The sequence below is a fragment of the Trachemys scripta genome, chromosome 9, assembly GCF_013100865.1.
Source record: "Trachemys scripta elegans isolate TJP31775 chromosome 9, CAS_Tse_1.0, whole genome shotgun sequence".
Classification (NCBI taxonomy): domain Eukaryota; kingdom Metazoa; phylum Chordata; order Testudines; family Emydidae; genus Trachemys; species Trachemys scripta.
The window spans coordinates 26,034,204-26,175,363 of NC_048306.1; the positions used below are offsets into that span (position 1 = coordinate 26,034,204).

A 141,160-nucleotide genomic window follows, 5' to 3' on the forward strand; every position below is an offset into this window, starting at 1 on the left:
CTGTTCTGCAGCAGGCTATGGGAAGCTTCTAGTTCTGTTTGGATTCGGAGTGAAAGATTGTGCTTATGCAGCCCTGGCCACAAATGAAATGGTGAGAATTGGGGATAGGAAGGATGTTACAATTGTTTCCCTTATTCTCCCCACACACACTTAAAAAAAAAAAAGGCGTGCATATATGCAGTCTGTCCCTACAGCAACTTCAGCTTCTCCAAACAACTTAGGCTCCAATAAGTCAAAACCAGGGGTTCTCAAACTGGGGATCAGGCCCCCTCAGGGGGTCGCGAGGTTATTACAGGGGGAGGGGGGTCAACCTCCACCCCAAACCCCATTTTGCTCCAGCATTTATAATAGTGTTAAATTAAAAACGCTTTTTTATACATTTATAAGGGGGGTCGCACTCAGAGGCTTGCTATGTAAAAGGGGTCACCAGTACAGTAGTTTGAGAGCCACTGGTCAAAACAGTCTAGCAGGTCAGCAAAGCTGTGGCACTCCATACGACATACTTGGATGCCTGCTGAAACAAGCTGGCAGAGCGGGAGCTCAGCTGGCCTTGGGGGAGTGGTGAGGAATAAATCCAGAATGAGTGCGTGAACCTCTCAGTAACACCTTCTAGATACGGAGGAACATGAGTGGCAGCCGTGTAAGTGAGGCAGCTTAAACTCCATCTTTTTTGGACCCTGCCTGGGTGAATGGGAGGTGGGCAGCAGTGATGTGGGGACCACCATGGAGGTGCATCATGAAGCTAAGGAATGGGCCTAGGGTACAAGTCTCAAACCTGAATCTTGAGGACTGGTATACAGTGTAGCCTAGGGGCTGGGATTCACTGTTTGGATTTCCTCTGGCACTGGGGGACGCTAGCACAAAGCAGTGCCCTTTATAGGAGAGGGAAGGGCACCAAGGAGTCTAACACTTAAAGTTAGACCCCAATGCAACTGAAACCACAGGGCAATGGAGTGGATTCTAGTGCTGGTACCATAGGGGTTTGGAGAGGTGGTCTGCCAAAGCTTCTCCAAGAACAAGTCTCTTAAACAGAATTTTAAGAGCTTAAACAGAATTTGGCAGTCTGCCCTTCTCTTTCCTTAGTAAAAACTGCCACCTTCATCTTATAGCTAGCGTTGGGCACCTGCAAGCTCACTCAACTAATATGCTCTTTCAGGCATAAAAGGGCCACTGTTCCAAACTGCTGAGCAATTAGAATTTGTGAGCACATCTAGCCTGCTCAGATACTCCTACTAGGTCCTTTCTGGGGCTTCCTCTAGCTCACACTAAACATGTTTGATCACTGAAAATGTCAGTAGCAGGCTTTTCTTGCTCTGTCAGACTGTTCAGAGCAGTGCTGCTAACGGGATGACAGTTGGCAGCATTTTGGGGAGACGGAATGGGAAATCTGAGGTGAAACTACTTGATATATTTTATTAAGCATTTGTTCACTCACTATTGTGGTATCTAGGGGCCTTTTTTGAGCCCTGACACTTCATGTAGGTAGGACACACCTTCAACCAGGCATAATCACCGTTACTTCTTTCTGACCTCCCAAGAACCTGTGGATATGAGGGTGGAGTGGGGGAGGGAGAAATAACATTTTTAAATTGTGGTGTCTCTTGTAGCCCCTTTTGTGCTTTGGATATTCTGACTGAGCTAATATGGCTGCTGTGCTAGAGACCAAACTGTCCTCTTCTTGCCAAGTAACTGGTGCATGTTTCTGCTTTTCATGCTTTTCTGCAAGGGAGCATCGAATGCCATTTGTGGGCTGGGGCTTGCTGCGTGTGCTTTTTTTTTTTTTCTTCCTGAAACCTCTTGACCTAAGCTTACACAAAAATCCCCATTACCCTTTTTTTGGATGCTTGATGCTGAGGAGAATGTAGATGCTATTTCACTACGTGGTCTCCTGAAGAAGTTGTCCCTTGTCTTTGCATTGAGTATAAATTTGAGAATTACACAAGGGGCTCAGATCTGAGATTCTAGCTCCCTAGACTAGGCCCTGGTCTACAGTGGGGGGAGGATCGATTTAAGTTACGCAACTTCAGCTACGTGAATAACGTAGCTGAAGTCGACTTACTTAGATCAACTTACCGTGGTGTCTTCACCGCGGTGAGTCGACTGCTGCCGCTCCCCCATTGACTCTGCTTGCGCCTTTCATGGCACTAGAGTAGAGGAGTCGACGGGAGAGCGCTCGGGTCGATTATCGTGTCTAGACTAGATGCGATAAATGGATCCCCGCTGGATCGATTGCTATCTGGTGGGTAGTGAAGACATACCCTAGGTGTGTTAGGGAAGCAGCATACTCCTCCCTTGGAGGGAATGGTCAACATGGTAGGTTACTTATTGGCCACCTTTCACAATGTTAAATAGTGTTGATGGGTACCAGTGGGTGTCCTTTTTGGTTGGAATGGCAGTAGCCTCAAGGTAGAGCTCATGGGTATGGGGAGCGGAAGGGTGTGAACTTCATGGGACTTCCAAGCACACAGAAGGGGTAATTAAAGTAGGCCTTCTTACAGCCTGAAATAGACAGAACAGCTGGGTTCACTGCTCTTTGCGTGTTCAGGGGGCTGGTCAGCAAGGCAAATATCCAGTTCCCAGACTGAGACCTGTAAACAGTTAGTTCTGGCAAATAGCCTTTTCTCTAAAGGACAGTTTCCTCCTTTCTTCTTTCTCTCTCTCTCTCTGCTCTTTCTGCTCTCCCTGGCCTGGTACCAGCAGGTTCGGCTACAGCTTTGGGACACAGCAGGCCAGGAGCGGTTCCGCAGCCTCATTCCCAGCTACATCCGCGACTCCACCATTGCTGTGGTAGTCTATGACATTACAAGTGAGTGGTGCTTTGATGTCTCATTGTGTTTGAAATGCTACACTTGAGCGAGGGGCTAGTAAGTGTACAGTCATGAGTTATTACGGAAAGATAACATTAGAAACATAACTGTCTCTTCCCTTCTGGGTGGACAAGAAGCAATCTAAGGATGTCCTCTGTGCAGTGCTGGGGGAATTGGCAAAGCATAGGGGTGAAGACACAAGTAGTTTTAGAAGTGTTTCATTATCCCCTTGTTTGAAAGAGCTTCTAGTTAATGTGTTCAATCCTCCCCTCTTCACACAGATCTGAACTCGTTCCAGCAAACCTCCAAGTGGATTGATGATGTGCGAACAGAGAGAGGAAGTGATGTCATCATCATGTTGGTGGGGAATAAAACTGACCTGGCAGACAAGAGGTAATGGAGGGGAATTGGTGACCTTGCCAGTTTGACAGCAAGTGGCTGGTATACTTTTTAAGGGGACCACTAACTGTTCTTAAGCCCAGACTACAATGGCCCTTTGGGGCTTAAGTAGTCAGTGACGAGTGAGATTCCCACTCTCCTTGCTGTTGGTTCCATAACAGATGTAATAGAATGCCCAAGGTGCTTTGTCTTGTTATAAACTGTACAAATCATGTTTAGAACAAAGTCAACTGAAAAAGCTTCTCAGGCCACCAAAACAAGCACCTGCTCCACACTGTTTGGTACAAAACACGCCCCTAATAGGGAGATAAGACTGAAAAAGTAACTTCACAAAAGTCAGGAAATTCTGGTTCCCACAGCAACATTAAATGGGTCTTTGTGCATGGCAAATGTAAGAGACCCTGTCAAGTCTAATTTGGCATCAGATGTAGGTGTATGGAAAACAGATTTTACAAAATCTGAGAGATCAACAGAGAGGCTTCCTCCAAAACAGAATTCCCTGCAGTAGCACAGCACTACAGTGTTCAGAACCAGCAAATGAAACAAACTCACAATTAACCAAAATGAATCCGGCCACTCAACTGTCCAAAACGAGAGATGTAAAAAGTAAGCTTGACTCTTCAAACTCAGTCAGGTTTACTAATATAAAATGCTACTAGTATGTTAAAGAAAGCAGTTCAGTTTTTGAAAAATATTTTAAATGTGACAGTGCCACTTTAGCATGTGCAGTAGGGTAGTTAGTATCCTAAGGGACCAGAGGCTTGCATTCCTGAATCTCTTAACTTCAGATTCTCATCCTTAATGTTGAATTCAAGCTTATTCCATTGATTGAAATTTACTTTGTATAAAGGACAAAGTGCACTGAGATTCAAATGTCACATAAGTACCATTATGATGGACACAATAGAAATACTGTAGATACAAATAACTGCTGTGCCTTTATTTCATGGTGTTCATGTATATCACGTGCTAGGCACCTCAGCACATTGTTAGTGAGGGAAAAATTAGACTGCGCAGTATTTTTTTAACTATTAATTTCAAAACTGTTACTTTCAACTGTGTCAAAAGCACTAACTTTACTGAGTTCTGAGTTCCATGGGAAATTTGCTTCAAGTTAACCTATTTGAGTTTAGTGTACAGTAAAAATCTAAGTTGCTGAACTGGGGAAAACACTTGGAACTTTCACAGCCAAATGCAGTCTTACCAAACTAAAACAATTTACCCCAGGCACGTCTGTCTGCTGGGTGAGTTTCAAGCCGTAAGAGGAATTTAAACAGAAATGCTTTGTCAAACGTAATTCTTTCACCGGTGCAGTAGCCATGCTAGAAAAATTGTAAACATTCAGCCAAACACCCTCAGTTGGCTATTTAATTTCCTCTGCTTTGATGTGAGGCTCAACAAGATGTCTGACTATACAACTCTGTTAAAGGGGTATTTTTAATACTTTAGAATTTTTAAATCTGATTTTTATTTTACCATTTCCATGAAGTATAAAAATCATTTTAGAGTTTACTGCGTGCATTCTCTGCTTCCCCCGTTGTGTTGGAGTTGTATAGTGCTCATGTGACATGATACTCAACCTTGCAAGTGCATATTGCTGCCATGAGAGTCTCATTTTCTCTTTGGCCCTTGTCTACCCTTACCGCTTCCCCTTCACTGGGGAGAACATGCCTTGCTGCTGTGTTGAGCTTTCCAGCCCTACTGGGAAGAACATATGCAGTTCTGTTAAACCATCTTGCAGTGAGTTACTAACAGAGGCTAGGCTCCTACACACTATGCCACCTTAGAAGTGGGATACCGACAAATGCTCCGTGTCAACTGAACTAAACCATTGTCATGTTTTCTTCATTCCCCTGTAGCTCTACTATAGTTCACTTCTGTTTTCAAAGCTCCTTTCTACTAAGGTTACTTTACAGAGTCTCAGCTTCAGTGAACGCCACCATAAACGATGCCTTACCGCACTTACCAGGAATATGGAAAACTCTTCCCACCCAGGAACAACTTAAACTAGGTTGTAATTATAACACACATCAAATGGTCTGGACTGAAAAATCTGGCTGACAGGGATTCCAAACTGCCTCACTTTGGATCAGCCAGGGAAAGTGACTACTAGATAAAACATGAGAACCATGCTCTATCCACAATAACAGTATGGCCTGAGCAATTAGTACTTTATGTCCTTCCTGGGTGCCCAGAATATTATTAGTCATCTGGCTCTCAGATTTTGGGCTTTCTAATTTTTAGCAAGCTTGTGGAATCTGCCACTCTTGTCTTTTTCCAGCACTGGAAAATACAGTAGGAACCTCATCAGTCACAGGATGACTGATGGGACAGAAGTGTAGGGCATCCTGTGTATGCCAGCTCAACATTTGTACCAGCCCTATCAAAAAAGCCAGAGACTTTGCCATGCTTGCAGTATACCTGTAGTTGGAGTGCATGTGGCATTAGAAATTCCCTCCCAGTGGGGTAATCTAGGTGGTACCAGATGTTTTGTCTAGACTAGGAATTAAAGGTGATGATGTTAAATTGAGCTAGTTAATGTGATCTAACACCTAAAACTCTGGTCAAAGCAAGAACCTGCCTTGTCGTGCCTAGAGTTTTAGGTGTTCAGATCATGTTGGTTAGTTAAAATACTGCATCTCTAATCCTAAACTAAACAAAGCCCTAGTGTCAATCTGAGCCTGGCCATGACTTCTGTGTCTTGATAAAGCCCTCAGGAAACTGTTATCCCTTTGAGAAGAATCAGGTACTGTCCTCTAAGCTGTAGTATCAAACATGTTTGAAGAGTTGAGCCATTTATTTAATTTGTCATTTTATTTTGTGTAGCCTGTATGTTTTCTTTCCAAGCTAATGTTATTTCAGTTGCTGGTCAGTTCCTTTGTGGTTTATTTTAATTTCTACTACCATTTCTGTCTAGTTTTCCTTTGTTTTGGTTTCTTTTCTGTGATTTGTTCTCATTGCTGTAGACAGGTTTCTATAGAGGAGGGCGAGAGAAAGGCCCAAGAACTGAATGTGATGTATATTGAAACCAGTGCTAAAGCAGGATATAATATGAAACAGGTATGTACAGGTCACTGGTCAGGGATGCTCTTGCAGATGCTTAGCTTCCAAGCAGCAGCTCAGTACTTGCTGTTGAATTTCACCTCCTGCTGGAGCCTTTGAGACCTTCCTATCACCTTACGGAGTTTCCTTCTGTTGACTTGGGGGACTTGCTTTTTGCATGGCTGCACACTGATTCTGTTGCATTAGGTACAGCTGAAGAGGGCCCTTCCTTCCCCCACAAGGAGGCTATGAATGAGACTTAAGTGTGTTGTTACATGAAACTCACCCGGTGCAGACTCATCCTATTGGTTATTATAATCTACACATTCCCTCTGCTGCTCATTTGGATTGGTCCCATCTTAGCTGGAGCATAAGGAGGAGGTAAAGGGAGGGAGGGGCGTAAAGGCTCAGAAGCCCTACGGTCTCCCTTCCTGGACAATACTCTATTAAAATCCTTCACTGAAGAGTGTTTCAGTCACAGAAGTCTCTAACTCATGCCTTCTCTCTCCTGTCTATTCTTCCGTCTCTTGCTCTTTCTTTCCTGTTTGCATCTGTCTGTCCAGGCAAATCACTACGGAGGAAGGTGAGCAGAGAGCCAAAGAGCTGAATGTGATGTTTATTGAGACAAGTGCGAAGACTGGATACAATGTGAAACAGGTAGAGCAGCACTGTGCCCTCAGGATGCAAATTCTGCACTTTCCACTTCACTGTGATCAGGGAGATGAGCTGCTTTATGGGTTTTGTGCTGCATCAGGTCTTCACTTCCCACTTTACCCTCTGCCTCTATATTCCCAGCCTCTGAAATTCTTCCCTTTAGGCAGTCAGTGTGTCCTTTAAATAAAGGAGGCTCCCTCTCCTGCCAAGCCAAGGGGGCTCATTCAGGTAGAATGCTAAGGGATCCTGTCAGCAGCTGACGTATCCTGTTCCCAGACCTGTGACACCAACAATACTTGTTGCTAAAGCATGTCAGAGCTTTGGAAACAAAGCACTTGTGTTCCCTTCAAATCACAGCTAAACTAGTGTCTTGTGGAATTTCCTTTCCCAGGTGGTGGTGGTGGTGGTTTCTGCTGGGACAGAATTAAACCTTGTTCCATATTTACTTTTAAGTACACTCAACATCATTGCTGTCAGGAAATTCTTCATCTCTGATTTGCACTAGTCACAACATGCTGCAGGGCAACAGGTTTGGCAGAGAACCTCACACTTGGGTTTGGGGACTTCTCAAACAGTAACTTCATTTTACTCTTTAACTAGATCACTCTGCACTAGTGTAAAATTCTGGGCTTACTCTACTTGATAGCATTGCTTTATTTGCCTAGCAGAAATTTGTAATGCATGAATTTCTGTGATTCTCTAGTGCTGCAAGGTAAGTCCAGCTTTGTGTGTTGTGGCCACAATTACCATCCTGCACCTGAGGCACTATTCGTGATTGTCTGAGGTGGGGAAGGAAGAACATGAATAGATAGCTTTTAAGGACAGGCTCTTTTCTATGTGCAGCACTCAAGTCAGCCCCTCCACTCCTGGCTCACTGCCTCAGAGCTTGGATTTCTTTTAACTTTTAAACACCATGTCCCTAGAATCCTGAGCACATTCTGGAACAAACTAGATCAGTTTAGTGGTGGATAGCACTATCAGTAACAAAATCAATTACAGCTATGCACAGAAGCAATGGGGTTGGAATGGTAAATTGCTGCCTCTGACTTGCTTCTCTGTTGAGTGAGCGCAGGATTGAATTATTAGCCAGCCTGCTCTTAACATCCTGGCATTTTGTGATGTGTGTGGAGCAATGGTCTGGTATATTTTAAAGAAATAAAAAAGCTGAAGCAAAACCCGGCACCAGAAGTGTGCTTTGTAGATATTCAGTAACTTACTAAGCTTGATAAAATATTTGGACTGGGGTTGAATAAAGTCCTTAGAGATATTCTTGTGAGGACTGTTAAATACTGCAGTGCTGGCTAAAATGTGTATATAACTCTTGGCAAAACTGTGGCTTTCCAACAGCAGCGCTAGAGAGAAAATTGAGGTTTCTTTTACTTTCTTTGACAAGTTCTGCATTCACCTGTTACTTTGGTTGCTGCCTTTCAGCTTTTCCGCCGTGTGGCTGCTGCCTTACCTGGGATGGACAGCACACCTGAGAAGAGCAAAGAAGACAGTATCCTTGTCTGCTATGCAGTAACTTTCTTATTTCAAGAGTTAGCAAGTTTTCCTTGTTGCCAGGTCTGGCTTGCTGCCCTTGACAGATTGAGGGCAGTCATGGACCTTGATTCAGTTACGTCGCTGCAAAGCATAAGTAACCTTTATATTGCAGTGCTCACTGCTTGGCCGCTTCTACCACTGGGGCCAGTATTGAGCTTTTGCTTTTAGGCTTGGTGTGAAATGGGTTTTGATTTGTAATGATTCAGTATAATCTAATCTTTTCTGATTGTGTATTCTGCAAGCAAGATGGCCTGGGGCGATACAGAGATCCTTCTGACTGGCCTGTCCCCTTCCGAGTGCTGGGTGAAACCAGACCCCCCACTCTTGTGCATCATGTCTGCTATTCAGTGTACAGTACATGTTCTGCTAATGCATCTTCCCTTCTCCGGAAGGGTGACTGAGAGGCTATTCAGAATTACAGGAGAGAGAACTGCCAAGTGGGGCTTAGCTAGAACCCATCAAACTCAGCTCCTAAATGACTGAAAGGCAGGAACATAGCCTCTGCCAAAGGAACAGTCCATAGAAATTCATTACTTGCCCATGTATCCAGCTAATGCCCTAACAGCAACTGGTGACTCCATATGTGCACACACCTGGTATTATAGCATGGGGTGGAGACGGTCAGTTGTTCTTGAGAAGCATGTTTCGTGGAGCTAGGGGTTTGCCATGGGCTATTTATGGAGAAAGACCAGTTCAGATTTATAGTAAAAATGCCCCAAATCCCAGGTCACACTAGTTTAAAGCTACAGGTAGTTGCTAACATGCTGTAGTCAAAATGCTGGCTTCTATCAAGGAGAGTAGGTGCTGTCCTGGGCAGTGCATGCTGATTCAGCTGTTATCGCAGCAGCCTTCGTTGTCAGATGTCAAATCTATAGCTGTCACTTCAGTACTACTTCCTAGCTTCAACCTTCACAAAGGCAGCAGCTCTCTACCAATGCCTTCCGACAGCTGTTGGTTCTGGAGATGTCTGCTTCAAAAAACAAACCTCATAGTTCCTGGCATTGATGCCTATGTACCAAGCCACCTAGGTGGCTGCATTTGTTACCCAGTTCTTAACTGTGGAAACCCCCAACTTTACTCCTGGGTTAGGTAGGGTCTGTGCTTTGTCCTATGTGCTCTACTGGGCTTGAGTTGTATTGTGATGCTTTGCCCATGACCCTGGCCAGGTGGCTTCCTTAACTTGTTTTTTACAGTGATTGACATCAAGCTAGAGAAACCTCCTGAGCAGCCAGTAACGGAGAGCGGCTGTTCCTGCTAAAGTGCCCGTTGTATAGCAACACTTTCCCTGATTGGCCAGTCTCACCGAAGAGCATCACTTCTCATTGGCTAGGCAAACCTACTTTCTGTGAACTGAAGAAACAGCTAATCAATCTACTAAGTCAGCGAGCTCCCTGTTAGCTGGTGGGGAACAGCCCTGGCTGCCCCTCCTATTGCATGGTATGAGCCCTGAGTGCAGAATGAATGTCATGTCGTCCTCTTTTAGTAGTGCACTTTGGCACCACGGTGCCCTTTACTCCATCCCACACCTTGGGCCTATCTGCACAGGTGTCTTTTTCTATGAATGCAACAAAAAAGCTGCCACGTTAGGGAAAACAAAAATAAAGCTGGGGGTTGGTTCTCCACCTCCCTAATTGCCTTGCATCTTAATCAGTTTTCCTTCCACTCCAGTAATTTTTTCTCTCCCATGCACCACTTCCTTTTTTTATTTTTTTTTTTTCCCCTTCAGAGGCTTCTCCTTTAAAACTAGTCACAATTTGTTTTGGCCTTGCCTGTTTTGAAAGTTGGGGGTGATCTGTTCTCCATGTCCTGCTTCCTGCAGAGGTTGCACAGTACAGGCTTCCCAGTCCCTCCCTCCTGTGGTTGGTCTTAGCCAATTCCTGGGTCTTCTCTTTTGAGATTTGGGAGAAGGAACTTCCCTGCCCTCCTTACTTCCCGCATCAGTGTGAGTGAGAGCTGAGCACTGGCCATTCTACTCCCAATCTGCTCTAGCACAAGCCACTGATCTTGTTTGCTCCCTTTGTCCTGTGGTGGGTAGAATTCCCCAGGATCACTGGCTTCAGTTGGATTCTTTACCCTGGGGAATGCTGTCAGCTGCAGGGGAGGAGGTTAGACAGACTTGCTGCAGCATTCAGTCTCTGTGGGAGAGCCTGCCTGACTTCATCTGTGGATGACCTGGGCTCTATCTGCAGGCTGCATATGGAATCTAGAGTTTATCCCTAGGATGGCAGTATTAGGACTGGGCATCCCAGGTCCCATTCTGGTTATCTTCACCTGCAGACATATTCCTTTTTCTTGTGGAACATGCACAACCTACTGTCTGCTAGCCAGACATAGGATACAAGCTACACAGTTACTAGTTATGCAGAAATGGGGCTTGCACTGCAGAAGTGACTCAATCCAGTGCCAGCAGCTCCAACCAATGTGGTGGAAGGGCAGCTGAGCATCTTGTATTCCACTAGATTGAATCTGGGTAACAGCAGTTTTATTCTTTTAACTATCTAGTGCAGGGGTCGGCAACCTTTCAGAAGTGGTGTGCCGAGTCTTCATTTATTCACTCTAATTTAAGGTTTCGTGTGCTAGTAATACATTTTAACGTTTTTAGAAGGTCTCTTTCTATAAGTCTATAATATATAACTAAACTATTGTTGTATGTAAAGTAAATAAGGTTTTTAAAATATTTAAGAAGCTTCATTTAAAATTAAATTAAAATGCAGAGCCCCCTGGACCGGAGGCCAGGACCCAGGCAGTGTGAGTGCCACTGAAAAACAGCTGACATGCCACCTTTGGCACACATGCCATAGGTTGCCTACCCCTGCTCTAGTGTGTTGCCTATGAAATAGAACATGGCTACCCTCAACCTTGCAGTTGCCTTTGCTGGAGAACCTCCCCAACCCTGTATGTGGAGAAGATGCTAGGTCATAATGTTCCCAACATTGGGACAAGCAGTAGGGTGGGTTTGTTCCCACCTTCAAAGGAGGGGAAGATGGGATTAAATAAAGGGAAACGTTGCTTTTTGTGGCTGCTTCTGTTCCATTAGCTTGGGTTGAGGGAACATCGCCTAGTGACTCTTATGATCATTTTAAAGGGGATTTTTTTAAAAGTGATTTTTGCCTCTGTGCCCACCCACAACCCTGCTGTGATCAGGCTTGTCCATTGGCTGAGAGGAATGTACATGGAAGAGATGGAGAAATCCTGTTAGATCATCCATTTGACTGTGTAGTGGTGTCAGGGTACATCCTAAAGGGAGGGTAGAGACAGTGCAGTAGAACAGGGGCTTGGATGGGGTGTAGCAGCATAAATTGTATTTCCTCTGGTATAATGCCTTGTTGGTCGCCACTTCAGCTATGTACTCTTTCTGTGAACCCTGTGGCCCTATCCAGGGAGAGGAATGAACTATCACTTTTACCTGGATGAACTAACTTGAACGCTGATAGCTGGGATTTCCCTTTTGGGAACACCCAATTCATGATGCCAGGGCTGGCTCTTCTTGTTGTGTTTACTTAATGGCCATGGGAGTACCCTGCTACTGGTTGTTAAGATAGATACATTTGGTATGTGGTCAGCATTGTCCCTTCCTCTCCATGTGAGTTGACCTGCAGGGAGAAGCTGGGATGTTTTGTTCTTTGTTTCTCCTTCCTATTCTGGAGTGTTCCCTTTTTCCTACCTGAAGCCCTCAATGGCCTAGTCTGAGTCCTTTAGAACCCATCCCCAGGGTGAAGCCCTGTCCCATACTATGTATATACTCCCTATTGTGTGGGAATTGCTGATGTTCTGTCAGTGTGTCTGTGTCTGCAGTAGAACAGGTTCCGCTCTCCCCTTCTTACAGGCAGACATACCCTGCCACTGTGTTGTATTGTTCTCTCAAGTCACTGGACTTTCTTTTTTGAGGGGGAAGGGGGTTGGAGGGAGAGAATAAGTAATCGGGAGGGAAAACCTAGTGAAATAAAATACTTCACTTTCCACTGCCTTCCCTATGAATGTGCATAATAGTGAGTGTGTGTCTCTGGCCCTGCTGTCTTCTAGCTGTTAGCCAAGTAAGTATGACTATTAATATGAATAGCGACTGTCTGACCACAGCCGTGTATCACACTAAATAAAGTTATTTCACCAACACCTTTTCTATGTTTGTTTTGGGGAGAGGACTGCTGCTGCCACTATTTACTTTACTCAGAGCCCCTGCCCATCAAAGGCCAACACCAATTTATCTGTGGAAGAAACAGGTAACAGGCTGTCCCATCTAAATGCATTCTTCAGCTATAGATGCTCTGTGAAGCTTAAGGGTTGTGTGGGAAATGTCTTCTGGATTCTTTATGCATCTTAAAAAGAACCTACCACTTTGGCCTTTGGGGTTTTTTAGTCACTTGTTCTTCCTGGAAGTTGTACAGTCAGTAATGTACTTAAGTCCTATAACTCTGCTCATTCCGATGAGACATGCATGCAAAAAGTAAATGACCCAGTTTCATCCACTTTGATGAGAACTATGAAAGAATCCCTAGAAGTTACACAGTTTTAAAGCACTTTACAAACCAATTGTGAACAGAAAGTATTGTACTTTCCAGATGGGGAAGCCAAGGCTCTGAGAGAAAACTACAGTGCCCTCAGATGATGGTGAGTTGGTTATAGGTTTGGGAGTAGGATCCCGGAGTCCTGACCCCTAGCCCCAATACCCATTGTCTCCTGCTGTAACCAGTATGTTCCACTTTTTTGGGAAGATAATTTGTATGTGCCAGTTGCCAAAGGACGGACGAAGGAGGGGCAGAAATGTTTGCTCATTTCCAAGTGACCCCTGATAATCAGAGTAGGGGGGTGCTGCCAACAAGCAATAAGTAACAGGTGCTGCTGCTGGCACTAAGAAGCCTGCTCATCTAATCTAGCTAAGGCCTATCACCTGTCTTCCATCATGCTATGAAGTCAGATAAGTCAATGAAGAGTGAAAATACAAACAAGAGGAACTTAAAAGTTCTTATGAGGGCCCATGTAAACCGCTAGCTCCCTATGGGGTCTATTGTGTACTTGCAATGAGTGAAACTCACATAAAGAAGGGATTTGTGCAGTAGGAAGTTGGGATTGCTGCAAGGCTGTATACTGTTTAATACATGATACTTTCACTGATATTTCCACTCCTGGGTGAGGGATGTTGCTCCCCTTGGGAAGTTACAGTTGAACAAATGTAACATATTCGGAGATGCTTCTTTACTCTGTTTTTCCAAGACTTGAAGCTGAGTGAGTGATAGGGAGCACTGGAGAATGAATTTCAGTATTACCCCACCAGTGAGGAAAGCATCCCTCTGAACAGCAAAAAACAGACTTTGCATGGCAGACATCCTTTTCAGCCATAGGTCGGGTCCTACCAGTGAATTGCCAGCTCTAGAGTTGCCTGTCATTACATTATAGTCACGAACATGAGAAACTGGGCTTTTCTGTTGGGCATGGAATAGTCTGCATTATGTACAACCAGGATACATCGCTACGTTTGTAAATCCACTTCCTGGATAAGGATGTTGATGGCACTTCAGGGGCCTGTGTGAGATGAGTAGGTGGGCTTAGCATTATAGATAGATAGGAAGGTAGCACTACCTATTAAGGTTGCCTGATACTTCCCATTGTAAGACCCTGTTTTCAGTTGCTTATAACTTTGCCAAACTATAACCATTGGGGCTGAAATTTTCTACGTTGAGTGTCAGGCAGAATTATTTTTCAATTATTTTGGAAATTTCAGCCAAAATAGTTCAGCTGTTTCCAAGAATTAGGGTAAGGAAAAATGTTTTGCCCTGTTAAAAACATTTTGGTGATTCCTGCTTTACAAAGCTCTAGTGCTCCTATGCTGTGTAGTAGGGACTGCAAATTTGTCAAAGCGTGGCCTATGTGTCACTAATGTGCCTTTTGTTGTCACCATGAAAATCCACCCAAATTTGATCAAATTATAAGCCTTTGAAAAATTGCAGTTTGCACATACTTGGTACAGACTTAGATTTTTAGCAGGTAAGACTCCAATTGCAATAGGCATGCTCCAACCTGAGGTTCAGTGAGATTTTCCCTATAATTGCCGTTCTCAATTGATGCAGACCTGGCTGGGTCCAGGCACACCTACTGAGAGCAGGGAGCCTCTCTCTCTCTCATTGACCCCCCCCTCTGCTGGGCTCAGGTGGCAGAGAGGAGGAAATTAACTGATTCAAATATAGAGGGGACAAGAGCCAGAGCTGGGGGAGAGTGGGATGAGGAGTTTGGAGCACTTGCTGGGCAAGAACACTGGGACTGGAATGAGACAGAGATAGGCCAGGGATGGAAACGAGACAGGACTGGGCAGAAGTCTGTGCCCATTAGAAGAATGCTCCCTTCCAAAGCCTGAAATAGAACCCAACATTCCCAGGTCAACCATCCCTCTGTTATCAGCAAATATCTGTGAAACCCACTGACAGTGTCCCATTCCTTTCTAGCGCTAGTCAACATAGAGGATGACACCCTATTACTGCTATCAGTTCTTTGGTTAGCTCAAATGTCACACGTCTGTGTGGTGGACCTAAAGATTCCAAATGATGCTGATGACCCATGTGGGTGTTAATATGATGCCGCATGATAATTTTTTTTCTTTTTCAGTTTGCTTTTTTAAGTCTAAGAAGTTACCCACAAAAGTATTAAAAGAACATTAGTAAGCTTGCGAAGTCCAGCACTCAAAAGTTAGGAAATGCTTGTGTAACCTTAATTCAGCCCCCTTCTATCTGTGCATCATGATACAATCTAATTACATGATCACATATTATGCTTTCCACCGGAGCCCTGCCTTATTCAGTGCACAGGCTGTTCCTGCTGTGGGGTAAATTAGGATTGTGTAATGAAAGAGACTTGTCTGTAGGACTCATTTATTTGTTGCAGAAGTTGGAAAGTATGTACTTACTGTGGTTGGCAAGAGACAGCAGGCTTAACCCAGCCGTCAGCTGAGTGAGCGTGGCCATGGAACCCAGGCCACAATTAAATACTGGGCACAACAACTGAAATAACAGGGATGGAAGTATCCCATGGGGGGGGGGGGGGCAGGGATAGCTCAGTGGTTTGAGCATTGGCCTGCTAAACCCAGGGTTGTGAGTTCAATCCTTGAGGGGGCCACTTAGGGATGGAAGTGAAGTTCAAAGGGCAAAAATCAGAACCACAAGGGGACACCAAGCAGAGAACCTCCAACAGCGTCCACTGCTCCTCAAAGGTGCCTAAAAAGTCAGTGGAACTCTGCTTGGAGATATGACTTAAGAAGGGCTTGGAAACAGGCCTCACAGAGCACCCTGCTCCATCCAGCTTCCTCCTGGAGTGATGGATGGCCGTCTTGGCCAGCACCAGGATGAAATTGAGGAGGACATCACGCAGCTTTGTTGCCGTGGATGAGGTGTGCAGCTTTGAGGAGGCACATGGAGAAGTGCAACCCAAACCTTTTACATAGGTTCTGGAGGAGCCGGAAGAGGGTTTGCAATCTGACACACACTAGGTAGATGTGTGTCCAGGGTGTCCTCACTACAGAAAGGACAGGTGTCATGAGATTGTGAGCTCTGTCAGGTAAATGCCCATGCTGATGGATCCTTGGAGGAGCTGTCAACTGCTATCCCCGGCAGTCCGTGAACACAGAGTGAGGAACAGGCTGGCCAACCAGGGTTCCTCGCCCTCAGGTGGCAGTAGGCCCATCACTTAGGGTTGGTGTGGGACATGAGGGCAAGGAAGTGGATGGTGTGAAGCATGAGCACGTACAGACATTTTCTGGGCACAGTGTGGAAATGGACCATCTGGCCCTTGTTCAGCCAATTTAGGGGACCGGGGTGTACAGAGGCTTGTGGGACAGGGGTCCACTGAGTTCCGGAGGGCCAAGGGAAGCAGAGAGGACCTGCTTGAGAAAAGTGAGAGAAACAGGAGGCAAGGATGGCTTCACCTGGAGCACCCGAGGGGGGAAATGCAGGTGGGCGGCCCATGCGCTGGCTGAGCACCATGGGGTCCACCTAGTCCCTCCATTTGTTGGCCAGGAGGGCTCCAATTCTGGTGGCACCAGCCAGGACCAAACCTCCGGTGTACCAAGGGGGACTCCACCACCTGCACGAAGAAATGGGGGTTGTGTAGCAGGGGTTCCATGAGGAGAGCTTCCCACTTGGCCGCTAGGGACCTGGTTGCTGAAACTAGCTTCTAGGTCCTGATAAAAGACAGGCAGCTCAGAGAGGTCTCGCTGGAGACAAAAGAGCTGCTGGTTGTATTGGAGGTGAAGGAGGAAGGCATATATCAGCACACACTATGCCAGCCTACCTGCACTACCACAGTCTCTGCAGGATCTGAAGGTGGAAGGCGTGGACCTGGCTACAGTTGCATACCAGGGCCTGTCTGCCCTCCCCCAGAGGGAGGCTTAGGACACCTGCAGAGAGCCAGTGCAACCCTGGCTAGAAAAACTCCAGAATCTTCTGCTGGAGGCTGGCCAGGGTCCCTGGGGGTTGGCTCATGGTGTTGAGCTGGTGCCAGAGCATGGACTGGACTAGCTGGTTGATCACCCACATCAGCTCCAGCACCTGAAGGGAAAGGCACTGGAGCAGCCCTGTCCACCTCCACAACCCCTCACACATCCTGGCCTCTAGGTCAATCTAATTCTCCAGCAGGGAGGGACCAATGGCAGTAAAGTGATACCAAGACAGAGCAGTGGACCCTACAGCTGGCACACTATGGGTGGGAGGGAGCCTTCCTGCTACCTGTCCGACTATCAGACCAGCGCTCGACTCAGTTGACCCAGGCAGAGGAGGCTGCCAAATAAATGGCTTGGCATGCCTCCACCCGTGCTAGGTCTCCTGGGTCCTTAACCACAAGAAATACGTTGTTGGCATATGTCAGCAGGCCCACCTGCAAATCCAGCTCCTGAAACACCAACCCAGTCATCCTCTTGCAGGGCAGACGGAGGAATGGTTCAATAGCACTGGTATAGAGCTGGCCGGACAGTGGGCAATGGAGGCAATCAGGGCCAAGAGGCCGTGGGAGGCAAGAAACAAACAGTGAAGGAAAGGGCCTGGCACGGAACAAACAGCAAAGGTTGGGGCTTGGGCAACCTAGGGAAGGCAGGCAGGCAAACAGATGGGGCAAGGCAGGGGAGGCAAGTAACAAACAAGGGGGAAGCCCGTAACAAATGGAAGGGGGAATGAACTGCAATGAGAGGGGGACCACACAAGACAGGGGGCTGCAGTGAACTGCAAGGGGAAGGGAACAGGTGAAATGGTGGCGGGGGGGAGCAATAAACTGCAAGTGAGATTGGGGCCTTGTGAGATGGAGGGGGGGGGGGGTTGCAAACCATGAGAGGGAGGGCTGGTGGGCAGACAGGAGGAGGAGGCCCACCAGCCCAATGCAAACTGAGGGGAAAGGAGGTGAGGGGAAGTCCAAGGGGGCATGTGTACTCACATGCGCTTGCAAAATTAGGGTCTCTGCTACAGCAACCGCACCCACAGAGTCACAGGTGTGCCGGGAATGAGGCAAGGGAAGAATAGTGTCATGCTTAAATCAGTTGAATGCTGCCCCTGGGAAATGGATTCTATCCCTGCCACTGCTGCAGAGTTCTTACGTGATGCTGATGCTGGCAAGTCACTTAAACCAAACTTTTCACAAGTTGTCACTAATTGTGTGTTCTTAATTTTCTAGTGCCTGACTTGATACTTGATTTGCAAAAAGGTTGAGCACTCACAATTCCAACTGAAGTCAATGGGCGCTGTGCTTTGAACATATGAAGTGCTATATAGTGCTAAGTACAGTACTTTGAAAAATCAGCTCCTAGGAATCTCAAATTGGGCACCCAAAATAAGTGAGCACCTTTGATCTTAATCTCTTTGTGCCTCACTTCCCCATTTGTAAAAGTGGGATAATACGCACTTGTGAGGTTTGTAAAAATGGATATATTAATAGTTGTGAAGCACTTAGATACTATTGAGGGAAATGCATTAAAAAAGCCCCAGAGGAAATTTTAAAAATCTGTCTTGTGAGCAGATTTGAATAGTTTGCAGTAAATAAGGCCTGGAGTCACGTATTGAACAATGTGGAGAAAACAAAATATTGAATCAATAAGTGAGCTCTGTGCAATAGCACTGAAATAGGCAGGTTCTTGTAGAAAAAATAGTGATTATGTAACATAATGCATACGTGCAAGGGGGCTGAATTAAGGCTGCACAGAGGGAGGGGTGGTGGGTTGCACAAGCAATCTTAATTCTGGTCTTTTCTGACTACAGAGTACTTGACTTTACAATCTTAAGAATTTTTTTTAGTGTTTTGGGTGTGTTCTTTGTTTTGTTTTTGTAATTACAAACCATTAATTCTTATGAACTGGCCTCCTCCTTGCTCATGCACAGAGGAGAGAACAAGAACTGAAACATTATTCTTTGGCCTTGGCTACACTTAGTTACAGCGCAATAAAGCCACCCACAGCACTGTAGCTCACTCCCCGTCCACACTGGCAAGGCACGTACAGCGCTGTATCTCCGTGGCTACAGCGCCACTTGTACTCCACCTCCCCAAGAGGAATAAAGAGTATTGCGCTGCCGTTGCTGTGCTGCGGCACCAGTGTGGCCACCCAATGCGCTCTGATTGGCCTCCAGAAGTATTCGGCAGTATCCCACAATGCCTGTTCTAGCCACTCTGCTCATCAGTTCGAACTCTATTGCCCTGGCCTCAGGTGACCAACCATCAGACCCGCCCTTTATATTCCCTGGGAATTTTAAAAATCTCCTTCCTGTTTACTCAGCCAGGTGTGGAGTGCTATCAGTGAATCTTTCCAGGTGACCATGCCTCCACGCGCCAAACGAGCCCCAGCATGGAGCAAGGGCAAGTTGCTGGACCTCATCAGTGTTTGGGGGGAGGAAGCTGTCCAGTCCCAGGTGCTATCCAGCCATAGGAATTACGATACCTTTGGGCAGATATCAAGGGCCATGATGGAAAGGGGCCATGACCAGGATTGCAGTGCAGGATTAGAGTGAAGGAGCTGCGGAATGCCTACCACAAAGCCCGCGAGGCAAACCACCACTCCGGTGCTGCCCCCATGAGCTGCAGTTTCTACAAAGAGCTGGACGCGATACTTGGGGGTGACCTCACCTCCACTCCGAGCATCACCATGGACACTTCAGAGCGGGGGGAGGGGGAGGAGGAGGAAAGCGGGAGTGAGGGTGCTGGGGCAGGGGGAGATACCCCAGAATCCCTGGAGGCATGCAGCCAGGAGCTCTTCTCAAGCCAGGAGGAAGGTAGCCAGTCGCAGCAGCCGGTACTTGGTGGAGGATAAACAGAAGAGAGATAGCTCAGTGGTTTGAGCATTGGCCTGCTAAACCCAGGGTTGTGAATTTAATCCTTGAGGGGGCCACTTAGGGATCTGGGGCAAAATCAGTACTTGGTCCTGCTAGTGAAGGCAGGTCCCTTCCAGTTCTAGGAGATAGGATATCTCCATTAATTTAATTTAATTTAATTAAAAAAAAAAAAAAAAGCAGGTTCCCAGTAAGTGGCTTTTTGTGGGGGGTTGGGGGGGAGTTTTTTTTCGGGAAGGAATTTTTTCGGTGCAGGCTCTTTGGGAGAGGAGGGTTAGGGCTGCATGCATGCATAGATGCGGAATAGCGCATTGATGTGATCTATCACATCGCAGTAATCAGCCTTGGTAATCTCTTTGAAAGTCTCATCCAGAACGTGGGCAATGCGCCTGTGCAGGTTTATTGGGAGAGCCACCGTGGTCCTTGTCCCAGCCAGGCTAACATGTCCGCGCTACTGTGCCGCGAGGGGCGGGGGGACCATTACTGCACACAGGCAAGCTGCATATGGGCCAGAGCGGAAGCCGGATTGCAGTAGAAGACCCTCCTTTGCTTCCCAGGTCACCCTCAGCAGCGAGATATCTTCCAGGATAAACTCCTGTGGAAAATGTTGGGACAGTGTTCAGTGTAGGTGCCCCCTGCAGCTGTTGGCTCTCCCCAAGGCACAGAAACCCAGCTGAGAGACTGCAAAAACTCCGGAAGAGATCGCGAAAAAGCAAGGAAGACATGCTGCACGAAGTGATGCATCAATCAGAGAATCAAAAAGTACAGGAGTGGAGGGAGAGCAAAAGCAGGATCCGCAAGGAAAATGCAGTGCACCGGAAGCAAAGCACGGATCAGCTGATAAGCATCATGGAGCCAAGCGGTCTCTCTCCAGGTGGTCATAGCCATGCAGGCAGAGCACGACCGCCCCGCCCGCCCCTGCAGCCCTTGCCCCAAAACTCTTTCCCTTGTGCCCCCATGTCACCTCCAACCCACTTTCCCCAACATCTGGGTTCTTACTGCCACCAGCTGCCTCCAACAACTGTATCTTCACCAACCAGCCCTGAGAACTACGACCCTTACCCTCTGCACTCAACCCCCATCACCATGCAGTATAGCCATCCTGAAGTGCAGCACTCATTGCACAGCACTCCAGACAGGACATATGCAAATCTATGATTGTACCGTTCCCCACCCCACCCCCTTGCCCTTTCTGATTCCCAAACAGTTGTGTTTCTTTCAATAAATGAATTTTCTTTTCAATAAATGGATTTTTTGGCTTTGAAAACATTCTTTATTATTGCATAAAGTAAAAGATACCTTAGCCCAGGAAAGAAACAGGCACTGCAAATCAGCTTAGCAAACACAGATTCCTACTGACATTGTAACCACTGCACTTCACTCCCATGCAGGGCACCAGACATTACCGCTGGTTTTCAGCCTCAAATTGCACCCTCAAGGCATCCCTAATCCTTGCAGCCCCGTGCTGAGCCCCTCTAATAGCCCTGCTCTCTGGCTGTGCAAATTCAGCCTCCAGGTGTTGAACATTGGAGGTCCATGCCTGACTGAATCTTTCACCCTTCCCAAATAATATGGAGGGTACAGCACGCGGATATAACCGCGGGGATGCTGTTTTCGGCCAAGTCCAGCTTCCCATACAGAGATCGCCCTTTAAACAGCCAAAAGCACAATCCACAGTCATTCGTCACCGGCTCAGCCTATAGTTGAACCATTCCTTGCTGCTGTCAAGGCTCCTTGTGTAGGGTTTCATGAGCCACGGCATTAACGGGTAAGGGGGGTCTCCAAGGATCACAATGGGCATTTTGACTTCCCCTACTGTGATCTTCCGCTCTGGGAAAAAGTCCCGGCCTGCAGCTTCCTGAACAGGCCAGTGTTCCGAAAGATGCGTGCGTCTTTCCGGGCCTGCCTGCATTAATGTCAATGAAACGCCCACGGTGATCCACAAGTGCCTGGAGAACCATAGAGAAATACCCCTTCTGATTAACGTACTCGGATGCTAGGTGGGCTGGTGCCAGAATAGGAATATGCGTCCCATATATCGCTCCTCCACAGTTAGGGAAACTCATTTGTGCAAAGCCATCCACAATATCCTGCACGTTACCCGGAGTCACGGTTCTTCTGAGCAGGATGCGATTAATGGCCCTGCAAACTTGCATCAACCGATTCCAACGGTCGACTTTCCCACTCCAAACTGGTTCGCGACTGATCGGTAGCTGTCTGGAGTTGCTAGCTTCCAGACTGCAATAGCCACCCGCTTCTCCACTGGCAGGGTAGCTCTCAATCTCGTGTCCTTGCGCCGCAGGGTGGGGGAGAGCTCCTCACACAGTCCCATGAAAGTGGCTTTTCTTATCCAAAAGTTCTGCAGCCACTGCTCGTCATCCCAAACTTGCATGACGATGTGATCCCACCACTCAGTGCTTGTTTCCCGAGCCCAAAAGCGGCGTTCCACGGTGCTGAGCATGTCTGTGAATGCAAAAAGCAATTTTGTGTCGTACGCGTTACGTGACTCGCTATCATCGTCGGACTCCTCACTGTCACTTTGGATCTTAAGGAATAGCTCGACTGCCAAATGTGATGTGCTGGCGAGTCTCGTCAGCATACTCCTCAGCAGTTCGGGCTCCATTTCCCGCAGACCGAAACAGAACACAGATCGCGCTGCACAGAAACCGTTGAAAGATGGCGCCAAATGTGGACGGAAACACAGGGATTGCTGGGATGTGAAGCGATGCATCATGGGGCGTTGGGACAGGACCCAGAATGCCCCGCACCCCCCGCACCCTTCCCACAACCAGGGCCAGCTCCAGGGTTTTGGCCGCCCCAAGTAGCCAAACAAACAAACAAACAAACAAAAAGCCGTGATCGCGATCTGCAGCGGCAATTCGGCGGAAGGTCCTTTGCTCCGAGCAGAAGTGAGGGACCATCCGTCGAATTGCCGCCGAACAGCGGGACGTGCCGCCCCTCTCTGAAGTGGCCGCCCCAAGCACCTGCTTGGTAAGCTGGTGCCTGGAGCCGGCCCTGCCCACAACCCATGGCGCCAGAATGGGAAGAGATAGCTGTGGGATAGCTGCCCATAATGCACCGCTCCCAATGCCGCTGCAAGTGCCGCAAATGTGGCCACGACAGTGCACTGGCAGCTGTCAGTGTGGACAGACTGCAGCGCTTTCCCTACTCAGCTGTACGAAGACAGGTTTAACTCACGGCGCTGTACAGCTGCAAGTGTAGTTCTCAAAGCATAAGTAATTCTCCTCTTTAAAGGGGAAGAAGAAAAAGTGTGCTTAACCTGAGAAGTGAAAAGGGTGGGTGAGAAAGCAGCCTGTGACTGAGTCAGAAATGGACAATAAACCCACATGGACTCATGGGGTAAAATAGCAAGTACCCGCATAGAGCCCTGTACTAGACCTTGTCTACACTAGAATTTACTTCGGTATAATTTACATCGCTCATCAGGGATGTGAATAATCCACACACCCCTGACCGGCGTAAGCGCCAGTGTTGATCAGCAGAAGAGCTTCTAGCGCAGATGTAACCTGAGATGAACAAAGAACATCTTGTTCTGACTTATTTGCTCTGCAACCCCTTTGATTCCAGTGAGGTTAGATGGGAGTGTAACTCAGGGCAAGATTTAGCCTGTTGTCTGTGTCTTAACTTTGGTGACATCAGTACAGCTTCTCATGTCAAAAAGGGTTTTAAACTTAAACTGGGCATCTTCTCTCTTCCCCAGTGGTGGGTAACTCCAGGGCACTGAGTGGAATGAGTCTCACTGGCATGGGGCAGTAGGGGCTGGACTGGTTGTGTGCCAATGCCTAGACGCTGGCCTTAGCCCCAGAGGTGGCTGCATTTCAATCCTGCATGTAGTGATGCCTTTCTAGTACTACTATTCTTCAGTTTTTTCAGCTCTGCCAAGGGCACCCCTCCCTAGCGCTGAGTGCTCACTCCCTACATGAAGAGTTACAACCCAGACAGCTAAAGCTATTTCATTGCCTTGCTCCAATCAGACCACCTACTCCCCCATCACTAGAGTGTCTGCAGCTAATGGACATTAGAGATCACAGTCTTGTGGGCCAGCTCCACGCCCTGATCGTGGTTAGGGTTGCCAGGTGTTTGTTTTTCGACTGGAACACCTGGTCGAAAAGGGACCCTGGCGGCTCTGGTCAGCAGCATTAAAAATCTAGTTGCCGTGTAGCAGGCAGGCTTCCTGCCTGGCTCTCGAGAAGCGGCAACGTGTCCCGTGGGCTCCACATGCTACCTCCCCGCGAGCGCTGGCTCCACAGCTTCCATTGGCCGGGAACCGCAGGGGCAGCACGGGGAGCCTCCTGGCCGCCTCTCCGACTAGGAGCCAGAGGGACATGCTGCTACTTCCCCGGAGCCGTCTGAGGTCAGCGGTTCTGGAACCTGCATCCCAAGCCCCCAGGTGAGCCCCCACCTGTACTCTGAACACCCCAGCCCAGAGCCCCCTCCTGCACCTCACACCCCTCATCCCCAGCCCTGCCCGAGCCCGCACCCCCAGCTGGAGCACCAACCCCCTGCCCCAGCCCGGGGAAAACGAGCCAGTGAGTGAGGTGAAGAGTGAGTGACGGACAGAGGGGGGATGGAGTGAGTGGGGGCCGCGGCCTCGGAGAAGGGGCGGGGCAGGGAGCGGACGGACATGCCACGGGGCGACACAGGCCTGCTCCTCACAGGGCCCCCCGCCCCGGCTGTTCCCTCTAGAGCCAATCCCCACCAGACACTCCATCCCAACAGCCAATCCGAGCCCTCCCCAGCTCCTAGCCACGTGGGGCGCGGCCTGTTTCATACTGTATCTAATTCCGAACCCGCCATTGATTTTTAAAATTTCACCCGTCACGAGGCGGCAGGTGTGTTCCGTGCGGGGACAGTCCAACCAGGAAAAGAAGCCGCGGACGTCGCGGCCAATCAGCGAGTAGGGCGGGGCAGGCGGGGCGCACCTGGCCGGAATCGTTGGCTGATTGGCGGCTGGTTCGACGAAGTGAAGCCAATGAGGAGCAGGGACAAGCTGGGCGAACCTGGTAGGGGCGGGAGCTACTATGCCAACTGCGTATGGGGTGGCGAGCGGGTGGGGCCTTCGCCGGCACCTGTGTTCACCCGTCCGGTGCCTTCTGCTGCTGACCTCGCCGGCTCCCCAACGCCTATGGAGCCTGTGCAGGTGCCCGATGCCGACGCCTTCCGGGCCTTCCGGGCTCAGTGCGAGGCGGAGCAAGGCTGGCAGAGCAGATACAGCCAGGAGGGCGTCGGGGTGTGGGTGCAGCCGCCCCTGCCCGCCGGCCCCGCCGTGCACACGGTCAAGGTGAGCCGGGGGTGGCAGGGCAGGGCACGGAGTGGGGGGCTGGGAGAGGGCACTTGCGGGAGCCTGGCGGCTGCTTTGCGCTGCTGGAGCTCCCCTGGGAGCGGGGCTCGCTGTGGGAGTTGTTGGATGGCCTCACGCCCAGATCTGGCTCCGCTCACCCTGAGTTTGACTATTTGTAGTCCTGGCTCCCTGTCACAAACTGAGGTCCAATGTAGTCTGGGCCTGGACCCTAAGCTGGGGGAGTCGGGGATCGTGTCACGTGGAGACAGAAATTGGGCACCAGAGGAGTTGCTGGGCTCCTGCCCCAGAAGGTGCTTGCCAGTGCCTGTGCCAGGATTAGAGTAACTGATTAACTCTAAAATATGTAGTGGAGCCTATCTGTGCTAATTGTCACCATCTTGTATGGGCTTTGGTGTCCCTTTTCCCTGGTATGCAATTCACACAGCCCTCGCCTTTGCCATGTGACACATCTGTGACCTAGAGGTACTTGTCACTCCAGTATCTGGGTGCCAGGAATCTGATGTGAACTTCCCAAGAAAGTGGTCAGTGAGATGCATTCATTATTCTTCCTATCCAGTTGTCTGCCCTGGTGATAGCCTTCCCCACAGGAGTCGTCTGCCCATGTGGTATAAAACAACATAGTGAGTGGTTGTGGAGTTGCACCAGCCTTGAGACTGCAGTCTGAGTTATGCTTTCTCTGTAAATCATTGACTCATATTGACAAACACCACTGTAAGTGGCTGAAGTCTGGTACAGGGTGATGGGATTGGAACTAGAGGTTCAGCTTCTCTGAACCAGTAACAGGAAAGCTATTCTTTTTGGGATCTCCCAGACCTGCTATTTGCCCCTGAATTCTGGTCAACCACAAGCCGTTGAGGGGGCCTACTGTGCATCTCCACGCTGGAGTCATCTGTGTAAGATTGGACACCTCCGCTGTCTGCCTGGTTGCTTCTATCTGGAGACTGGAACGTAGTGTCCAGCTCTGACTTATTCTGCTCACCTTCTTCCCTTCTCCATTCTTCTGCACCAACATATTCGGTGGTACCTTAGTTATGGAAGCCTGTGCTATGTGCTTCTTGTTTGTGATTCTGGTTGTTGTGTGGACTGGGATTTGTCTAGTTATGGGATAGGGCTTTTAACACTGATCTGTTTGCATTTGTCTCCGCTGAATGTTTCAAGCGCAATAAGTATTGTTACTTTGGAATGGATTCTCTGCCCTTCCCCGTTTTTGATCTTAGGTGAGTTGCTTCCCTCGCTGTTCATCATTTCCCTTCATAGTGGGTTGACATTTGCAAAGTGTTTTGAGTGGAGGGTTCCAGTGATTTGTAAAGGGGTAGTGTTACCCTGTCTGACACCCTTCCCCACAAATGGGAGCCCAGCTGAGAATGAGGAGCTCTTCCCTATACACGGATCAAGTCAGCTACTCCAATCGGTAGTATGGGGGCGGGTGCAGCCAGCCAGCCAGTGTCCTGACTGTGGTCCTGCTCCTGCCTGCAGTGCTGCATTGACATCCAAGATGTGCCAGCGGAGACGATGTATGATGTGCTGCATGACATTGAGTATCGCAGGAAGTGGGACACGAACGTCATTGACACACATGACATTGCCCGGCTTGCCACCAATGCTGATGTGGGCTACTACTCCTGTGAGTGATGGCTTGGGGGCTGCTCTGATTGGCTGAGTGCGGCAGGAAGTGTGATCAACCCCAGAGAATTGAAATCCTGACTTAAACAAGTCAAGGAAACGGGATGGGCCCTTCAGTAGGAAGGAGCAAAGACTGAACCCATTCTGTATGCCCTGAATAGATACCATCTGGTCAGCAGTAGGGCAAGCTTCTCACACACCAACATGCCTCAACCCACTGGACTTTCTAACAGGAGAGGGGAGTTCAGTCCCCCGGGTTCATTTCATCCTTGGCATCTCTGTTGAGGCTGCTAACAGAAGAATCAGCTGGGCTCTTAAGAGATGAGGGGAGGCTTTGGTGGCAGGATACAGAGAGATCACTAACCTCACCGAGGGGCAAGTGCAGGCAAGGTAGAAACCCCCTAGTGTGACTGCACTTCCTGCAACTCTTATCACTGGTGAGTTGAAGTGACTTTGCTTCCTTCTTGGCTAGGGAAATGTCCAAAGCCCTTAAAGAACAGAGATGTGGTGACACTGCGATCCTGGCAGGTTGTGGATAAATCTTACATGATCATCAACTTCTCTGTCAAACACCCGGTGAGTCAGGGGGAGGGAAGAGTTTAATTACATAGTCCCATGCTCCCACGGGAATCTCAATAGTGCTTGCTCAGATGCCTCCTTGATGAATGACTCCACCCCACAGCTACAGTCATGAGCTGGGTGAAGTTTGTCCGGGTTACAAGTTAAATTAATGGAGATATCCCATCTCCTAGAACTGGAAGGGACCTTGAAAGGTCATCGAGTCCAGCCCCCTGTCTTCACTAGCAGGACCAAGTACTGATTTTGCCCCAGATCCCTAAGTGGCCCCCTCAAGGATTGAACTCTAAACCCTGGGTTTAGCAGGCCAATGCTCAAACCACTGAGCTGTCCCTCCCAATCCATTAAGGATGCTCTGAGCAGAATGTGACTCTGGCTCTTCTTAACCTGAGCTACACTTGTTAATCTACCACCCCTTACTATGCCTTAGAGTGTATGTAGTCCCTGTGTCCCTTTGGATGTGCAGGGACCTTTTATTATTGTGGGATATGTATTGCACAGCTAACGCTTTACAGACCAGGCACGGTGTCTGAGCCTCTAGATTAGTCCCATTGCCCTGTGTGTATAACACCAGGTCTGAGAGAGAGTCCAGGGAAGGTGACAGAGTTTGAGTGTCTGATTTCACCATACAGCAATATCCTCCCCGAAAGGACCTGGTAAGGGCTGTTTCTATCTTGGCGGGATACTTGGTGCAGTCAACTGGACCAAACAGCTGCACCTTGACTTACCTGGCTCAGGTGGACCCCAAAGGTAAGTCTGGCTCTGTATCCCTGGTGGGTGTGCAAGGGGATGAGGCAACTTCAGGTCTAGGTGAACAAAAATTCTACTCCCTTATACAGGGCATAAATTGTATTGCTTTCTTTCCACACATTTCCCTCCTAGGCATCCACTAGGATCACTTTGCAACATGCCATGGAAATGATCTTGCAGCTTCACAATTGTACCTTGGTGAGGGGCTGGAGCATTGCGTGCAGTTGCACCCTGGCATAAATGCAGCATTTTTCTGCCGTGGCTCACTAATTATTCTGTTTCTCCACCTTTCTTTCTTGTGCATTAGGGAAACTGCCAAAGTGGGTTGTGAATAAAGCTTCCCAGTACCTGGCACCAAGGGTGAGTGAAGGAGCTCCTGAGTAGTGGGTAATAAGGATCAACCATTGTTCATGGTTAGAGGAAAGGGCTGGCAGTTAGTGGAGATCTAACTTGTCCTTCGACTTTCCAGCCCCTCCAACTTCCTGGTACAGGCCTGAGCAGTAGAGAGAATGGGGCATCCTAGGTATCCTTGGATTTGGTACTAAAATGTGCTGTCCTGGTTAGTCCAACTTCTGACAATGACCAACCTCTGATGCATCAGAGAGGTGAAAAACCTGTGCACAATGCTTTGTCTTGGGGTCCCCAGCTTGTGACCACCAGATTCTGCATTCTGAGGTTCAGCATCCTCTGAGCTCTTGGCGTAGTGGGGAAGGCACAGGTCAGGATTGCAGGGCATAACTGTGGGGAACCTATTTGGCATGAGGTGTAGTTGAGACACAAGATTGCAGCATGGGTCAGCATCCTGGGTTCTGTCCCCAGCTCTGTCACTGGACTTGACCAAGGTGTCACATTGACTTTTTGGCTCAGCCTCCATTTCTCCATCTGTAAAATGGGGCTAATAATTGTCTGCCTCCTAGAGGAGAAGCAGCTGAAGCACAATGAGATCCTTAGCTCTATTGAAGATACGGATTGCTTATCCAAACAAATGGAAAATGCTCCTGTATGGAACTGTACAGTATTAGTCTCCCATCCATGCACTCAGGTCTCCTCTTTTTACCTGACTCAGGTAACTGCACAGCACCCACCCTTTCCCAAGCATTAAGTAAATACAAAAATGCAGGGGGTCTGGTAGTGGTCAGATTCTAGGCTGCTTCCATTTTCTTGGTCCCCTTTTCTGCTTTCTTCAGATGCTGAAGAAGATGCATAAGGCCTGCTTGAAATACCCCTCCTGGAAACAGCAGCACAATGTCAGTATGAAGCCCTGGCTGTATCCTGAGCAGAACGAGCTCCCCACCATGATGCTGTCAGACCTGGCACTCCAGCATGCTGCCTCTCTGGAGAACATTGATGAGAGCAGCCTGTCGGAGGTGAAGGACGAGAGGGGAGACCACAGTGGCTCTGAGAACTGATGCTGCTTGGCTCTCTTCCAGGAGCAACACTGCATTAGACTCTGTTTGGACTCTTCCTGACTGTTTTACATTAAAGGGGGGAAATGTATCTTTATGCCCAGGGTTTGTAGTTCTTCCTGTCATGAGCCAAGAGACCATGTTTAGGTCTCAAGCATAGAGGGGTGTCCGTTCCCATCAAGATGGGAACAGAGGACAGTGGCTGCGTGAGGAGCTTGGAGCACCCGGGGCCCATTGTGCTGAGACAGCTATCGCAGTGAGCAGGGTAAATCTTGGGAAATTATCCGTGACCTCCGATAGGCTGGTATGAATTTCTTCTCCTTCTGCTCGATGATCCTTTCTGTACTATGACAGGTTTCAGAGTAGCAGCCGTGTTAGTCTGTATCTGCAAAAAGAATAGGAGTACTTGTGGCACCTTAGAGACTAACAAATTAATTTGAGCATAAGCTTTCGTGGGCTACAGCCCACTTCTTCAGATGCTTAGAATGAAACATATAAAGTTTTTTATTTTATTTTTATTTAATATATACATACACAACACGAAAAGGTGGAAGTAGCCATACCAACTCTAAGAGGCTAATTAATTAAGATGACCTATTAGTTAATTAGCCTCTTAAAGTTGGTATGGCTACTTCCACCTTTTCATGGGGTGTGTGTGTGTGTATATGTATATAAAATGTAGCTTACTATATGTTCCATTCTATGCATCTGAAGAAGTGGGCTGTAGCCCACGAAAGCTTATGCTCTAATAAATTTGTTAGTGTCTAAGGTGCCACAAGTACTCCTGTCCTTTCTGTACTGTGACCAAGATCTGTTGCTTCATATGAAGGTAAAGATATCCATAATGCATCTGGCCAACTGTGCTGTTGCTCCCAGAAGTGCTAATGCTGCCCCAGTCTGAGAGGTTTTGCCTGTGTATTCTGAGAGCCATTAAGAACTGGTTAGCATTAGACCAAGTACCCTCCTACAGAAACGGGCAACAGGAGTGAGTTTGGGATGGATGGACATCCCTACCTCCTGGGGCACTTCTGGGGAGAGAGGATAAACATGTTTCCCTGTTCAGAGTTCATGTGATGCTCCGTCAGAGTTGAGGAATTCAACGCCAGTGCAAGAGGGAGAAGTGTGCCCCAGAAAGGCCTTGAAGACTGACCCAAGTTTATTGCTGCTGTAACTCGGGATATCACCCTGTTGCTCCAGGGCTGAACTTGACCCTAGCAAAGCAGGCTTGTATTGAATGGGGTGCTGTAATAGGTAGCTGCAGCAGTGAAGTTGGAAAGGGACTGAGGCAAATAAGTCTCAGGGGAGCAGATTGGCTTTGTTGTCAAGGTGACAGGAAATGGACTTGGAGTGGTAAGAACTGGGCTGCCAAATGAGTTAAAAAAATTAATCACAATTAATCATGAGATTTAAAAAAAAAGTCATGATTAATTGCAGTTTTAATAGCATTGTTAAACAATAATAGAATACCTTTTATTTAAATATTTTTGCCAATAGTTTTGGTTTGGTGGGTATGGAAGAGCACTGTCTTTTTCAGCATAGCACTTTTCAGCCAGCAGCTGTTGTCAGCAGCACTCACTTCTGAGCTGCCAGCAGCAGCAGACAGGTTCCCCCGTTCCCTGGCCTCAGCTCAGTGGTGACCAGCTACATGGGCGAGGGGAGGGGAATACCCCAGCATCAGCCTCCACACCCCCACTCTGCACAGGAGGCTGGCTCCCAGTCAGGAGCAGCTTGGCCAGGGGCAGAGAGGTGGGATCCACAGTGGAGGAGAGCGGCAGGAGATGGGGCACTCTGCCCCAGAGGCATGCAGCAGCACCCCCTGAGCATGGTGCCTTGGGCAGTGGCCCCCTTTGCCCAGCTGGTGCCTCCTTACCTGGCCACCACTGAGTCCCATCTGCAGAGATGTGTGATTAACGCTCATTAAAAAAAGTGTTACTTTTTGAGTTAATCGCATGCATTAACTGAGATTGACAGTTCTAGTAAGAACATAAGAATGGCCATACTGGTCAGACCAGAATCCATCTAGCCCAGTATCCTGTCTTTTGATAGTGGCAGGTTCCAGATGCTTCAGAGGGAGTGAACAGAATAAGGCAGTTTGAGTGATCCATCCCCTGTTGTCTAGTCCCATCTTCTAGCAGTCAGAGGTTTAGGGACATCTAGAGCATGGTAAGGTTGACTGAGTCCTGGAGCTGAGAGGTGTAAAATGGATGGAGCTAGTGTTGCACTTGAGGGTCCTGCTCTTAACAAATAGGATGAGCAGCTTGAATGTTCAGTGAGAATTTTTAGGGTTTGTCTCTGTGGGTTTGTGTTTGTAGTCATCTGTGTGCAGGTAAGTTAGGGACAGCCCATGGGCCTCTGGCCATAGGTCCCTCAGTGATACTGATTGGAGTCTCCTGTTAAGACCCTATGCAAATACACTTGTCTGTGCTGACAGCAGTGCTCAACCCTGCCAGGCCTATTTGCTCACTGCACTCTCCATTCCGCAATACATGGTAGGTGTTGGCTCTGAGAGGCTGGGTGTGGAACTGCTCATTGAACTTTCCCCCAGGATTTTGCCGTCTCAAGCAGGTGACACTGATGAAGCTAGAGAGAAACTAATCTTGACAGTTGTTGGATTTGTGGGGTGTGAGATTGGCTTGTAATGATAACACTGTGTTCCTTCTCCAGGCCAGTGGAACTGTGTCCATGGGTGTGCTATAAAGGCAGGTCAGTATGAGGAAAGGGCCTGTGCCCTGTGCAATACTTTCACCCGTCCCTGCTGTGGAAATGCCTTGGGTTCCTTGTCCCCTGGGCATTATTCCTATTGACAGCAGCTGGCCTGTAGCAGTGAGGCTGCCAGCTCATGTTAAGTTTTATAGAAGATTGTTACTGAGAACAAGTTATTGTGTTAGTTCTGTCCTTAGTTTTCGACTCTTTATTCCCTGGGTTGAGTCCAAAGCACTGGGGGTGGGGAGAAGACTGGCTAACCCGGGCCTGTAGGTGCAAAAGCTGGGCCTAGAGCTGCTTTTTTCCTGCAGTTTGACCCTTTTTGAAGAGACAGTCCCAGTGTTGCTAACAGCAGTGTTTACTAGAACTTCCAGCAGAAGTGAGACAACACCAGCTGCCACAGGTGGGACTAAGTGGCACATCCGATTCCTTGTCAGAGAAAGTCAAACTGACTCAGTGTTTGGCTTGGCTTGCACTGGGGTTCCCACCTCTGGAACTGAACCAGTAATCACAATGGTGGGCAACTGTTAGAAAGTGTCCCTATATGTGCCAAGGGTCCCTTCCAGTGCCTGCAGTTGCAGAAGTTAAGGACAGAGTCTTACGCATAACTTTAGCCTCCAATGCTGATGTCAATTGAGCTATGCTCACTGTACTTCCTCCATGTGTGGGATGGGCGGGTACAATTCATCAGACCACATTCATTTCCTGGGAGGGAATTAAAACGTAGTACAGGAGCCAGACTTCAGAAGTAACTTTATTTTTATTAAGACTTTTAGGTGCCTACAAAGCAATAGAACAAATCCCAGCTCAGGAAGGCAGACCTAGCCCCAGATCCTGTTTGGCAAGAGCAAAGAAGCTTTGAGGATAATGACACCACCCCACTACTGTGCTTCCTACCAAGAAGTCAGCTGCTAAGAGGAACTGCAGTAAGCTTCCCTACATAGGGCATGATGGGTTCTCTTTTGCTTCATAAACAGCCAACATCGAGTTAATTCAGTAGCAGGTTGTGTGACTTGCTTACATGGATGGAACGTGAGGGATGGATGAGTGCAGGTATCTCGCCCTTTACAGCTGGCTGTGAATCTTAATGGGAGAGAATAGTAAAGGGACAAATGGTGTGATAGTGCAAAATGATGGATGTGTCCTCAGTAGATAATGTCCACCACATCATCAGCAGGAAATGCTTAACAATGAAAGCAGCAGTGCCACACAAGGAGCCTAGCAGAACAGTTGTGTGTGTTTGGTGCTAGACTACAGCAAGCATGATTTGGAAACTAGTCCCAAGAATTACTCCACTGTTGGGAGTGTTAAATCATGATTGGATACAAGCATATGTCCTAATCTTAAAATCCAGGAAGATGGCTGGACAGACACACAATACTAAAGTTCACTGAAGTTACCTCCTCTCTCTTCCATGGATCCCAACCAACCCATTGCCCTAGAAAGGAGCAGCTGGGGAGGGAGGAGGGATTTCTAGCCATGTCCATAAAAAGGGCTGAACAGTTTGTTCACCTTCTAGAATTTGGGAAGATGGCAGTGTCAGGCTACAGCAAGTGGCCACTGGACAAGAACAACAAGGCAGAGTCAATCTCCTATGTAGTAACTGCTGTGCTGCCCCCCTCCCCCCGTTCTCTTACCACAGAGCACTTATTCCTCTTACCTCCCAAAGTGCTTCTGTGCTGTGAACAAGGTATAGGGCCTACTTTTAAAGGAAACTCCAGTGGATGGTGAATTGTGCAGAGGCACCTACCTAGGCAATGGCAGACAGCAGCTTGGCTGTACCTAATGCCAGGTTCTGCCAGCTACTTTCTCCCTCCAACACAGCAAGCAGTAGCTGCTTCACTAGTGTTGTACAATTTTGCAGTGCCTGATGGATAGGGCAAAAGACATTTGAGACCATGTTGGAAAGAAAAAGCCTGCTCTGTGCTTGGCTTAGAATCAGCACCACAGCCTCATCATCTTGTGCTCTAATTCAGACATGGTGCATGTATACAGACCCACCCTCTTTGGCCTCACACCTCATTGAGATGGGCAAGAGCAGCACCCTATAAGGTGCAATCACCTACTGGAAAAGACACTCACTCCATGGATACAGGTCTGGCTACAGAAGCCACCCTTCATTCCCCAGCATCCTCCATACCCCACTTCTCCATCAACTTGTGCAGTGCCTAAGCCAGAAACTGGAGATTAGAGCCCAGCTCCCTGTCCTGCCACATCCTTGACTCCATGGTGTAAACAGGAATAGGTTGGGTCCATCAGTACAGAGAGCAGAGCTGGGATCTTGTGGGAGCTGTGACCCACAGAGCCAGCAGGATAGTCACACCTCTGCCCAAAGCTGAAACTTGAAGGAAAATCTAGGTTAGTGTCAAATCTCCCCAATGCTGCAGAGAGCAGAGTCTTCCTGCTGTGACCCAATGAACTGCAGGGCAGAGCAGCCATTACTAGAGAGGACCTCATCAGGGACAGTGAACAGTTCTCTCCTTCTGCCTCTGGTAATCTGGAATGGAAAAGCAGGCATTAGTGTGGCTGATGGAGTAGGACACACAGAGAATGGGCTCAGGTGGTGCTATTTGAATGCAGGCATTGCTCTATATGGAACAATGTCCTGTCAGTAGTAGTGAGGAAATTGCTACTACAGTAAGGGTGACAAGTCTAAGGTCCAGGATCAGCCTGAATACAAGACTCACAGGACTGCTCTCTAGAATTGATTTTAATGGCATGTTTGTTAGCAGCTTAGCCACTTCATTCCTAAATTCCTTCATCACTCTTGAAAGTAGAGCAAGATCTAGGGATTTGGTGCCCTTTGATTTGTCAGCTTGTTCTAGCACTTCCCTTTGACACTCCAGTCAAGACACCTGATCTTAACTAAGGTGAGGCACTATCTCACACCACCTTCCATCATGAAGACAGATGTAAAGAAATCACTTAGCTTCACTGCAGTATCCTCTTTTAGCTACCCCTCTTGATTTCCTGATAGACTTGTGGGGTTTAACACTCAGGCATCCTACATCTCAGATTTAATGGATATCTTTCTGGTTGTGGCCCTGGCTATTTGCTCTGTTTAATTTCCATCCAATTCGACTGCCATAGTTTGCTTCTCTCTGATGGCCTCATTAGGGTTGGATTTCCATTTTCTGCAGGATACGTGTTTGGCTCCAATAACCTCGAACATGTCATTTGACCACCTGTGTGTGTTCTTACATCTTTGCACCTTGGTTGCTTAGCATGCGGAGTCCTAAGGCTTTAAAATTTGCTCATGTTGATCAGTCTCCTTTTTAAAAAAATCTCCATTCTAAAGAGCCACCACTATGTGGCACCTTTCCTCCCCTGAGAAAGTTTAACAATTGCAGCCACTGTTAGTTATTCAAATTATATCTACTGAACCAATTCCTGAGTTAAGACTAATTGCTGCTTGTGTGCTCTAGATCTAGCTGTTCCAAGAACCTGTTTTAACCTGGTCAGTTGTTTGTTTAAACCTTGTCTTGCTAGGACGTGACCAGTTTATATGCAGGTACTGGATGTCATCCATTTACTGTTGTATTTGACTAGTGTAAAATCTTGAGAGATCAAAGCAGCAATTGTTTCTGATCAGCAGCCTGCTACTCTAATCCTATGTTTGACTCTAGATTTTTAGTATTTGTTTAGCTGGGGTCAGCACAGTCTCTTGCTAGGATGCAAGGCATCAGGCTTCACCATCAGGATTTCAGAAGCAGCTGAGTCATGGGAGAGGGAACTAACATGCACTTACTGTAGGGGAAGTAACGCACCCGCATGATGATCTCAGGGGCAGTCTTGAGGATCTCGACAGCCTGGAAGCAGCAGCAAGGGAGTCACTGAGTTAACAGATTGGGCTGGCAGAAATTAGTTCTAAGGAGCCTGCCCCCATGCCACCCCTCAAACCCAGCTAGAGGTTCCAACCCCCAGCACACAACTTGCACTGATTACTGCTGCTGCTCTAAGTGCAATGCTTTAGCATCCATTCAACTTCTGTGAGTCAGGCCTGAATCATAACATATTAAGGAAGGGATGGTGGGCTTCTCCCCTACCCATCCTATAGCAGGCTTGTGATGACCAATTCTGTGCTTTTTCCCTTTTAGGGTTGCTCACTTCTTTAAATCAGGAGTGAGCTCTTACTGAAGAATCTCACAGTAGACAAGGATCATTCTCCTAGTTTATAGGTGGGGAGATGGGAGCTGCCCACGGGCACACTGAGTCAGGAATGGAACTAGGAATAGAGGTCTAGGAGCATGCCTCCTAGACTTGCTCTAGCTAATAGACAAAGCTGTAAAGTAAATGCCACACTGCAGGTTAGTGCAGGCTGGGGTGATGCTGTGAGGGGGCAGGATCAGCTCTCCTCACTTCCCTTAAACCCTTTTCTATGTATCTCAAATCGATACAAGCAGTATGTGACCCCCTAGCAGCAGCAGGGGGAGCTCTTACCTTGCTGTGCTCAATGTCCTGGAAATCTACATCATTAACTGCCAGGACCTGGTCTCCCTCCTGTAGTCCTGCTCTGTGTGCATCTGAGTCAGGGATCACCTGGAAATGGAAGAGAAAAGATGGTCAAGTCAGTCAAACCAACATATCAGACTATGCAGAGCCACTAGTCCACAGTTCCCTCCCCAAACAGGTCAAGGCAAACCCCCAGAGCTCTGTAGTACCACTCAGCCTCTATATTTCCCCTTTGTGGTGTCCACCTCTGCTCCCCTCAAAACAGTAGGGCATGGGGTTTGGGTCAGAACTGAGGTTCATTAGAGCTACAGGGATAAGGGGTTGGAATCAGATGTGCTATGGTCCAGGTTGTCCCCACTTGCTGATTTTTTGGCAGTTGGTAGTTCACAGCAAGGGGTGCTAGAGCTCCAGGTAGTGTCTAAATCAGCCCCAAATAAGTAAACTCTGCTGGTTTAGCTTGTCCAAAAAGCACTAGACAGCTAGACAAAGTGGCAGAGAGAATGGCAAAGGGACTGATGTACCTTGGAGATGAAGATCCCCAGCTGGGAGGCCTTTCCTCCTCGAATGTTGAAGCCCAGCTGTGAGAAGAAAATAGGATTAGTAGTTGAGTGGAATGTGAACAACTGCCAGCTACTGGGACTTCTGCTCCAGTGGCAGCAGGGGAAGGCATTCAGAACCTGCAGCTGTTACCCATGGGTTCAGACAACACCCTGAAGCATTCAGTGTCTCTACTGGCACCTCTATGGCAACCCTTGCATCCCCCTGTGAAGCATCATCCCCATTTTACAGCTGGGGAGTGGAGGTAGAGGTCAGTGACCCAGTTGGGAATTTAACTCCAAGCTTTTCTCAGTCCCAACCCTGTGTTTCAACCACAAGACATCCACTGCCTGGGGGGGGATAAGTGTCAGCCATCGCCCAAGAACAGGCCAGCAGAACTCTCATGCCCTGCCCCCCAATTTCTAGGGGCAATTTCAGTTTATCTAGGAAACATTTTAACAAGTGATAAAAGTAGGAGGAGAGGGAGTCACCCTGGTAACAGGAGCCCCATTCCCAGGGGCAGCAGGTTTGTATAATTTTTGGTGATGCCCAAAATGGGTCCAAGTCTGCCCCTGCAACTGCCTAAGGTTCTGGGAGGGAGTTTGGATGCAGGCTCTGGGCTGGGGCAGCGGGTTGGGAGGGGTGCGATGTGGCTCCTGGGCAGGGGTCTCCTCATGCTGCTGCCTGCAGGCACCACCCCCACAGCTCCCATTGGCCACAGTTCCAATGGCAGAGTTGGGGCGGGGGCAGCATGCAGAGACACACCCGCACTCCCAGGGGCCGCAGGGATGTGCCAGCCACTTCCAGGAGTGGTGTGCTGCATGGAGTGAGGGCGGGAAGGAAGACGCTTTAGGCTCGCTGTGCTGGTGGTGGTGGCGGCGGCCCCTGAGGCCCTTTTAAAATCGCTCAGGGACTGGGAGATGCTCTGAGGGAGGCATGCAGGGATGGCGGGAGAGACCAGCCCCTGAACGTTGGTGGAGCCAAGCCCCTGTGCTCTGAATATTTCTGGAGCACAGGCACCACAGGCCCATACAACTCACTGCCACTGCCTCCAAGATGTCTCCCTTAGCATGTGCAGAAGGATGATATCCTTCTCAGAGTGTGGTGTGGGGTTACCTCCTCCCACCAACATCTCTCTACATGGACTGGTCTCCAAGCAGGACTTTTCACCTCTCCATGGAATGAGATTGTTGTACAAGGGGCTGGAGAGGTGAGCCTGAACTGATCCTTCACTGCCAACAGCTTCTCTAGGAAGCGGTAGATGAAGACCGTATTTGTGTGTGACCCATATCTCCCATCCCCTGAGGCCATGGGGCATATTGTGCCTTAGAGCCCTGGAGAGAAGCAAACCTGCCACAGCAGAACAAGAACATACTAAAGCAGCAGACTGCACACATTGATGCCAGGCCTCAACCAGCAGTCAACCCTACCTGGGCCTGTAGAAAAGGCTAGTGCCATGCCCTCAGTGTTCTCACCTGAGCCCCAGGAGGCTTCTTCAGCACAATAGTGCGAGGCAGGTACTGGGTCAACTCATTATTGTAGTCAGGGTGGCCAATTCTCTGCAAAATGCAACAACTGCTGTAAGAGACCTGAAAGCAGGGAACATAATCCCCCTAAAGGAATTTTATACACCCCAGACAGGAATTTCATGCTATCACTGCTCAAGATGCACTTTTGATACCTATGGTATGCTGCCAAGTAAAAGTGGTGAGGCTGGTGGCCAGCAGGGATTCCTCAAGTCATTGAGATCAAGTACTTATGTACAGCTAAAGGAGATCCATCAAAGCCAGCTAACACTCAGCAAGGCTACATTACAGTGTGATCTCATCCCTATTACCATCACCCTTCCCTTCCTCCCCAAAACATACACAGCCATTTGCTTGTTACCCCCACTTGTGTTATTACGTACACTTTTCCAGGAAAGGTCTGTTTTGTCCTGTTTTTGTACAGCACCCAACATAATGGAGACCTGACCCTGATAGAGCTTGTGTGCGCTACCACACTACACCTAGTGTGACACCTTATTCCATCCAGGACAAGCAAGGATCTCTGCTGTCGGATGCAGGCTGTGAGGGGAGGGCAGTGCTAGCCAGAACTCAGCATCACATGTTAAACCACTATAATTCAATATTAAAGGATGTGTTGAATCAGGGGGTTAGACCAGGGGTGGGCAAACTGTGGGCCATTTTAAGCCGGCCCCCTCTGGCCGGGACGCTGGGTCGGGACCTGACCATGCGGCTTGGCCCTACTCCGGTCGGGGCGCAGGGTTGGGACTGCATCACGTGACTCAGCCCCACTCTGGCGCTCCAGATGGGGCGCAGGGTTGGGGCTGCACCACGCAGTTCCTGGAAGCCACGGCTTGGTCCTGCTCTGGCTCCTACATGCAGGGGCAGTGCCTGCAGATGGGACAGTGTGCAGAGCCACCTGGCCACGCTTCTGCGCAGGAGCCGGAGAAGGAACATGCCACTGCTTCCAGGAGCCGCTTGAGGTAAGCGCCACTTGGAGCCTGCACCCCGATCCCCTCCTGCTCTCCAAACCCCTCGATCCCAGCCCGGAGCACCCTTCTGCACCCTAAACTCCTCATCCCCATCCCAGAGCCCACACCCCCAATCAGAGCTCTCACTTCCCCCCCACACCCCAATTTTGTGAGCATGGCCCACCATACAATTTCTATTCCCCAATGTGGCCCTCAGGCCAAAAAGTTTGCTCACCCCTGGGTTAGACTCTGATCCTTCAGGGCTTTGACTGGGCCTAGGCAGACCACATATCTTCTCAGCCAGTTCCTTATAAAAGGCATCATCCCTACCCCAAAAATTAGGCTTTCTGGTCCACCCAGGAAACCTAAAGACCCCGCTGTCTAGCTCAGAGGGCCAGCGCCAAACAAAGTTGTAACCTCAGCATCTCCTTTAATAGGAACAACAAAACTTCACGGGATATGGCACAATTGCTGTAGATCAATGCAGTCTAGATGGGGGACCTGGGAGGACTGTAGGTCACGTGGTTTCTTTTTCCTCTAGAACAGGTGTCCCCAACGCAGTGCCCGAGGGCGCCGGGGCATCTAAGTGTACCCGCGTACTGGCCAGTGGACGAGCATTTGCTGAAATGCTGCCGTCAAGCAGCGTCATCCAGAGGCGCCGCCGAAATGTTGCCAATTTTCGGTGGCAACACCTCTGGATGACGCTGCTTGTCGGCGGCATTTCGGCAGATGCTCCTCCGTGGCTCATCGTCTGGCCAGACGAAAAAGGTTGGGGACCATTGCTCTAGAACACCTTTCAAACTTGTGATGCTGTGCCAAGAAATGGCTATGGGTGGAACAGGTTCCTTGCATTAGTCAAGGAGACTGGGTGTGGTAGCCCCAAGCAAGGCAGAGGACTGCCATTTTTACTCAAGGGATGCTCCTGTGATAGCCAGAGCTGGTCAGAAATCTGAGCAAATCAATGCCAAAAAGCCCCAGCAGCTGCTGCAAATAGGAACTCCATGATAATAAAGGGGGACTGCAACCACTGTATTAAAACAGAAGGGAAGAGGACACCAGGAACACACAGAGGGGCAAGTTTCAAAAGATTATTTGGAGAGTTAAAATGTATCCTTTTAAAACAGATTTCTTCTGTCACTAATTAAGCCTGAAATAACTAGCAAAAATAAACTTTATGATCTTGTTTACTTTTTGTGCTTCTTGTTATTTGGATGGAAAGATCAGATTAAGCAGTTTGAGGTTTTAGTGAATTTCACCTTTGAGTTCTGTACTAGGCTCAATACTGTGAACACTGCAAAACAAGATTTAAAACAAAACATGGCTTTCACTAAATATTTTATTTCATGGAAGTTTCTAGCAACATTAAGTAGTGGCTTGTAAGTTCTAGTTCAGCTTTCTGATTTATAGCAGGCTTAGCTCTTATTTAGGCCCCTGTCCTGCAATGAGTATGGGTGGATCTCTATACTAATATGAACCCCCATTGTTTTTAATTGAGTTCCATGCAGAAGTCCATCTGCGGTTGTAGGATGAGGACCTTGAATTACGTGCTCCTGGGGCAGAGCACTGGTGGTCTTAGCCACCTGTAAGGCAGAGCAAGCTGTTGGTGTAAAATGAATTAATATGTAACAAAAATAGTTGATGCTTATGTTAAAAAAGGTTACAGACAATTATAATAGCTATTTTCCATCCAATTTGCCTCTCAATCTACCCAACCTGACAAAGGGTTAGTAAATGTTTAGCTCATTTTAAGAGAATCATTGGCACCACCTACAGCTGCAAAGGTTTATAAGAAATTTCTGAAGACTCCCCCAGGTTAAGCTAAGGCAGCTCACCCAAAACCGAGCTCTCAGAGGAACCATCACTCCAGCTGTAAGGAGTTTCCCCAGGGCCCAGCACCCCATTTTTCAGAGCGCCGGAAGCCAAGCACTGACCTCGTGGGGAGGGATCCAGGCCGGCGGGTTCTCATAGGCCGGCAGAAAGACGACAGGGTAATCGTCATAGGGGAGCCTGCTGTCCATCGCGGGAGCGGCTCTGCGGGGAGAAAGTGCGGCGTCCCGTGAGCGCCTGGACCACTGAACCTCGAGGCCACCCCCACCCCACGGCGCTTCCAGCTGCGGCTGGGCGAAAGCAGGCTACTGGCTGCCCCGCAGTCTCAGCTGAGGGGGCCCGTCCCGCCGCACCGATGGCGGTGAAGCCCCCTCCTACAGCGCCCAGGCCCGTAGCTCCGCCAGAGGGAGCCCACGCCGATAACCCCTCACCGTCCGGCTTCCTCGCACCGTGCCCACAGCACGATCATGTGACCGAAACCGACCTAGATCATGTGACAAAGCGCGAGTAAATGACGCCATCCCTAGGTGCTGCCCCTGGTTACATGTAGGGAGCGTGTCTCTTTCCGTACGTGGTGACGTATCACGTCTTGGCCCTGCCATTGGCAGGCGGGGCAGGTTTGAATGTTGGCGGTTAAAGCTCCGGGACAAGGAGAAGGACAAGTAAGTGGTGGCCGAAGGTTCAGGCAGGTGACGGTTCTTTCCCGCGGCCCTGGGCTGCTGGTGCCTGTGCGTTGTCACGGGGCCTCCGCGAGGGCCGGTATCTCTTCCCCGGGCGGCCCGGGGGCTCTGCGGCCCGGCCCGGCTTGTTCTCCGGTGGCGGGATCCCAGCTCCCCCGGTTGTTGGCTCGGGGGCCTGGGCTGCCCCCATGGCGTCCCAGTGACCCTCCGAGCGCGGGGCGGGCGGAGCTGGGCAGAGCCTGGCGGCCCAGAGCTCGGGCCGTGTCCCCCGCCGGCTTCCCCACGGGGCCCCGCCTCAGCCCCTCGGGGTTAGAGAAACGGGGGTGCAGCTAGGAGCAGCATCCGCCTCCCCGGCTTGGCTGAGCCCCGCCCCCCATGGTAGGAGCGGGTCCGTCTCTCTGCTGCGAGGCCCCTGCCAGCACCCCGGCCCGCTCACCATCTCCTCCCGCCCTTGTTCCCCGCCACACAGCTGGAGGCAGTGGAGCCCTATGCCCGCCTCCCTGCCTGGCGCTGGTGCTGCCTGAGTCACCCCAAGCCTGGGCTCTGCTGGCTTCTCTCCAGGAGCGTTTTATGAATGTTATTACGCTTTCTTCGTGGTCGGTTTGTCACGATTCCTCCCGTGGGAAGCTCTGGGGCAGGCAGAGCCATGTCTGCTGATGGTATGGCATGATGATGCTCTCTTCCAGAAGGGGCTTGGTTACTATGGTGACTGGACACAGAAACTGAGGCTCAAGGAAGTGAAGGTTGTACAGCACGTCATCATTCTGGGAATAGGGAGGAGAAAAGCTGGTCATCTCTCTCTAGAGCCTCAGGTGACAAAAATGCTTCTTTCCTCCTGTTAAAACTGATATTTTTTATCATCTGTACTATTTTTTTTCTGAGAAACAACCTCCTTTCCAACTAAATAGCAATCTTCTGCAGACACCTGGTAGCAGATATTGATGAGAGATTGCAGCAAAACCTACAGCAATCCTTGACCAGAAGTGTAGCCACCACTTGCAGCTAAGGAGAGAGAATGGGGTCTTTACTACTCCACATGTTCCCTAGCCTTAGTGTTTTTGGTCTTCCTTGCTAATGTATAGCTCTGTCTGTTGCTGTTCATCCTTTTCCCATGCATTCTCAGAGTGAAATTATCTGATTCTGATTAGTTTCAAGGCTAGCCCTGAAACTCTAAGCAGTCATAAAACCAATCAGGTTGTCATTAGTTACTCTGGTCCTTGGAAAAGCTTTGAGCAGCAGAGGCCTTGGAGGTATGTTTATGTGCTTGGGTAGGTGATGCTGGTTCAGGTCACCTACAGCAGGTTTTCTTTACAATTCTGAGGGCTTGCCTACTACAGGTTATAGCAGCATTATGCTGACCTAAGCACCGGTGTGGACAGCACAATGTCGGTGGGAGAGCTTCTCACGCCAACATAGCTACTACCTTTCATGGAGGGGGTTTTATTATGCTGATGGGAGAACTCCCTCCTGTCAGCATAGAGTGTCTTCACCAGATGTACTATGCCACTGTAGTGCTTCTAGTGTAAATGAGCCCTAAGTGTCCTAAAATCTAATTAATTTTTTTTAAGTTAAATGTTAAATTTATGCAGAAACGGCTAGCTTAAGGTTTCTCGCTTATATGGGTAAATTTTCTTTGTGCAGTGAATGTGATACAATGGAATCATAGACTCTTTGCAACTTGCCAGTGCAGACTGTGTGGAAGCTGAATGTGTCTTAATGCCCAGAGCGGCTGTCAAGCCTGATAAAGGAAATCCAGCTGATGATACTTACAGTGAGACACACTTAATTTTATGTCTTTGGTTTTTTTAGGGAAGCTATTGTAATCTGAAATGGTGAAAGAGGATGAGAAAGTCATTCCTGTGCGTGTGGTACTCCGCTGCCGCCCTTTGGTCCCCAAAGAGATCAGTGAGGGATGCCAGATGTGTCTATCCTTTGTGCCTGAAGAGCAACAGGTAAGTAAATGATGTCTTGACTATGAAGGATCAAAATCTTTCACTTACACTAGAATCACTCCATTGAGTCAGTGGTGTTTCTGTAGATTTGTACCATTGTAAATTAGCTGAATTTAATATCAAGTAAATGAACCCATAAACTGCAATGTATGTGTCATTACTTGCTTTCTCATCTTTCCCACAGGTGATTGTAGGCAATGACAAATCCTTCACATATGATTTTGTGTTTGACCCATCTGCTGAGCAGGAGGAAGTCTTCAATACATCTGTTGCCCCTCTGATACGGGGCATCTTCAAAGGTGAGAGCCTGTTGGGTTGTTCATAGTAACTAAGTGAAATCTCTTTTTAAAGATGCTGTCAACTCAGGGTGGCATCACAAAGTCATGTAAAACAGCAAAAGCAGCCAGGAAAGATCACTTGGTTATCCACTTTGATTCCCCCCACCCACCATACCTTTCCAAGTAAACAAAATGCTTCTCTGATTAGGAATCAATTCCAGGCTGCAATGGTGAGTGCTAAATCCTGCCTATTTACTGCTAGCGTGATATTCCACTTGGTAACCAAGATGACTTGTGCAGTCTCACTGAGCTTCAAGGAAAGCAAAAATGGACGGACTGACTGACTGAAAACACCATAGAACATAATGTTCTATGTTAAGATCCATTTGACTGCTTGATCTGCAGTCTGACACTTGATTGTTATATACTTCAACTTTGAGATTGGTTACCAAAGATGTTGGTGGGGAGGGGAAGGTTGACAGAGCAATTAAAAATTGTTTCTGGCATATTTGGTCAGCCATAAAATTAGGTTTAATTAATAAATCTCATCTCATATTTCATAGTCCAGATAAGGCATCTGGTTCTTTTCAGCTTTTTGTTCTTGATTTAGCAGACTATGAATTGTGCATTTATGCTGTGTAAACTGAGAGGGTGAGTGGCAATGCTTCTCTGAATTGGAGATTCTAGCTTCTGAGGACACTTCACACGGAAGCATACTAGGATACTCCAATCTGATAAGGTCTCTTCTTAGATAATCCCATCCTCCTCCTGATTCCAGGCATTCTCTACTTCTTCAGGGTATAATGCTACTGTCTTGGCATATGGACAGACAGGCTCTGGAAAAACATATTCTATGGGAGGGACTTACACTGCTGATCAAGAGCATGAACCTACTGTTGGGGTCATTCCTCGTGTTATCAAACTGCTCTTTCAGGAAAAAGAACGGAGGCTGGAATGGGAATTCACCCTGAAAGTCTCTTATTTGGAGGTAAAAGCTATTTACAGTTTCAAAATATCTGGAATTAAAAGCAGACTTTGTAATAAAGTGAGGCTTAAATAGGTCAAATTCTTCGGGCAACCAGGCTTATTAAAATCGAAGCCTTAGGTCACACATTATGTTGGAGGCTTGGCTGGGACTGGAACCAGATTCCAGTAGGCTCCTAGTCTTTTTTTCTAATCATAAAGCCTCCTTCTTGTGGTTGTTTAAATAGTCTGGTGTGTTTTGTTTTTTTGTTTTTCTTTTGTAACACTCCAGTGAGTAGGGTTATGGCAGCTGAACCAGGAGAGCTGGTATAAAGGGGAATCTAAAGGACTTTAGAAAGGGACCTATAACTTTCCATGAATGAAAGCCTATGTAGCAGATGGGACTGCATCCTTTTGTCCTCAGTGTGCATATCTGGCTGCTAAGTCTAACCTTATATGCTTGCTACCTGGGACAAGCTCCTAGAATGTTCTGTTGCAATCTATAATGGAGATAGGACTGCTGCACTTCTTCCTAGAGCAGTGGTTCTCAAACTTATTTGATCAATTGAGCGCCCCCCCGCCCCCTTCTTTGTGTCTGTAGTCGTTTACGCAACGAGTACATATACCATCACACCACTCTGAAGGCAGAGTGGAGAGCAGCAGCGGCTGCTGGCTGGGCACCCAGCTCTGAAGGTAGTGTATGCTAGCAGCACCCAGAAATAAGGGTAGCAATGTGAAAAGTGAGATGTGTCAATATCACTTTTCACAGTAGATTTAGCGCCCCATTGCCACCCTTGCTTCTGCCACTGCAGGGCTGACAGCCAGAGCCCGCCACTCTTAGTGAGGGATTGAGGGGGAGACTAGGGAAGGAGAGCCTGAGCCTGGGTGGCGCAGCTCTGGTTGTCCCCTTTATCCCTGCCTCCCAGGTGTGCACAGCCCTTTGGCATGAGCCCCAGCCACCCAGGGCTGACAGCCAGAGCTCTTCCCCACCCCTAAAAAAGCACACAGCTCTCTCCTCTCTTGACACATTCCCACACCTCCCTTGGGAGTCCCACCCCATGGTTTGAGAACCGCTGTCCTAGAGAGATTTGCCTCAGATGAGCAAGGAGCATCTCCAGCATCACACTCTTCTCTTTTGGGAATTGGGGTGCTCAGGCTTGTGGAACTTTTGTCATTGAGAAGGCCATGAGGATGGAGAGAGGGGCACATGTAGAAATAAAATGTAATGATAACACAACTCCAACTCACAGGACTGGGGTCAAGTTAAGTCTGCACGTCTTAGTTAGTAAGAGAGGTGTGCAATGTCTTGCAAAGTTAGCCTGGTTCAGCCTAACCCTGTATTGTCTCTCATGCTCCATGCCCACTTCTCCCTGGACCACTTATTCTGAGTTTCTGTTCAAATACCTTCAGATCTACAATGAGGATATTCTAGACCTGCTGTCCCCATCTAGAGAACGATCTCAAATCAGCATACGGGAGGACCCCAAAGAAGGCATAAAGGTGCGCTGTTCCCACAGAGGTGGGCATGTTGGGGGCTGGGGAAGAGGTCGGAGTCCAGTGTTTCAATCAAACCCAGACACGCTTTTACAGTTCGTAATCTTGCTGTCTCGGACTCTCTCTTGTGCTTCACTCTAGTCGCTGATACAAAAGCATGCTGACTTCCAGCTCTTTTCTAAATTAAATGTCTGGTGATTCTCAAACCTACTCTGTGGTAACTTCATTAGGATCTAGATTTCAGATCACAGCTAATTAAAGCTCTCAGTGAACTGATAACATTAACTCAAACCCTGATTTTATTTAAAGTAACTAACACATTACTGCAGTTCCCATAGCCAAACTTCCTTGCTGCATGCCTTCTCCCAAACTTAAAAAGAGGAAAGCTACAGCAAAATGGCTATGGCAGGCACTGGCCGTAGATATGAAACTAACCTCTGTCTCGAAGTCCCCCAGAGTAGGCCTGAAGTCCATAGATGGGTTTGGGGTACGGTGTAGGGAAAGCTTGTGCTGCTGTTTCATTCTGCATCTGGTCTATGGATAAATTTAGCTTTTGTCTCCAGGGCTTGTCAGTCATACTTCATTAATATGAAACTCCATTTCCAAATGGTGGGTGGGTTGCTGAGTTCCACGCGTCCAAAAACCTTGGCCATATGTAGTATGTGTTCTAGATGGATGCCTGGAATGGAACAATGGTTGACATATGCATCTTTGCATGCTGGCACCCTCAGAGGATTTGCTTCTGTATTTTAGATGAGGCATGACTCATGTTAGTGGCAGCATTCTGGACTCATAGGTGGAAATTAGATGTGCTTACTTATAAGCTGTTAATGCAGCTCTTAGTTGGCACAAGTTTGGACCTCTTGGTGAGCATTAATCTTTCTGGTAAAGTCTGTTAGACTACAGCAGAGTGCAAATGTGTTTTCTCCTTACTCTTTTGGTTTGCTAGTTATGGTCACAGTGGCATAGAAGCAGGGACTTGGTCGGAGACATAAAGTACACATCTGTGATGTAGTAAATAAAAGTTGAATATTGGGAGGCAGGGGAAGAAAATGAAATCCAATTCTTTATTCTTGGCATAGATTGTAGGATTAACGGAACGGGATGTGGCATGTGCCCAAGATACCATCCTCTGTCTGGAGCAGGGAAACAATTCCAGAACCGTGGCCTCTACAGCTATGAACTCTCAGTCCTCGCGGTCCCATGCAATCTTCACCATTTCAATCGAACAGAGAAAGAAAAGTGACAAGTAAGAAAGCGATAACTCCTTAGGTAACAGTTCTGATTCAACCCTGTCTCTTGTCAATCTGAGATTTCATACTTGCCTATCAAAAAGTAATCTTTCTAACCATTACTGGTTGACTTGCTCTAGAAAAAGCTGCATCGACGATATACAGTCACTGGACTCTGCTAATTTCAAAAGCTAGTGGCAGTACTTTGATGTGAAATGCACTCTTAAACCCATTCGATCAGCTCTGATGTGAAATCCCCTCCATCCTGCTTGTTGCTCGCATTCTAACTACACGTTAGCTCAGGAATTTAACTTTTCTGTCTTTTGTAGGAACAGCAGCTTTCGCTGCAAGCTACACCTTGTAGATCTTGCTGGCTCCGAAAGGCAAAAGAAAACCAAGGCTGAGGGAGACCGACTAAAGGAAGGTAAGGAAGCACAGTAACTTCAGACAGCTTCAGTAATGCAAGCTTGTGCTCTTCACATCTGACATTCCTGGAAAGGACAAAATATAGCACACCACTCTGAAATCTTGACCTTAAAGGTGACACACACAGGGGAAAAATACTTGTTTTTGCTGGGTTTTGAGGTATAAGGAGAGCTTGAAAGGTCTCTAGTAAAACGTTCTGTTTGGCTTTTATGTCAGGAATATATCCGGCTTTGTCTTCTGGACTCTGAGGGCTGAAGGACTAGCTGGATCATGGCTTCTTAAGTGACTGAAACATATGCCATTGAGGGCGAAGCTTTTTGGTCTGATTATCAAACACTGTGTTGTTCGGTTTTTAGCTCAAGTGCATGAAATGCTTTTGAAGAAAAGCTCTCTGAAAGATTCATATACCTTCAGTTTATGGCTGATCTTCCATTGCAAATCTCCAAGGAATCCAGCTAAAACAAAGACCAAAAAAAAAATATATATATATATATATTCTTCTTTTTTTATCCACTAGAGCAGCGGTTCTCAAACTTATTTGTGTCTTTGTGCACATGCTCCCTCCCCTGCAACTACATATACTACCACTCAGCTCTGAAGGCAGAGTGGAGAGCATGCAGCAGCACAGAAATAAGGGTGGCAATGTAAAAAGTGATATTTGTCAATATAACTTTTCACAGCAGACATAGCACCCCATGGCCTTGCTTCTGCCACCTGACGGCTGATAGCCAGAGCCCTGCTGCCTCCCAGTGACAGACTGGGTGTGGTGGCGGGAAGGAGAGCCCAAGTGCCAAGGCTCCGGCTGTCCTCTTTATCCCCACCTACCAGGTGTGCAGGCCCTTCTGCCTGAGTCCCGGTCACCTGTGGCTGACAGCCAGAGCTCTTTTTTTAAATCCACACATTCCTGAGCCTCCCTTGGGAGGCCTGCCCCATAGTTTGAGAGCTGCTGCATTAGAGGACTCATCCAGTTCTTCCTCTGTAGTCACCTTTTAAAATCAGAACAAGATTCCTAGGGTTGGTGCAGAAGAAGGGGAAACTTGGAGGAACTCATGCTAGCCACTGAAGAGGAGTAGGGCTCTAAGTAGATTTGAAACTGCTATTCGCCTTTGATCATAAGGACATTCAATGAGATCCAAAGGCAGCCAATTCAAAACTGATACATAGCTTTTCACACACGACAGAAGATGTTACTGCTACAAGATATTGCTGAGGCCATTAGCTTAGCAGGATTCCAAAAAGCATTAGACATTTAACTTGGATAACAAAATATCTTGTCAGGTTTCAGAGGGGTAGCTGTGTTAGTCTGGATCTGTAAAAAGCGACAGAGTCCTGTGGCACCTTATAGACTAACACGTATTGGAGCATAAGCTTTTGTGGGTGAATACTCACTTGGTCAGACACCTAGTAAAAGCTAAAAATAAACAAGAGCTATGGAAGAAATATAAATCCTCAACTTTGGGGCATAAGACAACCTCTAGTGAGAATTAGGATCAAACTTTCTCTGGAGCAAGTTATTCCATAACTACCCACTGTAGGGTTTCTTCTTCTGAGGCTGCTGATGGTGTTCACAGTCAGAGATGGGCACTGGATGAGACGTGTTGTCAGTTACTACATTACATTCCTGTGTTCAACTAGCAAAGTATGGGGAAGGAAAATGTGCCTTGTCTTCCACTCTTGCCATCACACTGTAGCTGATGTCAGCATTGACGTTTCTGGGTGGAATGGATCTAAGATATAAGGGTAGAGGTCCAACATGCTAAAACATCACTGCCTGCTATGCTCTTTATGAACCTTTGACTGTACCAAAATAAGCCATCTGCTGCACTCTGATAATGGAGTAGGAGGTGAGAAGGGCAGATACTGTTCATCCTTGGCTCTGGTTTTTCAAAAAAAATCTAAATCTAGTAGGATGAGACTGATGTTCATTAAGTCAGAAATATAGGGCTGGAAGAGACTTCAGTGAGACAAGTCCAGCCCCCTGTACTGAGGCAGGACCAACTAAACTGAGACAGGTATTTGTCCAAACTGTTCTTAACCTTCAGTGAGGGGGATTCCACAACTTCCTTTGGAAGCCTATTCTGGAATTTAATTAGCCTCATAGCTAGTTTCCTAACATCTGACCTAAATCTCTCTTGCTGCAGTTTAAGCCCATTATTTTTTGTCCTACCTTAGTGGACATGGAGAACAATTGATCACCATCCACTTTATAACTGTCTTTAATGTATCTGAAGACTACCATCAGGTCCCTCTTAAGTTTTTTTTTCTCTTTTTCAAGACTAAACGTAACCAGTTTAACCTTTCTCACAGTCAGATTTCCTAAACCATATATCATTCTTCTCCCCCACCCTCCCAGGGGACTCTTTCCAGTTTGTCCACATCTTTCATAAAGTTTTGCACCCAGAATTGAACACAGCACTTCAGCTGAAGCCTCACCAGTGCCAAGGAGAGCAGGACAACAACTGCCCGTGTCTTAATATGACACACCTATTAATACACTTCAGAATTATATTGATCTTTTTTGCAACTGCATCACGTTGCTAGTTCATATTCAATTTGTGATCCCCTAAAACCTTAAGATGCTTCTGCAGTGCTACTGCCTAGTCAGTTATTCCCCCTTTTGTAGCTGTGGATTCCCCCGACCCCTTCCTAAGTGCAGTACTTTGCACTTGTCTTTATTGAATTTCATCTTGTTGATTTCAGACCAATTCTCCAATTGGTCATGGCCATTTCAAATTTTAATCCTGTCTTCCAAAGTGCTTGCATCCCTACCAACCTGTCATCTGCAAATTTAATAAGCATGATCTCCCCTCTAGTAGTCAAGTCATTAATGAGAATACTGAAAGTACCAGATCCAGGACTGACCCCTGCAGGACCTCACTAGATATACCCTCCCACTGTAATAGCAAATCATTGATAACTACTCTTTGAGTATGGTCTTCCAACCAGCTGTGCACCCATCTTATAGTAATTTCATCTAGACCACATTTCCCCAGTTTGCTTATGAGAGTGTCTTGTGGGACTGTCAAAAAGCCTTATTAAAATAAACATAACATCTACTGCTTCCATTCCCCACAATCCCCTAGGCCATTTACTCTGTCAAAGAAGGAAATTAGGTTAATTTGGCCTGATTTGTTCTTGATAAATCCATGCTGGCTATTCCTTGTAACCCTGTTACCATGTAGATACTTCCAAATTTATTGTTTAATAATATGTTCCAGTATCTTCCCAGGTATCCAATTTAGGCTGACTGGTCTATAATTCCCTAGGTCATCTTTGTTCCCCACTTTAAAGATATGTACTGTGTTTGCCCATCTTCAGTCCTCTGGGACCTCCCCCATCCTCCAAGAATCCCCAAAGATAATTGCTAATGGTTTAGAGATTGTCAGCTAGTTCCTTAAGTACCCTAGGATGAATTTCATTAGGCTTTGCTGACTTGAATACATCTAACTTATCTTAATATTCTTTAACCCCATTCTTTCCCTATTTGGGCATATTCAGTTGGAGCAAAGAGCAGGTCTTTAAAGAAGAGTTCCCCAGCCCTTCTGACTAGGACAACACCGAAGGTTATTAACCTGCTGTGCTTCATATGGCTCCACATAGCACATCTGTTCTGTAGCCATGATCATATCCTTCTTCATTAAACCTCTTATGCAAACCCGTGGGAAGAAGGCATAGGGTGGGATTTTCTTCTGGGAACTGGAGCTTTCTATGAGGACTAAACCTCTCCATTTTCTACGTTTTGTGGCCTTTGTTGGCAAGTATAGGACATAAAACAGTAATAAAGCAAACCTCTCTGTTTGGTTTAGCTCCTACTCACTTTGGATATTGTTTGTTTGTGTGCAGGAATCAACATTAACAGAGGCCTCCTATGCCTGGGGAATGTAATCAGTGCTCTTGGTGATGAAAATAAGAAGGGTGGTTTTGTTCCTTACAGAGACTCCAAGTTAACACGGCTGCTGCAAGGTAAGAGTATAGTTCTGTTCTATAGTTAAAAATAAATATGTAACAAAATAATACGTCAAGGGCTGTGTAACCTTCAGGACAAGTCTTACATTCCTACTGACCAGATATGAATGTATTGTTTGTGCTTTATTCCACAAACCTATGATCCTTAATCCCTCTGTGTTTTTGTTGTCTTATCTTCGACTGCAATTGCTTTGGGGTAGGGACACAAACAACTCTAACTCTATCCTGCAGTGACACCATAAGGAAAAAAAACCATGAGAAACTCTAAACTGCCTTTTTAAAATGCTTTAATCTGGAGGCACAATCACTAGTATCAACAAATCATAACTGAATGGTTACTGCACCATGTCACTACAGGGCAGAGCTAAGATGCTGTGTCCCTTAAGTACGTTTACACCTTAATATGTGTGGTGGTTTATTTTTTATTTTTATTTTTATTTCTTAAGTTTAAACTTAACTCTGAATTTTCTGAGTTTATAATGCTTGTTTTTGTGATAAACACATTACAAGAATGTTGTCATTTACCCTAAATTCCTGATCTGGAATCTTTAGTCTTGTCTTCATCTTAATGATACTTTAGTCTGGGAATAAAAAGGAAATAGCTTAATTTACTAAATTAGTTTTTAGTCTTCCTTTTCACAGTACAGTAACTTGCTACATAAAACCATTTTTCATGGTATTTTATATCTTTCAAAACATGGACTGTAAGGTACCATAATCTTCTTAGTAAGAAACCCAGTTGAGTGAGCTGAACTTGAGCAGGGTCACTTGTGCCCTTCTCAGGAGACTTATGGCACAAAGCTGGATAATACATACTCTGGGTGCAAAAGTAATAAGCCATGCTGGGCAGCTCATTGCCAGGGGGAGTATATTTGTTCAGATCATCAAATGCTTCCTTAAATTGAAGAAGAATGAAGTCTGATCTGATGTTTTGGCTGTCCAGAGTATCCATGAAATTCCATCTTTCAGGGGAGCTGATGCCAGCAGAAGTAAGAGTACTTGAAACATTGATATTGGGAACTGTGTAGCTGCTTCACATGAGAATCCTGTCAGGGGCATGTGATGTCAAACACCGGCATTTGGAGTAGAAACAGGAGGCAAAATAGCATATGTGGAAAATGTTCTTTAACTTCAGGGGGGGGAGAAGGAGGTGGAGGTGACATATTTCCGTGGGGCTCTTACTAGTTGTAACCTGGAAAGTTGCTTTTCTTACCAGTGTTTCTTGTAATGGGAGAAATCAGCTATTGGGTATTACATGAATAGCACGTTGGTCAAAACCTCTTGTCTGTGTTGGCTGTTGTGTTTTATGGGCCTGGTGCACTCTTACAGCTTTGGGTTTTCCATCACTAACCCTCTTTGCCATTTTCACTGTCTCAATAATGCTCTGTCCCATTCTGTTTCTATTCAGATTCCTTGGGTGGTAACAGCCACACTCTCATGATTGCGTGTGTGAGCCCAGCAGATTCCAACCTAGAAGAAACCTTAAACACTTTGCGCTATGCTGACAGAGCGAGAAAAATAAAAAACAAACCGATAGTCAACATTGATCCTCAGGCAGCTGAGCTAAATCATCTAAAGCAGCAGGTACTGGACACTTCCCTCCTTCGGCTGGAGGCTGGAAAACATGTGTTGTGCATAGCAAAAGTGAGAAAATCCTCACTGCACCAAATTCACAAAAGAGAAATACACTGAACTCACTTAGTATAGGTCACCTTAAAGAAAATCCTTAAATGTTTCTTTGTCTGTATGGAGTGGCCTCTTCTCTAATGCCACATGCTGCTTGAGATTCTCCACTATAAATGTGCTGCAATTGGAACATTTCTCTTCTCCACTGTTAGATTGGGCCTTCAAGGTCACGCTTCGGTCATGGCCAAGTGTTGGTGTCAACTAAAATTTACATTTCACATGAATTTGTGCACTGGACACACCATAAGAAATGTCACTCCCACCAAAGTGCAGCCATCTCTGGAGTGAAGTATGGCACCTAGTCAACACTACACAGCTATACTGCCCAAGTTTAGGATAGGAAACATAGAAAGGTTCATATGCAATCAATTGTATGCAAATCTAGTTAATCAAATTCTAGTTTGTCTAAAACATAAGGATAATGCTTCCCCCTATTGTCCCTACAAGAGTACCAGGAGCTCCTCAGTGAAGATGTGCTCATGATACACAACATAGTTTATGTGAAAGGCAACATTGTGCCATCAAATAATATTGGAGCATTGGTTCAGCACTGATGAAGAGGGAAAAGCTCCCTCTTCATTATTAATGTTAATTCCTGCAGCTCCAGCTCTTTCTTAGAGATCAGCGTGCTCTGGGCTGATTCAAAGTTGGTTAACTTTTTCTGTTTCCCTCTAGGTACAACAGCTGCAGGTCTTGTTGTTGCAGGCCCATGGAGGGACACTCCCGGTGTCTATCAAGTAAGACCTATAGACTAATGCTTAATGTAACTAGAGGCCTTGATTCCCCACATCTCCATCTCCCTGGCTGAGACTAGATCTCTTGCACTGAGGCTCTAGACTGCACTTGGTGCTAAGATAGGAACTAATTTGCCACTCAAGTATCTGTCAAGGCCTCTTTCTCACTCCTTTGACACGCTCACTAAATCTCATTGCACCAATGTTTCACTTCCACGTGCAGCAATACCCTCTGTAAGAATGCAACAGTCTAGCTGTAGTAGAGGAGGCAGGGGGAGGAACTTGATCAATAATGGTAACATTTTAGTAGTGTAAATATCTGCCTTTCAAGAGGCTGCTAACAAACACTATGAGCAACTGACTTTATTTCCCCTCTAGCTTAAAAAGCAAACACTAGCAAATCCAGGTGTGTGTATGGGTCTGTTTTAGAGAGTGCATCGACTCCTAAGGGAATGCCATTTCTCGATTTAACACCAGCCACAGTGATGCTACCTAAATAGTATCCACTTGTCTATGTGATATAGTAACTATTTAACTTTTATAGTGCCTGGAGGTCTTAAATTCAGGATTTGGGTTTTTCCAGTTATTTCCTTCTCTTAAACTGATCCAGCCCCTGTTTGTCATTATTCTGTTGGGAAATGTGCAGAGAACTTAAATCTCACTCCAAAACTTTACCAAAGTTGCAGTTGAGCTGTAGTTGGCCTTGTTTGACTGGCAGCTGCTGGGGTTACCCATAAAACTTCGCTGAGCAGGCATCTGACCGTGCTTTTTAAATTGAAGGGTAGCATTTTACTGACCATGTATTTCTCAGACATCTTGGATAAAATCCCTTGTACTTCCTCCTTCCTACAGGACACTTCTGCCATATAGTTTCTCAATCCATCACCCAAACTGTAAATTAAAAGCAAGCAAAGATTACTTTTCCATCTTCCTAGACTGTAAGCTTCTCAGTACAGGAGTTTTATCTCTTCAATTTTCTGTCACAGTTCAGGGTGACTCCACCTGCATCTCAGCAAGGATGCCTACCCTCAGGGTTCCAGCTCCCCAGCTGTTGCCTCTCTCAGGCGGAGATGTGTGTCTCTCACCCTTCTGACCAGGGTATTTCCAGGTTGTACGGTTTCCTGCCTTCATTGTGTATTTCCCAGCAAAGACAGTCTGCTAAACAGACTTACTTGCTTTCTCTAGAGTCTGATACCAGAATGATTGCCACAGATATGTGACTACACGATTCTTTTTAAGCAAGCCTACTTTATTCTTAAGATTAAAAAGCATTGGGGAGAGAACCTATTTAAAAACAAAAGAACCTACAACATATGCTAATAGGGGGTTTGGTAAGCTTAAGGTCATGCCTACATTACAAACTTATGTTGACTCAAGTCATGTTGGCACACAGCTGCTGCAGTTACTACATTGCTTGTTGCATGCATACTTGGCTCCTTCTGTCCAATGGTGTGCATAAGCACACCTGGTAAGTGTACTGATGCAGAGTGCAGTGCTCCATGGGTAGGTATCCTGTTGTACAACTTGCCACCGTTCAGCGCACTGTCTTTTGGGAAGATGCGTGATGGGTCCGAAACAAGTCACACAGGAGTGACTGGGAGCATGGCATCAACGTACCAATTTGCAATTGTCCGCATCCCATACTTTTTGTGACTTTTGTCAAAAACCTGTGACCCTCCTTGCTGTCTGCCATCTCTGACAGAAGCATGGAGCCTGCACAGCTCAGCACTATTGTCACAAGTGTTGTGAGAACAGGGTATGTGATCCTGGAGTATTTGCAGAGCCACAAGAAAAACTGAATGAGAGGGAACGTGACATTTCCTTGCAGGACAGATTTGCTGTGGAACATAGTGAGAACCAATTCAAGGTTCTTCCCTTGCTCATGAAGTCATACACCGGCCCTCTCAACAGCACCAAGGAATGAATAATCTACCAGCTCAGCAGGTGCAGAATAGCAATTGAATGGGCTTTTGGTCGTTTGAAGGGTCATTGGCATTGTTTACTCATAAGATTGGACCTCAGTGAGGAAAAAAATCCCAATAATTAGAGCTGCCTGCTATGTCCTGCATAATATGTGAAGCAAAGTTGGAAAAGTTTCTGCTATGGTGGAGCGAAGAGGTGGAGCAGCTGTCTGCTGAATTTAAGCAACCAGATATATGGGCTATTAGAAGAGCTCAGTGCGACGCTATGTGACTCGGAGGTTTTGAAGACTGTTTTTAACAGAGAGCCAGAGTAGGGTATGGTGGTGTGGGCTGTCCCTGTTCTTTTGTGCTCTGGTAAGAATCATGTGTTGGTTGCTGTACATGTAGGAATATAACCTTGTCAATGCACCTATTAATTTTGTTTGTGAATGATCCTATGAGTTGTGTAACAAAAACAAATAAATTAAAAACTTAATAAATTAAGAGAACAGAACTTCTGAAGGGGCAAGGCCATTCAGGTCCATTTTGGCTACATACGTACAGCGACCCGTGAAAGTCACAGTTGGTGAATGTGAAGCTGTGATTGTCATTAATGTTCCCTGGGGTGGAACGGAAGGAGTAGTGCAGCAACCCCTGCTGCCAGGTGAAATGTTGAGGGGGTGCATATTGAGTTCTCAATGGGCTGCAGAGGGAGACGAGCACAGGATTGTTGAACATGCATGTTCACCACTGTGCAGCACCTGTGTTTTGCTGCCTGAGAAGCCCTAGTGTGTCCTGATGCATCTCCCTCTCCTTTTCCTGCTGGGACTCCTGGGCCTTTCTCCTCTCTGCTCTTTCCTTCTCCAGAATGTCCACAACGTTCATCCTCCAGGTTCTGTGCTCACAGTCTGATGCAGCACTAGTTTGCAGGATCTCATTGAACATGTCCGCCCGAGTCCAGTTCTTTTTCCTCCTTATCTGGCTCAGGTGTGGAGCAGGAGACTTTGAAGGCCACAATGGCAGCAGCTGAAGATACAAACCATTATCAGCATGTTCGCTACAGAAAGCAAAACTTAAAATGTTGATCTCGCTCTCGCTCTCCTTGCTCCCCTAAAGTTATAAGCACTACATTCTCACTTTTTTGCTTGGGATTGCTTGTGAATGGTGTCAGTCGCATCACCAGTCATGGTCGGTATGGCCTGCTGGAGGATGTGGAAATGAGGAGGGAATTGTTTTGTTGCATGATTCTAGTAGCATAGGGCAATGGCACTGAATACTGGCACCATTTTCCACAGATGGTGACTTTAGCTAGCATCTCACTGCTGAGGGTAACAAAGGCAGAGAACACAGCTGCTGCTCGTGTCCTGAAGGTGCCCAGACCCACATGCTGCTAGCCAGTGTACTGCAATAGTGTCTGCTGAAGTTATTGCTGAGGGGCATGGGAAAGTGTCCTGTTGCGGAGGAAGAAATAAGGCAGCTCTCCCTAGAAATCTTTGGCAGAGTACTCCCAGGAAAGTTTCATCATGAGCTCTCAGGAGGATTCAAGGGCCATCCCTATGTACATACATAAACTGCTCTGCATGCCCCCACATAATCCTGGAGGGGAATGAAAAGCAGATAGCAACTCTACCTCTTTTTTTGGTTGTACCACTACCTATTCTAGTATGACTAAATTAAGACTGTGTCCTGCTACTTTGAGGGTGCCAGCCTTGTAATTGAAAATAATGGTTCCTTCCCCGGTATCAGGCTTGTCTATGTTGGACTGTGGTGGAATCAAAACAAAAAACCCAGGTCCTGGCTTGCTGCACAGCTGGGTTCCTTGGTTGCCTGTCCCCCATACTCCTCTTCATCCATCACGTCCTCACTGTTCATGGCAGGGACCTGTGACTTGGGCCCCTCAGAGATATCCCCGGTGCTGTGGGGATTGGTGGTGGTGTCTCCATCAATATGGCATGCAGCTTTTCAGAAAAGCAGCAGCTCTGTGGCTTGGCACCAGGTTGATCATTGGCCTCCCTGGCCTTCTGGTATGCCTGCCACTGCTTCTTGGCTTCTCACACATCACTGCTGCTGGTTTCTGTCATACCTCTTCTCCTGCATCCCCTGAGTAATCTGCTCATAGATGTCAAAATTTTTACGACTGGTCCATAACTGTGCCTGCACAGCCTCTTCTTCCCACAGGCCTAGGATATCCAATATCTCCTGTCTACTCCAGGCATGAGTGCATCTGGAGCAGGTAGCCGACATGGTCAGCTGTAGAGTTGCTCTCAACAATGGAGAGCTACTAGGTGTGATCGCCAAGCCCAGCAGTCAGGAAAAGGAATTTCAAAAATTTGCAGGGCTTTAAAGGGGATTGGGGACTTCAGGATCTCTGACTCCTGGGCAGTGGAGTTCACAATGGTGACTAACTAAGTCAGTGTGGAGCATTGTGGGACAGCTGCTAGAGGACATTTAGTGTCGACATAAATAATGCAGTGTCTGCACTTGCATTGTGTTGATTGATTGTCGCTCTATGCTTGTCAGGGAGCTAGTGTGACTATGTTGGCCTATCAGGTTTCTTACAGTGGTGGGAGACCGATTTTAAGTGTAGGCACATGCACAACTAGGTTGACATAAACTGCTTTGCATCAACCTAACTGTGTTGTGTAGACTAGGCCTTACGTGTATTTTTGGCAAGAAGAGTCTTTCAACAGCCCCCTGGGGCTTCCTTATAGTTTCCAGTTCATAACTGCTTTAACTGAGAACAAGTACCCTCATGACATGTTTAGGCCACCCTTTATAATAATCCAGGAGTTTTTGAGCTGGAGTTTCCAGAAGCAGGTAATTAGAATACAATAGGTGTCTCTCTCCCTCCCTCCCTCGTTCCCTCCCCAAAGGGTGTCTTCAAAGGTTGGGTCTAGAGGGGTAAAACTTGCATTCCCTCCACCTCAAGGTACTTCCTAAGGAAATCTATTTCAAACATATTGTTCCAAAAAGACGTTTTGAACTTCCTCATACCTTCCAAAGATTGCAGTAATATTTGTCTTCCTGCTAAAGAAGTTCCATAAAATCTCACAATAATACATAAACACTTTCATTTCCTATACAATGAATCCCACAGGTATTAACCCCAATTCAATAAGGTTTAACTTAATTCAATAAACTTCATTCAGGATATTGTCAGTCTGTGACAGTAAACACCTCATTGGCATTAAAATAATAAATACTTGTCTTAATTAGTATGAAGCCATCAGAGAATCTGCAGTCCCTCATGGAGAAGAACCAGTCCCTGATAGAGGAAAATGAAAAGTTGAGTCGAGGCCTGAGTGAGGCAGCTGGTCAGACAGCCCAGATGTTGGAGAGAATCATCCTGGTAAGGCTAAAATTCTATGTGAAGAGCTTTTAGCTACACGTTACTGTTGGAAGCTGACCACTAACAGTGTTCTAATGCTATTCAGGAGCATCTGACTCTGGAGGACTAAAGCTGAATTTGAAGGGAACAAAACAGTAGCAATATGATGATAGGCTACAGAATGCATCTGGTTCTGAAGCCTGCAGGTTTTGACTCAAATGTACTAGAACTGGAATAATCTGCTTTGAAAATGCATCACTCACAGGAATATAACACTGAATACCAACTTTTCCATCTCCCAAGTTCTCCCATCGGTCACTGTCGCTCTGTATGTCTTGACCATTTGGAGGCCGTTTGCCCGCAGTGGTTGTACTGCCAAACTTTGCGATTCCAGGGTTAAATAAGTCAAAATGTGTCTTGTATGCCAACTTCTCCCGAAACCTTCTAAGACCCGCTCTTTTGTGGGCTTTGGGGAAAAGTCCAAACTTACTTTCATTTAAAGGAAACTAACCTTCCCCAATTGTGCAGAAACCCGTATCGAATCACAGTGCAAGTCACCTTAACAGCAGAATGACGAAGCAGCTATTGCTACAAAGAAGATAGCTGTTTCTTGCTTCTCCTTCTATAATTCAGTATCTAATTGACTTTTCTTAGACAGAACAAGAAAATGATAAGATGAATGCCAAACTCGAGGAACTCCGTCAGCATGCTGCGTAAGTCCCATCTAGTTTCATGTGCTGCAGAAGTACCCTGCAACACTGCTCATTTCATTTATTGGCTCTGCATTTGTTATTCCAAAGCCCATCTGTGTGCGGGGAGGGTGAACAGTATGTTGCCAATACTCTATCTACTGAGGGTCAGACATGCAATTGCCAAGCAAAACCAGTGGACTCAGTTGCATGTCTGAATTTTTCAGGTGCAAACTTGATCTGCAGAAGCTGGTAGAGACTCTGGAGGATCAGGAGCTCAAAGAGAACATAGAAGTGATTCGTAATCTGCAGCAAGTGATAGTCCAGTTGCAGGTAAGAACTGACCTAGAAAATGGGAAGATCCCTGTGCCAAATGAGCTTCCTACTGAGAGGAACCCAGTGGTATGGTGCCAGTCTGCTAGGTAGTTGTTTCTTTATAGCCCTGCTAAATAGCCCTCTGCACAGGTGTGTGGCTGTTAAATGGCTTTTGGCAAGTTACTTCAATATAGACTTACTGTTGAAACTTCAAAGCCACAAAATGACCATTTTATGCTCAGATAGCTGCTTGCTCCAGATTAAATGAGTATCCTCAGAAGAATGCTGTGAAGTGAGACTATTGCATAAATTTACAGTCCAAAGACTGGGTAACGCAGGGCACAAAAACTACTCTTGTAAGTTCAGGGCTTTAGTGTCTCTATTTCTATTAAATGGTCGTATTGGAGGGAGCTGGAATTGTTTGAAAATTTCCATGTCCTTGTCTAATATATGACTCTTCTATATTCCCCTTCCTAGATGTCCCTCAAAGCTCCAACCACCCCATAAGGAACTGGCTGCTAATTCTGTGTAGTTCAGGAAATGTCTGATAGGGACTAACTTTGCCTAGTCAATTGAGACTCAGTTCAGAAGAGGCATTCGCTGCTGCTGTTAAAATGGGATGCCAGTGGCCTCCTCTTCCCAGAGAGGGGAGTTTTTTCAGATCAGAAGACAGTCTAGAGAACCCTTTCCTGCTCTAAATGGACTGCAAGGAGCCCTTGTTAACTGCACTTCTTCTCACTGCTGTACATTAAAGTGCTCTGTTTGCCCTACACAGGATGAAAGTGCTGCCTGTGTGGCAGCGTCCATGGAAGCTGTTGCTGAGATGGCAAACTCTGAGCAAGAATCTGACTCTGTAAGTAGTGGGGGGTCTGATATACTGCAGATTTTGACTATGTAAATATTCTCATTCACTCAGTAATTGTATCTTTCCCGTTCCCTTATCCCATGTGTTTGGCACTTAGTTACTTCTTACCATCCATCCTTCCTCCTTTACTGTACCCTTTCCTATTTTTTTTATTTTCCCCTTCTTAAAATTATGAAGTTATGTAAAAAAAATTTTGAAACATTTTATATTAATACTGCTGCTTACTTCAGTAGTATTCAACTGTTCTGCTATGTTCAGACTGCCAGTGCAAGCACTGAAGAGCCCCTTGGAATTGGCTTCTTTTGGCTAATAATTGTGACTATATTCCAGCAAGCAGAAACCAGCCAGGACAGCAAGAGATCCCCAGATGCTTTCACCACTCAGCATGCCCTCCGCCAGGCAGAGATGTCCAAAGCACTGATAGAATTAAATAAAGCCCTGGCTCTAAAAGAGGCCTTGGCCAAGAAAATGACCCAGAATGACAGCCATCTGGAGCCCATTCAGTCCCAATACCAGGTAAACGCTCCTTTCCAGGAAGGCCCATGGAAATATCTGTCCAGTGTTGTTCTCTTCTTCACCCCATATGTGTGGGTTTTGTAACGCTAGTGTGTGTGTGTGGGAGGGATTCATCAGGACATGAGCATTCCCTTGGTGGCTCTCATAGTAAGAACTCCATATTGCCTAGAGGTGTGGTATGAGAGGGCCGAGTCCTGTGAAAGAGGCATCTCTGGAATGGTAGTCGTCTAGCTGTAGGTGCCCACAGGTGGCAGAACTATGGTGCCTAAATGTCTGCACGTGGTTCTACTAAGCAGACAGTCCTTGCTTCTTCTGAGCAGGACATTGGCCACTGACTGTTCCATGTAATCCCAGTCTTCCAACTCACTCCTCAGAATTGCACTTCTGTGTGGGACTGCTTAGCCTCCATGGAACTCCGCCACTGCTGCCATTGAACTGGCTTCCTCTCTCCTATAAGTGCTAGAATCCATCATTTTTGAACCCACTTGACTTATTGATCAAAACATGACTGCCAGACTAAAAGGCTAACTGCAGGTGTATATTGATCTGGCTCCTACAGCTGCTGCATGGGGAGGTCTTCTGATCCCTCTGACAACAGAGCAGTTGTCCAACCTATTGAAAGGAAACATGGCTCCCCAAAGCCTTATCTAGCGTTGTCCCTAGCCGCTGGGATTTCAAGACTTGTAACCTAAGCTCTCTGGTCCTATCTCCTTTCTAGACTAATATCAAGGGCCTGGAGTCGGAGGTGAGCAGCCTGCAAAAAGAGAAGGAAGAGCTGATCCTTGCACTTCACACTGCAAAGAAGGATGTTAACCAAGCAAAGTAAGGCTGGCTAGAAAGGCCAAGTAGATTGGTTCCAGTAGATGCTCATTTCTCTAATCAGTGGCACTTGGCCTGGCAAGTAAAGCCCTGCTGGCAATTGCTGCACATACTGACTACTGGAATAAATCATCAAATCCTAAATTCCAAACTGTTGCAATGAATGGGCTTGTCTGCTCCATGACTAATGTCCCAGGTGATAAATCTGCTAGCTCAGCACACTTCAGGTGTTGGGTGTAGTTTTTATCACCACACTGCACAATGAACCAACTTAAGGAATTGCATTCACACCCGTGCCAGATAATGAGGGCTCTGGGGAATCTCTTGTTCAACCTTAACTACTTCATTGAGACAATGAGTATGTTTTGAGGCTGTGGAAGGGTTCATGTTTGGCACTAGGAAGGGGCCTACTGTATCAGGTTTTTACCCTACAGACTGGCATAAAGTGTGAGGGGCGGAAATATCCTCAACTCTGAATGAGTAAATTTTCAGTTTCTCTTGTAGAGAATCTATTCTGACATAGTGCATCCTGCTAGGAGTTGAGATGAGGAAGGGGAGGCCCTTGAGACTGAACGCCCAGAACAGGGAGCCAAAGAATCATTCTTAGCCCTGCTACAGACTCTGATCTTAGGTAGTTCTCTCCCTTTTCAGTGACTCAGTTTCCAATCAATAAAACAAGAATAATGAATACTTGATTTGATTTGTTGGGAAGGACTTGTCAGACTTGTCTATCTTTAAAGCATTTTGCTGTCTGCTGATTAGAGTATACTCCTGTTTTTCCAAATGGCTTGGAACAACAAGCTGAAACTTTTGAATAACCAGGCATTCAGATAAACAGAAGTACTATTTTGATCTGGGTTCTAGCTTTGGTCTGGGAAGCAAAGGTCTGGATACAGTGGGAGTTGCAGGCTGAAGTCACTCTGGGGAGCTGCTTTACCCAATTGGCTACTGTTGCCATTCTTGGCTATGAGCCAATGAGCTCTGTGTGTCAGCCCCTCTCCTGCACAAGTTGCCTGCCCTGGGCTATGGTCGGACACAGCTCCTCAGTGATGATTCCAGTGTCAGTGAAATTCCTGCATTAATGGTCACTCGGAGGGGTCGTGTCCTGGGCTGCAGGGCTCCATGATGGGAGAGGAGGGCTGACGAGAGATGCTGCTATGGCTATAACTAGTTACAGGCTTCACTTTTGAACTGGGTACAATGCTGCAGCCATGGAACCAGATTGAGTGGATCTATTGTTGCACTGGTATAGCATGAATTATACTCATTGCTGAATATTACTTAGCATTAAGAGGTTAATTGAGAAGTTATTAGTGGGCTACCTGGGGGGATGCGCTGTGGATTCAGATAACCAAAAATTCTAGTTAACTGGGAGTGTACTGCATTATAGTTCCAGGCTCTACTGGTATGTCTACACGGCCAAAAAAAAAAAAAAAAACCTGTAGCAGAGAGACTCGGAGCCTGGATCCAATGAATCAGGCTTGCATTATGAAGCTAAAATTAGCAGTGAAGACATATTGGGCTTGGACTGGAGCCCAGGCTCTGAAAACTGGTGAAGAAGGAGGGTCTCCCACTCCAGGCCTAGGCTCCAGTCCAAGCATAAATGTCTTCATCGTTGTTTTTAGCTCCATAGTGTGAACCCTGCAAGCTTGAGTCATTTAACCCGGGCTCTGGGACTAGCTGCTGTCCGTCTCTCTTTGGGAGTTTTAAGTTATGTTTGCACTGCACTCGGCTCTCATTCACCTGAAGGGAACTGATCTCATAGCGGAGATGTTCTTAGCTTGCCCAGGATCAACCATTCTACTTACACCCTGGGAAATAGATTTCTAGTGTGCATCTCCCTTCCATCCTTCCCTTTGGATTGAGTGAGTTGCTGAGAAGCACAACTGGAGTTTCTAAACTCTGCCTTATACAGTGGTCAGGCAATGGGGTGAGTGAGGGACAGCAATTCTGGGTCTGTTTTCACAGTAAGGAGAAGGGGAGTCTATTACTGGAGAACAGCACTACTAGGCATATATTTATAGGGTGATTCTTTGCAGGCTGAGTGAACGACGCAGGAAAAGACTCCAGGAGTTGGAAGGGCAAATGAATGAGCTAAAGAAAAAATTGAATGAACAGTCAAAACTCTTGAAGCTGAAAGAATCTACAGAGCGCACAGTCTCCAAACTGAACCAGGAGATTCGGGTAACTAACACTGCCATATGCAGCCTCTGAGCTCCATCTAATGGAGCAACTTCCAGCCAGAAGACAGTGAAAGCTTCCATTTTATTGGGCTGGCATCACCTTGTATTGCAAGACTCATGTAACTGTAGTTCTGTGACTAGTGCTGCTAATGATGGAGTGGATAGGAGGCACTTACGGTATAAGCATAGGCCTGGGAGTCAAATCTGGCTATACTACTTATTCAGTCCAAGCCTTGGGCAAGTCACTTGACTTTGTTGTAACTTCGTTTCTATGTCTGTAAAATTGAGATGGTTCCCTACACCTTTAAGTGGGGGTTAACAGGATGAAATCATTAGTCTCAAGCACTGACATCCTCAAAAGGCTGGTGCTGCGGGTGGGCAAAGTTTTCGTAATATGTCCTCTTGTCACGAATACTTGAAAAAACTGTGCAAAGTGTAAGTATTGGAGTAACTTTCTCCTGCAGGAAATGAAAAATCAGCGGGTACAGCTGATGCGCCAAATGAAAGAGGATGCTGAGAAATTTAGACAGTGGAAGCAGCAGAAGGACAAGGAAGTGATCCAACTGAAAGAACGGGTAAGTGAGCCATTAATCACCTGGACAGTCACTGCTGGCCATGAGTTAACTTACCTAAGGGGTTGGCTTAACTTACCAAATAAACATCTGAAAACATGACATCTCTACAGTGCCTTGAAAATAACAAACCAATAGGTCAAAAAGCCTCTTGTTCCATATATACCTGAGTGGCAAGCTGCCACCTTTCACCAGTTGTGTGTCAAGGGAAGATTGACTATTTGCTTATGTCTGAAGTTCCTTGATCTGCCAGCAGAGTGATCACAACTCAGATCTAAATTAGAAGTAAAAAAATAACACCGAGTTAGTACCTAGGGGTATCTTTACCACAAAATAGAAGTTGGCATCTGCCCTTTCAAGAGCGTATTGAGAATATACCACATGAGCAAATAGTTAAAGCTGTTACTATTACAGTAGTTAATGTAATCAAATCAGGTTGTGGCATTCAGGTCTAATGGGGCTTCTGTGCCTCTTGAGTCTTCATGTGTCCTTGTCTCAAGGTGTTGTGAGCAGAACAGTTCTAGCCCCAAAGGATGTAGGAGACCATATTCTAGAGCAGGGGTAGGCAACCTATGGCACAGGTGCCAAAGGCGGCACACAAGCTGATTTTCAGTGGCACTCACACTGCCTGGGTCCTGGCCACTGGTCCGGGGGGCTCTGCATTTTAATTTAATTTTAAATGAAGCTTCTTAAACATTTAAAAAACCTTGTTTACTTTACATACAACAATAGTTTAGTTATATATTATAGACTTATAGAAAGAGACCTTCTGAAAACATTAAAATGTATTACTGGCACGTGAAACCTTAAATTAGCGTGAATAAATGAAGACTTGGCACATCACTTCTGAAAGCTTGCCGACCCCTGTTCTAGAGCAACAAGGGCCACTTGAATTTTGTCAGCTCAAGCTTACAGTGATCAGTGTTGGTCATAGAGCACATAGGATGTCTGTTTCATGCTCCCCCTGGACTAAACAAGTGCACTGTAAAACATGTCTTTATATGGCGTGCAACTTTTTGACCTGCCTAGTTTTTTCTCTTCAGGATCGCAAGAGGCAGTATGAGCTGCTTAAGCTAGAACGAGACTTCAAGAATCAGGCCAATATCCTCCGGCGCAAAACAGAAGAGGTAAGGAGCAAACATCTGCTCGGGGCTCCTGATCAATCCCCTAAGGTCTGGAAGACATGACTGGAGTTTTGGCAGGGGACAGATCGAACTCTTGATATTCAGGGGAACAGTTTGGGGGTTTGGAGATGAATTGAGGATGTCAGTTCAGAGGGGGTGCATTGTGACTTTTTTTTTTTTTCTTTCCCCCTTGAAAAATTTTGGGACTCTGCCTCTTAATTCTCACTGTCTCCTTCCCAAACCCAGTAACTCTTGATTGCACTGTCTGCCCTAGATTCTACCACCTGTTTCAACAATGATGGATAAGCACACTAGCTGGGTCTGCTAAAATGATCACCAATGAGATCACTAATGTTTAAAGTGTTGACATTAGGCTTCAGACTTCTCATTGGCATGAGTGGGTGCAGTTAACACTGTGCAGAGCTTGTCTCAGGCTGTTTGCAGACAGGAGAAGACAGCACTACATCAGTTTACTCTGGGTCCACTTCTTGAAGTTTTTCTTCAACCATAAGGTCTAGAAGCAGAAATGCTTTGACACAAAAATTCTTTTAAAATGAGAGCTTCAGTTCTGGTACACAACTGCAGTGGGTGTATTCTGGAGACAACTTGGCTGCAGAATCACAGGAAATAATGTACCCAGTATATAGACTCAACAGTAAAAGTGCATTCTAGAGGTGAACCAAGAGGCTTGTAATATGGCTAAGACCCTAATTAAGGGGTATGCTCCTCCAGAGGCTATTGACATCAATAATTCCAAAAGCAGATCAGGCAGCTGTTTCCTTCATGCTTAATACTGCCCTGCGTGCAGTGACATCCCATCTGTATCTGCTCTACAAGTGCTCAGTGAAGGAAGAATGGATTCTTATAAATGTAGATATACTACTCCACAGCTAAAGCTAAAAGCAGCAGTGTTTTTGGTTAGCATGTCATTGTGCAGATGCTTTCTGACTGGCTTTCAGCAGCATGGAGTCCTGCACCCAGAGCTGTGAATCACATTAAGCTAAGCAGCCCAATAGTTTCCACTGTGCGAGGGATTCAGGGAGGGGAAATGATTGATTGTATGTGTGGTGGGGTTTTTGCAGGCAGCAGCTGCTAACAAGCGCCTGAAAGATGCTCTACAGAAACAGCGTGAAGTAGTGGATAAACGGAAAGAGAGCCAAAACCGAGGAATGGAAGGAGCTGCTGCTCGAGTAAAAGTGGGTATCAGTATAGTGGAGAACTGCCTGATGCACCCCTTTGAATAAGGAGCTAGCACAAAGGTTGCCTGACTAGCTCACTGATGGAAGCTGGGTTAGATGGGTAGAAAACAGAGAAGGTCCATGGAATTTCCTGTCCTGTATAGGAGTAAATAAGGGGAACATGGTTTATTTGCTCCTAGATATGGAGGACAATTCAGAGGAGGAAGTGAGTGACTGAAGTCCCACAGTTGCGATGTCCAGTAGAGTTTATTACAGGGGTGGGCAAACTTTTTTTGGCCTGAGGACCACATCTGGGTATAGAAAGTGTATGGGGGGCCATGAATGCTAACTAAATTGGGGTTGGGGTGCGGGAGGGGGTGAGGGCTCTGGCTGGGAGTATGGGCTCCAGGGTGGGACCAGAAATAAGGAGTTACGGGTGTGGGAGGGGGCTCTAGGCTGGGGCGGAGGGGGTGCAGGGTGGGGTGAGGGCTCTGGCTGGGGGTGCAGGCTCTGGGGTGGGGCTAGTGATGAGGGGCTTGGGGTGTAGGCAGGTGCTCCAGGCTGGGACCAAGGGGTTCGGCGAGAGGGGGATCAGGGCTGGGGTTGGGGCATGGGGTGGTGGTGCTTACCTCAAGCAGCTCTCGGAAGCAGCAGTATGTCCCCCCTCCAGCTCCTACACGGAGGTGTGACCAGGCAGCTCTGCTGCACACTGCCCTGTCTACAGGTGCCACCCCTGCTGCTCCCAATGGCCGTGGTTCCTGGCCAATGGGAGCTGCGGTGGCAGTGCTTGGGGCGGGGGCAGCATGTGGAGTGGAGCCCCCTGGCTGCCCCTATGCATAGGAGATAGAGGGGGCACATACCGCTGCTTCCGGGAGCCGCACAAAGTGGCCCCTGACCCCGCTCCCCAGTGGGAGCTCAAGGGCCAGATTAAAACAGCTGATGGGCCAGATGCGGGCCATAGTTTGCCCACTCCTGGTTTATTATCTCTGTCCTGTCTTTCTCCAGAGCTGGCTTGCAAATGAAGTGGAGGTTCTGGTTAGTACTGAAGAGGCCCGGCGCCACCTGTCTGACCTTCTGGAGGATAGAAAGATCTTGGCCCAGGAACTCCTGCAGCTTAGAGAAAATAGGGAAGCTGGGGAGACTCCACCTCTAAAACTTCGGGTGAGTGACACACAGGGAGTCATAGCAGAGAGCTACACTCACTCTCTGTCCCCTAACTGCTACACTTGTTCTCTTCTATTTGGGTCTGTGAAGTCCTATGATGAGTAGATTAATGTTTCCACAGCCCCCCTGGCTGATGAAAGCAATAGCAATGAAGAGGTGATTGGAGCACAAGAGGTAGCGGGGATCTGGTTCTTCATGGTTCTATTCCCTAAAACAATTAGTCTGGCATCAGTGTCATGAAAGTGGGCCCCAGCCCCATCAAAGGTTTCGTGTACAACCCCTTGTTCAATTGGGAAGGAGGGTGGTGTTTTAGCTAAGAAGAACTACTTGTAAACATTTTTCCTGGTAATGCAACCTCTATCTTAAGTGTTTAGAGTGTCTAAACTAAAGCTCAGACTCCAGCACGGGGTGGGGAAACCTTTTGGCCTGAGGACCACATCTGGGTATAGAAATTGTATGGTGGGCCATGAATGATCACAAAATTGGGAGTTGGAGTGTGGGAGGGGGTAAGGGCTCCAGCTGGGGGGGTGGGCTCTAGGGTGGGGCCAGAAATGAGGAGTTCAGGGTGTGGGAGGGGCTCCGGGCTGGCCAAGGAGAGGGGGAGGTTCCAGGGAGAGGGGGTGCAACCTCTGGGATGGGGCTGGGGAGAGAGGCTTGGGGTGCAGGAGGGTGCTCTGTGCTGAGACCAAAGGGTTCGGAGGACAGGAGGGGGATCAAGGCGGGGGCACGGGGGGGGGGGGGGAAGAGGCTCTGGGGCACAGGCTCAGGGGCGCAGGCTCCGGGTGGCACTTACTTCAAGCAGCTCCTGGAAGCAGCGGCATGCCCCCCTCCCACTCCTACGCGGGCACTTGCCCCTGCAGCTCCATTGGCCGCGGTTCCCAGCCAATGGGAGTTGCAGGGGGGTGGCGCTTGGAGCCCCCTGGCTGCCCCTACGCAGGAGTTCAAGGGCCGGATTAAAAGGTCCGATGGTCCGGACGTGGGCCGTAGTTTGCCCTCCCCTGCTCAAGCACTAGGTTGTTCTCACTCCCCTTCTGCCTCCCCAACCTCAAATTATTTCATAATTATGTCTTGCTGCAATTCTCTTCAGAGACGTACATACTCGGTCGCAGACGTGCAGGCTTCAGAAATAGACCATTCCATCACAAAGCAGATAGAAAGCCTGGAAACAGAGATGGAGCTCAGGTAAGGGAATGTCATGAAGCTTCTAACAGGCAGAACTAGCTCTCATTTTTATAGCACCATCATCCCAAGGTACCCTACATTATCACCATTGCAGCCATTCTGTGAGACCTGGGAGAAGTAAAGAATAGCAAATAGAACTGACCTGCTCTGTGTAGTTTCAGACAGAATATAGCTATCAAGTGAGAATTTCCAAGATACTGGGGCTATGAACACTATTTATGCAAGAGAGATGTATGTCCATTTTGCTTATCTGAAAGATGTTAGCACAGCACCTACTTGCATGATGCTGAAGCAGTGGCTTGGTACAGATTCAGGAGAATGAATTTCCAGGTGAGTCATCAATGCAGCTTTGCAGCAGACCCTACCACCGTAAAAACAATCAACTAACTGAAGCTGCTTTCCATAGTTTTTGTAATGTTTTGGGAATATGACATTACTGTTATCCACGAACTACTCCAAATTCTTTTCCTTGAGCTCAAATGCATGTTTGTTTCCAAAGGAGTGCCCAGATAGCAGATCTGCAGCAGAAGCTATTGGATGCCGACAATGGAGACCGGGTGAAGCAACGCTGGGAAACTATTGCAACTATTCTAGAGGCAAAGTGTGCCCTGAAATACCTAATTGGAGAGGTACATTCTTTCTGCATTGTGGCACACCCATCTGCTTAGGATTGCTGCACTGTATTTATTAGCTATAACCATATCTGCCACAAAGAGCTCATAATCTCAGGTTAGACAAGAATAGAAGGAAGTAACAAATGTGGTGATACATGACAGGGGAAGGGGTTGTGACAAGGGTCATTGGGTGAATAGTGCGTTCATTTTGAAGGTTACATAGATGGTTGTTTTAACAATAGTTGGTTTCCTTGAAGTGGGTTGTATGGGCAGCCTAAAGAGAGGGAAGAGGCCTGCTGGATCGGGTCAGAATGAGATTCCTGGCCTGGGGAGTAGCATGGAGGCAAGTCCGGGGGAAAAGACACATAAGATGCATCCTTGACAAATGGCTTGGGAGGTGAGACGCCATCCTTAAAAAGGAAGAACTTGAATCTGACACAGGAGGTATGGTGGAGCCCATGATGGTGTTCAGGGAAGAGCTGACCATGGTCATGGCTACAAGTGAGCCATGTAACTTTCTGCTGCAGAGTTTTGGAAGGTTAAGAGTGAGGGATGAAGTGTTTAAAGAAAGCCAGAAAGGAGCAAGTTGGATTAGTAAAGGTATGATACGATCAAAGGCTGATTGGGACTTTCAGAAACTGGAAAGATAGGTTGTGGAGAAACAGGAATTTATTAGCAATGTCTACGGTTGGGAGGTGGGAAGATAACTCATTCAGTCTCTGACAAGATGGCTTTAAATTGGCATCGAGACACCCAGCAGGAAAGGTAGGTTTAAAAAAAAAAAAAACACACACACAAATTGGACAGAAGTAAATCTTGAAGGCACTGGCCTGGAGACACTAATCAGATCTTTGTGAGCAGATGAGTTTGCCTAGAGGCAGTGAGGGCAGAGGACAAATCTCTGGGGGTACTCTGAGTGTAAGGGAGGAGGGGAAAACAGAAAAAGAGTCCCTGAAGGAGTAGTCGGCAATGAAAAGCACAGTCTATAAAGGTCAGGCAAGGAGTTATTGTTTTTCTATGTGTGGTGGGTAACTTTGAGGGATAACAGAAGAGGCCACTCATAAAGGAAGCATAAATGGAGTGAAGGAGGAGGAAACCAGACTTGTAGAGAATCAAGGAGAGAGTTAAAAACTCAGGGTAGGAGAAGTAGATGTCAAGTCCAAGAAGACTGGAGACAAATGAGGTAAGTGGGATCAAGAGAGATCTGAAGACTGGGGAGACCATGGCATGCCGAAATGCAGAAACAAAGGTAATAGACGATGATGGAGTCATTCTAGTAACTGTTGTCAGTGCTGCCTATTCTGTCTGTTTCCATAGTAAAGTGTGTGTGTGTGGGGGTACCTGATAATGGCTTTCAAGTGTGTATAGTTTTAAATTTGACTCCAGCACCCTTGTTGCTGATGTCCAGTCCCAATCATATGCTGTGGAGAGTGGCACCCATTTTCCTCAATAGTCTCCTTACTGATGTCTTTCAGCTGGTTTCCTCCAAAGTGGAGGAAAGCAAACTTCACAGCAGCCTGGAACAGAGCAAAGCTAATTGTGCAGATATGCAGAAAATGTTGCTTGAAGAGCGAAACCAGGTGGCAGATATAGAGGCTGAGCTCCAAAGTCAGTTGGTGATGCAGGAGCAGCAACATCAGGAAAAGGTAAAACCCAGGGGTGAAGGAGTACCATGATTAACACTGCATGGCTTCCGTGGGGTTAAACAAATGCCTTGGAGCTGCTCCTAAAGGTCTGCCCATGAAGAAGAGTTAAGGGCGTGGTGCTAGATCCAAGTGCCTCTTTCCTTAAGAGAAAAAGTGTTAAATTAAAATCAATTTGCAACCTGTCTTTTAAAAAAAACAAAAATCCCCAAACAAACCCAAACCTATTTTCATGAGGCTTTATTGGCCTCTGGCAGACCTGATATAATTACCCCCTAGGAAGTCTCCCTCATCTGTCTTCTGATCTCCATTTCTAAAGTTTTAGTGGTGCTAAATGGTCTTGCTGAAGTAAAAACAGAACCATTTTATTCAGTTCCATTCAAAGGCACAAACTTACTGCATCTGAACACAAGGTGGGTTTTTAAGTGGGCCCAGACTACTCTCATGCTATGGATGGCAAAGAACTAGCTTATTTGTATCTACAACTATTTGCCTACTAGAGATTGCCCACCACACCATCTCTTCACCTGCCCCAAAACCTCCAGGTCTACTGAGAATGTCAAGACTGCCAGGCATGCCTTAGAGGTTTATCCCTTAAAAGCATTTTTTGTCACTGTCTGCATCCTTTTCATTTATGCTGTGTTAATTTGCCTGTAGGTTCTGTACCTGCTTAGCCAACTGCAGCAGAAAGAAGCAGCAGAGAAGAAGCTGGAGGACTCTCTAACTGAGCACGAGCAACAGTTACTTGAACGGCTCAAGTTCCAGGTAGATTGGCTGGAGGTGGACTCAGCTGTGGCAGGTTCCCTCTTCATGGAGGGGTCCCCTGGTGCATGAGCATTTTATATGTGGGTGTAACCCCATTGCCCCTGCTGTAGCAATGCCAGCTCCTTGCCATTGGAAGCAGGGCTTCAGAGTGGCTGAGTAACAATGGATATTATTCATGCTGCTCTCCCTCTGTAGACTAGACTTCTTGGAGAAGTTGCTAGTAGATGGCTGGAATATTGGGCCTCTAGTCTGTGTTCATAGTTTGCTTCTTTGGAAGGAGCATTTAAGTGACAACAGACTTGTCTCAGACCAGTTCAGCTTCCACAAGCCCAACATCCGCTGCTTTTCTGCATGCTCAGCCAACCAAATGAATACTGTTAGCTCCATGCTGAGTGCAGCATCAGTCTGCCTTCAATGATGAAGGGTCTTTTGGGGGGATCCCACAGTGGGAATGTTGAAAGCACCAGCTCCAGGGTGGGCCCTACAGTAGCAAACAGCAGTGGAATACACTATCCTCTCCCTCAAAGCTACTAGAGTTTAGTATAGCAAATTGCTAGGGAAGAAGAGAGTTGGCCGAGCTACTGAAGCAGAGCTTTCCTAGCCTAGCTCCGAGATTGTCCCTGAAGGGTAGGGAAGGTGTTAAAAGTTGAGAGACTGTAACATGAGAACTGTTGGCCTGTTTGGTAGGATAGAGGAAGTTAATTGACAGTGAGGCTTGTATTCCTCCTGACCTCAAAACTGAAGGTCCAGTCTCCTGTTGGAGAATTGTGGCGCAGAGCACTCCTAGGCATTAAGCAAGACCTCCTCCTGACTTGAACAATCTGCTAGCAGTTTAGAAGCAGTTTCTACCTCTCAGACCCTAAATAACCCTACATATTTCATCCTTTTTCTTGTGAACAGGATGAAGAGCTTGAGAAAATGAGAGAACTTTGTGAGAAGAACCAAGAGCTTCTCCAGGAGAATGAATCCCTCAAACAGGTAGGGAAGGGTGTGTGCATAGCCACCTGGCAGCTTATTGGTGGCAAGGTTTGTTAGGTTTGGCTACTTATGATGCAATGAAATTCATCTTTTTTTCTAACAGAAATTAATACTCCACCAAATTGCCAGCGGACAGAAGCTCCGACACATTCAGCAAATGCCGACTCAGTCCCCAGATTCTCCCTTTGATTATATTCCACCCAAGGTAAGCAACTGCCATGTGCTAATTGCCACACTTCTTTGTGGCTGATTGGGCTCTGTATGGATAAAGATACTGGCTAACAAATCTTTCAAACTTCCCTCTTACACCTGAGTTGCTTTATTAGTCTTCTTTGTTCTGAAGACTGGGGTAGATGCATCATCTGCCCTAGGCAGGCCCCAAGGATTCCTCCCATCCTCCTCTTTAGCAAAGAACTAGAATCCTTTTGTAACCAGTTGGCACTGTTGCTCCTCTTCTGTCTAAAGGAAGCTGTCACACCTTGTATGTTGATACAGTTTGCCTTGTCCCCACCCTCACAAGCAGGCTGTTTCCTCTGCAGCACTGCCAGCGTTTGCTGAGCCAGGGAGCAAGAAACCAGAAATCAAGTATAACCTATGGCCTGCCAATATGCTAACCACTAGCTGTTGGAAGGAATAATGTGGTGATTTAGGATCACTTGTTATAGCTATGTAGCAAGGGGGAATGCACCGAAGTTCTGCAAACTGTTTAAAGATAACAAGCTAAACCAGCTGCTGCTTTGAACTGTTAAGAATCCCTGCCAACCTGATGACTTGGCACCTCCTTGGTCCTGCAGTTCTCTTGGCTGTTCAAGTAAGCTGGGTGTGATATGCTGCTGGGACTCTGGAGTAGTCCAAATTCTGACACATTTGAGGTCTCAAACAATCTAATTTCCATCTGTAGCCAAAGATTCGCCGTCAGACAACTGCAAAACCCCGTGCACAGACACCAGAAATGGATGTGCAAGAGCTGTTCTCTGAATCTGAGGAGTCTGGAGGAGAGATGGAAGATGCAGAGTGGGTGCCGATAAAAGCAGCCAAAGGATCCAAGAAAAGCCTATCAGGGGTATGATCCAGTTACCTTCCTCTGCCTCTGGCTTGGGTTACTAGCTCTGACTGAGGGGACCACTTACCTGTGTCATGATGCTGCCTGGCACATGCAGAATGAAACACAGCTGAACTGTGGGGTTTGCACTGGCATCCTGAAGCAAAAGCCACTTACTCCAGCAGCACCAGAGGGCATTTAGTTTGGATGAATGGTTTGTCTGTCATCCACCTGAAAACTTTAGATAGCAGCAAAATTAGCAAGTGCTCCAGGGCAGCTATACTTCCTGCGCATCAAAGGAGTTTGTAACTCTCTGAACTGCTATGCTCGTGCATGTGGCCATTCCAGAGAGAAACGGGCTAGGATTGCAAAGTCCCCCTGCAGACAGTCCCAGCTATCGTGTGGTGCAGAAGAAGCTGCGTAGTCAGCTTCTATGTGTACAGGGCTGTTGACCCCATGGGGAGAAGATGGGTATGGAACACTAAGCACTACACGTAGAATGGGAAAGGGGGCAGAATAGAAGATAAGTGAGGTAGCGTGGGAGATGATAGAGGCAAAAATATTGATGACACTGGTACCATGCAGCTTTCTCCACAAGCAGTGATGGGTACCAAATGAAGCACATGCATACAACTAAAGAATGGCATTTGGGGGGTAGAGAGATGCGTTAAACTTTGTGGGAACTTCCCTTTCCTTCCTGGTTCCCATAGTGATACCTTGTTCAGGCTCTTGCTCTCCACTAAGATTTTTTGAGGGAGAGGCAGTGTGGACGGAGCTTGCATGTGCTGAACACTTTTAAGTCAGTAAGAACCAATGGGCCATTCTAAGCTTGAATTTCCCCTTATGAAGGCTGACTGCCTTCTCCCTCAAATCTTTTTTGAGATACACTCTGACACATCTGCAAACTACATGCAGGCTCCTCAACTGATCTGAAGGGTGGGGGCCATCCACATTGAAACTGCTGCTTGGCATCAAAGGGAGTTTGTAATTCTGAACTGCTGTGCTCAGACCTCATTTAAAAACTGGGCAGTTTCAGAACAGCCATTGCAGGGGTGAGGGTGGCTGATTGTACTTCACACTTAGAACTTAAAACTGTGCCACAAAACCAATGTAGCCCTTTTACTTCTGAACTGGGATGTGCATTAGCTTTATCTGGGAGAAACTCTCTAGTTTCATGAACTTAGACCTGTGTGTGAGACTGGCTGTTCCTGGCATATGTAATGGGTACATGGAGAGGTCTCAAGCTTAAATTTGACCTGGTGAGGTGATGAAAGTTATTGTGATGGTGCTGAAACACCAATATTCAGAATGAACATCTACTCCAGGAGATGGCTCAGTGGGTCACATGCATCTCTTTTTCTGGGGATAGAGTGGCAGTGAGGTGAGGGTCATGGTAATTTATGCAATTTAGTGTCCAGTACTAGCACTGGTAAAGACCCTCTGACTGCCGGGGAGTATCTAGACTCAGCCCAGCAGCAGTGGAACTGTTACCTTGAGTTCTCTTCTCTTAAAAGTGTTCCTGCCGGGGCCGATGTGGAAACAGGCAGTGTGGCTGCAGGAAGCAGAAGCTAGGCTGTACCGCAGGCTGTAACTGTGATGCAACAAAATGTAGAAACCGTGATTCTGGCCTGCTGGTGAGTACTACTGCATTTGGCGCTTGGACCTTGGTGCTGGATGCACCCAACAGCTACCCGATAACTTCCATATAATCTAATTGAGAAAGACGAACATGGGCATCCACAAGCTAGTGGTGCCTATGCACCTTGGCAACCTCAGGTCTATCCCTATGTTGGAAACAATTGTAAATGTCACTGCGTATAATCCACCTGGTGCATCTTGCCATGTAACCATGTTAGTAGCTCCACCTGCTTTGCCAGCCTGCAGCATTAAAGTATATGAATGTGGGAGTCTTCCTACTGGTCTCCAGTCTTTGGGGTTAACTTGCTGCAATCTTGCAGATGCTTCTTAGAGGATAGGTAATGGTAGTCCCTTCTGCCTGGTAGCGGACATGAACTTGTGCCTCTGGTCCAAACTGTACAAAAAACTTACTCCACTCCATTTATTCATGGCTTTTTAAAAACAACCAAAGAGGAACTTAGCTGGTTTTAGCTACCTCACAAACCATCCTGATCACTTATGATTCCAAATAGTAGCCCTATCTGCCTTTTGCATTTGAGTTTGACTAGCAGTCTGATACTGGGAGGCCTCTGCTCCAAACCTCCCACCCTGGTAACCCAGAAAGCAAAATTAGCTGATTTTTTTTGATCCCTTATCACCTTGAAGAACCAGTTGCCTTATAACATGTGCCTTCTAGTGCCCATGCCACTTTCTCTAGAGTTGCTGTTCACAGCGAGGGGAAGAAAAATACTAGGATCCATAAATCTATTTCCTGAATAAGATTTATTGATGGGGCAGCATTGGCCTAGACTAATGTGCATGTCTGTCCCTCAGGATGGTCCTATGAGTGAGAACCAAACAAGAGATTCTGAAGGATCCTTCAAACTGGAAGATCCCACTGAAGTGACTGCTGGGGAGACCTTCTTTGAACCAATATGTATCACTCCAACCAAGAAGGTACAAATCAGAAATGGGGGAGCCTGGGTGGAATTGATTTCCAGCCACTGGCTGCCGTATCTTGTTCATGGCTAGCAGTGGACACTAAATCAGGAGAAAATTCACTGAGACAATTTCTCTGCCTCTTGTTTATCCCTAACCTTCTGAGCAGTCTGGGGGAATTGGACCTTTTTGCTCTCAAATAAGCCATTGACATGTTGGCCCTTTACCTGGCTCAACCTCACCCTAATTGATTCCAAGTGTCCTTATGCCAACTAAGTACACTAGATTCTGCTCCCTCTCACCCAACTTCTTTCTGCCCCATTTTATAAATCTCTTTAGAGTTTTGACATGTAAACTAAAGAAAATAGCGTAGCTTTTGTGGATTACCATTAGTGACTGGGGAAAGGCAGCTTGCAATTGTGGATGTCTTCCAAGTCTCATGGAGGGTTGGCTGGTTTCTTTGAGTGCTGTGGCAACTCAAGCTAATAGCTTCATTTTCTTACCAGGTCCTGAAAGAGATCGCTGAGCAAGATGTGTTTGTCAAGAAGGCCAACACAGCTGCACTCTTAATCAATGGAGATGTAGAGTCCCAGGAGAACCAATTGCCACTAGTGAAGAAAAAAAAGCGAATGTTGAGTAGTAACACCAGCTTCTTCTCTGGCTGTACCCCCATCAAAGAAGAGGACAACTGAGGGCAAAGGAGACTACCCATGACTTTTAATGTTACCATGTTGCACTTCCTTTCCCACCTCAGACACTAACTCTTACATGATTAACAGGATCTATTGCTACAAAATAAAGCTTCAGAAGAAACAAGTCTCAGCTGCTGGCCGTGATATGGGTGTCATGGGACAGCAGCTCTCCGTTGGTTGTTTCTCTAGATCTGCCTGAGCAGATGTTTGCTGTACCAGAACAATGGAAGGAAGAGCTACTTTTTCTTTGGAATATTTAGTGAGCAGAGTAGACTCCTCTAACCCATGCATTCCAGTTGCACCCTGAACTGTGAACAATTTTACCTGCATTGTTCTTAGTCATTTTGAATTGGACCGGTTATTGGCCCCTTTCTTCAAATGCAGAAAAAGGAATTCCTGCCCAAGTTGCCATGTGAGCCCTCATGGTGCTTTTATCTCAGTGAGGCACTGTTTGTAGTCTTAAAACTAGCTAGCACAACAAACTTGTCAGTGGGTGTGCTCCCTCTAGGCCACCGGTGCCTCATTAATGAAATGACTCTCACTAGCCCTTGTGTTTGTGAATATTAGTAATTTTAACCTTTTTTTAATTTTTGTAGCTTTAATAAAGAAGTATGAAAATGCATAAGCTCTCGGTGCATTATGTCCTGAGCGATTCTAACAGCACCTATTCCACAGAGCCTGAGTAACTTCCTAACCCAGGTTGATTTGACTAGACAATGGAGTTTGATCATGTCAGTGGCATAACTGCAACTATCAAAGTTCTTCTCTGACTACATGCTCAATTGTACTGCAATGGATGTAGTTAGTAAAACTTCCAGCAACTGCTCCAACCAAGTACAGGGTTCAATAGCTAATAGTTTTGTGTTCAATAGCTATACTTTACTTTGAAAGAACAGGGAACACACATGGGATTGTCTAACTCTCTTCCTCTTGACCTACAAGGAAAAAGTACTGCCAGCTGTACTTGTTCCTGTTTACTACAGCACACGGGGTTCTTACATTGTCCATCCCAGGAACTAAACTACACAGCCCTCTGAAGCTGAAGCAGTGCAGCATGTTCTAGCTAATCTAATCAATGCACAGATGGCTCCTTTCCTAGAGGATGACTAGTGACTCAAATAAGCACAGCTCTTCTTTGAGTGATTGCTCCTGTGTATTCCACAGTAGGTGTGCGTACTCGCCACGTGCACCGGTGCCAAAGTTTTTTTCCCTTCGCAGCATCCGTAGTGGGGGAGCACCGCTGTGACCGCTGGAGTGGTGCCGACATACCACACCATAAAGGGGGCTGTATGCTCCCCCCACCCTCAGTTCTTTCTTGCCGCCAGTGAAGGTAGTCGGAACTTGGTGCTCCAGCCTTGGCTGCAGCGTTTATAGCCTTAGTGGTATCCAGTTTCACTGAACTTTCTTGCTGAACTTTCACTAGTGCCTGGCTCGGGGCATGCCCTGTGGCCCAGGCTTCGAGTCGTGCGACTCTTGTCACAACTGTATGCCCAGAAGTGATCCACTCACTCAGTGTCTTCGCTGTCTGGGCAAGGTTCACATTAGTGAGAAGCATAAAATTTGCTGCTCCTTCAAGCTGCGAACTAAGAAGGAGCGTGAGATCCAACTCTGAGCTCTCCTAATGGAGTCGGCATTGGCCCCAGCACCGGCACGTCGAGCCGACCCTGCGCCGGGCACCGTGTCTTCAGTGCGTCGCGAAGTGCCTCCGGTGCGCTGTCCTCATTCTGTGCCCAGTACCGCGTCGTCTGTGCACAACGAGGCACCGTTGAGCTGGCACCACTTCCCTTCTAAGAAGCTAGGGAAGACTTGACGGCGCCGGGAGAAAGAATGGGGTGAGGCCAGACCTGCGTTGGGCAGCCCACGATCCCCATCAGGACTGAGACCTCTAACTCAGGTGGAGCAGAGTAGTCCAGTACCATCCACATGCGCCTTGCCAGAGGTGAGAATGCCTTTGATGCCAGAGGCAGCTCAGGCCACATGCGACATCACAACGCTTCCGGTACCGGGAGCACCGTGTCAGTCGGGCTCCCGAGCCTGTGGGAAGCCACTACTGAGTGCCCATCAACCTTCTCCGGACATCTTGGCACCGTCCCAAGTTGAAGGGCCAAGCTGCGGACCATGGCGCGCCTCCACGCCGCGAGCAGGGTCATCTGCGAGCTAGCTTACCTCCTCCACTCCGGGAGACCGTAGGGGAGGCACTAAAAGATGTCATCGCTCCTCTTCGAGCCTTGCACGCAGGGACAGGTCTCATCAGCGACGCCACCCACGTTCATACTCCGGCACCCCCTGTGGAAGGCGCCACGCTCGGAGTTCATCATGGGAGTCCTAGGCACCGAGGCACTGTAGTCTTGGGCGCCGGAGAGAATACAGGGATAACACCCCCGACTCCTACCTGTCTTCCTTCTCCAGGGGCCGTAGACGTCATGTTCGGGACCGCTCCAGCCGTTCATAGGGCACCGTTCGTTTGTCCCAAACCTCCGCTTCGGCACGCAGCCTTCCCTCTTCGACTCACTCGGTGCCACAGGACCAGACAGCCCTCCCAGGCCCCCTCATTTCCCAGGGCCAGGCCGTTCCCTGGCAGGGACAGTGGTGCCAGTGGGCACCATGGCTCCAGGCACCAGCACGGCCGGGACCCCGCTCCGTGGCAGGAGTGTCCCAGGCCCAGCTAATGTCGCCACCTTGGCACTGGGATGAGGCAGTGGGCATTGACCCTCCAGCACCAACTCGGGCCCCGGGTCAGGATGTTGAGCTACCGGTACCGCCAGGTACCGATGACACCACGCCACCAACCTCCTCGGCACCGGATGACTCCGTGGCCGCCCTTCCTCCTGTGTCTCAGGCGGATTTCAAGGCCCACCAGGAGCTGCTCAGGAGGGTGGCATCGAACCTCCAGCTCCAGGCCAAGGAAATGGAGGAACCCTCAGCCACATCGTTTAATGTCCTTATCTCCTCAAGGCCGGGATGTATGGCCCTCCCGCTTCATCAAAGGGTGGCCAATATTACTACTGGCCTTTGGCAAACCCCACCCTCTCTTGGCCCTATCTCTAAAAAGGCCGAGTGAAAGTACTTTGTGCCTACAAAGGGGGCCCAAGTACCTCTACTCCAACCCAACTCCGAACTCTCTAGTAGTGGAGTCCGTGAACCACGGGGAGAGACACGGCCAACCCACTCCCACCCCCAAGGACAAAGACACTCGCAGGCTAGACTCTTTTGGAAGAAAGGTTTATTCGTCTGAGTTTTCAGCTCAGAGTGACTAACCACCAGGCACTCTTGAGCAGATATGATTTTAATCTGGGGGGGTCCCTGCCCAAATTCAAGCCCTCTCTCCACAAGAAGGACAGGAAGGAGGTCCGGGTCGATGAAGGTGCAGTGGCGGCTAAAGCGGCGCTTCAGGCCCTCTGCGATGCGGCGGACATGGCTGCCCCTTCCATGGCTGCAGCCAGGCCCGGCTTTAGGCCAATTCCACCAATTCCCCCGAATCGAGCCCCGCCCCTAAGAGGGCCCCGCGCCCAGTGGCAGGGCTGCCGGGGGGGAGGGGAGAAAGAAGTGTCCGAGAATCCCTTCCCTGGTTAGAGGCTCTTTTTTAATTTTTACTCACCCGGTGGCGCTCTGGGTCTTCGGCGGCACTTCAGCAGCAGGTCCTTCAGTGCCGCCGAAGACCCGGAGCAAGTGAAGGACCCGAAGTCTAGGAGCGCCGCCCGGTGAGTAGAAGCCCCACATGTTTTTTTAGGTGGTGTTTTTTTTTTTTTTAGTCATCCCTGCCGGGGCCCCGTCGAAACTGTTCGAATCAAGCCCCGCACTTCCTAAAGCCGGCCCTGGCTGCAGCTGTCTCCATGAGAAGGGTGTCCTGGCTTTCACTCTCTAGACTATCAGCTGAGTCCTAGTCACTCATGCAGGACCTGCCGTTCGAGGGTCGGGCCCTGTTTGCAGATCAAACAGACATGCGTCTGCGTAGGATGAAAGACTCCCGTACCACCCTACAGACGCTGGGCTCGCATCTCCCGCCAGCCAAGGACAAACCCACTCCTCCCACCTCCGCTCTACAGGCTCGGGCCAGACATAAGTCCCCGCCTAAGAAACAGCGGGAGCAGAGGCACAGATCACAACACCACTCCCCTTCGCCCCTCATCCCAGGCCCACTAAGGCCAGGGAAGCAGTGTTTTTGACTAACCCCCCCCCCCCACACACACACACACACACAGAGTTAATAAAGTTCAGGTTTGTAAATCGTTTATCTGCCTTCCATCTGCAATGGTTCCGTATCACTACGGACCGCTGGGTCCTCACCACTATATCCCTGGGGACTAGGTGGCAGTTTGTGCCTTCAAATCCTCAGCCACATGACTGCCTGCACCTCGGTGGTGCAACATGCCAGGCTCCGGATGAGGCCCCTCCAAATCTGTTTGGTCTCCTAGGCGAGGGACAGCCTGGACAAGGTTGTAGTCCCTTCCGAGCAACATGCTCCCGGTATCCCCTGCTGAGAACCATTTCCCACACTAGATCTAGTGTCGGATGCCTCGGACCTGGGCTGGGGAGCCCACGTGGGGGACTTCAGGACCCAGGGCTTGTGGTCATCCGAGGAACTGACCCTGTACATAAATGTCAGGGAACGCAGAACGGTGTGCCTGGCGTGCATGGCTTTCCCCCAGCGCTTACAAGGGAAGGTGGTCAGAGTCCTCAGGGCCAATACCACTGCAATGTTTTACATCAACAGGTAAGGGGCCATACGCTCCACGGCCTCATACCAGGAAGCCCAGCTCCTGTGGGATTTCTGTATAGCCCACAACATCCTCCTCCAAGCGTTCCACCTGCCAGGCGAGAGCAACACCCTTGCGGATTGCCTGAGCAGGGTGTTCTCACAACTACAGGAGTGGTCCCTACACAGGGAGATAAAGGAGTGGATATTCCTACAGGGGGGTACTCCCCAGCTGGACCTGTTCACCACTGCTCAGAATTGCCTGTGTCCCAGGTTCTGCTCCAGGGTGGGAGAGGGCGAAGGTGCCATGGGGGACGCATTCCTCATCAGGGCCCCTGCTGTATGCCTTCCTGCCTTTCCCCCTCATAGGCAGGGTCCTGCAGAAGGTGAAAGCAGAAGGGGCAAGGATTATCCTGATAACCCCGGATTGGGCCCGTCAACACTGCTACGGGACCCTACTGCAACTTTTGGCAGCCCCCCTCGCAGGCTGCCGCTCCGCCCACCCTAGCCCCGCTCCACCTGACAGTAGGGCTGCTCCGTGGCTAGATGCGGAGGAGGGGAGGTGTACCGAGGCTGTTAGACGGGTCCTGCTTGAGAGCAGGAAGCCATCCATACGGCGGTCCTACCTGGCTAAGTGGTATTGGTTCTCCGTATGGGCAAGGGAAAGAGGTTCCTTCCCCACATCTGCTCTGCTCCAGTTGGTCCTGGACTACCTCCTGTCCCTTAGGACCCAAGGGCTGGCCCCCTCTTCGAGCAGGGTGCATCTAGTGGCCATCTCGGCCTTCCACTCTCCGGTGGAGAGACAGTCAGTCTTCTCCCACCACATGACTTCCAGGTTTTTAAAGGGGTTGGATAGAGCATTCCCTTATGCTAGACCCCCGGTTCCACCTTGGGACCTGAACCTGCTACTGTCATGCCTCACAGGGGAGCCCTTGGCCACGTGCTCCTGGTCCCACCTATCTAAAAAAGTGGCATTTTTGGTGGCTATCACCTCAGCCCGCAGGGTTTCGAAGCTTAGGGCGCTGACCTCTGAACCCTCGTACACTGTCTTCCATAAGGGGAAGGTCCAGCTTCGCCCACACCTGGCCTTCCTGCCGAAGGTGGTCTTGGCATTTCATATGAACCAGGACATCTTCCTGCCCGTCCTGTGTCCTAAGCCCCATTCGTCCAATGAAGAAAGATGCCTATACATGCTAGATGTGCGTAGGGTGCCGGCCTTTTACTTAGATCGAACAAGGCCGTTCTGGAAATCCCCTCAGCTTTTCATTGCTACAGCCGAACGCATGAGAGGGCAACTGGTTTCCACCCAGCGGATCTCCTTGTGCATACGCACGTGTTATGACCTCGCTGGGGTTCCCCCACTTCCTATTGTGAAGGCACATTCGACAAGAGCCCAGGCCTTGTCAGCGGCCTATGTGGCTCATGTCCCTCTTCAGGACATCTGCAGGGTTGCTATGTGGTCCTCTGTCCACACTTTTTCATCACACTATGCAATTGTCTCCCAAGCAAGGGATGATGCTGGGTTTGGTAGGGTGGTGCTCCGCCCGGGTAACCCTTAACACTTATCATTTTGAACTCCTACCCACCTCCATCAGGTATAGCTTGGAGTCACCTACTGTGGAATACACAGGAGCAATCACTCGAAGAAGAAAGGACAGTTACCTGCTCCATAACTGGCATTCTTCGAGACGTGTTGCTCCTGTGTATTCTCCTTCCCCTGTTGGAGTTGTCTAGCAAGAAGAAACTGAGGGTGGGGGGAGCATGCAGCCCCCTTTATGGCACGATATGTCGGCACCACTCTAGGGGTTGCAGCAGTGCTCCCCCACTACGGATGCTGCTAAGGGAAAAAACTTCCAGCACTGGTGCAAGTGGCAAGCATGCACACCTGCTATGGAATACACAGGAGCAACACATCTTGAAGAACGCATTACAGAACAAGTAACTGTCCTTTATCCTGGGGGGGAGACTATACCTCAAAGGTATAAAGTTGTAAAAGAGGGGATGGCTGTTAACTTCATGAGCCAAAACCCTTCTTCTGCAGGAAGTTCTGCTGTAGTAATTTCACTTCTCATGTTTGTTCAGAAGAGTGAAGTTCTGGAACAGCTTTCCAAGGGCAGGAATGAGGGCAAAAAAACAAACTGGCTTCAAGCCTGAGCTTGAGAAGTTGTTTTTGGGTGGTGTTTTTTTTTAATGGAGGGGATGGTATATTGGGACTGCCTATGTGGTGTGTAAAAAGAAGAACAGGAGTACTTGTGGCACCTTAGAGACTAACAAATTTAAGGTGCCACAAGTACTCCTGTTCTTCTTTTTGCGGATACAGACTAACACGGCTGTTACTCTGAAACTTGTCAGTATGTGGTGTGTGACTATCAGTGACAGCCAATACCAAAAAAAATCCCCAACTCCTGCAGAACACTAGCTGGGGAGGGCTCTGAGTTACTAACAGAATTATTTTCCCAGGTATCTGCACGTCACATCTTTGTACATTTTGAAGTACTCAGGGTCTTCCTTAAGTGGGGAAAACCTTGACATTTCATCACTCCTCTTTTTCCACTTTGGAACTCCACCTTAGGTTGATATGTGAATTTTCAGCTGACTGTACAGTTATTAAAACTGCACTCCAGACACTACTTTCTGGGGGTGATTAGCTTACAGCACTGACTTGTAGAATGCTAGGTAGTTACTGCTGCATCAGGGTCAGGAACTGACAGAACATTAAATAAAGCAATTTGAATGATCTTCAAGCATTTCCTCGTGCTGCATGCTGCAGGTATGCTACTGGCTACTACTACTGAAAGTGGTCAAAGTGGCTTCTTGTACGAGCACTGTTAATAGCTATCTTGTGCATCTACTTATTAATTGCTCCTGTGCTGAGACTCTCCACTTCATATGGTGTGCCTTGCTCCAAACTAGACAGTGTATTAGGAAAAACATCCCTCCTATTGAGAATCAGCCAAAAAATACACAACTGAAGATGCAGGATCAGTTTCTTTATGTAGTTTATTGGACTGGCACTGTCAACTAGTTCAGCTCTCACAAGTTATTGCTTGCATAATAGCATTTTCTTTCAAGCCATGATCACGTCAATAGCTAAGCTACCAGAAATCTATTTTGTAAAAGCCCCAGTGCTTAGCCATTTTGAAAACAGGGCCTAGTCACCTTTAGCTAAAAGGCTCAGTCCAATGACTGTCATATGTCCTGCCACAGTCTTGCTATATTAATTCTCACCACCTCCAGTGGTACCCAAACAGTATGAGTTGCACATTCACTGTCTTTAAACAAATCTACTCTACTAACTTTAGCTTAAGAGTAACAAGGTGCATGACCAACTTCTGCTGGTGAGAGAAAAGAAGAGCTCTGTGTAGCTCAAAAGCTTGTCCCTCCATCAACAGCAGTTGGTCTAATACAAGCTATTACTTCGGTTATCCTGAGAACCAATACAGCTACACTCCTGCACATAGCTTAAGAGTAAGCAGTTGCACAGTAACAAAGGTTGGACCATATTCTAGGAAAAAGGGGATCATTTATTTGAAATACTACCTCCTCTTTGCATAAAATAGTACGATCCAACAGTTTTTCACTGGATATAGTGAATATTTTTCAAAGAAAGTTAATACTGACATGACACTTAATAAAACTATTTGCTCATCTGTTTTAAAGCAGAGGCTAAATTTGTTAGTCTGTCTCTTATCCATATGTACATTAGGATCCTGTGAACAGCAGCGAAGTAGGTAGTTAAAAATCAACGCCACTGACATTATGTACTTCCCTCCTCCCCCTTTTCATCCCCTGCCCATGATGTTCTAAATTCTTTGTAGCAACTCTACCTAGGGATCGCTGCAGACAAGCTTAATAGGCAGCTGCAGTTGAATGAGAGGATATCTAAAAAACCAAATATGCAATAAGGTAAATTATGGTATTCCAGATTTGGGGTGGCATGAAAACACTTCATCTAAAGAGACAGATTATTTACTTTAAAAGGAGACATATTAGGAGTAGCAGCTCAGGAGCAGAAAAAGAAGTTCTCAAGAACTAAACCAAGACTTTTTCTGGTTATTTAAAAATTGACACTAACTTCAAACCTAGTTTAAAAAAAAAAAAGTCCTTTCAAATTCTACACCTACCTCTGATTCCTTTTAAAAAATTCTCTTAATAGACAGTATAGTAAGAAAAGCATCTGGCAGAAACTGCACTCTGCAAAGCTTAAAGCATTTCTATTTGAATTACAAGAAAGAGAGTCAAGAGGAGATGGAACAAAGTACGTAACTATGGTACAAGACAGAAACCCTGAATAATAACGAACATCATGGTGAGTGAGCACCAAAAGAGATTTTGAATCACAGACAAGGTTAAAAAACAGCTTTTATTGCAGCATCGTTCTCCTAGCAATATCATTCTTCTCCTGATTCCATTAACTCTGAATATTTACACATTTTCTGTCACAATTTGTGAACAACATTTTGGCAAGTTCCAACTCGGCATCAGACTCAATATGAATCACACCTCTGAAAAAGCATGGAGACTGGACTGAATCCCTTTACAAATTATCATAATCATCATCATCTTCATGCTTCCTTTTCAATGGATTTGCCTCACTGGCTGCATTCTGTGATATCATATTTGTAGTAATCAGAATGTTTTTTGATCCAATTAATGAAGGATTAATCAGAACATTCTGAACTGTAGGTGTAGTAGGCGTTGCTGCATTTAAAAGGAAAAGAAAAAGTGTTTATTAGCTGCCAGTGTCACTATACAACTTCAGGTCCTGTATAGAAAGAGCATTTAGTGTTTCAAGCTAATAAAAATACAGTTTCCAATTATAGGACATGTAATGTCCCAAAGTAGAAAGTTGTGCTGCATGCTAATATTCCTGTTTATTTTCAGTAATGTTCACTGGAGTATCCAACACATAATTGTGGATTTGTAGCAAAGCTTAAATGAAAATTTGCTATATTGTTTCCTTCAGGTTTTGTTAGTATTAGTACTCTGGTTGCTTGTTTTTAAACAGGCTTAGTCCTTAAAGGAAGTTTTTGCTGTTTATGTTTGTTGAAGTAGGATCTATGACAATTTTACTGATAAAGAGATAATTAAGAGAATTTGTAATGGTTTAGTAGCAGAAAGTGAATCAATAGTCAAGTAAGACTAACAATGGCTTTGGTACATTTGTACTGGTTATGTTAAGACTAAAGAATTGAAGACCAAAATAAAGTTGAAAAGGCAAGCTTAATTCTGGCATTTCATGGTGTGTGTGTGTGTGTGTGCGTGTGTATGTGTGCGCGCACGCACCTAGGTTTTTAAAAGAGCACATGGAAGAAAAAAATCCCATCATATGGCATCACATTAACCACAGGGGTCATTAATAGGGTTAGAACCTCTAGATCCACCATGCAGATCTCTTGCACCTCAATAAAAGAAAACGAAAATATGTGGTCTTTTTAAGAAGTGGTGTAGGTCTCAAGACATCAGTGTTTTGTAACTTATTTTATACCTGATTTGACTGTTGTCTGAGAGGATGGGATTTGTACAGTAAACCTTTGACCTGTCAGCGATACCGGAGTGCCAACTTTTGTTGAAACAGCTACTGTTTGTGCTGAAGGAGTTCCTGAAATACACAATGATTTCATTAGAGGACTCAGTGCAGGTAAATATACAACTCTTTATATTACATAAAATGTCTTCAAAAACTGGACTTGCTACTTTCATATAGAAAAGAGATAATTACTATTAAATAATATCAATATACATTGATATTTCAAACCTAGCTATGATCTAGATCCTAATGATGGCCAGATATTCAGAGTAAGCTGTGTGCAGCGGCATGTATACATTTGTGTATGAACACTAACAGTGAAACTCTCAGCTGGCCACAACACATGCACTCACAGAGGTCGACATGCACAGTTACATGTATATAAATGCACATGCCCAACTTAAATTCTGGTTCAAAATAGCTCAGTCAGTAAAAAATCTGTTTCAATCTATAGTTCAGGGTGTAAGTCCTCCTCAGAATGTAGTTTGCATTTTAAAAAAAATGCCATTCAACTAGTTCATTTTTCTCTCCTGAAAAAGTTTCCATTTTATAGAACAGGTCAGAAATACAAGAATGGTACCATCATCCTAGATACTAAATAAAAATGGTCTAGCTTTGGTAATTTAGAGAGAAACTTATTTTCATTTAACTTCCATTGCACTTTTCTAAAAAGCCATTAGGTTGTTAGGATATCAAAGTTCATTGAAATGGTGAGTTGGATATTATCTATTGTTCCTTAAAAACATACTCCAAGATGGTTTTTAACATGTAAGAATATTCTTCAAAATTCAGAACTGTTCCATAGGTTTCGAGTTTTTTCTAAGCAAAGTCAACATGGCAAACCATAACTGAGCTCTCTCTTACCTAACGTAGGCGTGCTAGGTCTACTACTTACAGCACCAACACTTAGTCGGGGTACTGTTATTCTTCCCGCAGAGGAAGAGACCTGTAGAGAGAGAATATATGCATTCAGATTAGAACCACCATTTCAGTGTTAAGAATCATTGATTATTTCTATGATCGCATATGTACGCTCTGCAACATGGAAGAGTAACAAAATATGAACCGGTGATCACGCACAGCCTATTGCAATGCAACACTTATGTCACAGAATTTACCCACTGGGACAGAGTTTCTCAAACTCCTCACACTGTGAGCTACATCCCAGCAGAAATGCCTTATGGAACCACTAATCCACCATGCTTATGCACAAAGTACAAAATCCCTGCCTTTTCAAAAACTTAAGCTGTTTGAGTTATACAAGTGTAAAAGAAATTACATTAAATATTTAATTTTAAACACACCACTTACAGACTAAGGCCTTCTAAACTTTATTTTGGCTCAGGATGAAATTTGTTACCTGCGTAGTGTTTACAAGGGAAGTGTTGCTACAGTTATATCAGTGTTTTAATATTGTGGTAGCACTAACCAATCATTTATACTGAAACTGCATGGCTAGTTTTGAGTAATACAATAATTTTCAGTACTATTCACTGTATACGTGACCACAAATACTACTATTACATTAATAAGAAGCAATATAATTTATTTTGATTTGCTTTTTCAGTATACTAAGCCCTTGCTTTGGCTCATGCAAAAAGAATCTAACCAAAGGAGAAGTCTTCACTTTAGCAATTTGTTTATCCAGGAAAGCTTTGTTCAGATTCTGTGTCTAATTTTCAATGACTTTCTGCCTTTTACCCAATATTCCAGCTGAGCTGACTGAATGGTCCACCAGGATACACCTAACCTGAAATCCTTTATGCTAACCATTAAACAACACAGCCTCTTTTACACACAATATTAAAAGGTAACTGGTAGAAAGAATATCTGCCAGAATTAATTTCAATATACTTTAGCACCCAGAGATCTCTATTAGTATGTGCACCTATGTTCGTACCTTGAGAAAAAATGAATAATTTGGGCATCACGTTTAATAAAATGTCATTATCAAACAAAAATCCCATTTGGCTCATAAAACTCTTACCTTTTTTTGCAAGGACTTAAGTCTGTAATTTGGAGCTGTTAAACAGTATCTGTCAGGTGGCAGTCTGGGTCCAGAATACGGCTTTATCAATGGCAGTGGGGTCTGATTCTTTTGTCTTGCAATATCTAGCAAAAACTAGGGGGAGGAAAGGGGAAATAGTTATCAATACCCACGTTCTTTTGTTATGTTACGATTCTCTGAATAAGCTTTACTTACATCTCTTGGGGGAGGAGAGGTAAATGATTGATCTGTTCGACATTGGATTGCTAGTCTCACATCATCTGCATCAACACTGGACTTCTTAGCATGACTTGAGTAAGTTTTTGCATCTTCCAATATAGTAGTCACATACCCTTTGAAGAACAAAACAGAATATCTCCCCCTGAACATGTCTAAAAAAATAGCAACCTCTTTTCACAAAAATTTAGTAAAAGTTCATGTACTCTACATGTTTTCCAGAAGCTATGCAAGAAAATTATTTCCTGACACACATTCCATGACACAAAATATCAATCTGTCTCGTCACAATCAACAATACATTTATTAAGTGTGACAAAAATAAATCCTTAAATACCATCTAGTTTTATTTAGTTCCTCTTTTCCTTCAAAACGTTTTTTTAAAACAATTGTGCTTACTGAAAGGCTAATAGCAATGACTTGTGCAAGACAGTACATGTTTTTCTATCAAACATTTGTTTATGTACATGAAGCCTCGCATGCAATATAGCTCCCACTTGTGCCACAGTTCAGGTCATCTCATCAGCAACATCTGCAAATTGTGCCAAATAACGTGGTGGATTTTTAATATATATATATATTTTTAAATGGCAATGGACTCATTTTTACTTTTGTTCTCATGCTAAGATTGGAGCCAAAAATTCCATAGGTGAAACTGTACAGCAGCAACACACTGCACCACAAATCTTCTAAACATCCCTTTTTTTTTTTCCTGTGACATACATTGGAGAGTTAGGAACACGGAAACTGCCACAGTAGATCAGACCAGCAGTCCACCTAGCCCGGTATTTTGTCTACAAGTGTCCAGAACCAGATGCTTCAGACAATGACACAAAATCATCCTGACGGGGGGAGGAGAGATAGCTCAGTGGTTTGAGCATTGGTCTTCTAAACCCAGGGTTGTGAATTCAATCCTTGAGGAGGCCACTTAGAAATCTGGGGCAAAATCAGTACTTGGTCCTGCTAGTGAAGGCAAGGGGCTGGACTCAATGACCTTTCAGGGTCCCGTCTAGCTCTATGAGATAGGTATATCGCCATTAAAAAAAAACAAAAAAATATCTCTGCTAATCAGAAATTGATTTAGACCCTGAAAAACAAGGTTTACTATTGTTTCCTAAAGTTTTATTGTCATTACTGATAACTCTGGATATTCTTTCTATCCCTATAAATATCCAATCACCTTCTGAATCTTGATAAGTTCTTGACCACAATGATCTCCCATGGCAATTAATTCTACAACTTAATTACAAGTCATGTGCAAACATCTTTTCTTTTATTGGTTTTCAACTTTCCACTTTTTAATTTATCATAGAATATCAGGGTTGGAAGGGACCTTAGGAGGTCATCTAGTCCAACCCCCTGCTCAAAACAGGACCAATCCCCAGACAGATTTTTACCCCAGTTCCCTAAATGGCCCCCTCAAGGATTGAACTCACAATCCTGGGTTTAGCAGGTCAATGCAATTTAATTGAACATCCACTTATTCTCCTATGCTAAGACACACAGACAGGCACTCCTGAACTTCCTTCTCTGTACCATTCATTACTGTACATACTTAAACAGTCCCTCTTATTGGTCTCGTTTTCCCAGGCCTTTGATCATCCTAACTGACTTTCTCCGAAGCCCCTCCACTTCTGCAATAGCCTGTGTGAGAGGTGCCCAGTACCGCCTAGGGGAGGTCACACCTGGAAAGGCAGCGCAGCATGTTCTGTATTTAGCACGTTGACAACTTACTGTACGCGAATTCCAACATCTGATTGATAACGCGGGGTTCATACTCCGTGATCCCCATGTCCTTCAGGATCTGGGCCATAACCTGCGATTGGGAAGAGAAACACAGCGTGAGTCCATCAGATCAGGCGCTAACCTCCCCCTGCCAAGGGCGCAAGGGGCTGGGCACACACTGCTTCGGGGCTAGCGCCCCAGCTTCTCAGCGCTCCTTCGCCTGAGCAGCAGCCGAGCACAGGACCCGGCCGGCCGCAGCGAGGACACCCCGAAGCCGCCCCGCCGAGCCCTCCACCCAGCCCGGCCCGCGACGCCCCCACTGGGAGCCCCCAGCTACCTGAGCATCCTTAGGCGCGCTCTTGGGAGACGCCATCTTGCTTTGCTCCATTGCTTCCGGTCAGCTGACCGGCTTATTTCCGGGGCTGCCGCGTGAAGAACCGCCCTCCCTCCCCCTCTAGGTGTGCTACTGAACATGCGCAAGCGCCTCCGCACGTTCCTGTGGGGCATGCGCCGTGGAGCGTCAGGGCTGCAGTAGAACCTGCCTTTCGGCGGTGCGCTGGCGGCTGCGCGTCCCTGGGCGCGCGGTACAGCCAGAAGCCGTGAGGCCGCGGCTCTGTAGGAGCGCCGGGACCCAGCTCCCGGGGTGCAGCGCGAACGCGAGGGTCCAGCCCTGGTGGCGCGCCGGGCTCGGCCGCGGGGGATGCCCCAGGGCGGGCTGAGGGCTCAGGCGGGGAACCCCGAGTGCTCGGCTTCGGAAGGAGCCTGGTGGCTGTTTGTAAAGCCAGGCTCATGGTTTCGGGTCACTCGTGACTTTTTTATTGCTGCAGTTGGGCGCTAGTGTTGGCGACCCCAACTGTATGAAAATAACGAGTGGGGCCCTCCAAATCGTACTTAAAAATTAGTAAACGAAGGCTTCATTTGATTTGCCTAATGGTGTCTGAGCCTTTGGCCTGCTCTTGTGTCACATATTCATGTTTTTCTAATAAGGAAAGCTGAGATCCTCACCTAATCACATGCCTCCAGGAGCGGGGGCTTTCAGAAATATATCAACAATCATACAGTTTGTGATAAAAGCACAAGAGTTGGCAGTGCTAGATTACATGAGTTTGGGGGAGCTAGAAGAGGGGCAGGATTCCTACCAAGCAATGAGACGCTTGTACAGACTGTTGTGGGAGTAAATAAAACTGAGCCGAGGTCTGCAAAATAAATAAAACCACAAATAAATGCCTGCCTTCCTTCGTTCTTTTCTCCCATACATGCAAAAGGCAAATATATTGACATAAGAATGGCCATACTGGGTCAGACCAAAGGTCCATCTAGTCCGACAGTGGCCAATGCCAGGTGCCAAATGAACAGAACAGGTAATCATAAGTGAGTCATCCCCTGTCGCCCATTCCCAGCTTCTGGTAAATTTGCTAGAAAATAGGCAGAAGTATCATAAAATGGAACAGACAACAGTGATGAATGAAATTCTAAAAGAGAAATTGGGCAAATGTTAAATATGGACCAGGCAAGGGCAATTAATAAGCATTCACTTGAAAAATTAGAAATTAGGCAAAAAGTGATTTAAAAAAAAATGTATTCCTATCAGCAAGGGCAATTGTTCAGCAAATTAAGACAAATAAAAAACAATCTTGAGCTAACATGAGATGTCTGCCACCAGCCTGATCACTCTGTGTGTATGGTGTATCTCTAGCCATTGCCTTTTGGCTTTCTCTTTATAGGTCCAAATCTTGCAACTTGATGTGTGTAGGTTTGTGTGGATTCACTTACCTTAGGTACTGATCCATCAAATACTTATACATATGCATAAGTTTATGCACAAGAGTAGTCTTGTTGACTTCAGTGGAACCACTCACACATGCAAAGTGAAACATGTTTACAGGATTGAGAATGTTTAGGGCACTTACACATTTTTGCTTTTGGGCCTGATTCAGTAGGAACTATGGACCAAGTTTCACCACCATCTTGGGAAGGTTACCAATGCCTGACAGAGCCTCTCTGGAGGCATGGGGGCAGAATGGGACCATGTGGACTTTGTCCTCCCTTCTCTACATTACTGTTGAAAGTAGGAGGGAAGGGGAAAATCATTGGGGCTCAGAGGGGAAGTGACTGGGAGCGGGGGGAGGTTGCTACTCTAAGTCACTGTCAAGAGGCAGTGCAATTTGGGGCAGGACCATCTGTGGATGATTCAAGATGGAATAAGTGAGGTCCATGATCAGTCTGGGCTGTTGTGGAGCCACCCATTCAAGGTGGTGTGGGGATGGGCTGCTCCGGGACAATTTAGGGGCATGTAGTCACTGTGGGTCAAACTCCATTAACCCCTCTATCTACGTCCCAGAACTCTGACACCAGCATTACTATGAAAGGACTGCGAGCTGGAAGAACATTGTGCAAACAAGCACAGAATTACTTATATTTTTAAAAACACGTTATTCTGCGGAAGCGGGGAGACGCTTGTAGAAGATAGTGGGCAGCTTCCTTCCTTTCAGGCTAAATGTGGGAACAATTAAATACCCTTTAGTATAGAAATAGTTGAAACAATAGTTGCCAGTGTCTAAAGCATAGGTTGCATTTAAGGCCATTCAGGAATCTGAACTAACTGTGTTGGCAGAGGAGTTTCACTAGGGTCTGAATGTAAGTACAGGGCAGGGGATTGAATTGATTACATCTGTGTGTTTGTGATAGAAGGCAGAAGAACCACAGGAGCATGCAAGGAAGCCTTAGACAAAGCCAGAGAAGCGCTCATACTTGACCCTGAGAAAAGCCTAGAGGGGGAATTTTTGGGTGGAGTGCTGGCTGGAAAGGGGGTTGGACCTGTGAGGAAATAAACTGTCTCCTGCCATTTGATTTCTACTGTGGTCAGGGAAACGACGACATACATGACACTTTCATCAGTTTCTCCTAATGACAACAACCCACTAAACCCCAATTTTAGTTAACCACTCAGGTCAAAAGGGGTAGCAATATTTCCCTACAAAACTATGATTTGCGGCTCCAAACTTTTCCTATCTGACAGCCTGGCCAGGAACCCAAGGCCCACTCCTAATATGCAGGCAATAGAGAAGACTGCCACCCTCTTCTCTTGCTATGGAGTCAGACTCTGTGGCAATGACAAATCCTAGCATGCCTGGTTCCATTATTAGCTCAGTGGATTTAAGTGGAGCAGGCAGCTCTCTATATTAAAGATGAGGGACGCCATGCACACCATTGTGGCGCTCTGCACAGGGCCACCTCTCTCACAGAATTTGCAGACCCTTAATTTTATTAATTATTTAATTACTCATGTATTAATTTAACAAGAAAGCAAGCAAGAACCACCATTATTTATCTTATAATTTTCCATGAAAGTCACCTTTACCACTTACATTATGTACAAGCTGTGGAAAATGATGTGAGTGGTACAAAAAGAGAGGCTGTATCCTGGAGACAGCATGAATATTGTGTAATGTAGCTCTTGCTGTCTGTTCATTTATACACTAAAGCAAACGTGTGTGAAATTTAGAGGCCCACAGCACAAGTTGAAGCCGTAGTCTCCTGGGAAGCATAGATAATGGTGCTGAACAGGAAGAAGGGTTGGGGACATATTTCCCCTAAATGGAATGCATTATCAATTTCCCCCTTTCAGCGTGCTTTTTTCTTTCCTTTGAGGAAGACATTTTCCTATTAGACGAATGGCTGAATGTCTCATTTCTGTACTCTCTTAAGTACTTATTTGACCCCATTCCTTAGCATCTGAGCAACTCACAACAGCCCTATAAGGTAGGGAAGTACTATTATCCCCATATCTGGGGAATAACTGGCTGACTATGCAGTAGTACTGCAGAAAAGGATCTGGGGGTTAGAGTGGATCACAAATGACACAACCATGTGATGCAACTACGAAAAAGGCTAGTATCATTTTGGGTTGTATTAACAGATGTATGATAACACAGGGGAGGTAATTGTCCCAGTCTGTTCAGCATTGATGAGGCCTCAGTTGAAATACTACAGTATCTCCAGTTCTGGGCACCACACTTTAGGCAACATGGCCAAATTGGAGAGAGCCCGGGGAGAGCAACAAAAATGATAAAAGAGTGAGGGTGGACCTATTAACTATCTTCACCTACATTAAGGGCTGTTGTAGAGAGGACAGTGATCAATTGTTCTCCACAGCACTGAATGCAGGACAAAAAGTAATCAGTTTAATCTGCAGTGAAGTAGATTTAGGTTAGAGTTTTAGGAAAAACTTTCTAACTTTAAGGCTAGTTAAGTATTGGAATAGGCTTCTGAGGGAGGTAGTTGAATCTCTGTGACTGGAGGGTTTTTTTTAAGAACAAGTTAGACAAACAGCTGTCTGGGAAAGTCTAGGTTTACTCTGCTGTATCTCAGCACAGGAGCTGGATTAATTGACCTTACAAGGTCCCTTCCAGCCTTATGATTCTTACAGAGGGGAGTGAGGCACAGAGAGACTAGTTAACTAGCCTGAGGTCACACAGGCTAGCCTGTAGCCAGGTAAGGACTTGAACACAGTTGGTCTCCACTGTTCCAGGCGAGCACATTAACCACTGGATCACTTGTCTTCACTGCGTTACAGCAGTACATGATATTTCATTACTAGTACTGGCGACAGCTGTAAATGTTGAAATTAAACATTGAGGGGTGTTTATTTGTAACAACTATATAGGAGAAAATGCAGCTGTACTGAAGGCATTGCTTTACATTTTTGTGTTCATAATCTCACGACACAAGTATTAGCAGCAAAAGCCACATCCTGATCTTATTGCTGTTACCCTCATCCTCTTCTTCCCCTCCCAGCCAGTGTTTGAAACCATCAACTCCCATTTACATCAATGTAACAACTCCCAATTATTTCAGGGGAAGCAGGATTAAGCCCATAGGCCTTGGCTACACTGGCAATTCACAGCGCTGCATTTGCTGCGCTCAGGGGTGTGAAACCCCTCCCCCCCCCAAGCGCAGCGCTGTAAAGCGCCAGTATAATCAGCGCCTGCAGCGCTGCACGCTCACTCGCAGCGCTACAAGCTATTCCCCTCGGAGAGGTGGAGTACTTGCAGCGCTGCGAGAGCTCTCGCAGCGCTGAATCCGCGAGTGTAGCCAAGGCCTAAGTTCCTGATCGTGCAAACTGATCTGCAGTTAGATCCCTGGGCTCATGTCATTTCATCCCCTGCACTAGCTGAAAGCATACTGGCACTCCGCCTTACACTGTTCTGCCTTGATGACAGTTTTTTGCTATGGAATGTATTCTTGACATTGAAAACCAAGTTAAAGCAAGGAACTGAACTGCAGCGAATGTGGATTAGCATGTACATTGCTGAAGAAATCCTTGGAAGGTAGAGAGGAAGGAATTTAAGTTATCATCAAGAGTCAAAACACTCAGGTGTGGTCATCATTTTAATTTCAATGCAAAACAAATGTTCTCATATGTGCTAATGATGTGTGACTTTTCAAAGCATGGAAACAAACACCTGATGAGCAACCACACAAATGCAGCTCTACTATCCATCTGGCCCTCCCATCACCTCCTTAACCTCTTACAGACACTCCTTCACTGGAGCTCCAAGGAGGGAGGAGTGCTCCACGCCCAGATTTTTGCATGGAAATCAGCATGGGAGATGGTACAACTGGGAGCTGTTGTTTTAAGTTTGTCAGTGAAAATGTCTATCAGTATCTGTCCTCTGCATCAGTGGTGCAAGTAGAAATAATTTCTTGATGGTACTGCACTCATGGGAGGGACACAAGGAGGGGCACATGACCTCCCCTCCTTCATGTGACTCCTCCCCACCCCGCCCTCAGCCCAGGGCTTCCATGCTCTTCCCAACCCCCCTGCTTAACTACTCACTTTCCCCCTACATATGTAGTATTCAGTCAGTTTATATGGAATATGGGAGTTGGGTGAGGAGCCATTTCAGCATATGTATGACTTATTAAAAGACAAATTTTAAGTAGAACTGTATCCTAAACTGCTTTATGGTATTGTACCCAATCATTGCATTTCAATGGGGGATCAACTTCCATTATAAGAACAGATTCCTGAAACTCTTACCAGTCCACAAAAGTGGTCCATAGGCATGCAAATAGTCCCATTGTTGTCAATGGGATTGATCAAATGATTAAGGGTTTTCAGAGTTAGGTTCCAAGTCTGGAAATTGTTCTGGATGAAACTGACAATGCCTCAGCTGTCAGCTCAGAAGGAGTTTCTTTCAAATAAAGGTGGGCAGATGTGTGATAAGTCCTATCTCCATTGCTAAGATGAGGAACATATTTTCAGCAAAGTTCTTGGCAGATTCTTGAGGCAGCTGGTTTAAGGCCATCAGTGTCTGGCATTATAATCTTTACTCATAGACTCATAGACTTTAAGGTCAGAAGGGACCATTATGATCATCTGGTCTGACCCCCTGCATGCTGCAGGCCACAAAACCGTCCCTACCCCTTCCCTGGACTCTGCTGTTGAAGTCCCCAATCCTGTTTTAGGTGGCTTCAATCGGCAGAAACCCTCCTGCTAGAGATCCCTGCCCCATGCTGCGGAGGAAGGCGAAAAACCTCCAGAGGCTCAGCCAGTCTGCCCTGGAGGAAAATTCCTTCCCGACCCCAAATATGGCGATCAGTAAGACCCCGAGCATATAGGCAAGAGTCTCCAGCCTGACCCCTGTCAGCCATTGTACAATTTACCTACCATTGCTTGGTTTTCCTCGACTACTATGTTTTACCATTAAACCATTCCCTCCATAAATTTATCTAACTTAATCTTAAAACCAGACAGGTCCGTCGCCCCCACCGTTTCCCTCGGAAGGCCGTTCCAATATTTCACCCCTCTGACGGTCAGAAACCTTCGTCTAATTTCAAGCCTGAACTTCCCCACGGCCAGTTTATATCCATTCGTTCTCGTATCCACATTAGTACTTAGCTGGAATAATTCTTCTCCCTCCCTCGTATTAATCCCTCTAATATATTTAAAGATAGCAATCATATCCCCCCTCAGCCTTCGCTTTGTCAGACTAAACAACCCAAGCTCCTCTAGTCTCTTTTCATACGACAGGTTTTCCATTCCTCTGATCATCCTAGTGGCCCTTCTCTGCACCCGTTCCAGTTTGAGTTCATCTTTTTTAAACATGGGAGACCAGAACTGCACACAGTACTCCAAATGAGGTCTCACCAGCGCCTTGTACAACGGAAGCAGGACCTCCTTATCCCTACTAGATATACCTCGCCTAATGCATCCCAAGACAGCATTGGCTTTTTTCACCGCCACGTCGCATTGTCGACTCAGTCATCCTGCGGTCTACGAGGACCCCTAGGTCCTTCTCCTCTTCTGTTACTTCTAACCAATGTGTCCCCATCTTGTAACTAAAATTTTTGTTAGTCATCCCCAAATGCATCACCTTACACTTTTTACTATTAAATTTCATCCTATTTCTGATACTCCAATTCACAAGCTCATTCAAGTCTCCCTGCAGGATATCCCTATCCTCCTCCGAATTTACAACGCCTCCCACCTTCGTATCATCCGCAAACTTTATCAGCCCACTCCTGCAATCGGTTCCGAGGTCAGTTATAAATAGATTAAATAAAATGGGTCCCAAAACCGAACCTTGAGGCACTCCACTAGTAACCTCCCTCCAACCCGACAGTTCACCCTTTAATACGACCCGCTGCATTCTCCCCATTAACCAATTCCTTATCCACCTCTGGATTTTCATATCGATCCCCATGTTTTTCAGTTTAACCAATAATTCCTCATGGGGTACAGTATCAAACGCTTTACTGAAATCCAGGTATATCAGGTCCACCGCATTTCCCTTATCTAATAAATCCGTTACTTTCTCAAAGAAGGAGATCAGATTCGTTTGGCACGATCTGCCCTTCGTAAAACCATGTTGTAATTTATCGCAATTGCCACTAACCTCCAGGTCCTCAACTAGTTTCTCTTTCAGAATTTTCTCTAACACCTTGCACACTACGGATGTTAAACTAACAGGCCTGTAGTTACCCGGATCACTTTTTTTCCCTTTCTTGAAAATAGGAACCACATTAGCTATTCTCCAGTCTAACGGGACCACCCCCGAGTTTACAGATTCATTAAATATTATCGCTAACGGGCCTGCTATTTCCCGCGCCAATTCCTTCAATATTCTCGGATGAAGATCGTCCGGTCCTCCCGACTTAGCCCCATTAAGGCATTCAAGTTTTGTTTCTACCTCGGATACGGTAATCCCCCATCCTGAATGCCCCTCTGTAGTGGTGCTAGTATCCCTAATACCTTCATTGGCCTCATTGAACACCGATGCAAAATATTCATTGAGATATTGCGCCATGCCTAGATTGTCTTTAATCTCTTCTCCGGCAATAGTCTTCAGCGGTCCCACTTCTTCTTTCTTTGCTTTCTTCCTATTTATGTGGCTGTAAAACCTCTTACTATTGCTTTTAATTCCCCTCGCTAGGTCCAACTCTACTCGGCCTTTGGCCTTTCTCACTCTATTTCTACATTCTCTGACTTCGCTAAGGTAAGTTTCTTTACTAATCCCTCCCCTCTTCCACTCTTTGTACGCTTTCTGTTTTTTCCTAATCGCCCCTTTGAGTCGGTCGCTCATCCAGCTCGGTCTAAATCTCCTGCTTTGTAATCTTTTTCCCTTTTTTGGAATGCAGGCCTCCGACAGCTCATGCATCTTTAACTTGAAGTAATCCCAGGCTTCTTCTGCCTTTAGATCCATTAATACGTTTGCCCAATCCACTTCCCTTACCAGTCCCCTTAATTTGTTAAAATTGGCCTTTTTAAAATTATAAACCCTAGTCTTTGACTTAATTCTGTTACTCCTCCCATGTATTTTAAACCGAATTAGCTCATGATCACTGGAGCCCAAATTGTCCCCCACTACCACTTCCTCAACGAGGTCCTCACTAGTTACCAGAATCAAATCTAAAATGGCCTCCCCCCTCGTCGGTTCAGCTACCACTTGATGAAGGAATTGATCAGCAAGCACCTCTAGGAACATCTGAGCCCTATTATTACTACTAGCGTTTGTGCCCCAATCTATATCCGGGAAGTTAAAGTCCCCCATAATTACACAGTTTCTATTAGTAATTACTTCTCTAAACACATTAAATAGTTCCTTATCCATATCCTGGGTCGATCCCGGCGGTCTATAGCACACTCCAAGCACTATCCCCGGAGAGGCTCTAGTAGTCCTATTACCCAGTGTGAGTATTGCCCAGACGGACTCTGTGTTATCTAATCCATCAACTATTATTTCTTTACAGCTTATTTCACTATTGACATACAATGCCACCCCCCCACCTTTACCTTTGTACCGGTCTTTCCTAAACAGCGCATACCCCTCCATACCTGCGTTCCAGTCGTGACTGCCATTCCACCACGTTTCTGTTATTCCTACGATATCTGGTTTCAGCTCTTGGACCAAGAGCTCCAATTCCTCCATTTTATTACCCAGGCTTCTGGCATTGGTGTATAAACACCCTAATGTATGTCGTTTAGCCTGTCTCCCATTAGTTGCACTATAAGTTGCGGGCCTCCTTGCGTCCGTCCCCCCTGTCCTTCCTACGTCCGATCTCATCTCCCCGGCTATGTCTCCTCTCATTTTACTCACCTTTTCCATACTGGAATCTGGCGTGGAGATTAACTGTGCATCTCCCAACCTTCTCCCCAAACTTCCTAGTTTAAAGCTCTTTTGATAAGATGAGCCAGCCTCCCTCCCAGAAGTCTATTACCTTCCCTACTCAGGTGAAGCCCATCCCGCGAGAACAGGTGCCTGTCCCCGAAAGCCTCCCAGTGGCCATACATCCCAAAGCCCTCCTTATAGCACCACTCTCTTAGCCAACTATTTATTCTCACAATCCTATCAGCCCTTTGCTGCCCTTCCCTCGGAACGGGCAGAATCCCACTAAAGATAATCTGAGCCTCTATCTCCTTGAGCGTCTTCCCCAGCCTAGCATAATCTCCCTTGATTCTCTCTAACGAGAACCTAGCCGTGTCATTCGTTCCTACGTGAAGGATTATCAAGGGGTTCTTACCTGCTCCTTTTAGGATCCTTTTCAACTGCAGGTCCACATCGCGTATCTTTGCGCCCGGTAGACAGCACACCCTTCTGTTCTCAGGGTCCGCCCTGGTCACAGGCCTGTCCAATCTCCTCAGTAATGAGTCTCCAATTACATACACCTGCCTTCGCCTGGCAACAGTGCGATCTAGTAATCTAGTCTCTAATCCCTCTAGTCCTGACCTGTGCCTGTTCCTATCTTCCCTTATGCTCCCCCTTATGCCTTCCTGATTCCTCCCGGGGCCCAGAATTGGTGCTGTCTCCATCAACTCCTCCCCTCGCTCTCTTGGACTAGCTGCTTTTCTCTTCTTCCTCACTCTCCCACCCTCAGCCGCCACCTGCTGCCCCTCCACCTCGCTATCCAAACACTCGAACCTATTCCTGAGTTCTATTCCCCCCTCGCTGGCCCTTCTTTTCCTTGGCCTGCTTCTCACAGTCACATGCTTCCACCTCCCATGTTCTCCCCCTTCCATTCCCCTCTCACCGTCCTCTGCCTCTATCTGCGCTGCAGGACACTCTCCTTCAGCCCCTCCTTGCCTGTCCTCCATCAGCTGCTCAAACCCCCGCCTAAACTCCACCAGGGTATCTACCTGCATCTCTAGCCCCTTAATCTTTTCCTCCAGTAACACTATCAGGCGACACTTCATACAAACATACCTGTGTTCCAGCTCCCCTGCTAGGACCATATACATACCACAGCTTCCACATGCAGCCATCTGCATTCTGTCTGCTCCTGCTGCTTGGCTCATGCCTGCTGCGCTCCCTGCCCACAGCACCTGTGGACTCAGAGCACACACCACACCGTGCCCTCCTGCCTCCCCCTTACCTCCTCCAATGAGAACTCCCTCTCAAACTCCCCTGTTAGCCGCCCTGTTTGCTGCCTCCGGTGCCGCTGCTCGCAGCTGTGCCGCTGCCTGGCTGGGCGGCCGCTTTTATGGGCCCCCTAATCAGCCAAGCCCCGCCCCCTACTCAGGGCTCGGCGTCCTTCCCAGCACCCAGCCCCTGCAGGCCCCTACAAACACACAAGAACACCACAAGAACACCAAGGACAGACACAAATACAGGTACCTTCTCCTCCAATGAGAACTCCCTCTCAAACTCCCCTGTTAGCCGCCCTGTTTGCTGCCTCCGGTGCCGCTGTTCTCTCACCCACAAAGCTGGGAAATGAGGCATTTGTTTTCTATGTTTTGCTGCTCCAGTTCCAGTTAACAAAATGCATGTTAGACTAGTTTGGCTGCAAAGAAGAATGGATGTCATGGATAATTCAGACCAATGGAGAGAAACAGAATAAAAAAGACTGTTTAAATGTCTTCCGTCTCCCCCACTTCCCCGCTCCCCTCTTGAAGACTCCTCAACAATGTAACAGCACAACACATATGCTAACAAACTTAAACAAAGGCTTTGTTTAAGTTTGTTAGCATATGTATTTTGCTGTTAAAGCCATTTAAAGAATTAATGCCCTCCCTAGCCGCATTCTGCTCCTGGGGGGGGGGGGGAAGGGGAGGAAGCTAGCCCCAAGTCTTTCTGGTACCCTGTACCTGCTAAAAATCTCTTGCCGGTACTGCATACTAGAGGGTACCACCCTACTTGCACTCCTTCCTCTGCTTGTCCTATGGGGTAAGGGCACTGCCATCTAGTCTCATGTGGGGCACAAGAAGTTCCAGAGCCAGCCCAGTATCCAATACATGCCAGCCTTAGTTCTGGATGAAAAGAAAATGCAGCTGCTGAGATTCTTTGGGTTGCTGCATTATAGTCCAAGAAATTTAAATTTCATGAGTCTTAGTATATTACACAAAAACATCCTGCTAGGATGAGAGGAAAGACAACAAAGGCTATAGACAACAAAATGAAATTCAACAAAGACAAATGTAAGGTGTTACACTTAGGGAAGAAAAACCAAATGCATAAATACATACTGGGGGATAACTGGCTTGGTAGCAGCACTGCTGAGAAGGATCTAGGAATTGTGGTGGATCACAACCTCAACATGAGTCAGCAATGCGATGATGCTGTTGCCAAAAAAGCACATGCAATTTTAGGTTGCATTAACAGAGGCATAGCATGCAGGTCACGGAAAATGATAGTACCACGCTACAGGTCGTTGATTAGGCCTCAGCTGGAGTAGCGTGTCCAGTTTTGGTCACCAATGTATCAAAAAGATGTGGAGAAACTGGAAAGGTTGATCAAAGGGATGATCAGAAGGCAAACCATATGAACAAAGGCTGAAGGAACTGGGTATGTTTAGTTTGGAAAAGAAGAGTTTAAGGGGGGACATGATAGTGATCTTCAAGTACTTGAAAGGCTGCCATAAAAAAGATGGAGAAATGTTGTTCTCTCTTGCCACAGGGGGCAGGACAAGAGGCAATGGGTTCAAACTACAGCATTAGAGATTTAGATTAAATCTCAGGCAAAACTTCTTAACAGTAAGACAATGGAACAGACTGCCAAGGGAAGTCATGGAACTGCCATCACTGGAGGCTTTTAAAAGGGGGCTGGATAGCCATCTGTCTTGGATGGTTTAGGCACAACAAATCCTGCATCTTGGTAGGGGGTTAGATTAGCTGATCCCTGTGATCCCTTCTGACCCTATGATTCTAAAGGTTAATCCCAGACACTGAACTAAACTAGCATGTTTCTGGCAGGAAAGGGGGATCTATTCTGCCAAAAACGGAGCAGTTTTTACATGGCCTCAGACAATGGATTAAATCAAAAGCAGACAAAATCAGGGCATCTGCCATGTTGCCATTCACTCCTGACATACTGTATAAGAAGGCAGGGCCGGCTCCAGGCACCAGCGCAGGAAGCAGGTGCTTGGGGCAGCCAATGGAAAGGGGCGGCATGTCTGGGTCTTCGGCGGCAATTTAGCGACGGGTCCCTCAGTCCCTCTCAGGGAGAAGGTCCCGCCGCCGAAGAATGAAGTGGCACGGTAGAGCAGCTGCCGAAGTGCCGCCGATCACAGCTTTATCTTTTTTTTTTTTTTTTCGCTGCTTGGGGCAGCAAAAAAGCTGGAGCCGGCCCTGTAAGAAGGAAATATATTGCTGACAGCTTATGAGCAAGGACTGATAGCATGCATCTTGTACTGGTGAAAGGGGCTACATTAACAACCCTGGAAACTGAAGTCCTCTATTTATCCAAAGACAGTGGGAGGGCAATTCTGTTATGGAAAGACAATTTTTAAACATTCACAATTAGTTCACTTTTCCATCAGCCTGGTTCCTCTCTGCGGAGACTAACAACTGGGACAGAGCTTGGGAATGTTTTTCACAATGTAGCTATTGGTCCACTGGGACAGAGACCACAAACTCCTTCTACATAAGCAACCAACCATCCCTCAGATGATACCTTTTGCTTCCTAAGGCTTGATCTGGATTCAGACTGATTACCTAGACAGGAAGGGTGGAGATTAGCCATTACCCACGCAGTCCTTTTATAAATGAATGTGTTTGGCTAACTTGGAGGTACTGTAAGTATTGGAAGAAGAAAAGAACATTCAAAGTGTATAGCGCTGATCAGTTAGTGAACACCGTCCAGTCAGCACAGCGCTACAGTCAAAAGTTCACTTTTTGGAACACAAGTTGTTCCTTGTCCAATAAGATGCTCCAGTCTTAGCAGTGTTGATAATGCTGCTTTGCGCAGGATTTAGGGTGGCTTGTTTTTAGAACTCCTATTCACAGGAGGCTGTAGATGCAGCATAAGAAGTGAGGGCTTTGGGGACAGATTTTTATAGGTGCCGAAAACCTAGTAGGGTTTTCAATAGTGCCCTGCCTAACACCCATTGATTTAAAAGGACATTTGGTGCCCAGACCCAGATCCTCAAAGCTATTTAGGCATCTAACTCCCATTGAAAGCAGTGGAAGTTAGGTGCCTATCTACACTTTTGAAAATCCCACGAGTTGCCTATATGCATCTGTAGGCACCTAAACTCCTGCTGAAGTCACACTGGAATGCTTCCTGTAAGCAAACCCACAGCTCTGCACTTTTAAGAAATTAGCCATGCTGGACATGCACCTTTCAACCCAAATACTGAACTATTGTGCAGTACATTTCAATAGCCCACCTTGAATAGGCGTTAGGACAAGAACAAATCAAAAACAGCAAAACTATGAAGGAAATGAACATAACAGATTTATTCTCTTCTGTGATCCCTGTTTCCTTGCTCACTGATCTTGAATTTACGGGGAATATAGGAGTTCCCTCAGATTACTCAGTGAAGCACCCTGTTTTCATATGGAGCGTACTATAGCTCTGATATTTAGCATAATGGCTCTCTTCTAGCTGTGAAGAATGAAATCCCTTTCAAAGTCTCCGTGAGTCAGCCGCTAATGGCTTCCTTTATGTTTTGTACAGCTCTACCAACACCTCCCCACCCCAATCATTTAGTAAATAAATTACTGATCCTTTCTGAAGTTAAAAGTAAATCAAAGTGACACTGTCTCATTTTTTAAACTGATGTCCAAACAAATGTGTTTCCACATAACTTGATTATCTTATTAAGACACGTTCAGTCCAGACCTCTCACCCTGCAGCATATGTTGTGGAGGAGATGTAGGGGAAAAGGCCCTAAATAAACATAGCAGTTCTATATACAGGCCAATGGAAAATTACATAATTATCCTGAGTGGTCATTAAGTTTCCAGTATCAAAGAGCTCTTTAACCTGCCTGTTAGCTACGACTACTTTCCACAAGTTAGGCTTCACTATTTTTCTTCCTAAGTATTTAATGATGTGTTATTAACTGTATGTAGATGGAAGAGGAGGAAGATAGATTATTATAAAAGTCTGTGTAATGTCCATGCTCCACAGGAAGTGCACTAAAAGATCAAAGTACCCAAAATGCTTTCCTCAGAAATTGTGACACATGTCAGACGTCTACACTTGGCTGTGGACTTGCTAGTAAAAAGAACATTTTGCTCAGATTCTGTGTCATTAAAATTGATGTTCCATATTGCAAATGAAGCTTACCTTCTCTCTGCCTCTGGCAAAGACCACCTGTAAATCCAACTGCTTTGGAGGGTTCTTTAGAAAGGAGCGCTTCTTTGTCAAGGAAGTGTCTGAACTTTTGTAACTTGCAAATTCTTAAATTCTGGCAAACTTTCGCAGAGGTAAACAATGCCTTTCTTAGTCCATGTCTCGCTGCCTGTTAAGACGGATTGTATCTATTTGCATCCACATTGGCTCCATCTTTCAAGAAATACCCTTGGTGGAATTGTCAAGATACAAATGCTGTTTTGAAGCAGGGTAAAGCAAACAGTAAAAATGTACATTTTCAATTTTTTTTTTTAATTCCAAAATGTTTGGTATAGTAAGCAATAGCCACTCTCTCGCAACAGACCAGTGGCTATTTCCATATTCAGTTATATCCAACCAATATTTTGAGGATATTTTGAGTTTTTGTTTTAAAATTGATCTTTAAAGGAGATGACGAGGCGCCTGATATCACTCTGATGATATCAAATGATCTGCAGCCAACACTACCATTTCTTTTGAGACCAGACATGGATTCCTTCTCAAATTACAGCTATTTCCAAAATGATACAGACTACTATGAAGAGCAGTCTTTTTCTTTATTTGACATTCATGTCCTGGTGCCTGTGACTATAATTTCCAGCATCATGTTTTTCTTGGGTATCACTGGGAATTTGCTAACACTATTAATTTTCAAAAGATACAAGGAAATGAGAACTACAGTTAACATGTATTTATCCAGCATGGCATTGTCTGACATTCTGATTTTCCTTGGTCTGCCTTCTGATTTGTACAGGATTTGGAAATACAAGCCATACATATTTGGGGATTTTCTCTGCAAATTTTTATTTTATCTCAGTGAAACCTGCACATACTGCACCATCTTGCACATCACCACTTTGAGTGTCGAGCGGTATTTTGCAATATGCTTTCCTTTGAAAGCCAAAACAACAATCACTAAATGCAGGGTGAAAAGGATCATCCTTTCTTTATGGGTGTGGGCTCTCCTGACTGCCAGCCCAATTCTGTTCCTGTTTGGTGTGGAACACCGCAATGGAAGCCTGCCTGATGAAGCCAAGGAGTGCAATTACATAGAACGCTCAGCCCGCACAGGACTTTTAGAAACAATGACTTGGGTTTCAACCATTTATTTTTTCCTACCAGTGCTTTGCCTGACTCTGCTCTATGGACTCATCTGTGGAAAGCTTTGGCGAACCAGGCACAAGCTGAGAGGACCTCAGGCCGCAAGCAGAGAAAAGTACCACAAACAAACTGTCAAAATGCTAGGTAAGGATCTGGCTTGAAACCAGGCTAAACAGCTACATTTAATATCAGACTAGGCCAGACACAAAGAAAAGGTGGAAAGAGGGAGGTGAGACAGAAAAGGCAAGGAAGGGCCCTTACAGATTGAAGGTTAGTACATTTTACTTCATTTAGTCACGTTCATGGGTTTTATGGAGATACAGGGCCCCAATTTGAATTGTGTGTAGGTTGGTCGTGTGCACAGTTAAACTCATAGCTTGCTCTGGACTGACGCAAAGTCAGAATAGCAGCAAAAAGAAATGCATCATGTTGCTGCGACTTTTTTTTTTTTTTTTTTTAAGCAAATCTGATCAAGTTTGATTTGTGTGTGTCAAGAGGGGCCTGCACTTAGCAGTCATGGTCTGACAAGTAGTTTTTCAAGCCAGCCACTCTCACTTCTCCCACAGAAAGTTTCATGTGTTTTAGCAATTAAACTTTGGGCCACAATCTGAACGAAATCATGTGTCCAGGCCTAGTTAAACATTGGCTTTATTTCCGCTTAAATCATGTTTAACATTTTAGTAGACTCATTACAGAACCCACTGGTCAGCATGTGGCGTGTGATCCTCTGTGGTTCAGGAACAGGGGCTAGGAGTCTGAACTAGGGTGACCAGACAGCAAATGTGAAAAATCGGGATGGGGGTGGGGGGGTAATAGGAGCCTATATAAGAAAAAGACCCAAAAATCAGGACTGTCCCTATAAAATCGGGACATCTGGTCACCCTAGTCTGAAACCACAGCAGCATTTCCTACTTTAGTTCCAGCTGTAATGACTCATCCTTTTAGCTCTGAAGGTCTCTGGTTCAATCCCGTGTCACAACTAAGATAGCAGTCATCACAATTTGATAAAACAAAGGATTTATTTGGGTTAACATTTAAAGCTTCACTGAGCCTGTTCGCTCATCTCAGATGAGCAAAATACCCGTTGCTTGTTGCTGTCAGCAAAATTCAGTGGGTGCAGGTATCAACTGTCTGTGCTCGCAGTGGAGGTAAAAGCATTGATGGCCCTGTCCTCCGTCTGTTCACAGATCCTTTATCATCATGACTGAGGTAGATTTCAGGATAACACTAACAGCAAGAAACAACGCTGAAGTACCAATGCTTCTGAAACCTAGCCCGGTTTTGTTCCTTTCTTGTTACTGTACTACATACATTTAAAGGGTCTTTTATTTGAACCCTGGACACAACACTGCAGCAGGAAAACAAATCCCCAGTGCTTATATCTACCTGCCAACATGAAGCAAAAATGGCTGCACAAGTCAGGTGGTAGCATGTTATGGTACATATTAATGTAGTAGTCTGAGGTTTCAGCCACAAAATGTAGTTTAAAGAGACAGAACAAACAGTGCTTCAAAATGACTGTACTAAAATATATTCTTCCTTTTTAGCAGTCGTAGTCCTGGCCTTCGTGCTGTGTTGGCTACCATTCCACATCGGCCGAATCCTCTTTGCCCAGACCACAACCATCCTGTATGACATCACTCAGTACTTCAATCTCATCGCCATGCTTCTCTTTTACCTTGGAGCATCTATAAACCCAATACTTTACAATGTCATGTCACAAAAATACAGAAAAGCAACGAGCAAAATTCTGAACTACAGTCAAGTCTGGCAATCCAGAAACTTGACAAGGAGCGAAAGGACTTCTTTTGAAGGTACAGAAGTCAGTTCTGTCATGTAAACGGTGCAGCACTGACAAATAGTGTCCTGTACAGCTAAACTATAGCTGTCCACTATGCTTGTGAACTATATGTTAATATCAAGCCAGGGCACTGGTGCATGTTGTAGGTGAAGGGGGGGGATTTTAATCACTCTCGGGATGGAAAAAGCTTGCTGCTTCCATCTGTGCGCACAAAATTCTCCATTAACCAGTGTCACTCCTTCTGCTTCAGGGTGATGTCACTAGTATTTCCTGCAATGTTTATAAAATTTTAGCAATGTCAGGATCAAGTCAAAACTATACGCAGAAGCCAGTAATGACTCACTCTTGAGTGCCAATGGCTTCAGTCAATTGCCTTGCAATGTGTGTCTATGCCATTCCAACTAGCCACAAAACTGTCATCCGCTAGTGGATTTGTCCTAAACCCTACAAGATCACAGCTTTTGGTTATGGTTGATACAGAATCTATTCAACGTCCTCATTCAAGTTCTTAGCATTTGTTTGATGTATGAAAACTAATCAAAACAGACAAGCTGGATTGAATGAATCTACCTTTGTTCTCTTCATTTTAATATATTTAATAACTGGGCAAACCTTAAAGGGAAGGGAAAGAAAAATATTAAGATGTTACAATTGTGAAAGCTGCATGCCCGTTACAAAGGGAAGCAAAAAAGTAAGCTGCAGACTGGGGAAGGGAGGGAGAGGCAGAGCAAGTTACTTGCTCAACTTCCACAAGGAGTTTGTGACACACGGGATGGAACCCAATTCTCATGCCAGTTCCTTAACCTCAAGGCCATCCTCAAGGAGGGTTAATGAAATTATATTGTTTGGACAGCCAGATTACTGCACTTGCATTAAAGGCAAAGGATTTCGATGGTTAGAGAAAGGATGGAGTTTATTTCAAGCTTAATTTTCCCTGGTGGAAATCAAGGTTATGTCCAAGCAATCAAGCAATCCTGCCTTTGTTGCTCCGTCACCATTTCATGAGAAATTGTTTGTGTTGTTCTGACAGAGCACAACTTGCCACACGTCACTTCACACACCACCAGAGTGGTGCTATATCACATCACTCAATGCTGCTTTCCTTTTCAAAATGTTGATCTCAATGAGACCATTTTCAATCACTACTTTTAGTCATACATGCTGCTTCTCATCTGAATAACTAGAAATGAAGTTATAAAGAATAGTACACAGTGGTTCCAAAGGATGGAATCCATCAGCTTATAGCAAACAGAACAGCATCACCAAGTTCACTCATTTCATTAGTAGATTGTACGATTTATTTTTTGCCCTTAATGCATTGCCTGTAATCTTGCATAGAAAAAAGGGGTGGGGAGGTTAATTCTATAAGGAATAATAGGATATATTCTCCACTAGATGGAGCACTGTGAAATCAAAGCAGTGGAAATTCCATTGCAATTGGCCAAAAACAGTTTGAGGGAAAGGAAGTGAGCCAATCTGGTATAATCCCATCTCCTTTCCTGGACATATCGTGGCTGGGCAGAGCCAGGGAACAGTTGATCTACACAATTTCAGTGAGTTTCTTTTAGGTGATTCCCTGGATGACCCCATTGGAATTAACTACTGGAGTCCCGCTCTTTCCACTGCACTGGAGGTGGGGAGGGGAACAAATGGCAGCACAATCCCCAATAGAGGAGGGCACAGAAGGACTGGTAGTTGCCTATGGAACTTGGGAAATCTGTGCTGTCGGAGAACTACATCCCCTCCACAAACCTCCTCCCACATGGAGATATCCCCTTTGGAACTGCACAAGTTTCATCTCGGAACTTCCTGAGCACCTTTCTCATCTGTAGGTTTAAGATGATATAGCCCATTGATGCTACAAAGCAACTTAATTCCATGTTGCTGTTTCCTTCATCCTAAACTACATACTACAAAGATGATCGGATTGCTCCAGAAGGAAGTTATTTTCTTATTCACAAATTAAATACACAAATATATATAATCAAATTTGAAAACTTGTATTTTTTATTGGCTGTATTAAATATATTATCTATTTCATAGTTACAATTTAGTAATACAATGCATGGCAGCTTTAACATAAGTTTGAAATATCTCAAAATTACAATGCAAAAAAATGAAGGTATCTAATATGTTAATGCCTCTAGAGTACATCAATCTGGAATGTATAACAGTCAATATAAAATCTACATTACACTATACTTTCCAGTATATTTCCTGGAAATATGAACATTTTGTGGCAATTCAGAAGCGTTTTATTTTAATTTTCTAGGAAGTCATGATTTTGGTTAATATTTATTCTGAAAGCCTACTTTATTTTAAAAATATGTCAGAAATGCTATTGCCAAATAACTCAGTAAATGATTTGCTCTAAGAGTTAAAGAAAAAATCCTTTGGCAAAAGAAATTTGCTGAAGGCAGTCTATTGTTTTCTAAAAGTAAAATATGAAAGGAAATAAAGAAGGCATATTTGTAAACTTCGGCAAACTAAAGACACTAATATCTGTATAAAACTCTTTCCAACACTGAAGAGAGACTTCCATGATATAAATGATTAACTTAAAGTTCTGCTACAAGTAGAACAATACATTCAAACATACATTTTCCAGGATTTTTTAATCAAAATAAATAGAGTACAAAAAGAAGAGTATATTTTTGAAAAGGTTAATTTCAGATTGCACCATAGATCTGCTTTTAAGAATATTAACTGATACTATGTCATAATTTAGGATTTCCACATTTGAAATGCAACAAAATGCCTCAAACTAACTTATTAACAGCCATAGGAGAAACATCCTTAAGATGTTTTATTCTTTGAAAGAATTAGCCTGTACTCAACAGTACTATCCCACATGCAAGTGCACTGCCCCGATGTACATGAAATGTAGCTGTAGCATTTGCAAAATATGTTAAATCTGTAACTCTATGGCATGTTCTTTTAATGCCAAAATAATTAAGATGACCCATTCGGAAACAAATGTCTAAATTTGTGGCTTCCAGCTTTCAAAACAGTTGATGTAAAGAAAATAGCTGTCAGACTTATCTTCAGATATCTAAAGAATATGTTTGACAAGGAACAGTCATATGTAGTGCATAGTATCCACCAAAAATATTCCTCAAAACACAGTCAGAATGCATGACAAGTTTTGGAAAAGTTACATAGAAAACTGAAAATTCTCACCACCACCACAATGGAATGTGAACTGCCACCATTGTGATAGCAATTAATTTAAAACATTGTATAAATGTTACCTAAAAATATTTCATGTATAGTTTGATAATTCAGATAAGGATAGAAGAGCATCCAAAAGCAGTTTGAACTTTTTTATTTTTAGGTTAAGAATAGTACAAAAACATTTGCTCAGTTTGAGCCAATAGTGAAACATTTATCATAAATGCACTCTCCCTCCTTAAAGACAAATCTGTGCCTTCTCTGAAAATGCTGAAAAGATTTAATCAGACGCACAGGAAATTATTGTTCTCTCAGGCACTGAGAATGAAAATGTGGATTGGGCCAACAGTTATTTACCAACTGCTGAAAGCATTTAATTCAGAAATGTAAAGTACAAAAGAGGACCAATTTGCAATATTACATACAAATACAATCACTCTGTTTGTACACTACATCCCTCTAGCATTTTTAATTAAAATTCTAAAAATGCTGGCACCTGTACTTTAACACTTGAAATATTAATTACTGAACCCCAAACATTAAAATAACTGTAAAGTAGTAATATCGTATTTTGTTTTTCTTCTACAGTATGTTAAATGTGGTTTGCTCTAGCAATGTTCTGCAGTACAGTACTGTTCTAAGCTCAAGCATTTTTGCTGCTGTATTTCATGTATACCAAACTATAATACTTGATTAAAAATTGCTGATCCACTACCACTTGCCTAGTTGTGCTTCAAAAGACTTTATATAAAGCCTTTTCTCTAACTGGCCAAAGGGCCTAGGCTTTGATATTGAGAAAGACTGTGTGTGGGTGGGGGGGAGGGGAGTGGAAGGCAGTTTTTTGCTGTTTTATTAACACCTAACCCTGATTACAGAGGACCCAGGATTACCCTTTCTATTGCAGTTGTGTGTTCTTTACTTAGAAAGGTTCTGCCAACGCAGTCTCAATGTCAGTCAGCAGCAAAGATGGAAATGTGTGTGTCACTTATACAATCATTTCCAGCTAGGATATTATTTAGAATTAACCAACATAAATACCCAGAATAACGGTCATAAAAAGCTGAATAACGACTAGGCTTTAAACAAAACCAATCTACTTGATTACAAAGTACTGAATAACAAAAGCGAACAAAATAGCAACCATTGCAAACCCCACAAGAAGAACAAAAGCAAACTGCTCGTCACTTAACGTCTTCTTAATCTTTGCAAATTTAGCTGTAGAATCAGTACACGGTGGAACCAACTCTTGTTTTTGAGATGAGAATACTGTACTGGGACTGTAAGGTCCATACAGTTCTTGCAATCCAGTAGAATCTTGATACTGGCGTCCAGCACAGACTCTGAACCGATATTCACAGTTTGTCTGAAAGTTTGTGAAACGGAATGAAGTCTCTGATCCCTTGTATACCTAAATAATAAAGAGAGCGAACAAATTGCTCATCTATTTCACTTTCCCAATATCTAGCAATAGGCAATAGGCAGTGCAACCAGAGCAGGCCTGCAAGGGTCTGGGAAGCCTTCCTCACCCATCCAATTTGAGGGCCCTAGAAATAAAAGAATCTCTGCTTTTATTTCTAAAGAGTTTCCTAGCGAACAGTCTTTAAAATGTAAAAGAGAAGTAGGAGTGAAAACTTGCCCGTGATGTTCCCCTAAAGATGACAAATTATTTGCCATCCTTGCAAGCCTGGCCTCGGAAAAAACTACAGCTATAGGATAGTGCCGACAGTCCATCCTAAAGGAAGAAAGCACCTGCCCCAGAGATTACAATTTAAGATAAGCAACAAATGAAATGCTGGGGATAGGTAGGGAGATAAAACGTACAGTTATCCCTCACCCATATAAACATCAAATCCCCAACTGTTCTTTAACCTTGCCTTTACTTTTTGGTTCATTTCATAGTACAAGTGGGGTTTGGGAGGAGATTATGGCAGTGGTTTTACAAATCCATTCTGACAGAGTGCTCCTACCTAAGGGGTAGAGTACAAGAAAGCACAAAGTTGTTTGCAGAAAAAGTGGGCAGACAAGTAACGAGGGACAGCCAGGCTGGCAATACTGGGATAAGGAGAGGGGCCAGATTTGTGAAGGGCCTGTTAGATTGGCATGTATGCTAAAGAATCTCATTAACCTTCCCCCAAATAATGGGGCTGCTCCTGTGCATGGTGGTACACTCAGGTCGATAGGAAGTTCTTTACATGTGAGATGGAACAGAAACAATTCTAGCTTTTTGAAAATTACCCTGTTCAAAACCTACTTGAGGTTTTCAGTGACATAAGGCATTCAACATTTGCAATGGTATCAAAAGCTTTGTGCATGACAGTGATACATGAAGATAGGCATAAAAATTGGAAAGATCCTTTTGAGACTGCGCTGCCCCAGCTGTAATTGTTAAAACGGTTCACAATAGTTTAATAGTTTGAGGCAGTTTGTTCAAAAATAAAAAGGCAACCAGACTTTTCCAGGTTTAATATCCACACGAGGGAGGATGGTTTATAGAGCCTGGTTTTAGTAGTGGTCAAGAAAGTGTGCACAAGAGGGCTAGGCAGTCTAAAAACCAAGAGTCTCAAGTCTGTCATCTCAGAATTGGTACTTACCAACCACTACTTTCACAACTGTGCAAACAGAACTCGTCATGTTCCACCCCCTCCCTCTGGGGAAAAACCCCGTATCATTTCTGGCTAACTTCCTAGGTTAATACACTACTTGAATTCTGTGCCTCTTATGGTCTCATTAAAAATTTATAAATTAGAGTAGGGGATTCAAATTTATTACTTTGAGCGCGTTCAATTTGAAGAAAGCTGAGCAAAATCAATACGTATTAGAACAATTTAAAATCTAATCAGCCTAAGGCCATGTCTTATGTTGGCAAAACGCATGTTGCTCAGGGATGTGAAAAAAACACACCCGAGTGACATACATTTCGCTGGCATAAGCGTTAGTGTGCACAGCGCTATGTCGGCCGGAGAGCTGCTTCCGCCACTCATTGAGATGGTTTTATGTCGTCAGCATAGAGCAACTACATGAGCGATCTTACAGCAACACAGTTGCATTGATGCCGCTGTAAGCTCGCTAGTGGACGTGGCTTTAGTAACATTCAGAGACTTGATTAGCTTAAAAAAAAAAAAAAAAAGAATTGTTAGAATAATTTTTTTAAAAATAGCAAATGAAATTTTAAAGTTACCTGATCAACCTCTCTCCCACTGGCAAGCTGAAGAATGTAAACAATGGAATCTCTTTTCATTGATTGTAAAGGCTCCCAGGTGATTTCACAGATGTTTTCTCCCACCTGATTTACTTTGGGTGCTGGGGGAAAAAAAAAAAAAAGAATCCACACACAACCTTTCAAAAAAATTTAGAAAAACCTATTTTTTCATGGTTAACCTGAAACCACTGTAATCCCTTTTTTACATGACTAAGGACATGGCTTTAGTAACCCAGCCACCCCATTAATGAAGATGTGATTCTGAATGGGGCTGTTAACAGGCTCAGGACGGGTATTCAATTTTGTGGTAGTCGGATCTCTGTTAAAAAGTAATTCTATCTTAAAGTATCTTGGTAAAGATTGAATATGGAAGCCCATTATGCTGTGTGTCCATTTTTCCACATACAAAACTTGTTTACAATTTGGTAGCAAAAGTTTTTTTCCATCTGTTAGCCCCAAAACTGAGGCTGGGTCAGGATTTTTTCCATTTTGCATATCTCACCAATGAAAGGTTTTGCAGGCCAAATATGCTCTCCGAGACTGTGCAACTCTGTTGCAAGACTTGAGGGGGATGCAAAGGTGCTTCTGAAAACATAATTTGGCCTGAACAATCTTTACTCACTGGTGATGTGCCAGACTGGGTTTACACCTGCAGAATGTTTCGTCCCAGTAGGAGAATTCCTAGCTGGCCAAATACAGTCACAGTATCCAGCAAATCTGCACTGCCTGTGTTTGACAAAGGGGTTAGATAGGGGAGAGAATCGGTTTTTAATATCAAACATAAAAACAGCCATACTGGGTCAGACAAAGGTCCATCTAGCCCAGTATTCTGTCTTCCGACAGTGGCCAATACCAAGTGCTTCAGAGGGAATGAACAGAACCAGTATGCTATTGTTTTTTTACATACTAGAATTACAACAACTCTTAGAATGCTGTATGATGAATGCTCACCTTTAAGAGATGCTGGTGGAGATTTGGTTGTAGTGAAAGCATAAACTTCAGAAAACTCCCCTTCTCCAGCATCATTGTATGCCTGGATTTTAAAATAGTATGTAGTGGATTCACTGAGTCGCTGCACCTTGTACGTATGACAAGGTCCACTATAAACAGTAACAAATCTAAAAAAATATATATATTTTTTTTACAAATGTGTACATGTTTAAATATTAACAAATTTGTTTGTGTAGTTCTAACACTGAAAAGTGTGTGAAGGGTGAAAGACATTTGTTTGTAAAATTTTGTACAAAAATTGTGACTTTTACCTTAAGTTTGTTACACAAGTGTTAGACCAAACAGACCTCTTTTATTGCAATAAACAGCTCATTATGTGTATTAGTGTCATTCACAATAATAACACTGAGTTGTCAGCACCAGGGAGTGCCAATGCATTTTCCACGCCCCCACTCATTTTATGGGATCTATCATTAAATCTAAAGATTTGCACTAGGCCGGAACATTACACAGGAGGTTTGTTACACATGGTTAGTCAGGCACTTTCTTTCCCAACCTCTCAAGTTTTTAAGTTAGAGGAATTGAGAACTTCTGGGGGGAAAAAAAGGTTCATTCGCTTTTATAATCTTAGGTCAAAAAGGAATTGTTCACCCTATTTGTTGGTTACATACACTAAACCTTTAAATTTAGAACAGATATTTTTTAAATACAGAAAACTGACAATATACTTACTTATAGGTTAATGTATTACATTATTACAATGTAACAACTCAACTTTCTTAATCTTTGAATAAAAGATGTTATGCAAGTGGTAAGTATTAATTTCTCATGTCATATAATGAATCAGATACACCCAATTTAGCTTTTCCACTGGAAAATGAAACTGAATATCCGATTCCACCATGAGAGTTCTAAGGAAACATACAAATGCAATTTAGACAGCAAATGGGCTTAACGCTTATAGTCTTGATTATCTTTCCAGTTTTGTCATCCAATAAACTATATCCACTAACAAAAGTGAGGAAACGAATAGTTTTATGATATACATCAGACCCATTAACTAGATAAGATCACAGTGGACTACAAAATAGGACATGAAGCTGTAAAACATTAGCAGGCTTCTGAATGTTCCAAATTGTACAGTAATGATCTCACCTGCCAAACTTATCCTCCATCTGCAAGTTGAACTGTGTAGGATTGGTAATTAAAGCTCTACTAGGACCTTCACCCCATTTCAGTTTAAGGCTCTGGTAGCTGAAGACCACACATTCAAGATGAGGCGGGTCAGGAGGTAGTGGTTTTGTTTTGGCTTTAATGGAATGACTGAAAGGACCAACTCCAAAGTTGTTTATGGCCTGTATTCTAATTCTTCAAGTGAGAGAGGGGGGGAAAAAGGTTGGTTGTTAATTTACAACTACTAGGTTAAATAATGTACTAAAAAAGACTTTTACTGATTGTAAATTTCAATTACTGATGTATTGAAATAATCTTATACAAGCCCCTAATAACATTCTGCAATGAAGCAAAATCTCAATTGTCATCTGCAAAGAACCAAACACCACAAAAGTTATAAAGCTACAGTTAGAGATTTCAGAGTTGATTTAAAAAAAAAAAATGGTTTAAGAGTTATTAGCTCAACTTGAAAGAGATCTTATCTAGAATACAAGTGAGACAAATACTACAAGGTTTTCAGTGGGATTTTGCATAGAATAATCCTAAATAATACTGAGAAATACTGCAGAATGGAAGCACAGTTGCTGCTGTTCATGAAGGTAAACCGTGCAAGTTACAATTTTTTAAGAGTTCAGAGTTAAAGCAGGTTATGGTGTAATCTTAAAACACAAAGCAAGGGAAAAAAAACGGTTACTCACCTTTGTAACACTTGTTCTTCGAGATGTGTTGCTCATATCCATTCCAATTAGGTGTGCGCGCGCCACATGCACAATCGTCGGAGAATTTTCTACGCTAGCAACACCCGGTGGGTCGGCTGTGGAGCGCCCTGGAGTGGCGCCTTCATGGCGCTGGATATATACCCCAGCCGACCCAGCGCCCCCTCAGTTCCTTCTTGCCAGCTACTCCGACAGTGGGGAAGGGGGGGGCGGGTTTGGAATGGATATGAGCAACACATCTTGAAGAACAACAGTTACAAAGGTGAGTAACAGTTTTTTCTTCAAGTGCTTGCTCATATTGATTCCAATTAGGTGACCACCAACCCTTACCTAGGCGGTGGGGTCGGAGTGAGACATCGCTGTGTGCAAAACCGCTGATCCGAATGCAGCATCGTCTCTGGACTGCTGTACAAGCGCATAGTGAGCAGTGAAGGTGTGGACCGATGACCAAACCGCTACTCTACAAATGTCCTGGATCGGGACATGAGCCAGGAAGGCAGTCGAGGAGGCTTGGGCCCTCGTGGAGTGGGCAGTGAGGCGCGGCGTCGGGGCACCGGCCAGGTTGTAGCAAGCACGAATGCAGGACGTGATCCAAGACGAGAGACGTTGCGAGGAGACCGGTAAGTCTTTCATCCCGTCGGCCACTGCAACGAAGAGTTGCGTCGTCTTCCTAAACGGTTTTGTATGCTCAATATAGAAAGCAAGGGCCCTGCATACGTCCAAGGAGTGCATACGCTGGTCTTGACGGGTGGCGTGTGGCTTAGGATGGAAGACCGGGAGAAATATATCTTGGTTCACTTGAAAAGCTGACACCACCTTGGGAAGAAAGGCAGGGTGGGGGCGAAGCTGCACCTTGTCTTTATGGAAGACTGTGTATGGAGGCTCAGACGTGAGCGCCCTGATTTCAGAAACACACCTTGCTGAAGTGATGGCTACAAGGAAGGTTGTTTTCCAAGATAGGTAAAGGATTGAGCAGGTAGCCAATGGCTTGAACGGGGGCCCTGTGAGCTTGGAGAGAACCAGGTTAAGATCCCATGCCGGAATGGGTTGGCGCTGCTGTGGGTATTGCCGGTCTAAGCCCTTGAGGAATCTGACGACCATCCGGTTAGAGAAGACTGAAGAAGCGTGTTCTCCTGGGTGGAACGCCGAGATAGCTGCCAGGTGAACTCTGACCGAAGATATTGCCAAGCCCTGCTGTTTTAGGGATAGGAGATATTCAAGTATAAGAGGAAGACACGCCTGCAAGGGGGGTGCGGCCCGGTGCTCGCACCAACAGGAGAACCATTTCCACTTGGCTAAGTAAGTGGTCCGTGTAGAGGGCTTTCTACTTCCCAGCAGAATCTGTTGCACTGGATGTGAGCATCGTAGCTCTGTTCGATTCAGCCATGGAGAATCCATGCTGTAAGGTGGAGCAATTGCAGGTCGGGGTGACAGATCCCCTACACCGGGGTCTGGGGCCTGCGTGGGTGTCGGCACTGGAGCCTCCATGCCCCCTGGGGGAGGACGGGAGATGGCCTCAGGAACCCTGGGCTCAGAGTGTGCCGAGCGAGAGGCCGCTGGTGGAGCCCCTTGAGCTTGGTGATATGCCATGGGGTCCAGAAAGACCAATGTTCAGGGTCCTGTCTAGGGTCCTCTGCCCCCTCCTGCCAATGACCGAAGTCGTCTGCAGCCTGACCCTGAGCAGGGTATGCTGATCGGGAAGCCCCTTCTGACTAGCGAGACACCAATCTTGAGGGCCAAGGCGGTGCCGAGCACGGTTGCAGGGGCTCGTCCTGGTACCGTGCCGAGCGGTGTCGGTCCACAGACGAGCAGTCTCTGTGCGGTGCCAGTGAGCGGTACCGGGATCGAGAACAGTGCCGATGGCCATGCCGGTACCGGGATCCAGATCTGGATTGCGAAGACGAAGACTGTCTGTAGACTTGGTGCCGGGAGCGGCCTCGTGAACGGCGCTCATACCGGTGCCGGGAACTGCGTCTGGACTCCGACCGGAACAGATGCTCAAGTCGGTGCCGAGAAGTAGACCGGTGCCGGGAGGAAGATCCGGGCCGCGAGTACGACCGGCGCCGAGATGGAGATTGGTGCCGAGACCAGGAGCGGTGCCGCGAGTCCACGCTCGGAGATGGAGGGCGTAGCAGGGCAGGCTTGCTCCTGGATTGCACAGTACGAAGGGCATGTAGTGCTGCGGGTTGAGATGACGCTGGCTCCATGAGGGCGATGAGGTCTTTCACCGTTGCAAAAGTCTCCAGTGTAGAAGGGAGACAGGATTCAACCACAGGACGAGGCAGTGAGCCAGTCTGCACCAGACTCAACGGCCCTACACCCGGTGCTGGAGTCAATGGTGTTGACGATGCCTGCACCCTCTGGCGCTCCGAAGCCGGACAGGGCTCTACCACCGGTGCGGGGGGAGCCGGTGCCTGTTGGATGGCAGTGTCCTGGGTCTTGCGGGGTCTTTTATGCCCCGGAGACAGGGAACAGCGCCGAGGGACTTGCGGCGGATGCGGTGCCAAGGGAGGACGGTGCCGTGGGACCTTATCCGTGTCTGCTCGCGGTGCAGTACTGGAGGGTGCCCCTGGGGCTCTGCGCACCGAGGCTCTCGGTGCTGGAACTTAGCCCAGATCCTCCTTCAGTGCGCCAAGTGCCACTTCCATAAGGAGCTGCTTAAGTCTAAAGTCCCGCTCCTTTTTGGTCCTGGGCCTGAAAGCCTTGCAGATCTTACACTTGTCCGTCTGGTGAGACTCCCCTAAACACTTCAGACAAGAGTCGTGAGGGTCTCCTGTTGGCATAGGCTTAACACAAGTCGCACACGGCTTAAAGCCAGGAGCCTTGGGCATGAGCCCGGCTGCGCGCCGGGGGGGAAAAGGGAGGATAATACCCCCCTTAACCCCCGCTAAATATTTATAACTACTCTACAAACTATTAACAACAAACTACTAATCTAAAGAATATAACCAACAACTATCTACAAGAACTAACGAGTAAAGGTAGGGAGAGTGGAGAACAACTATGCCACGCTCCACAGTTCCAACGACCGTCACGGGCGGTAAGAAGGAACTGAGGGGGCGCTGGGTCGGCTGGAGTATATACCCAGCGCCATGAAGGCGCCACTCCAGGGGGCTCCACAGCCGACCCACCGGGTGTTGCTAGAGTAGAAAATTCTCCGACAATTGTGCACACGGCGCACGCACACCTAATTGGAATCGATATAAGCAAGCACTCGAAGAAGAATTTGCCTTAATTCACTCTGTTTTGACTGGGTATTTCAGCTCATCTGGTAATTCTCCTTCCCTCTCTAGTAAAGCATCTAATAAACTGTAAAACACAGGCACAATGTGATGACTAAGGCCAAAATGATAGCCGTGACTATGATATTCCCTCCCCTCCCCCATTTGAATGTTACTGGTTACCCTGTAGATGTGATATTTTAAACTTTATTAGCCTACTAATTTTTAAAATATATTGAAGAGCAGTTACAGATAGATGTGTATTTAACAAAGCTAAAAAAATAGTATTTACATTTACAATGCACATAAAGTGAACAGGATTTAATTTTACCCCTTTCATCTATCCTTCATATAGAATCACAGATATGTAGGTCTCGAAGAGACCTTGAGAGAGCCTCCAAGTCCATCCCCTGAGACCATCCCTGCCAAGTGTTTATCTAACCTGTTCTTAAAACTCTCCAATGACATGAATTTCACAACCTCCTTTGGAATCCTATTTCAGTACTTACTTTCTAACTATAAGGAGAGTTATTTCCCAATTATTAAACCTAAATCTCCCTTGCTGCAGATTAAGACCATTACTTCTTGTGCTTCTTTCAGCAGGACATGGAGAACAATTGATCACTGTCCTCTTCGTAACAGCCCTTAACATTTGAGGACTGTCATTAGGTCCCCCCTCAGTCTTCTTTTCTCAAGACTAAAAATACCCAATTTTTTTTTAATCTTTCTTCACAGGTCAGGTCTTCTAAACCTTTTATCATTTTTGTTGCTCTCCTCTGTTCTCTCCACTTTGGCCGCATATTTCTTGAAGTGTGGTGCCCAAAACTGGATACAGTGTTCCAGCCGAGGCCTCATCAGTGCTCAGTAGAACAGAACAATTACCTCCTGTGTCTTACATATGACACTCCTGTTAATGCATTCCAGAATATTAGCTTTTTCGCAGTTGCATCACATTGTTGGCTCATACTCAGTTTGCGGGATCCGTTACAATCCCGATTCTTCTCAGCAGTGCTACTACCATAGCCAATTATTCCCCGTTTTGTAGGTGTGCATTTGATTTTTCCTTCCTAAGTGAAGCGCATACCACCTGTGTTTACTACATTTCATCTTGCTGATTTCAGATCAACTCTTCAATTTGTCAAGGTCATTTTGAATTCTAACCCTGTCCTTAAAGCCCGGCTGCTTGGTGTCACCAGCAAATTTAATAAGCATACTCTCCACTCCATTATCCAAGTCATTAATGAAAATATTGAATGGTATTGGACACAGGAGCGACCCCTTGGGACCCTACTAGGTACATCCTCCCACTTTGACAGCAAACCATTGATAACTACTCTGAGTACAGTCTTTCAATTAGTTGTGCACCCACTTTATTGTATTTTCATCTAGGCCATATTTCCCTAAATTGCTTATGAGAATGTCACGTGGAAGTGTGTCAAAAGCCTACTAAAATCAAGATACATCACATATGCTGTTGTCTCCCCTGCTCCACCTCCATCCCATATACTAGATTAGTAATCCTGTCAAAGAAGGACATTGGTTTGGCATGATTTATTCTTGATGTGTTGCTTGTCTTCTTTGATTGTGAGCTCTTTGTGGCAGAGACTTTCTACTTATATGTGGACATTTCTTAGCATTTTGTGGAAGCTTCCAGCAAAACACAGATATTTTGTGACTAATAAATACAGTTATGAAAGATCAGTTCCAGAATTCAAAGTGTGATTTGTTTTATTGTTAGGACAGAAGTCCATAACTATATAGGCAAAACAAAAGGAAACGCCTTGGTTTTTAGGGTGTCCAGGCTCTTCAGGCCAAGGTCCATGACCAGTGTTGTAGAAACACCTACCATACTTCTGGCATTCTGGAAACACTACCAATAATAGAAAAACTATATAGCCAATCAATGATATTTTGCACTATAACTGAAGTTGGACTTAAATATTTTAATATGGATTTGCAATGCATTCTTTACCAAGAAGAAAAAACTATTTAAAAAAAACCCCAACCCAGCTAACTGAAACCACAAAATTATTTAAAGCAATGCAAGGAAGAATTTGAACTAGTGGCAGACCTTGCTGGACTTTTAACTGCAACTTCTCATGAAAGCTATCTGATGTCCTATGGACAGCTCAATGAAGCCTCTGCCACTTGTCTCCTGGCAACCAAAAAAGTAAACAAAGAATACAGGGGGAATGGGACAAAAAGTGATGACAATATTACGATGCCTTTGTGAAGTCAGTGGTATGCCTTCACCTAGACTGCTCTGTTCAGCTCTATTATTTGTATCGTAGCACTTAGGATACCCAGTTCTACACTCCTACTTCAAAAAGACAGCAGAAATAAAGCTCAGGGAAGGGTGACAAAAGGATTAGAGGCAAGGAAAGACTTTCATATGAAGAGAGCTTTAACAGACTGCTACAGTTTAGAAATGACAGAGGAGACATGACAGATGAACATACAAATAATAGTATAGAGGTCACTTGGTTACTCCTGTTCACTATTTCATAAATGAAGAGGCAACAGATTTAAATCTGATTTGAAGAAAGTCCCAATTAGCTTTTAAAATTCTTTGTTACCAAATATCATGGAGGCTAAAGTGCTTAGTCAGCTTCAAGAGAGGTGTTGTTGTTGTAAGATGTTTTAGGGCACAAGTCAAATACTAAACTCATGGATTTAGGAAGAAACTCCACCGTCGGCAAGTAATCCCATAATTGTCCATCTTCCTCTGAAACATTTGCTTCTGGCTGCTGTCAGGAGCCAAACAGGGCTAGATGGGGACTACTAGTTTGATCAAGAATCCATACTGTTTCTTTAATACCCAGAGTACTGTTTGCACTTGGTAACATTTCCTGGTATCTGGAATGCTAATGGCCAAAGTGACTTCTCTTCAGTGAAGTTCAATTAGAGCAATGTTACCACGCTGCCCACTATCACAGCCCTGATATTTTTTAAAGTTATTCAGCACTGTAAGGATTGAGAAAAAAAATCAGTAAGCTGAAAAACAGACCACAGTCAGTCTGAGAGTTAAGCTCAGTCCTGCAACTCAATAAGACAAAATGGCTGGGTTGTAGCAGCAAATAAGAATGCAGGCCAATCTCACTAGCTGCCAGTTCTCCAGATGCAGGTGGTGGAACTTATGAGGAGGGGACTACAATGGCAATGAGCTGCCACTGCCTGGTTAAGGATACCATGGCAACTGAGTGCACAGGCCATCTTCACGGACTAGCTGATCATCACAGTGGCAATAAGACCAAAGATGGCTTTTCGCCCTCCCAGGAGCTTAAAGAGTTCTCAGGACCCATTTGACTGTAGCTGGTACGTGGGTAATAGAGATGAATGAGTCCCAGGATATAAGAGACAAGGTGGGCGAGGTAATATCTTGTATTGAACCAACTTCTGTTGGTGAGACTGACAAGCTTTCAAGCTACACAGCGCTCTTCTTCAGGTCTGGGAAACGTACTAAGAGTGTCACAGCTAAACAGAAGGTGGAACAGCTTGTTTAGCATAAGTAGTTAACACACATTTCAAGGGATCATTCAAAGTTAAGTGGCCTGTTAATACCCCCCCAGTCATTGGGGAGTTGGGGGAAGGGCAGGAGAGAAGGCAGCTTGGAGGGGTTATTAAGGGTTATGGATTTTTATAAGACATAAATCCAGTGTCTCTATTCAGTCCATGATTATTAGTGTCTATCAAAGTTATGAATTTAAGCTTCACTGCTATAGCTCATGTTGGGTTCAACCTGCAATCATGTTCCATTTGTTCCTTCCCTGATTTCCTGTGACGTTTTTCTTTCTTTCTGCAATTGTATTGTCACAACTTCTGAAGGCATTGGGGTGTGAGCTGGTGGAGGAGGGTGGTGTTAGTGTGGCAAGAGGGGGACAAGTTAAAGGGACAAATATATGAAAATTAGATAGTTATTCAAATCTGGTGTTTGGACTTACTCCAACCAATTTCCAAATAAATTTGTTAGTCTCTAAGGTGCCACAAGTACTCCTGTTCAATTTCCAAATAATTAACCACAGGAGGATGCCACTCTTGGTGCAAAAGAGGAAATCTCTTACACACTGGTTTCCTTAAAACCAGCGGACCTGGCAACCTCTTCAATTGTCCTGATTTAGTGTTGGGGCAGAATCCCAGAATCCCCCATAAAGTTAGGGAAAGTAGCTTGGACGGATTCCATCACAGGAGAGAATTGACTTACAAAGACTAACTCTTTATCAAGCTTCTGCATTTTGGGGTACTAATAAAGTTGTAGACAAATAGAGAAAAATCTAGATATTTGCCTGTCTCTCTTCATTCTGCTGTGACCTCAGCAACGTACTGATACAATGTATGCTGTATTTTAGGGCTCCGGGACTCAGTGTCTTCACTTTGGTTTGTTTTTGTTTTTTAAAAGGTCAACCACTCTGAAGACAACCCATTACATAAATGCACACTCTGGGGCTTACAGCATGTTCACCTTAATGAAGTGGACTAGTAGACCAAAAAAACCTGGGGAAAAAAAATAGTCCAGAACATCATATGTTAAAATAGCTACAAGACTAGTTTCAGAATAAAATAAGGAATAATCACCTGTACAAAGTGTCAGGGTGCAGATTCTCCAGAATATGGCTCGTAACTCTACCAACAGTTACAAGTTGCTTTTCCCCATATTCTATATTATATCCAATGACCTCTGACCCATGGCAACATGGTTCCTCCCACTGAATGGCAAGGCATATTGACAAGGGACAAGGAATTTCCATCTGATCTTCTTCAAGCAGATGTAGTACTGACACTGCTGCAGGCACCGATGCTGGTGTTGTTACCACACCAATATCTCCAAACAATCCAACTCCAGCTATATTCACAGCCTGAAAGAGAGATTCCATTGTGTTCAAAGAGTCCACATTTTTCTATCTTGTCTTTGAGAAAGTTACTGCTTTGATTTTGTGCTTCATTAAAGAAATTTGCAAGAGGATGGCATTTTCCTAACATAATGAAAACTTATCAGTCCAGAACTAAAGGCAAAATTCCACTTTAGTACGTGCAGCTCACATGGAGGCGGAGAGACATGAGAACAGCAGCAGAATGTCCTTAACCATTCTGTCTTGCATGATAACTCAGATCAATCTGTTCTGAAACACTTTTTGTTGTGTTCCTTCGAAATATAGTAAGCAATAGCTTGCAGATCTTGAGCACCTTCCAATAAGGACATCTCGCACAAGGGTGTAACAGGCCTGGGCATGTTCCCCAGACGGCTGGCCACAACCATCTGGGACTTTGAAGAGACGCAGAAGACATTAGTCAGTGTTTAATCAAACACTATCCTATTCCTAGGTGTACACATTTTGGTTGGAGTGACAGAAGATGCTCTCCAAACCCTTTTCCTCGTCCAATGCATCTGTACAATTTGGACCAGAATTGTATCCGAGTTTCTAGCTGAAGTACTTATTCAGGTGCTAATTATCTTTAGGTTTTGATTTTTAAAGTGATGTACAAAAGCAAGCCTCTCATACCTGCACTCTGCAATAATACGTGGTTGCAGGTGTAAGACCTTTCACTTCATAGCTCAGACAAGGGCCAGTGTATACGATACGCATTGATCCTTCCATTTGTCCCCAGTCCAGCCTATATTCACAAATTTCAGCACCATTGCATGCAGGACTCTGGGAAATTCAAGTCAATGAAAGATTAGTGTTCAGATAGCTCATGATTTGTAATTATAAATATATATTTAAGATTATATCAATGTGGAATGAGTAGAGAAGAGTGTGGATTCACTAAAGTTATCAGTGAAATGAGTTGGCTGGTTTCTACCTACTCTCAAGAGGGTATATGTCCACTTCAAACCACTACACAAATGACACTCCTTGCTACAGGGAATACAAGTATTAAAACAGGAGTAATTTGACAAAACTGCATTGAGAAGTTTGCACAGTATCCACCTTACAGCACATCGGACTTTGGTCAGTGGTGTTTTTTCACGTAAGGCACTACTGCTGAAACTATGCTAGTAAACAATGGTGTCAGAACACTTTTATTACTAGTACAGTCCTAGCGTGCAAAATGGAGGTTTTTCAGTTTGAAAACCATTCCATAAACAACATCCAGACCTTCCAGGTAGTCAACAGCATGGCTATAAGTACAGCTTGTCAGAAAATCTCCATCTAGCCATTTGACTGAAAACAGGAACATTCTTCACAAAGATTGCAATTCCCACCTGGTTCCATAATTTTCCAGTAACTATCTGTAACAGTGGTGTGCACGCTACTTAAGGAAAATGTGCTAACAGCAAATAGTCACCCACACTGTGAGAAGGGCTTAACTATCACTCAGTTTTCTCATTACAAGAACAAAATCTGTAGCTGAGAACATTTACAAAACAAAATTATTCAGAGCTGACTTCTGCCTGAGTACTGGTAAAATGGGGGAAGCATTTGAAATATTCCATCAATATATTCAATTCTTCTCTTGTGTATTTACTTATGTGCTACATATGATGCATGAAATTCTAAAGCCTTAATATGAAAAATTTAAAAAACCTACCTCCCAAGTGACCACTACACAGGTGGCAGCCTTACAGGTTAACAAGGGTGTACAACACTGATCAGGAGGTCCTGCTGCGGTAGAAATCTCTGCTTTTTCAGAGAGAGGGCCAAACTATAAGGAAATACAATTGCAAGAGTGTGGCAATGACACAAAAATAGGACAAATGCACATTTGCTCAGTGAGAAGTTGGAGAAAATAAGAGATGCCATTTTATTTTGATAGGTACTGTGATGCAAAATCTTAGTACTAACTTCACAACTCCTACTGGAGCTTTTTGGGCAGCTGCAACACAAAATGGTTGTATGCACACAGAACCTCCAAAGAACTCCCACTTGTATGGTTCTGCACACTGGCAAGCCTCTCAACTCCTCCCCCCAAAATCTTCCTTTCCTTGCAGTCACATCTTGCTTTCAAAAGCAAGTGGCATTGCTCCAGAGGCACTCTTCTGTGACAAACATTGCTCCCACCCCTACCTCCAACCCAGTATCGCTTGGAGGTATCCTCTCTGCCCAACACTACCACTACCCTACTCCTACCCTACCTATCACATACTGTACATTTAAAGTAATCTGCACAATCTAGATGGGACATAACAGAAAATGGGATCACTGGGACAAAACTCCAACTGCAAAATTAGAAGAAACTTGTTGAAGGCATAAAGGACAGTTGGGCTCCTAACTAGTCTTTGAGTCACTGATGATCTTGCACATAAATATCACTGTCTTCTCTTTGCCAGAAGGGCTTTTGCAAACTAGTCCTTCAATGGGACTAATATGGAAATCCACAGAGATGCTGCAAACAATACCACCAGGATCCTAACATATAGCCATCTTATTAGTGGTAGTACCTGTATAGTTACTTGCAAAACAAAAACTGATTATATAAAGAGATTGATTACCCCAGCTTTATTTCCTGCTCTTATCCAGAAGCAGTACATTCTCCCAGGAAGTAGATTGTTCACTGTGCATTCTGTCGTCAGACCCTGATACACTTGCCTGTGTTCATCTTGTTCAGAGTTTGCCATTTCAACTACATACTCTGTTACTTCTGAGCCCCCATCTGTGGAAGGGGGATCTATGAAATATAAAGTTGCATTAATACAAAACCCAAGTAATTATTTTCAGAAAACAGCTCTTATTTTAATAACTATTTCAAGACGGTCTGTATGAAACCATAAGTTAGATGAATTCTAAAAATAAATTTGTAGATATTTGGTTTCATCATCTATTTGAGCTGCAACAATTCACAAGCCTCTAATCCTTTTAAAAAACACATCTGTCTGTTAGTAAGAGATTCATATCAATCTTTTTGATCAGGCATTTATGCATATTATCTCTTACTTCTCCCCTTTACAGGGCTAAAAATAAAAAAACAACAACTTATTTTTGCTTTCAATTGCCAGTTACAAACGGGTAAAGGGTAAAGACCAACCATAGCATACTATTCCCTAGCTTCTGTGCTGGCTGCTCCTTAAAGTTCGGTTAGTAATATACCAACTGCCCCACAAGCTATGCACAGTATAACCGAAGAGCTGTGTATTACGGTTTTTACATTTTTTCCTCTTGACTGAGTTGAATTCCATAAGCTTTCAAGTTTTTGAATGAGTCTCCCGATATTTCAATTTTAGTTTTGTGGGATAATTTTTGTTTTTAGCCTTCTGTTTTTATAATGTTTAAAACCTGGAAAAGGTCTATCTACAGAAACACTGGTCCTTACCCCATTGTAGAGTTATTTCTCTGGGCTTAGCTTTGCTAACCAGGCATGGAGCACGGCAAGGTCCAGGAGGAACAGCTGATGTTTGTACCGCCAGAACATCAGAAGCCTAGGAAAGGATACATGTATTATTTGAAAGTTACAGCTGTGAAATACTGCACAACTTTCTTTTACTAACAGAGAAATAAAACTACTTTCAAGGCCTAATGTGTTTATTTTTTCAAGTGACTTCTTGGCTCACCGGGCTTTCACCTCCCTTACTGACACACGAAACTCTCAGTCTGTATGAAGTACCAGGCTTGAGATGATCACACACATGTTCTCTCATGCAACCACTATATACTACTTCCCAGTTAGTTCCTGCGGGAAAGGTAAAGAAGACCAATTTACAATCAATGGAGAAGGTTTTGCTACATTAAAACATTGAACTTTTCCCCATATACGTTAATTTAATGCGCACACATCACAGAATGAAAACTGAATCTTGGATTGGTTCCATTATGCATACAAACAGAATTTACCCTAACTACTACGCCTATAACAAAATGAACATTCTAATTGCTACAGTAATGACAATACATATTTACATGTAAATAGAAGTGAACAATAAATTGAACAAGGCCTTTACGATGATTGCTTACCAATTAAAGTTTCTGAAATTTCTAGAAAATACTTAGAAATGTCTGATCCTCCATTATCCTTTGGTGGATCTGAAAGATACATTTTAGTTACAATGAATTTCAAAAGTTTAGAAAAAACCTGAGATTTATGTATCATGTTGTAATCAACTATTTAGAACAATATTTTTCATTGTGGAATATACTCATATGGGAAGTTAAACTGGAATTGCAATAATACTGCAATAAAAGATGAAATATGAAAGTTTCATGTTCAGAAAGAGCATAAAATATAAGAGTGTTATGAGAATCTGTTTTTATGAAATATTATACACATTTTAAGACAGCAATAGAGTGGGTTGGGCTCCACAGTAAAAGTATGAGGAGACAGTAGGCCAGCTGCTAAAGTTCTGCTACTCTTTTTTGACTTGAATTATTTTATATTAAGACTAAGCTTTAATGTGTAAATTGCAATTTTTCTTGGAAGCCACACTCAAAGTTAAGAGTAGGGTAATCCAATAATCTCTCAGTTGGTAAATATATTCTGAAGAAATAGCTGATTAATACATCTTGAAAAGATATGGGATTAGGAGAAAAATTTGTATTTTTAAGGATATTACATTTAGGCTAAAAAAGTTTCTCTGAAGAAAAGAACTGCATGGAGACCGACTATAGTCTATTTTTAGACCAGTTCTCTATGTTATTTTAAATTTGTTTTACTGATAATTTATAGCAGGGGTAGGCAAACTTTTTGGCCTAAGGACCACATCTGGGTACGGAAAATGTATGGCGGGCCATGAATGCTCACGAAATTGGGGTTTGGGGTGTGGGCTCTGTCTGGGGGTGCGGGCTCTTGGGGTGGAGCCAGAAATGAGGAGTTCAGGGTGCGGGAGGGGATTCCAGGCTGGGGCAGGGGGTTGGAGTGCGAGGGGCCAAGGGGAGGGCTCTGGCTGGGGATGATGGGTTGGGGGTGCAGGAGGTTGCTCTGGGCTGGGATGGAGAGGGATCAGGGGTGCAGGCTCCAGGCGGCGCTTACCTCAAGCAGCTCCCAGCAGCAGTGGCATGTCCCCCCTCCAGCTCCTATGTGGAGACGCAGCCAGCCAGCTCTGCAGGCTGCCCTGTCTGCAGGTACCACCCCTGAAGCTCCCAGACAATGGGAGATGTGGGTCAGCACTTGGGGTGGGGGCAGCGTGTGGAGCCCCCTGGCTGCCCCTACATGTAGGAGCCAGAGGGGGGACATGCCGCTGCTTCCAGGAGCCGCGTGGAGCAGGGCAAATCCCCGATCCCACTCCCCAGCTGGAGCACTGGAGCAGGGCGAGCCCTGGACCCCGCTCCCTCTCAGGAGCTCAAGGGCTGGATTAAAACATCTGGAGGGCCAGATGCGGCCCCCAGACCGTAGTTTTCTCACCCCTGCCTTATAGGCTCATTTCTCTTCTGAGGAGCAAGGGAAGACAAAAATTAACACAAGTTCACTTACCCCATGTAACTTTCACATTGTGTGAATGGATCTTTCCCTTTACACTTGGTTTACTTGGTGGTCCAGGTTTATCAGGAATTGTGCTGTATTCTACTACCTCACTAGGGATACTTTTTCCTTCATTGTTGCAGGCAGAGAGCTGTTAAGAATGAATATAATACACTTATTGATTGCCATGGACAATATCAGGCTAATTTGCAAACAAAGATCAAAGAGAAAGGCAATTATTTTTAAAACATTTCTGACACCATAATAAAAATGTAATCCCACTGAAAAATTACTACTGCTAGGTTAGCCGGCTATTGTATGTGGTTAGGAAACAACATACAAGTGCTACTAGCAAATAGCTCCAGAAAAAAAAATAAAAGGAAATCATATACGTAATTTGGCACATACCCTAAACTTATAAGAAGTACTCCTCCTTAGATTTTTTAAAGTGCATGAGAGTTCTTCTCCGTTGTATTGTGGCTGAAAACCATAACCCTGTAAAGCACAGAAAATTAAGAACAGGCATACAGTCACTAACAACTCTCCTGGTAAAATGATAAGAGCAGCAATTGGTCTCCACAATTTCTCAAGCATTAAACCATTTGAAATCTCCTGGGACACTTCTAACCAAGTCTATATGGTTCTATACTATATAAAGTGTCTTTAATAAGGTGAATTACTTCATAAACAGAAGAGTATGGCAACTTCAGCAACTACTCTTGAATTTTTTTTTATCATTAGATAGTATAGGCCTTTACATACTTCAGCAAACATAAAAGCTGTTTTATTAATTATACAGTGTTTATGAACTGTTAATTTTAGTGCAATGTTTCATATTATTAAACTTGGGATAATCTTAATGAGTTATATTTACACCTGAAATTACAGACTATTCATCAAAACATTAAGAAAACCCAACTTACAGAATCTTCTTCTTCCATATCTAAAGTGTAAGTCAGAGAGTCATCTGAAGACATGCCATTAGGTGGGCTCCATTTTAATGATAACCATGTTACTCCTGCTTCAGTAAACTGAGGGGGCAGTGGTGGTGAAGGGACGATTCCTGCTGTATAATATGCCACTGTCTCACTAAATCCACTGAAAAGTTAAATTTAAAGGTTAGTAAAATTAGCTTGGGCTGTTGAGAAATTAAAATGAGAAAAAACAAACAACACATTTTACCTCATTCCGATGTCATTTTTAGCAGCTAATCTGAGCGAGTACTTTGTAGAAGGAGAAAGTTTGGTTAGTTTGTATTGCTTTAGATTCCCATAGTAGCATTCTTTGAAGGCTCCACTCTTTCCCTTTAAACAAATAAAATAAAGACAGACTTAAATAACTTTTACATAGGGACTATTTTTAAGGTTAAATTTAATCTCCTCCACTCTCCACCTTCCTCTCTTACTCCACTAATTCAAAATTTTAATAAAAGCATTAAACCTAAATATTACATGTGGACAGGTTGTGATCTTATCCAAGCTGTTTATTTTTTATATTAGACCACTTTTCAAATCAGAAGGCCAGTGGCCTGACATTTACAATGCTGGATACCAGCCAAACAGGGAAACCAATAACTTACAACTGAGGATATGTCACTAATGGGGGGAGGAGGGGAGACAGACTACAATATAACAGAATTCCTGGAGTGGAAGGATGGTCATTAGAGCTAGAAAGATGAACGCCTACTGGTAAGAGGGTTTGGAATGCAGAGAAAAATAACCTAAAGGATCACAAGAAGGGCTACTCAAAAATTTGAGACTTAGAACTGGTCTACACTTCAGTTAGGTCGACATAAACTGCAGCCTTCCTCCCGTTGATGTAATACTACACGGACATAACAACTCCACTTCCACCAGAGGTGTAAGGCTTATTTCAGTGTAGTTAGGGTGATGCAGTGTGTCTATGTTACTTACATAGGCTGTTGGCTGTCTTATCAATTACACAGCAGGAGCTGTTTCTAGTGTAGGACATAACCTTAGTTAAGGTAGCAATAAGCATCCAAACTCTCTTGGATACTTATGCAAACTAATATTAATCCTTTGACATTTTGTCCAGTCATTACAAAACTCATTTTTAGTAATAACTTCTCAAAGTTTTAAGTGACGTTTATGATTGTCTTCATGAAATGGACCCATCATGCTCTGTTCACTAATAATGGATATATTATGAACATTACTTGGGATGGCCAAAAAAAAAATAATCAAATACATCAAACAGTTTACAATTTAAATTACTCTTGAAATACAGTGTTAATGGAATCTCTGTTTGAAATAGCAGTAGTACTATAGATCAGGCCCAAGTTTTGTTTGTTATTTTAAAGATGGCTATACATTGATTGGCACAATAAAAAAGTGTGTATCTACTTAAGCAATATACATATTCACTCATATCTGCAAAGCATTCATGCTTGCAAGCAACTTTTCCATCATAAAAATAAAGGGCTTACCTCATCCCATTCTAAGAGAAAATTAGTTATTTTGGAACCATTATCATTTGAAGACTGAAATAAAGAAACAAACAAAAAGATCAGATCAAAGGTTTAAAAGTAGAGTTTCATTTTACACAGACATCTGGATGTTGAACTGAAAGATTTTAATACCGAGGATAGGGTTTCACACTGTGTTACTTAGACATAACTAAGTAAGGACAACACAAACTAATTTTAACTGTACAGTTCACACCAGTTTGATTTATGAACTCTATGTTTATACACTTTTGGATGTCTCATCTACTTGCATCATACCTTTTGTGTTACGGAGAAGGGGGCTGGCATTTGGTTTCTGCCACTCAATGTGACAGATATTAAAGCCCACAGGAATTGATGAAATTTGCACTAGCAGGACAACAGAGCCTCCCTGGAAGGACTACTGCTCTGCTAATGACTCCTGTCACATCACTACCCCTTCTGAGACATGAAGGTAGCAACACTGGGGCATGATGTCTCATGCTGGAACTCATGACCAAAACTGTGCTTATAAGCTGGACGACTTTTATGCATGCAGAGAGAGACCAAAACCAGAAGATAAGACTGGGCAGCAGGAGGAATGGTGCAAAAGAATCCTGAACTGGGCATTTGCTCATGCGATGACAGCATACGTAACTGCAATTGAGTAATGCACTTGTATGTTTTTGAAAATGGAGGTTGACAATGTATGTTTACTGAGTGTGAATCTACATTAACCAGAGAGCCATATGTAATTGCAAAGACATTGTTCAGTCAAGCACATGGGATAGTCTTACAAAACTCAACAGTCTAATAAACACAATGTATTGTAACATTTCTAGATAGCCTGGGGGACAGGGGGAGAGAGGAAGATCATGATGCATAAAGCAAACTAAAATAATAGATTCGACTTCAGCGTTATCTTCGACATTCTATGCTATTTAATCTACCACACTGGGATCCTAAGCATTAGAGGTGTTGATGCTCCCCTCTCTCACATGCCATCATTTCAGTAGAGAATTTTTCCAAATATTCTAGGTCATACACATGTATTTTTGCACTGACAAAAGACATGTATTTTATGCTGACAAAAGCATGCCAGCAACTCACATATTAATTGGATACAAAGGATATTGAATAAGTAACAGAAGAAAACAGGATGACCTGGAGATGGGGAAGTGATATTTCAGCTATATTGTAGAGTAACAATCTTCACTGAGCAACTTAAAATCCAACTTTAAAAAAAGAGAACTAGTACGTTTTGCTTTGTCAAGACTTTAAATATCCCTGCCAAGTTATTTACCTTCCACTGTAAACTCAAGCTGTTTTTCGTTCTGTTGATTAGTTTAGGTGCAGCTGGAGGGTCTGGTTCACAACTTTCTGTAGTAAAACTCACCAATTCGGAAACAGATTCTTTTATGGAACTGCTTGTTGCTGAAACTCTGAATGACAAAGGGCAATTAATGAAGTGTCCCAAGATTATCGCCACATGAATATTGTAAAATTTAGAACATGGAGCATCAGTTTGAGAACTACACTTGGAGGCAGAAGGTAGAGAAAAGAGAGAGTAGATGGCTTATTGTATTAGAAGTGTAATACAGAGCCTTTCTTCCCTAGACCACTGGTTCAAGTATAACTCACACTGTTAGCACTGTAATTGTCCAAGAGAGGCCTAATGAAGTGAGTTTATGATCTCATTCCAGGCCACAGTGGACTGGTATTCATAAACTCAATCACCACCACAAATGCCACTGTTGTTGGCAGTGTCAGGGAAATAAAGGCAAATTGGAAGAGCAGCATGGAGATGCTCACAATGCAGTTTCTTTGGATTTAACCATTTTGTGGACAGAGGAGCTCAGACTCGAGGGCTGTCAATGTGGCACTGTTCGTGAGCGCTACATTTAATGTTTTTAAATATGAAAAGCACTGACTAATCAATTCTAACTGTTGATGTTCCTCTGAATGAAACAATTCAGCATTTCTGGGGCTTACAGTTAACAAGCTTCATCTTTAATGCTAGAAGCAAAAGTCAATTTTATACCTGCTATAGACCTTTGAGAAAGGTAACCAACTTAATGTTAAACAATTTTCAAATGAATTCTGTTTTCAAGAAGCATATTTAACATGAGCCCAGTTGTCAGACTGTCAGGATGTCACCATTGTGACAAAGTAAATGATGAAACACATATGGGTCTCATGATCAAAACTATATTAAAGAATGTTACCAGATGGATGAGACAGTAGAAGAGGATTACTTTATATTCAAATATGCTAGAAGGCCTTGACACTCAAGGGTATAGAAAATGACTAAATTAAATTAAACTTTCAAATTATTCAGGTACAAGTCTTCCAGGTAAATTCTTATTATAAATATCTGCACAAACTACTACTTAAATGGAGGTTAACTTCTTTTGTATGGCTTGGATAGGTAGCAACAACTACAAATTTATATCTAAGTTTGATAGCCAGCACATTGCCATAGCACTGAGCTGGTGAATGTTCTTCGAGCTCCCGGCAGAAGAACGAAGGGGACATTCAGATATGATATGTTCTATCGTTTGTGCCTGGTGACCAGTCGCATATAGGTGTTTCCCTCATTTTCCACTCAAAGAGGGTTTGTCCACATCTCCCATGAGATGTCCAATGTGATTCAATTTGCACTAGTTTTTCCTGACATAAATCAAAACCCGGTGATTTCTCAACAGGATCGATGATGAGCTGTTTGTTTTGAGTGGTTGAAATGCTCCATGTGATTCTCCATTGAGCCTCAGCATCAAAGTTGGGTGTAAGGATCTTGATACGGTTCCAGAGGGTTACGGGATTTTAATCTCGTTTTTGGCGGGTTCTGCAGGTCATGGTGCAGTGGGATCCTCATATTTGCACTGACACGATTAAGAAACTGCGATGTCTGAGCAGCTCTTCTAATCTGCGGAAGCTGGATGTGCGATAGGACCGGGAGCCAGTCAACTGGAGTAAATTTGAGCGTCCCCGACATTATGGGCATAGCATTAAGTTGAGTGTCAAGGAGTTTAGTGTGACTGCCGACCTCTCAGTGAGCTTAACAACAATTATACTTCCTCAAACCGCCCTTTCCAGGACCAAAAAAGAACAGTTGGGCCAGTCCTCTGAATATACCAAATTAACATAGAAGGGATGTGCAGGGAAAAAGTGGATTACATCATGAGAACCCTCAAAGAGGATCACATTGACATTGTGGCCCTCCAAGAAACACACATGAAAGAAGATATAGATGCCGGACATTCAATCTATGGCTATACTAAAATCGCTGCTGTCAACCATCCAAAATATGGTGGTGGGGGGGGGAGGTTAACTAACCAATATATTTAGAACTGTAAGGGAAATAATTCAAGAACACTGTAGCTCACCTGAAAAATCAGAAAGACAAAGAATTCCGAGATAACACTACTCTTGAACAAGACTAGAAATTAAGTAAATACAGAACCAAGGCCCCATACCTATTTGGTCTTCTGACCACATCTACTTGTCTTCCACCATGTATGCATGTTTCATATTGCTTAGATCGGAGGTGGCTCTTGTGATCTATGCAGCACATTAGACCTGAACTATGCAGCAATACTGCACTGAATTATGCAGCACACTGGAAAACATTCTGCAATTTATAGGAGTGGCGTTTCTCCTGCAGTAGGATTTGAGAGTTGTCTTCTCCTGTATCCAACAAATATTGGAGTAGAGCCCTGTGTAGGATGATTTTTAATCCTGCTCCTGTCCTGCTCCCGCTATTATGGCAGCAGGTCCTGCAGGACCCATGGGATTCCAATCCCGCTGCAGGTCTCTACTTTAGTCCCGCACAGGATCCTATTGGAGCTCCCTTCTGCTGTTGGATGCCCCCAAACTCACTACTCTAGCCAGTCTCCTTTCTTGCATAATTAGGCACTGTAGGGGCAAGGATTTGTTTGCTCCGATGGGCATTAAGTGCTCTGGATGGCAGCTGCTGATTCTTGCAAGCCTCTTCTTCTCTCAATACTCCATTCTCTCTTCTGCCACTGAGGGGTCTGCTCTCCCACTACTCCAACAAGCCTCCGTTTCCCCTCCTCTAGTACTATTAACATTCCCTGGGGAGCAGTTTGGAAGCTTCCCCTCACCTCAACAGAGATTAGCTCAGAGACTCCTTCTGCTCCCCCTAGACATGTGAAAGACGGTCCAGGAGGGCTGCTAATAATACAAATTATTACCGATGATTATTCTTTTCTTTGCTGCTGTCCTTAGTCTAGAAGAATCTCCCTCTTCCTGATTCCTGCTCTACCCTTTAGAGCAGTAGCATGGAACTACCGGAAATCCACTTAACGCCTCCTTTTTTGCTAGAATCAGAGGAGACAGGCCGAGGAATAACGGTAGGCAAAAATGCTAACCAGCAAAAGGCGGGATATCTATCTATTTAGGCATTACAAATAGGACAATATTAGTACACAAGTGGAACAATAACAGTGCATGGACACAATCACATTTTACATCGAACCCTGGTAAATAGTTCATAATCCCATCCATCTCAAGAAGGAAGAAATCATATAATAATTCTAATTTAACACAATATTGGGTATTCCAATCCTGTTAGGGAATTTCCCAGTACATACCTGACATGGTAATCTGTTGCTGGTCTGAGTTCAGGAAGGGTAATTGTTGTTTCTTCTCCTCTGTAGGAACAAAGAGTGATAGCTCTCCCATGTACTTCAAAAACACAGGCTTATTGCAAAATAAAACTATATAATGTACATTTAGTGTCAAAGTGTCCATTATCCCCTTTATACATAATGCCTATTGATATTACTTAAAATTATTTGCATGTGAAAAAAGTAGGTCTGCAAGACACCATACACCTCATGATAAAAACACTGCTGATCTATGTCAG

At 45.3% G+C, this 141,160-nt stretch overlaps 7 protein-coding genes across 12 annotated transcripts in view; 4 read left to right on the forward strand and 3 right to left on the reverse strand.

Moving 5' to 3' along the window:
- LOC117882906 (ras-related protein Rab-6A-like) overlaps nt 1-11,050 on the forward strand; it is a 23,999-nt gene extending 12,949 nt beyond the window's left edge. Inside the window, exons 3-7 of the mRNA XM_034781790.1 lie at nt 2,701-2,806; nt 3,089-3,200; nt 6,812-6,905; nt 8,334-8,400; nt 9,638-11,050. Coding sequence (XP_034637681.1) covers nt 2,701-2,806; nt 3,089-3,200; nt 6,812-6,905; nt 8,334-8,400; nt 9,638-9,702 — 444 coding nt within the window. The 3' untranslated portion in view covers nt 9,703-11,050. The remainder of the gene's footprint in view (nt 1-2,700; nt 2,807-3,088; nt 3,201-6,811; nt 6,906-8,333; nt 8,401-9,637) is intronic.
- A 13,733-nt stretch (nt 11,051-24,783) lies between these two features.
- LOC117882452 (START domain-containing protein 10-like) lies at nt 24,784-29,504 on the forward strand. Its single transcript, XM_034780686.1, has 6 exons — nt 24,784-25,031; nt 26,529-26,676; nt 27,148-27,251; nt 27,884-28,001; nt 28,309-28,361; nt 29,189-29,504. Exons 1-6 carry the CDS (start codon nt 24,876-24,878, stop codon nt 29,408-29,410), a joined length of 801 nt encoding a protein of 266 aa, XP_034636577.1. The 5' UTR covers nt 24,784-24,875; the 3' UTR covers nt 29,411-29,504.
- Nucleotides 29,505-34,161: 4,657 nt separating this feature from the next.
- On the reverse strand, nt 34,162-41,965 carry PDZD11 (PDZ domain containing 11). Of its 4 annotated transcripts, none has more exons than XM_034780688.1 (7): nt 41,887-41,965; nt 41,507-41,606; nt 38,575-38,658; nt 37,084-37,140; nt 36,551-36,649; nt 35,878-35,919; nt 34,162-34,607 (listed from the first exon to the last, which is right to left on the reverse strand). In XM_034780688.1, the coding sequence occupies exons 2-7, from the start codon at nt 41,591-41,593 to the stop codon at nt 34,476-34,478; spliced, it is 501 nt and encodes a 166-aa protein (XP_034636579.1). In that variant the 5' UTR covers nt 41,594-41,606; nt 41,887-41,965; the 3' UTR covers nt 34,162-34,475. The 4 variants fall into 4 exon arrangements, with proteins under 4 accessions (XP_034636579.1, XP_034636578.1, XP_034636581.1 ...); XM_034780687.1 differs by having other exon boundaries at nt 41,834-41,898; XM_034780690.1 differs by having other exon boundaries at nt 35,859-35,919; nt 41,834-41,898.
- Nucleotides 41,966-41,982: 17 nt separating this feature from the next.
- KIF4A (kinesin family member 4A) lies at nt 41,983-79,564 on the forward strand. 3 transcript variants are annotated; one of them, XM_034780682.1, is made up of 32 exons: nt 41,998-42,064; nt 42,769-42,894; nt 43,892-44,034; nt 44,219-44,333; nt 45,110-45,300; nt 46,686-46,775; nt 47,852-48,018; nt 48,331-48,425; nt 52,271-52,390; nt 53,802-53,977; nt 54,755-54,816; nt 59,931-60,063; nt 60,697-60,755; nt 60,959-61,064; nt 61,822-61,899; nt 62,242-62,427; nt 63,146-63,249; nt 65,286-65,430; nt 65,894-66,004; nt 67,045-67,128; nt 68,208-68,321; nt 69,309-69,464; nt 70,555-70,649; nt 71,149-71,278; nt 72,739-72,909; nt 73,564-73,671; nt 74,572-74,649; nt 74,753-74,854; nt 75,551-75,712; nt 77,206-77,325; nt 78,143-78,265; nt 78,754-78,939. In XM_034780682.1, exons 3-32 carry the CDS (start codon nt 43,912-43,914, stop codon nt 78,937-78,939), a joined length of 3,690 nt encoding a protein of 1,229 aa, XP_034636573.1. In that variant the 5' UTR covers nt 41,998-42,064; nt 42,769-42,894; nt 43,892-43,911. The 3 variants fall into 3 exon arrangements, with proteins under 3 accessions (XP_034636574.1, XP_034636573.1, XP_034636576.1); XM_034780683.1 differs by lacking the exon at nt 42,769-42,894 and having other exon boundaries at nt 41,983-42,064; XM_034780685.1 differs by lacking the exons at nt 41,998-42,064; nt 42,769-42,894 and having other exon boundaries at nt 43,912-44,034; nt 78,754-79,564.
- A 7,286-nt stretch (nt 79,565-86,850) lies between these two features.
- On the reverse strand, nt 86,851-93,565 carry TAF9B (TATA-box binding protein associated factor 9b). Its single transcript, XM_034782426.1, has 7 exons — nt 93,452-93,565; nt 93,124-93,205; nt 91,369-91,505; nt 91,153-91,287; nt 90,030-90,111; nt 89,124-89,237; nt 86,851-88,336 (listed from the first exon to the last, which is right to left on the reverse strand). The coding sequence occupies exons 1-7, from the start codon at nt 93,500-93,502 to the stop codon at nt 88,173-88,175; spliced, it is 765 nt and encodes a 254-aa protein (XP_034638317.1). The 5' UTR covers nt 93,503-93,565; the 3' UTR covers nt 86,851-88,172.
- Nucleotides 93,566-108,658: 15,093 nt separating this feature from the next.
- Nucleotides 108,659-111,111, forward strand: LOC117882907 (growth hormone secretagogue receptor type 1-like). The gene is made up of 2 exons (XM_034781791.1): nt 108,659-109,415; nt 110,819-111,111. The coding sequence occupies exons 1-2, from the start codon at nt 108,659-108,661 to the stop codon at nt 111,109-111,111; spliced, it is 1,050 nt and encodes a 349-aa protein (XP_034637682.1).
- Nucleotides 111,112-113,595: 2,484 nt separating this feature from the next.
- The window catches only part of LOC117882514 (fibronectin type-III domain-containing protein 3A-like), a 47,206-nt gene continuing 19,641 nt past the window's right edge, over nt 113,596-141,160 (reverse strand). Inside the window, exons 8-25 of the mRNA XM_034780856.1 lie at nt 140,886-140,945; nt 137,576-137,714; nt 136,276-136,329; nt 135,012-135,133; nt 134,753-134,927; nt 134,238-134,324; nt 133,842-133,980; nt 132,389-132,457; nt 131,989-132,107; nt 131,751-131,856; nt 130,933-131,108; nt 130,032-130,145; nt 129,002-129,151; nt 128,076-128,356; nt 119,549-119,761; nt 118,394-118,560; nt 117,422-117,543; nt 113,596-115,651 (exon numbers count right to left, since the gene is read on the reverse strand). Coding sequence (XP_034636747.1) covers nt 115,337-115,651; nt 117,422-117,543; nt 118,394-118,560; nt 119,549-119,761; nt 128,076-128,356; nt 129,002-129,151; nt 130,032-130,145; nt 130,933-131,108; nt 131,751-131,856; nt 131,989-132,107; nt 132,389-132,457; nt 133,842-133,980; nt 134,238-134,324; nt 134,753-134,927; nt 135,012-135,133; nt 136,276-136,329; nt 137,576-137,714; nt 140,886-140,945 — 2,608 coding nt within the window. The 3' untranslated portion in view covers nt 113,596-115,336. The remainder of the gene's footprint in view (nt 115,652-117,421; nt 117,544-118,393; nt 118,561-119,548; nt 119,762-128,075; nt 128,357-129,001; nt 129,152-130,031; nt 130,146-130,932; nt 131,109-131,750; nt 131,857-131,988; nt 132,108-132,388; nt 132,458-133,841; nt 133,981-134,237; nt 134,325-134,752; nt 134,928-135,011; nt 135,134-136,275; nt 136,330-137,575; nt 137,715-140,885; nt 140,946-141,160) is intronic.

Excerpts from the sequence above, each read along its gene's own strand:
- LOC117882452 (XM_034780686.1), top strand. The coding sequence starts at position 24,876 with ATGGAGCCTGTGCAGGTGCCCGATGCCGACGCCTTCCGGGCCTTCCGG. Across the intron at positions 26,677-27,147 it reads TGATGTGGGCTACTACTCCT|GGAAATGTCCAAAGCCCTTA; the intron begins GTGAGTGATGGC and ends CTTCTTGGCTAG. Across the intron at positions 28,362-29,188 it reads CCCAGTACCTGGCACCAAGG|ATGCTGAAGAAGATGCATAA; the intron begins GTGAGTGAAGGA and ends TGCTTTCTTCAG.
- PDZD11 (XM_034780687.1), bottom strand. The coding sequence starts at position 41,871 with ATGATCGTGCTGTGGGCACGGTGCGAGGAAGCCGGACG. Across the intron at positions 41,607-41,833 it reads CGGTGCGAGGAAGCCGGACG|AGCCGCTCCCGCGATGGACA; the intron begins GTGAGGGGTTAT and ends TTCTCCCCGCAG. Across the intron at positions 38,659-41,506 it reads CCTGGATCCCTCCCCACGAG|AGAATTGGCCACCCTGACTA; the intron begins GTCAGTGCTTGG and ends TGCATTTTGCAG.
- KIF4A (XM_034780683.1), top strand. The coding sequence starts at position 43,912 with ATGGTGAAAGAGGATGAGAAAGTCATTCCTGTGCGTGTGGTACTCCGC. Across the intron at positions 68,322-69,308 it reads GAGCTGCTGCTCGAGTAAAA|AGCTGGCTTGCAAATGAAGT; the intron begins GTGGGTATCAGT and ends GTCTTTCTCCAG. Across the intron at positions 69,465-70,554 it reads CTCCACCTCTAAAACTTCGG|AGACGTACATACTCGGTCGC; the intron begins GTGAGTGACACA and ends AATTCTCTTCAG.
- TAF9B (XM_034782426.1), bottom strand. The coding sequence starts at position 93,502 with ATGGAGCAAAGCAAGATGGCGTCTCCCAAGAGCGCGCCTAAGGATGCT. Across the intron at positions 89,238-90,029 it reads ACCTAGCACGCCTACGTTAG|GAACTCCTTCAGCACAAACA; the intron begins GTAAGAGAGAGC and ends TGTGTATTTCAG. Across the intron at positions 88,337-89,123 it reads TCAGACAACAGTCAAATCAG|CAACGCCTACTACACCTACA; the intron begins GTATAAAATAAG and ends TTTTAAATGCAG.
- LOC117882907 (XM_034781791.1), top strand. The coding sequence starts at position 108,659 with ATGGATTCCTTCTCAAATTACAGCTATTTCCAAAATGATACAGACTAC. Across the intron at positions 109,416-110,818 it reads ACAAACTGTCAAAATGCTAG|CAGTCGTAGTCCTGGCCTTC; the intron begins GTAAGGATCTGG and ends CTTCCTTTTTAG.